Source organism: Budorcas taxicolor, chromosome 19 (genome assembly GCF_023091745.1).
Source record: "Budorcas taxicolor isolate Tak-1 chromosome 19, Takin1.1, whole genome shotgun sequence".
NCBI lineage: Eukaryota > Metazoa > Chordata > Mammalia > Artiodactyla > Bovidae > Budorcas > Budorcas taxicolor.
The window spans coordinates 61194820-61336312 of NC_068928.1; the positions used below are offsets into that span (position 1 = coordinate 61194820).

Below are 141493 nucleotides of genomic sequence, written 5' to 3' on the forward strand. Positions count from 1 at the left end.
GCCCATCGTGTGGACAAGCTGCCCTATACAAAGTAGGGTAGGTTCCCCTCCAGTATCACTAGGCCGTGCCTCTAGGCAAAATAGATAGTAAAAGTCCACCCAGGTTGGAAGAGCTCTCTGCAGCTTCAGCTACTGGTTGGGAAGCTTGGTTCTCCGCCCTTGAAAGGACAGACCTCTGCCCAGGACAGGGTATAGCGCTGGCCCCCAAGCAGCGTGTCTGCTTGGACTCCGCATGCTAATCTGAATGCCACAAAAACAGGAAGAGGGAAGCCTATCAATTAGATAGTTGGCATCCTTTTTCTTCCTTTTCCGGGAGTGCTCACAGCATAATTGAAGCACCAAGGATCCCTCTTCAGGCAGGAAGGCTTTCCCGCCCTGCCAGTTCATGCTGTGACACGTAGAACAGCAGAGGAAGGTGTCCAGAGCCCTGCCTGTAACCGCGTTGAACAAGCTTGACTCATAAACCCTGCAGCCCGCCTCAGCGCTTCAGAGAAAAAAGAGACCTTTTTGGGCCCTGCCTGGGGTCACACTGCAGTCGTCCAATAGCTTCTGTCTGGTTGTCAAGCCACCTTGAAAGAGCGAGCGTTAAAATGAGCTGCTGGTATAGTAGATAAGAATCCTGCTGATGCAGGGGCCACAGGGTTCGGTTCCTGGTCTGGGAAGATCCCACGTGCCGCAGAGCAGCTGAGCCCCGTGTGCTACAGCTAGTGGGCACACAGGCTCCTGCTCCCATGCTCTGAAGTGAGAAGCCTCGAAGTGAGAAATGCAAGGTGGAGAAAAGCCCGTGCGCCGCGATGGAGACCCAGGGGCAATCAAAATCGAATAGATAAATAAAGGGATTGCTTTTAAAATGCGCTGGAGGGGCTTCCCTGGAAGTCTGTTGGTCAAGACTTCACCTCCCATTGCAGCGGGCGCAGCAGCGGGCGCAGGTTCAGTCCCTGGTCGGGGAGCTAGGATCCCACATGCCTCTTGGCCAAAAAACCAAGCCTGAATCAGAAACAACATTGTAACAAAGACTGTAAAAGAAATGGTACACATTTTTAAAAAAATCTAAAAACAAAAGAGCTAGAGGTTCCATGGTTCCTCAGAAAGTTACACTTAGGATTGCCATATGACCCAGCAATTTCATTCCTAGGTATATACCCACAAAGAATTGAAAACAGGTGTTCAAAGGAAAAATTGTACACCTGTGTTCATGGCAGCACTATTCAGAATAGCCCAAAGGGGTGAGCAACTCATATATCCCTCGATGGATGGATGGATGAACAGTGTGGTATATCTATGCAGTCCAATTATTCAGGCATTAAAAGGAATGAAGCACTGACACGTGCTACGACGTGGATAAACCCTGAAAACGTGACGCTATGTGGAAGAGCTGGTCATAAAAGTCTACACGGTGTAAGCTCCATTTATAAAAAATGTCTAGAATAGACAGATCCATAGAAACAACAGATTAGCACTTGCCAGCAGTAGGCAGAAAGAACAGGCACACATAGGCTGTTCTTCATGAGCGTAGGCTTTCTTTCCAGGTGATGAAGATGTTTAAGAATTAGATAGTGGTGATGGTTATTTGGGAATATATTATATACGTCCTGTATGCATAGGGTGTGCTCAGTCAGGTCTGACTCTTTGTGACCCCGTGGACTGTAGCCCACCAGGCTCCTCTGTCCGTGGGATTCTCCAGGAAAGAATGCTGGAGTGGGCTGCCATTTCCTCCTCCAGGGGATCCTCCGCATCCCAGGGCAGAACCCGTGTCTCCTGCACTGCAGGCGGATTCTTCGCCCATTGAGCCATGGGGAAGCCCCTGGGAATCTACTAAATGCCCCCAAATCACACACTTTAAAACGGTCGACTGATGAATTTAATGTTATGTAAATTTCACCACAATAAAACGAGGTAGGGAAAACAATAGCTTCCATAAAACAAAAGTCACCGGAGTCATCTACCATTGCAGACCCACAGTATACGGTGTTCAGTGAATGAAACTGTGAGTATGAGTTTTTCTTTTTTGGCCATGCAGCTTGTGGGGTCTTAGTTCTCTGAGCAGGGATTGAACTCAGGCTCTTGGCAGTGAAAGAGCTGAGTCCTAACCACTGGATAGCCAGGGAATTCTCTGGTTATGTTTATTTTAAAGTAACTCGAACAATTAAAATTATTTGCACCAAAAGCAAATCTAGCTATTGCTTCAAGTCACATTGTAATGATATTAGTGAATATTATAATTTTCAGACAAATTGTTTCATAACTGAAAAGAGAATCTAAAGTTTTTAAGGGAATATAGAGTCTGTTGCTTGGAATTGGATCTGCTGGCTACTGTATTTCCGATAGACACAGATGTGAATCCATTGGAAACATCTGAATTAGCTGGTTAATCCGTGGGCAGATGAGGCGTTCAGATAGCCCGAGGAGGAGCTGTGATAAAAACATTGCACAGTTAAATGGTTAGTTAGTTGTAGTGAGGCTCTGTTCTTACTGGAAACTCAAAGTCTAGTGGCAAACAATCTTGCTAGATAAATAACCAAGGTGTGACTAACAGTGGAAACACATTTCCACGCGACTCTTCTACTCTAATGTCACCGTATGAAGGATCAGGCCCTGTCTAGCAATACTGTCGATTCCTTAATCTGTCTGTTCTGTTCTTTTCCTCCTTGGCCGCTCCACGGCTTGTGGGGTCTTAGTTCCCCGGCCTGGGATGGGACCCGAGCTCCCTGTGGTGCAAGCGCCGAGTCCCAACCGCAGAACCTTCAGGGCAGTCCAGCTATTTGTAACTTTCTGTTGGAACTGAAAGAAAGACAGGTGTGCTGTCTTAGAGTCACAGTTTTCTGAAAAGTGTGGGCTTCCTTCGTGGTTCAGTTAGTAAAGAATCCGCCTGCAATTCTGGAGACCCCGGTTTGATCCCTGGGTCCGGAAGATTCCCTGGAGAAGAAAACGGCAACCCACCCCAGTGTTCTTGCCTGGGAAATCCCGTGGACATAGGAGCCTGGCAGGCTACAGTCCATGGGGCTGCAGAGAGTCAGAGACGACTAAGCAACTAACACTTTTTAAAATAGTGGCACTACTTAGCTCACTTACCAGGCTCCGTGACAGAAAACTCTGGGCTGTTTACAAAAATCAGTGTTTTTCACAAAGGACAAAAATGTGTCACCCTCAGACATGTTCGAAAGAATGTGCCAGAGGCACTTGGAACGATTCCAAAAAAGGAGTTCAAAAAAAAAGATTTTGGAACGATGGGAAACATAATTTAAATAAGTGCTTGGCCTGCCAAGGTGACTATTCACTCTTCAGGATGGGACAACACCCATTTAAATGTGTTTATTTAAAAATCAGTCACGTTACTGGATGAGGAAACTGTGGGTTAATTTTCTGATAAAGACGGCAACACACCCAGGGTTTTCTCTACTTGACTTTTCAGTCTCATCACCAGTGTTATTATAACAGGTGGATTCTGCTTCTTTTTTTCAGATAAAACAGGCGTGGGTTTTTCGTGTCTTCCTTTCTGTGCTCGGAAAGGAAGGGAATTCCCTAGTCTTCCCAGAATACAGGTCTTCTGAGCTGTGTGTGTGTGTGTGTGTGTGTGTGTGATGTTTTAAATGCCCCAAAGCACTTTGACCTACTTTATCTCATTCTTTGCTCACGATAGGCTGAGGGAGCACCCAGTGTTAAGCTCACTCCCTGAGCAGGAGGAAGCCGGGGGAAGAGAGGCCTGAAGACTCGTAGCCTCCCTCTGACTGTTTGGGGGCAGGGGCAGAGCAGAACCAAAACCACCTCCTTTTGACTGTAAATCCAGGGCCCTTTCTGAGTCACCAGAAAGAGGTAGTACCCTGGGTGCCCGGGTGAACGAAGATCGCATTTAAGGAACAAGTGAAGTTATTTGTTGGTTGGTTACACAGTCTGTTTTTCCAGCCCCTTTTGGGCTAAATGCCACCTCAAAGTTTACCAGCTTGCGGGCCGATTTGAGCACAGTCAGATGCTCTGCACTGGAGCTCAGACTCTGGTTTGTAAACTGTTCTGGGTGACTGAGGTGAAAAGAAGAAAAGAGGAGGCTGGCTTTGCAGCCATATTTACATGGTGACGGAAACCCCAGATGGTCCCTTCACGTGAGTCTGGTATGAAAAGGCAACTTTCTTTGTTACGAAACACAATGGTGCCCTTACCAGGATAAGCCTCTCATATGGAGAGTTTTGTATGAAACCCAGCATGTGGGATTCCCTTCGTGGTGGTTTTTGTTGCTGGTGTTATTGAAGGAGAACGTGACTTTAATTACTGGCTGTGTTTTTCTCAGCCTCTAAGGAAGATCCATGGGCTGCTGTTGGGCAGTCGTGACCTCTCAGCTTCTCTGGAGTCAGAAGCCTGCCTCGCAAAGACACACACCCGTCCTCGGAGAAACCCTCTCACCTCGCTTGCTCAGTGCCCTGGTTGTGTTTGTGGGAAGTCTATTTATGTGACCGTGAACACGAGGCTTTGCTTGGAAATCTGAGATTCTTTCTGGGAAGCTCAGAACATCCTGCTCAGCATGCCTCCTCTTCCCTTACCGCTTCTGAAGGTGAGGTTAGCTTTTTACCTTGTGCTGCCTGTAAATGGCCCGCACCTTGCCGATACCAGTAAAGCTTCTCTAACGTAGGTTCATGCAAAGATGGGCTCAATAAAGGACAGAAATGGTATGGACCTAACAGAAGCAGAAGATATTAAGAAGAGGTGGCAAGAATACACAGAACTGTACAAAAAAGATCTTCATGACCAAGATAATCACAATGGTGTGATGACTCACCTAGAGCCAGACATCCTGGAATGTGAAGTCAAGTGGGCCTTAGAAAGCATCACTACGAACAAAGCTAGTGGAGGTGATGGAATTCCAGTTAAGCTGTTTCAAATCCTGAAAGATGATGCTGTGAAAGTGCTGTGCTCAATATGCCAGCAAATTTGGAAAACTCAGCAGTGGCCACAGGACAGGAAAAGGTCAGTTTTCATTTCAATCCGAAAGTAAGGCAATGCCAAAGAATGCTCAAACTGCCTCACAATTGCACTCATCTCACACACTAGTAAAGTAATGCTCCAAATTCTCCAAGCCAGGCTTCAGCAATACATGAACCGTGAACTTCCAGATGTTCAAGCTGGTTTTAGAAAAGGCAGAGGAACCAGAGATCAAATTGCCAACATCCACTGGATCATCGAAAAAGCAAGACATTTCCAGAAAAACATCTATTTCTGCTTTATTGACTATGCCAAAGCCTTTGACTGTGTGGATCACAAGAAACTGTGGAAAATTCTGAGAGAGATGGGAATACCAGACCACCTAACCTGCCTCTTGAGAAATCTGTGTGCAGGCCAGGAAGCAACAGTTAGAACTGGACATGGAACAACAGACTGGTTCCAAACAGGAAAAGGAGTACATCAAGGCTGTATATTGTCACCCTGCTTATTTAACTTCTGTGCAGAGTACATCATGAGAAACGCTGGGCTGGAAGAAGCACAAGCTGGAATCAAGATTGCCGGGAGAAATATCAATAACCTCAGATAAGCAGATGACACCACCCTTATGGCAGAAAGTGAAGAGAAGCTAAAAAGCCTCTTGATGAAAGTGAAAGAGGAGAGTGAAAAAGTTGGCCTAAAGCTCAACATTCAGAAAATTGTGATCATGGCATCTGGTCCCATCACTTCATGGGAAATAGATGGGAAACAGTGGAAACAGAGTCAGACTTTATTTTTCAGTTCAGTTCAGTTCAGTCGCTCAGTCGTGTCCGACTCTTTGCAACCCCATGAATTGCAGCACGCCAGGCCTCCCTGTTCATCACCATCTCCCTGAGTTCACTCAGACTCATGTCCATCGAGTCAGTGATGCCATCCAGCCCTCATCCTCTGTCGTCCCCTTCTCCTCCTGCCCCCAATCCCTCCCAGCATCAGAGTCTTTTCCAATGAGTCAACTCTTCTCATGAGGTGGCCAAAGTACTGGAGTTTCAGCCTCAGCATCAGTCCTTCCAAAGAAATCCCAGGGCTGATCTCCTTCAGAATGGACTGGTTGGATCTCCTTGCAGTCCAAGGGACTCTCAAGAGTCTTCTCCAACACCACAGTTCAAAAGCATCAATTCTTCAGCGCTCAGCCTTCTTCACAGTCCAATTCTCACATCCATACATGACCACTGGGAGAACCATAGCCTTGACTAGATGGACCTTTGTGGGCAAAGTAATGTCTCTGCTTTTGAATATGCTATCTAAGTTGGTCATAACTTTCCTTCCAAGGAGTAAGCATCTTTTAATTTCATGGCTGCAGTCACCATCTGCAGTGAATTTGGAGCCCAAAAATATAAAGTCTGACACTGTTTCCAGTGTTTCCCCATCTATTTCCCATGGAGTGATGGGATCGGATGCCATGATCTTCTGAATGTTGAGCTTTAAGCCAACTTTTTCACTCTCTTCTTTCACTTTCATCAAGAGGCTTTTTAGCTCCTCTTCACTTTCTGCCATAAGGGTGGTGTCATCTGCTTATCTGAGGTTATTGATATTTCTCCCGGCAATCTTGATTCCAGCTTGTGCTTCTTCCAGTCCAGCGTTTCTCATGATGTACTCTGCACAGAAGTTAAATAAGCAGAGTGACAATATACAGCCTTGACCCACTCCTTTTCCTGTTTGGAACCAGTCTGTTGTTCCATGTCCAGTTCTAACTTGCTTCCTGACCTGCATACAGATTTTTCAAGAGGCAGGTTAGGTGGTCTGGTATTCTCATCTCTCTCAGAATTTTCTACAGTTTATTGTGATCCACACAGTCAAAGGCTTTGGCATAGTCAATAAAGCAGAAATGGATGTTTTTCTGGAACTCTCTTGTCTTTTCAACTTTATTTTTGGGGGCTCCAAAATCACTGCAGATGGTGACTGCAGCCATGATATTAAAAGACACTTACTCCTTGGAAGGAAAGTTATGACCAACTTAGATAGCATATTCAAAAGCAGAGCCATTACTTTGCCAACAAAGGTCCATCTAGTCAAAACTGTGGTTTTTCCAGTGGTTATGTATGGACGTGAGAGTTGGACTGTGAAGAAAGCTGAGCTCTGAAGAATTGATGCTTTTGAACTGTGGTGTTGGAGAAGACTCTTGAGAGTCCCTTGGATTGCAAGGAGATCCAACCAGTCCATTCTAAAGGAGATCAGTCCTGAGTGTTCATTGGAAGGACCGATGCTAAAGCTGAAACTCCAGTACTTTGGCCACCTCATGTGAAGAGTTGACTCATTGGAAAAGACTCTGATGCTGGGAGGGATTGGGGGCAGGAGGAGAAGGGGACAACAGAGGATGAGATGGCTGGATGGCATCACCAACTTGATGGACATGAGTTTGGGTGAACTCCGGGAGTTGGTGATGGACAGGGAGACCTGGCGTGCTCCGATTCATGGGGTCGCAAAGAGTTGGACACGACTGAGCAACTGAACTGAACGTAGGTTCTGTTTCTCTGGAGAAGTTGACATGTGCGGGGTCTCAGCTGACACCTGTGTCTGCACACCGTCTGCTCCCAATCCAGTTTTTTCTTCTTCAGAACATGGACTGGCAGGCCCGGGCCTGCTGCTTCCGTGAACCGTGCTCCTGCCTCGCTAGCAGCCAGGTGTAGCATGGCACGCCGAGACTGGCCTTTGCCTCTGTACCTCCCAGGATGCTGACCATCATGTGGTCAGGGCTCACCCAGGGGCGCCGAGAAGCGGTCCCCGGGGCCTTTGTCAGGCCGTGGCAGCCTGGCTCCCCGGGGTGAATAATGCCATCAATGCTCCGTCTCCAGACTCCTGTGTCAGCCACTAAGGGAAAGAACAGGCTGGCTCCCGGCAGGACTCAGCGAGACACCAGCTGCTGAGTCAGCGTCACAGCGGCAGAGGTCTGGAAGCTGAGCCACGAAGGCCTTCTCTGTCTCGCTGTAGTTACTGCCTTCCTCCCGGCCCTGGGAGGGTTGGCCGGGCCCCCCACCCCACGCAAGAGGATGAGGAGGGGGTAAGAGCAAGAGGAAGCGTTTCCTCTGCTGCCAGCAGTTTTGCACTCCTTGTTTGCCCTTTCTTTGCTTGTACACGGCTGATGATGGGAAAAGTCCTTTAAGCAATGAGTTGAGGTCACCTGCTTCTCTGGTTTAACCCTGTGAAGCAGATCAAATCGTCTGCTGGTCATTTCCTTTCCCAGAGAAGGAAAGGAGCGAGGTGCGGGACCCTTGGGGAGAACTCACTGAACGTAGCGTGCCTCGCTTTTCCTGTCTGTAAAATGGGAGTTTGATGATGATGATGGTGGTGATTTTTACCTTTTGGCCACATCGAACAACGTGAGATCTTAGTTCCCTGACAGGAGATGGAACCTGCGCTCCCTGCAGTGGAAGCTTGGAGCCCTGACCGCTGGACAGCCTGGGAAGTCGCCCGGGATGAAAGCGTTTTCCTAGGGAGACATTGCTCCTGGTGAATTTCATGCCATCCCAGTCGAGTGCCGGCCATTTTTCTCATTTGGCCCGCGGTGGTAGAGAACAGCCAGGGTTCTCCTTGCTGTATTTCCCAGGCCCTAGCCCTCTGTCTCACTCCTTTCCTTCTCGGACCTCCACCCCTACCCCCATCTCCCACCCACCTCCCCACCCTGTCTCATTATTTCCCTCCCCTCCTCCCTCCCCCACCCCTCAGAGCTGATCGAGGTTCCCAGCCTCTGAGGTCCCCCAGCATTCTCCCGCCCCACCCTGCACGCCCCTCAGATCATGGTTCACAGCAGGCGGTAACTTCCCCTCCCTCCCCCACTGCCCCGGAATTCCCGTCCGGAGGCCAGAACCACAGCCAGCTCACGGTGCCTTCAGCATCCAGCATGGCGCGCGCTCGCGTGCTGAGCTCAGCTGTGTGCGACTCTCTGCGACCCCACGGACTGTACCCGCCAGACTCCTCTGTCCATGGGGGTTCTCCAGTCAAGAATACTGGAGTGGGTTGCCGTTTCCTTCTCCGGGGGTTATTCCCGACCCAGGGATCAGACCTTCGTCTCTTGCATTGGCAGGCGGATTCCTGACCACTGAGCCCATGGGAATCCCATGTCATATGGTAAAGACTCACTGAGTGTGTGTCATTTGAATGAGTAGTCACCATCTGCCTGCTCCCAGACGTCTCCCTGCGTTTCTGGCAGCTGCCAGCTGCATCTGCAGCCCCGCAGGCCTGGAGGGGCATGTGTGCGGTGACCAGAGGCCCTTGTGGCCCTGCCTCGCGACGCAGAACCGGGGTCCAGACCCCGCGGGATGCTCCGCTAACTTGGCACAGCCGGACACCACCCGTGAGGGGCTCTCAGGTGACCTGAGCCAGCTGGGGGTGTGCTGCCACGGGGCGACTGGGCCGCGCCATCACTCACTGCGATCAATCACGTGGCCATACCCACAGGGCCGGCAGGACGCTCCGGATGCCCGCGGGCCGGGAGAAAACAGAATTTGAGCTGTCACCCCTCTCAGCCGCTGCCCACTCCTGTCAGGCTCAGGCTGGGGTCGCTGAGAGCGGCAGGGAGAGGTGGGCGCGAGTGGGATCCAATCTGAGCTGCCGCCCCACCCCCATGGACTGCAGCACACCAGGCTCCCCTGTCCTTCACCATCTCCCGGAGTTTGCTCAAACTCATGTCCACTGAGTGGGTGATGCCGTCCAAACATCTCATCCTCTCGCCCCCTTCTCCTCCTGCCCTCAATCTTTCCCGGCATCTACCATGTGAATCCCGAAAACAAAACACACACACACACACAAACTCCCTCAGCTTCACTTCTTTTTCTTAAGAAATTATTTATGTATTTATTCGCTGCCCTGGGTCTTGCTCATGGCCTGTAGACTCTGGTTCACTGACCAGGGATGGAACCTGGGCCCCTGCGTTGGGAGCGGGCAGCCTTAGCCAGCAGACACCAGAGCTTCGTTTCTGTCATCTGAAGAGTGGAGCTGATTCTGCCGACACGTCACTGGGCTGCTGAGAGGGTTCAGTGTGATGGTAACTAAGCACCTGGCAGAGTGCCTGCCTGGCCCCACGTAGGTGTCACGTAATGTAGCATTTGCCGCTGTGCATTGGGGGGTTGAAAATGGCCAGTGGGTTTGTCACATAAACATGAAGGTTAAAGTGCAGGCCATGTTGTTTAGTCGCTAAGTCCTGTCCGACTCTTTTGCGACCCCATGGACTGTAGCTCACCAGGCTGGCTCTTTAGTGAGGGCAGGGACAGAGGCAGAGGTGCTCGGAGGCGTGGGGGCTGCCCGTCTGGAAGACTGGGTCGACCCGGAAAGGCTTAAGGAGCCAGGGTGCCTCTGTCTGTCAGAAAGCTCCTTTCCTAAGGACTGAATGCAGGCCCAGGAGACGTGTGTGTGCGCGCGCGCGTGCATGTGTGTGCATGCCCGTGTGTGTGTGTGTGTGTGCGCGCGCGTGCGTGCGTGCATGTGTGTGTGCATGCCCGTGTGTGTGTGCGCGCGCGCGCGTGCCTGTGTATTTTAAGACAACTGTGTAATTTATGACATCTACCCCACCCTCTGAATCACACCAGTGACCCTAGACTTTGCCCAGAGTCTCTGAGATTGTGAAGGACACTCCTTAAATCTATCGAACTCCTGGAGGTGCTGGGTCCAGGCTGGAGACATCAGAAGTTGAAGGGAAAGTCAAGTCTCTGACGGCTCCCTGGCTGGCTTTTCAATCCCCCTCATAGCTTCCCCAGGAAAGGCACGGCTTCTAACAGGACTTTGGGCTCTGCTGGATTGGAGGGGGGCAGACTCTGCTGGAAGGGAGAGCTGCCCCACCCACCCGCGGGCCTCCCCCTTGCCCCAGCTCCGCTAATCCTCCAGCGGCCTGAGTCACTGTGACCTGTCTCCTTCTGCAGACCGTCCAGGTCAAAAGCCAGCCCGTGGTGGCTGACGTACAGGGAGGGACCGACCTACGGCCCGTGGTACCAGCCCAGCACTGCCTGGCCTGGACGTGTGGGGATTGTCTGTGTGGGCTGGGCACTTTGCCCTGTGTTGTGGGCTTAGAAGGGAGGGACATTGCAGGGAGGGCAAAGTGGATGAGGCCAACTGGTCAACCAGCCATCACGGTGCTAAGTCAGGAACAGGGACAACTGATGTGTTCGAGCAAGTCCACCAGCCTGGGAACTCAGGTGTGGCCTTGGAAATCAGGTGGATGGTATTTGAATTATTGTGAAAGAAAAGAAGGGGAAGGTAGGGAAGGGCAGGTGAGCATTCTGGGCTGGGGAATAACATTCGGGGAAATATCGGGATGCTGCTGGAAGTCTGTGGTCCGGGAGCTCTTGCTCTGTGTTGGGTGAGCCCTGTTCCCATTTCCCGGATGGGTAGACTGAAACTCTAAGCCGTCAGGGGCACTCATCAAGGTCTCACTCAAGGGGTGATGCTGATTGAGATCAAGAAATGCCTGACTCCAGCCATCCCACCCAGCAGTGTGGGGCACCCTGAGGACTGCAACTCATTCGACTTCACGTCAGGGGCACGTGGGGACCTCACACTGATTCACAAGCATTTTTTCCTTTCAATTGTCTTGATGAGTAGACCTAGCTGGAGGAGCTGAGCAGGTAGCTCCGTGCAGGACACGAAGGCGACCCTAAGTGATGGTCTTGCCCTGCCCAGCGCAGCGGGTCCATAGTCAGGGTGGCGTGTGCAGTGTGGCCCCGCCCCCGGGCACGTCAAGCAGCTCTGGGCTCACGGGCACTTCCCCCGGGTGCTGGCTGGGCAGCAGGTGTGGATTTCTTTCCAGGCCGGGCGGCCCGAGGATGTGGTCAGTATAAGCTGCAGGCCCGGCCAGAGCACAGTGGAAACAGACTATCTCCTACCGCAAGGTTTCCTTTGCAGAGGCCTCTTCCAGCTGGGGCACTTGATTCCAACTTCCTTATCAACTCGAGCTTCCAACCCTGATAGAAGGAAGCTATTAGAGTCCACTTCCTGGTGTTGCCTTGACCTCCCCTGGCCTTGCTTGCGCTGGCATGGAGCTGTCTCATCGAGTGATGGAGAGAGACAAGGGCCCTGCATGGCCTGTGCCTGGGTTTGACCTGTAGCCGCTCGTGTTCCCTGATGCTGCACGCTTCGGTCCTGCCCATCCGGGCCCTTCTCTCCCGCCGTGGCCCGGGGGACGTGGGGAGCACCTTCCATCTACCTGGCAGACGCTGGCTCCGCGAGGCTCTGACAGCCAGGTCACTGGAAAGCTCAACTGCTCATCTCAACCTCCGCTCCCTCCCAGTCCTGCCTGAGGGCCTGGGGGTCCAGGAGGAGGGAGCTTGGGGGAAAAGAGGGGGTGTGTCTCCTGAAAAACTGGATCCTGGAGGCCCGGGCCGCTGCAGGGAGCCCGGCTTGAGCCAGGCCCTGCGTGACCTTTAGGGCCCCTCCAACGGGGACCTGCTCAACCATTGCTTTTCAGGTGCTCCTTCCCGACTTCCCGAACGTGTGGGGAGGGGCAGGAGCAGACAGCTAACGGCAAGGACGAGGACCCACTATATAACCCGAGGCGGGGGGTGGGGGGGGGTGGGGAGGGCTGGTCGGAGCTCAGGGCTGTCAGTGTTAACCCGCCGGCCTCTGGAAGCAGGGTGCCAGGCGGCACGGAGAGAGGTGCTTTACGTCTGTTCCAGGGGCTTCTGGAAAGACAGAAGAAGGGGAAGGGAAGCCCAGCCGGCTTCTCTCCTGGGAGCCGTGAGGCACCCTTGGGAACACAAGAACCCAGCGGGGCCCCGGAGCCTCTGCCTGCAGGCCTGACGGTGGCGAGGCCTCCCCGGCTGTCTGAGCCCCAAGGGCTCCGTGCACACAGCACCGGCACTGGGTGACTCGGAGCAAGAGAGACGCACGCCCCGCCGCGGCAGGGGCCAGGGAGAGCGGGGCTGGGGGTGCGTCAGGGGGGCGGAGTGGTGGTGGAAGGGCCGGAGGGGCGTCAGGGGGGCGGGGAGAGAGCGGGGGGGGGGCATTGGGGGCGGGGAGAGCGGAGGGGCGAAGCCGGCTCGCAGGCCCGAGCCGGACTCGACTCCGAAGGGCGCGCGTTGCTGGTGAGGACAGGGTCCCGCGCGGCCGGGCGTGGGCGGCTGACGCGGGGGCAGCAGGGGCCCCGGGGGCTGTGAAGCTGGGAAGGGGTCACAGCACGCGGGCTCTGAAGTCACTCACGACGAGGACGAGAGCCTGCCCGCGGGGGAGACACCTGGCAGTGCGAGGAAGCGGAGCGGCGGGGGTGGGGGCGCCCCAGGGGAGCGGGGCTTCCAGCCTGGGCGGGTGCGCGGTGGCGGGTGGGGGGTCCTCTGCTCTGGGCCGGGGGCGGGGTGCGCAGTGGAAGGCCCTGCGGGGGCTGCTGCTTGGAGTTCTTGGGGGGCAGAGGGCAGTTCGTTTAGAAAGAGGGTCCCCTGGGGGTGGAGAGTGTGCGATGCAGGGGCCGGAAGGGGGGTGACAGGAAGCTGTCCCGGCCCCCGCGCTCCCCCGGGGACGCCCATAGTGCAGCGGGGACCCGGGCCCCTGGGAGCTGTGTGCCACACGCGGGCGCGGGCCAGCCCAGAGGAGGAAGGAGGCGCCCGGGGGGGAGGGGGGGGCTTCGGGGCCGCCGAGGTCAGACCCGGGCGGGGGGGAGGCTAGAGCCGACCGCAGGTCCAACATGACCCAAAGCCGCCCCCTGCGCTGACCGAGGAGGGCGGTTCGGGAGGGTGAGGGGGCAGCCCTGGCTGGCAAATGAGCTCAGATCCCCGTGGCCTTGGGGTTTCAGGGGAGGGGCGCCGTTTTCTCCCGGGAGGCAGTAGGGAGCCACAGAAGGTCTTTGCGGGAGGGATGCTGGCAGTCCCTTGCGGAAGATAAATTCTCTTGAGTTTGGATTTAAAAAAATGTTGGTGTCTGCAGGGCAGCCTTGGCTTTGGTCCCAGAAAAGCTGCCTACCCAAGGAGCGAGGAGGCAGGGGGATAGGACTGCTGCCCCCGAGGTCAAGGTGCTGCTCACGTTCCCGGGGAGAGAGGGGGGCGGGGAGAGGGCAGAGAGGCGAGGGGTGGGGGGGAGGACCGAAGTTCCCCGTCTAAATCAAGAAAGTGAAACTGGCGGTGGCCGTGAAATGGGCCCTCGCAGGTGCGCCTTCTGTCTTCACTTCCTGCCGTCGGTCAGCTTCCTGAGCCCTCCAGAGGGGCTCTTCCCAGGAAGACCAGAGCCGGAAGGAAGCAGGGCGGGAACCTTGGAAAGTCCCTGACTGGGGAGCATCAGTTAAAAGGACAGGGAGACAGTGCTTTTCTCTCTGATCAGGGCGTGGCTGGAAACCTGAGCTTAGTCTGAGGGTCCCGCGGGCCTGCGGAAGCCGGAAGGAGACGGGATCTCCCGGCTGGCCCAGGGCAGGGCGGGCAGCGCTGGAGCGATGCTGCCTGTGGGAAGCCCCGGCTTGGGGGGAAAGGGCTTGCCCGTGGGATGAGTCACCTCCGCCCCAGGACGGAGGGAGCAGAGGGCAGGGTCGGGGTGGGAGGTCGGGGTGGGGGCGGCCTTCAGCTCCCCCGCTCCTCCTCGTCTGTATTCCACGGGCGCCTCGCGGTGGAGTCGCAGAGCCCCGCGGCGTTTCCTCTGGACTTGGGACCTGGCCTGCTGGGTCGGAATCTCATCTCCGCTCCTTCCTAGTTCTGGGCCAGGCCTCCTGCGGTGTACAGGTTCTCTCTTGAACGCGGAGCGGGTGGGAAGGGCATCCATGTGACATGAGGACTAACTCTTGAAAACACACTTGGGATTTCCCTGGCGGTCCAGTGGTTAAGACTTTGCCCTCCAACAAAGGGGTGTGGGTTTGATCCCTGGTCGGGGAGCTAGGATCCCACAGGCCTCAAGGCCAAAAAAAACAAACTTAAAACAGAATATTGTAACACTATTGTAACTAAAGTCAATATTGTAACTAAACAACAATATTGTAACTAAAGTCAATAAAGACTTTAAAATAGTCCACATTAAAAAAAAAAACAACCTTTAGAAAAGGGCCTTCCCTATGTTAAATCCAGGGGCTCCAGTCCACTTCTTTCCCTCCTCCATCCCGCTTCAACTCACTCAAACTTCTTTTCTAGACTACATGCGAAGTTCAAAAATTTGCTTCTATTTCTATATTTTCAGTAGTGAGCATGTATTTACAGGGGAACAAGCTGCTCTGACATCTCCGCTCCAGGCTGAAGTGCTAGAATAGGGCTGGTTGACTCATCTGGAGAGATGTCAATCTTCTCAAGCAGAGTCCACCGGACTCCTGCTTAGGGAAGGGAGAGTGTGATGTCTTCTGGGGAACAGAGGATGGGACAACATGGCCCTATTTGCCTCTGATCATTTCTGGCAGGTGTTTCTGGGAAGTGTGTGCCCCGGACTCACTGCAGGAGCTCTTCTCCTTAGGATGGAGAAGATGGAGGGGAATCATGCCTTATCATAGAGGGGCATCCTGGAGGCGACTGGGAGGTCTCGCTTGGCTAAGATCATTCTACGTGGAGTTCCTGAAGCCACATTCCCGTGTTCCTACCTGCTTCCATCCCCGACTCACTCACTCACCTCACCTGGAAGCCATGGAGTTGCAGCTCAGGTTGAGAAACAAGACGTCCTGTTACTTCTGAAATGAGCTGATCGGTTTCGATAGACAGGCATGATTTAATCAATTGTCTTGCAAGGAAAGCAAATTTTCATCAAACTCCAATGTATTTTCACCACACTATTCTCCTTCTCTCATGCATCTTGGACTAAAATAAAACAATGTAGGTTCCACAAACATTTGGATGAATATAGTCACTTATCCTGAACACCACTTCGACTGCACAGGTTTTCCTTTCTCCCCCCACCTTGTCCAATTCATCAAGTCAACTCCCATTCGCTACTCAAATACAATTTATTTCCATCCCAAGTCATTCCAAAAAGGACTTGTAGCGGACCAAAACCTAGAGAATGAAACCAATCATACATGAATTCAAATAGGAAGACAGATTGGAGAAAAAAACATGAAAAATTGAACATTCATTCCAGTTCTTGCAAGAGAGCCTGATGCCAGATTTGTTCTGCTGCTCAGGGTGGGAAATGCCTGGGTGCACATCTCTTTTTGACCAAGGAGAAGGATATGCTGTGAATTCCGTCTTCACGGAACTAAACTTGGAAGGAGATTTCTTTTGTGGTGTTTGTTAGACAGAATACACACTGTCTTGACAGTAGTTTGGGGTCAAGTCAGATTTTTTTCGAGAGGAAATCCATGTGATTTGTTCCTGTAATGACTTCTGGTAACCGCTGGAAACCCTCACACTGTAGATTTTCCCAGAGATGCCGATTTGACGTGGGCATTTGAAAGCACACAGGTGGAAGCTCAGACTGGCAAGAATTTTTGGAGGCAGGTGTTATTTCGTAATGTACTGGCCACTGTTTTCTTTGGCATCTTTGGAAGTGTGAGCATTATGTCGTGAGTGTCGCCAGCCAGGTCATCACGATTTTTAATAGGATGCCGTTGGGAGAATCCTGCGACATGCAAGTGGGACTAAGGAGGAGCTGGGGATGTGGCCGTATGGACACGGGTCCGCGTGGTCTAGTGCTCGTCCACACTCTTGGTTCGTTTATGCCTTTCCTCTTTCAGGGCTTCCCCGGTGGCTGAGACGGTAAACAATCCTCCTGCAACGCGGGACACCTGGGTTCCATCTCTGGGTTGGGAAGATCCCTTGGAAAAAGGAAAGGCTGCCCACCCCAGTATTCTGGCCTGGAGAATTCCGTGGACAGAGGATCCTGGAGGGCTACAGTTCATGGGGTCAGCTGCAAAGAGCTGGACACGACCGAGCGACTTTCACTTTCACGTTATGCCTCTTTCACGGTTGGATCAGTGAGGCGCACAGGAGACGCTTAATACAACATGCGTGTGCGCTTAGTCGCTCAGTCGTGTCCAACTCTTTGTGACCCCCTGGACTGTAGCCCGCCAGGCTCCTCTGTCCACGGGGATTCTCCAGGCAAGAATACTGGAGTGGGTTGCCACGCCCTCCTCCAGGGGATCTTCCCAAACCAGCGATCCAGTCCAGGTCTCTCGCATTGCGGGCGGATTTTTCACCATCCGAGCCACCAGGGAAGCCTTAATATAAAATGGTAAGCTGTAAATTAGAACTCGAGACAAGGAAGGGGTTCCCTGGTGGTCTAGTGGTTAGCACAGTCTCACCCCAAGCTGTTGAGTCAGAATCTGCGTTTTTACAAGATCCCCGGGGGACTGCTATGTGCATTAAAGTTTGAGAAGGTTGAAGAGCGGACTCTGGGGAGCGCTGAACAACTCTGACCGGGGACTGGGATTTCCTGAGGTGCTGAGTCTTGCCTGATGTCCCCAGTGGGTCAATGGTAGGTTTGGAATCGGCATCCAGGTGCCCTGAGTCCTAATGACGTTCCTTCTTCCCACCCTACCTTGCCCCCTTCACCTGGGAAGTGAGGCTGCTGGGAAGTGAGGCTGCTGGGAAGTGAGGCTGCTGGGAAGTGAGGCTGCTTGGCGAGATCCTTGTTGGGGTAGTAAACTGTGCCGTCTGTCATCTGAGCAAGGTCACCTTGGAGAGTGCCAGAGGGCCATGAACGTCTTCAGGCTGGCAGGCGACACACAGTGCCTCAGGGGCCACTCTGCGCCCCTAAGCTTCTCCCCCAGTCGACAGAGCCCGCTCACAGCTGTTAAGTAAGTTAAACGGCAGAAATATCCAGTGACCAGATGATCGCAACATTCTATCTTTTCAATAAAATCTGATTCTCAAGGAAACTACACACAATCTCCTAATAGACAAGTCACCGTCTAACCTAATTGAGAAAACAGAAAGCCTAAGGCAAAAAATGAAAGAGTGGGGAAACAGGTTCGCCAGTGACGAGATTCTGCAATCGGTCTGCTCTCCCCACCCTCGTGAGTCTGGGAGCCTGGCTGAAGCGGGGCTTTCCCGCCCTGGTCATGCTCCCTGGCGGCTGCCTGGCCGGGCTGACGTCACATCTGCTGGCTTTCAGCCAAGTCATCTCCCGATGAGTCAACCAGCCCTATTCTAGCACTTCAGCCTGGAGCTGAGATGTCAGAGCAGCTTGGCAGGAACTCCGCTCTTCCGCTGGGATGGGAACCCGGTTATCTAGAGCCTGGTTTGTTGACTGCGCCTCTGACGGCAGCTGCCCAGCTCTAGGCAAGGCCCCGTTTTTCACGGAACGCTGCTGCTGGACCTGGGAGGGCTCACCCTGTCGGAAACTGGGGGCTCGAGTCGCCCCTTTACAGATGAAGAAATTGAGGACGGGGGGAGGGAAGTGGCTGTCAGGTGACACTGCTTGAATTCATTTTGTGCTCTTTCTGTTATACTATCTTTCAGTTCCGTTCAGTCGCTCAGTCGTGTCCGACTCTGCGACCCCATGAATCGCAGCACGCCAGGCCTCCCTGTCCATCACCAATGACACTAATATTAGAAACAGCCACAACTGGCACCTGCTGATTTGCGTCCTGTCTATCATGTAGGCAGTCATTGTGCCATTCCCATTTCACAGAGGGGTTAAGGAACTTTCTCGGACTCACACAGTTCGTTGGTTAGTAAGTAGCAGTGTGGAGATGTGAGCCCACATAATCTGACTTCAGATCCCATTCTCTCACCTCCATTGACTGCTCCAAGAGTCCTCACATTATTCTGGAAAGATACAGGACTCAGACCATGGGTGCAATGGAGCCACTAGAGATGGTAACTTTTAACAGTTCCCCCAAACTGTGGTTTATCTGACAGTCACCACTTGTCAGTCACGGTTCTAAGTGTTTTAAAAACATTGTTAAATTTTACATTGGAGTATAGTTGGTTTACAGTATTGTGTTAGTTTCAGGTATACAGCAAAGTGATCCAGTTATACGTATAAATAGATATGTCCATTCTTTTTCAGATTATTTCCCATTTGGGTTGTTATGGATTACTGAGTATAGCCTCTCTTTGCGACCCCAGGAACCGTAGCCAGCCAGGCTCCTCTGTCAAGGAGTTTTCCAGGCAAGAACACTGGAGTGGGTTGCCCTTTCCTGCTCCAGGGGATCTTCCTGACCCAGGGATCGAACCTGAGTCTCTTGTGTCTCTTGCATTGGCCGGCAGATTATTTGCTCTTGCGCTGCCTAGGAAGCCCTCATTAACACTCTCTGCTATATACAGTAGGTCCTTGTTGATCATCTATTTTATTTATATATAGTAGTGTGACCTGGGATAACCACGATGGTGTGGTCACTCACCTAGAGCCAGACATCCTGGAGTATGAAGTCAGGTGGGGCTTAGGAAGCATTACTACAAACAAAACTAGTGGAGGTGATAGAATTCCAGCTGAGCTATTTCAAATCCTAAAAGATGGTGTTGTTAAAGTATTGTACTCAATACGCCACCAAATTTGGAAAACTCAGCAGTGGCCACAGGACTGAAAAAGATCAGTTTTCATTCCAATCCCAAAGAAAGGCAATGCCAAAGAATTCAAACTACTGTACAGTTGTGCTCATTTCACATCCTAGCAAGGTAATGCTCAAAAATTCTTCAAGCTAGGCTTCAACAGTACATGAACTGAGAACTTCCAGATATACAACCTGGATTTAGAAAAGGCAGAGGAACCAGAGATCAAATTGCCAACATCCACTGGATCATAGAAACAGCAAGGGAATTCCAGCAAAACATCTATTTCTGCTTCATTGACTACGCTAAAGCCTTTGGGTGGATCACAACAAACTGTGGGAAATTCTTAAAGAGATGGGAGTGCCAGACCACCTGACCTGCCTCCTGAGAAACCAGTTTGCAGGTCTGGAAGCAACAGTGAGAACCGGACATGGAACGACGGGCTGGTTCAAAATGGGAAAGGAGTACGTCAAGGCTGTATGTTGTCACTCTGCTTATTTAACTTCTATTCAGAGTACATCACGTGAAATGCTGGGCTGGATGAAGCAGAAGCTGAAATCAAGATTGCTGGGAGAAATATCAACAACCTCAGATATGCAGATGACACCACCGTTATGGCAGAAAGTGAAGAGGAACTAAAGAGCCTCTTGAAGTAGGTGAAAGAGGAGAGTGAAAAATCTGGCTTAAAACTCAACATTCAAAAATGAAGATCATGGCATCTGGTCCCATCACTTCATGGCAAATAGACAAATAATGTCATGTCCCATTATTTGTCCCATGGCAAATAATGGGAACAGTGTCAGATTTAATTTTCTTGGGCTCCAAAGTCACTGTGGATGGTGACTGCAGCCATGAAATTAAAAGACACTTACTCCTTGGAAGAAAAGCTATGACAAACCAAGACAGTGTATTAAAAAGCAGAGTCATTACTTTGCCAACAAAGGTTCATATAGTCAAAGCTATGGTTTTTCCAGTAGTCACGCATGGATGTGAGAGTTGAACCATAGAAAAGGTTGAGTGCCGAAGAACTGATGCCTTTGAACTGTGGTGTTAGAGAAGACTCTTGAGAGTCCCTTGGACTGCAAAGAGATCAAACCAGTCAATCCTAAAGGAAATCAACCCTGAATATGCATTGGAAGGACTGATGCTGAAGCTGAGGCTCCAATACTTTAGTCACCTGATGTGAAGAGCTGACTCCTTGGAACAGACCTTGATACTGGGAAGGATTGAGGGCAGGAGAAGGGGAGGCAGAAGATGAGATGGTTGGATGGCATCACTGACTCAAAGGACGTGAATCTGAGCAAACTCCCGGAGACAGCAGAGGACAGAGGAGCCTGGTGTGCTGTGGTACATGGGGTCACAAAGAGCTGGACTTGACTTAGTGACTGAACAATGAGTGTGGGCTTCCTGGTGGCTCAGCAGTAAAGAATCCACCAGCAATGCAGGAGATGAGGGTTTGGTCCCTGAGTTGGGAAGATCCCCTGGAGGAGAAAATGGCAACCCAGTTCAGTATTCTTGCCTGAAGAATCCCATGGACAAAGGAGCCTGGGGGGGGCGACAGTTTATGGGGTCGCAAAGAGTCAGACATAGCATATGTGTGCGTCTGTGCGTGCGTGTTAATTCCACATTCCTAATTTTATCCCTCCCCCTCCCTTTCCCTTTTGATAACCATCTTTGTTTTCTGTGTCTGTGAGTTGGTCTCTGTTTAGTAAATCAGTTCATTAGTATCACTCTTCTAGAGTCCACATATGATATTTGCTAAATGCTTTTCACATGCATTAGCTCAGGTATCCTAAAACTAAAAACAAAATTCCCCCTCCCCAAGAAAAACTCACAAGGAGGGAGCAGCAATGTCACCGCTGAGATGGGGAGAACGAAGCAGAGAAAGGTTACATAACCGGCTTGAGCACACTGGGAGTTCAGAGCCAGTCCACCTGGCAGGGGAGCTGCATTCCTCCCCGCTAACCGCACTCCACTGCCCGTTCACCGGGTTATCCATTCTGTCCTCGCAGCGCCCGACACACAGACAGGCGTCACTTTCCATCCACTCACTTTTTTCCAGCGAGATGAGGAGACAGACGCTCAGAAAGTTCAAGCAGCTTGCTAAGGCCCATGCAGGGAGCTGGTGGCAGCCCAGCTAGGGATGCAAGTGCCGGGGCGCACTGTTCATGCCCTCGGGCCTTGGTGCTGGGTCCAAGCTCGCCCTGGACCACAGTGCATGCGGGCGCCCGGGACCACGGAGCATCCTGGCGCCCCGGGCGCACCTCATCTGCGGCGCCCCCGGCCCGCCGGCCCGACACCGCCCCCTGGCGCCAGGTGGCCGCCAGCGCAGCGCTCGCCGGGCGGGTGCCGCGCGCTGATCGGCCGGCGCGGATTCGGGTTCCCGGGGGCGCGGGTCGGAGCTCGGCGGGCAGCCTCGCTCCGCCTGGGCTCGGGGCCGCGGGCGCGCTCTCTGGGGGCTTCCCCTCCGTCGCGTGCGTCCCGGTTCTGAGCCCCAGGGGCCAGGATGACCATCCGATACCAAGGCCAGCAGTGCAGGCCGAGGATGGCGTTTCTGCGGAAGGTGAGCGCGGTGCCATCAGCCGGCCCGGGAGGAGCGCAGGGACCACCTCGGGGAAGTGCCGGCGGGGACGTGGGCAGGGCTGGGGGCGGGCCTCGTGGGGTGGGGGGCGTCTCTTGTGGTCTTAGTAACCGCAGGATCTCAGCTTCCACGCCCCCTCATGGTCCATATTGGACTACGTGGGCCCGACTGTCCTGAGGGTGTCTACACTCCACACTTGCTCCGAGAAGCTTCCAGTGACCCCAGTGACCCACGGGGGGAACCTGCACAGGAATGCACCCGGCATTGCGCCTTCTTTCCCTGGATCGGGCCCCCAGCCCCTACGGCCACTTCTGCGCATTAGACTGCCCACCGGACACTAGAAAGATAGGTTTGACTACTGTCCCCATTTTACAGGCAAGGAGACTGAGGCGAGTGAGGACCAACACTGGAAGAACTGTCGGTGTGGTACAACAGCCTCCTTACAACGGTAGGAATATAATACAGTGTTTGGTGGGAAGGGGCTTCAGATTCTACTCCAGGAGGTGGGGAGGACCGCGGAGAAGGGCTCCTTGAATGTTAGACTGGAGGACGCTGCATCGGGCTCTGCTGGGCCCAGGAGAGGCAGAATGAAGACGCAGGGGATGCATCTTGTCTGCAGGGAGCCCTCTCCGGTTGGTGGGAGCTCCCCCTGGCTGAGATCTCCGTGGAGAGTGCCAGCCACCTAATGTGAGAAGCATTGTGAGCAGTGTGGGGTGGGAGGGATGTTGAAACCATCCCTTCTGATACTTTTGGTGACTGTCTGGATTCCTGGAAACACTTGCGGTCACACCTCAATGAGCCGGAATCAGAGTGGTAGCGCCAGGCCTGCCTGAGGGGTCACACAGGCCAATGGTGACCTCTTGTTACAGCTGGGAAGCTGTGGTCTGGTCATCTCTGTGTGTCTGCATGTCCGTGCGTTGTGGAAGGGGTCTTCAGGAGGGGTGCATGCAGGGCACGGAGATGATGGGGGCCCGGAGGAAGGCCACAGCAACAGCCTCTGTGGAGAGCTTAAAAGTCTAGGTAGGTTTTCTGTTGGTGGACAGTTTCTGCTTGAGAAAAGGAGATCAAGAATGCTCTGAGATCCTAGGCATCAGTCATATATATATATGTAATCTTTTTCTGCACTTCGGATTGATCACTTTTTTATTTCCAGGTCTTAGTTGTGGCATGCAGAATCTTCTAGCTGTGCATAGGAACTCTTTAGTGGAGGCATGTGGGATCTAACTCCCTGACCAGGAATGGAACCCAGGCCCCTGTATTGGAAATGCAGAGCCTTAAGCCACTGGACCACCTGGGAAGTCACTGACTAGAACTTTTTAAAGGGAATCATTTCAGTGGTTCCTTTAGAGTTTGGCTGGCATTGGTGTGTCCTCTGGAGCCTGGCCATCTCTGTGGGAACTATGTAGGTTTCTGGCCCTACAGGATGGAGGAGCCGACACTGGAACAAGGACACTGCCATGTCTTGTTACAGTCGTCCTTTGACAGGTCTTGCTTGAGATTGCAAGTTTAGTAACATACTATTAATAGTACGTCACTTCAAAGCTCCCCTTGATAGAGGTTTGGGCCAAAACTGCCTCATTAAGAGATTCTGTTGTTACTTCAGTAACTACATCATCATGAATAGAGCTGAAGATGTTCCTTGTACCAAATTTTATTCTATAATGTTAGGGCAAGTTTCCAGTGACTGTTACTTCATGCACACATACAACATTCTTGAGTGTTTCTCAACCTTCTATTTATCAGAGGAAATGTTAATCATGTTTTACTAAAGTAGGTCCTTGAACAAATTTCCTAGGTTTGTCATTAAGAAGCCCTGAATTGTTGAATTTCCACTTGGAACAATTTGTATTTTTTCCATGTAATTGTTTCTATGTTTTATAAATAATACATTGATAACACTGGCTCAATGATATTGAGACGGTATCTATTCATGATATATGTAGGAGGAAGGGCAAGGGTTCACTTCCTTTTCCAAATGTTAATGGCTTGTAGTACTTCATTATTTATGGACTGATTTCTCAATCATCTGTAAAACTGAAACCATCCTTACGGAAATCCAGTCAGATGATTTTCAGAACAGGGGTTCCAAAATGTCGTTTGAGAAGTGAGAGTGACTCTTGCACAGGTCTGTGCTCAGGTGAATGATTTGTGTCAGCGTCCCCCAAAAGTGTGTTCTGGGAAAAAACCCACAGTTGGTGGTGGGGAGAGGGGTGGCTATTAACAGGGTGTTACCCACAAGTCTCTGAGGTCAAATGCTTGAAAACCACCCGGCTAAACAAAGTCAGCTGAGCTCCATTACTGCAGAGCTTCTCAGAACAGTTTAATATTCTTTCAGTAACTGTGGCAACAGACTGGAGCTCGGTTCCCAAACCTACTTGTCCGTCTTTTATTGTCCCCTCAGGAACACACCGTGTGAAAGCTTCTTTATGTGAAATATTCCCCAATGCAGTCTTACAGTGTCAGAGAAGGCAAATCTGGTTCACTGAAGAATGCATGCCACAGGAGTCACACGCAGCACGGCAGGGTCCCAGAGAGGAGGCCAGGATGACACCGTAGGGCAAGGTCTCACAGGAGGACAGGGTCACACAGGAGGACAGGGTCACACACAGGACAGGGTCTCACAGTAGGACAGGGTCACACAGGACAGGGTCACACACAGTAGGACAGGGTCCCATACAGGAGGACAGGGTCACACACAGGACAGGGTCACACACAGGAGGACAGGGTCACACACAGGAGGACAGGGTCACACACAGGACAGGGTCACAAAGGAGGACAGGGTCACACACAGGACAGGGTCACACAGGAGGACAGGGTCCCACAGAGGCCAGGATGACACTGTAGGGCAAGGTCTCACAGTAGGGCAGGGTCACACAGGAGGACAGGGTCACACACAGGACAGGGTCACACAGGAGGACAGGGTCACACAGTAGGGCAGGGTCACATGCAGGACAGGGTTAGGGTTAAACAGAGGCCAGGATGACACTGTAGGGCAAGGTCTCACAGTAGGGCAGGGTCACACAGGAGGACAGGGTCACACAGGAGGACAGGGTCACACACAGGACAGGGTCACACAGGAGGACAGGGTCACACAGTAGGGCAGGGTCACATGCAGGACACGGTCACACACAGGAGGACAGAGTCACACACAGGAGGACAGGGTCACACACAGGACAGGGTCACACAGGAGGACAGGGTCACACACAGGAGAACAGGGTGACACACAGAACAGGGTCTCACAGGAGGACAGGGTCACACACAGTAGGACAGGGTCCCATACAGGAGGCCAGAATGACAGGGTCACACACAGGACAGGGTCACACACAGTAGGACAGGGTCCCATACAGGAGGCCAGGAGGACAGGGTCTCACATAGGACAGGGTCACACACAGGACAGGGTCTCCAGGAGGACAGGGTCACACAGTAGGGCAGGGTCACACACAGTAGGACAGGGTCCCATACAGGAGGACAGGGTCCCATAGAGGCCAGGATGACACCGTAGGGCAAGGTCTCACAGTAGGACAGGGTCACATAGGAGGACAGGGTCACATACAGGAGAACAGGGTGACACACAGGACAGGGTCACACACAGGACAGGGTCTCCAGGAGGACAGGGTCACACACACTAGGGCAGGGTCTCATACAGGAGGCCAGGATGACAGGAGGACAGGGTCACACACAGGACAGGGTCTCCAGTAGGACAAGGTCACACAGTAGGGCACGGTCACATACAGTAGGACAGGGTCCCATACAGGAGGCCAGGAGGACAGGGTCTCACAGTAGGACAGGGTCCCATACAGGAGGCCAGGGTCACACACAGGACAGAGTCTCCAGGAGGACAGGGTCACACACAGTAGGGCAGGGTCTCATACAGGAGGCCAGGATGACAGGAGGACAGGGTCACACACAGGACAGGGTCTCCAGTAGGACAAGGTCTCACAGGAGGACAGGGTCACACACAGTAGGACAGGGTCCCATACAGGAGGCCAGGAAGACAGGGTCACACGCAGGACAGGGTCTCACAGTAGGACAGGATCACACACAGTAGGACAGGGTCCCATACAGGAGGCCAGGGTCACACGCAGGACAGGGTCTCACAGGAGGACAGGGTCTCCAGTAGGGCAGGGTCACACACAGTAGGACAGGGTCCCATACAGGAGGCCAGGGTCACACGCAAGACAGGGTCTCACAGGAGGACAGGGTCACACAGTAGGGCAGGGTCACACACAGTAGGACAGGGTCCCATACAGGAGGCCAGGGTCACACGCAAGACAGGGTCTCACAGGAGGACAGGGTCACACAGTAGGGCAGGGTCACACACAGTAGGACAGGGTCCCATACAGGAGGCCAGGGTCACACGCAAGACAGATCTCACAGGAGGCCAGGACTATACGCTGCAGCAGGAGGCTGCCCACAGCAGGCCAGGACGGCCACCCCCACGCTCCTCACAGCTGAGGGCACTCAGCCCGGGCGGTCAGCGGTGCAGGCGGCCCGCCGCTACCCGGAGGAGGAAGAAGCCGGGTTCTGAGCGGGTCTCCCCGCCAGGCCCACTTCCGGACGGGGGCTCGGTTCTGAGCGCCCGGCCCGCGCCGGGGCGGGGAGGCTTCCGGGGCGCCGGCGAGGCCTTCCCCCGACACCTGCACGCGTGTGTCTGTTACTTGAGGCGTTTTACACGCGCGGCCGGTCCGACACGGCACGACGAGCCCTAGCTCGCGTCCTTTTAGGGCGGGTTTTCGCCCTTCTTATCCACAAACCAGTCGCCTCGAGGGGTTGAAACGAGGAGACAAGTCCACAGCGCTGGGGGTCGACGGGCCGACCCCGAGCCAGGCCCTCGCGGGCCACCCGCCTCACTAGCGCGGCCCGCCCGGGCTCCGGCGGGCGCAGGGAGGGGCCGAGCCGGAAGTGGCCGAGCCGGAAGTGCCCGCCGCCGGAAGTCCGCCGGCGGAGCCTGCCCTTCCTCTCTGGCACTGGGGCGGCACCCGCGTCTCCGTGGTCCGTGCCCATTGGCACCTGTGCGCGCTTGGCGGCGCTGCTGGCAGAGTCGGGAATTGCCCTCATCACGGTGTTAAATGTGGAGCTGCGGGAACGCGCCAGGGCCCCGTTTCTAACAGCGCGGCCGTAGGGGCTCTATCGACGTGAAGTCTGGCGCCCAGGCGCTCACACTTAACGTATGTTTTTTTAAAGCGGTCTCACCTTGAAGTAAGCTTTGGGCCTGAAGCCCCGCCTGGCCGCTGCACCCGCGGCTCCTGTGTCCCTCCGGGTTCGGCCCTCCGGCGCCCTGGGTCTGCGGGGCCGACAGACGCACCTTCCTTCTCTTGCCCGCGGGCCCTCTGGTTCGCCTGGGTTCAGAGGCTCCTGTTAGCACCCTCTTACTTGGATTTTCTGGTCCAAGAAGAGAACGGAATTTGTATTGTATACAAATACAGAACCTAAAGTAGAGTCGTCTAGGTTTAAAAAACTTCACAGCAAAGGCGTGGTGAAATTAGTTCATTCTGGGCAAACGGAATGTAAATATGCAGTCTTGCTGAAAAACTCCTTTGGCGCACTGTTACCAAAAGACACTGAAGGCGCTTAGGCTCTGACCCACGAGATACCATCTGTGGAGGATTCATCCTGGGCAGAGAAGCGGAGAGGGAGAGAGGAAAACCCGCGTTTCTGAGGTCATCCCCCCATGAACGACTGTTGGGTTTGCTTGCCCAACACCCAGCTTTTGTTCCAGTTTTAATGTGGTGATTTTTCTGTGGAAACCAGTTAGCTCTCAGTCGTCTGAGGTGGGCACAGGACCCAGGTGTGCCTGGTGGGAGTGCCCCAGTACATCAGGGAGGTGGGGGGTGAGGTGTGAGGTCAGAGGCTGGGCTGCTCAGGTCCTAGTCCTGGGTGCTACCTCATAGGGGCACTAACAACTTCAGCTTATTATTTGTCCGCTACTCATTTTTTTTATAAAAACCTTGTTTTAAATTGTAGTACAGTTGACACCACCCTTATGTCAGAAAGTGAAGAGGAACTAAAAAGCCTCTTGATGAAAGTGAAAGAGAAGAGTGAAAAGGTTGGCTTCAAGCTCAGCATTCAGAAAACGAAGATCATGGCATCTGGTCCCATCACTCCATGGGAAATAGATGGGGAAACAGTGGAAAGTGTCAGACTTTATCTTTTTGGGCTCCAAAATCACCGCAGATGGTGACTGCAGCCATGAAATTAAAAGACGCTTACTCCTTGGAAGAAAAGTTATGACCAACCTAGATAGCATATTCAAAAGCAGAGCCATTACTTTGCTGACTAAGGTCCCTCTAGTCAAGGCTATGGTTTTTCCTGTGGTCATGTATGGATATGAGAGTTGGACTGTGAAGAAGTCTGAGCGCCGAAGAATTTATGTTTTTGAACTGTGGTGTTGGAGAAGACTCTTGAGAGTCCCTTGGACTGCAAGGAGATCCAACCAGTCCATTCTGAAAGAGATCAGCCCTGGGATTTCTTTGGAAGGAATGATGCTACAGCTGAAATTCCAGTACTTTGGCCACCTCATGAGAAGAGTTGACTCATTGGAAAAGACTGAGGCTGGGAGGGATTGGGGGCAGAAGGAGAAGGGGACGACCGAGGGTGAGATGGCTGGATGGCATCACTGACTGGATGGACGTGAGTCTGAGTGAACTCTGGGAGATGGTGATGGACAGGGAGGCCTGGTGTGCTGCGATTCATGGGGTTGCAAAGAGTCGGACACAACTGAGCGACTGAACTGAACTGAACAGTTGATGTACAATGTTGTGTTCATTTCAGGTGTACATCTAAGTGAATCAGCTAAACGCATGCATATATCCACTCTTTCTCAGATTCTCTCCCCATGTAGCCCATTGCAGAGTATTACAGAGTTCCCTGTGCTATACAGTAGGCCCTTGGTTGTCTATTTTATTGTTTTACTTTTTATTTTGTATTGGAGTATAGCCAGTTAACAGTGTTGTGATAGTTTCAGGCAGCAAAGGGACTCAGCCATACACACACCTGTGTCCATTCTCCCCCAAGCTCCCCTCCCATCCAGGCTGCCACAGAACACAGCAGAGTCCCCTGTGCTGGACAGCAGGTCCTTGGTTATCTGTTTTATATGCAGTAGTGTGTGAATGTTAATCCCAGCCTCCTAGTTTACCCCCCATTTTCCACTCTTGTTTACTCATTTGTTGACTGGGGGTATTTTTTTTTTAATTGGAGCATATTTGCTTTACCACATTGGGGGCGTTAATAGCAGGCGTCTACTCCGAGACTGTACCACACACCTGGGGAATGAGCAGGTAGGCTAAGGCCTGTTAGTCCAGACCATTATGATTTCATCTTAGCGTGCTCTCTTCAGCTTTCTGTTTTTTCCTTTCGTTTTCGCCTCCCACATGACCCCACGTCACCCGCTGCATTACCCCAGGAGTTTATTTTACGTCTTTTTTTCCTGCTGGAGACGCCCTCAAGACAGGACCATGTCTTCCGTGCACGCTCAGTCGTACCTACCTCTCCCCGACACCATGGCCAGTAGCCCACCAGGCTCCTCTGTCCATTGGATTTTTTTTTCCAGGCAAGAATCCTGGAGTGGGTTGCCATTTCCTTCTCCAGGGGATCTTCCTGACCCAGGGATCGAACCCTTGTGTCCTACTTGGCAGGCAGGTTCTTTACCACTGAGCCCCCTGGGAAGCCAGGACCGTGTCTTACTCACCTTTATACCATGGGTGCTTACGGTTCCCACCCCAGAAATGGTGCTCGGTCAAGTTTGTTGAACAAAACTGAATACTCCCTGACACAGAGCGGAGAGCCCTGGAACAATGAGTGAAAGTGCCGTGGACCCTAGAGGAGGGACAGCAGGGAGACGGTGGGAACCACATGAAACTGGAGCCACTTCCCCACCGAAAATGGAGACTGCAGGCTCCGTCTCCTCCTGCCCTGGACTTGCTCGCGTACGGAGGGCAGGTGCTGGTGATCAGCAGTCTGCTGGTGCCCGAGCCTGGCTTTCTGAACGGCTGCTTCTTGTTTTCTGCCTTAGAACCCGTTTCTTCTCTTGGGGACTGGCAGGAGAAATGATCACTGCCTTCAGAGAAATCAGATCTGCCCTCAAGACATCAGATGCTGCCCTGGGAGCCCAACGATCAGGTGCAAAAGCTCACACACTTGATGCAGAGTGGAGAGTGAGCCTCGTCAGGCACAGATGAGGCGGATCGGGGCAGCCAGAAACCACCCCCCCTTTTTTAAAATTAATTTTGTTTATTTATTTGTATGTGTTTTCGGCTGCGCCGGGTCTCCGTTGCTGTGCGGGCTTGTCTCTAGTTACAGAGAACCGGGGCTGCTCTCTAGCCACAGGGCGCAGGCTTCTCGCGGCGGTGGTGTCTCTTGCTGTGGAGCGCGGGCTCAGTTGCTCCACAGCACGAGGGCTCTTCCTGGATCAGGGATCAAGCCCGTGTTTCCTGCATTGGCAGGCGGATTTTTTTTTCTTTTTTACCACTGAGCCACCAGGGAAGTCCCCAGAAAACCCTTTCTCACGGATGATTGCCCAGTCTCCAGTGGTGATGCTGGGTGAGTGATATCACCATCTGTTTCTCTGTTGAACAAGACTCACGTGGAGCCACACGGTCTGAGACTCAGTAATCCTTAGAGTCAGAACAGACACAAGCGCTGAGGAGTGCAGGTCTCCTTTACAACGTCTAGTACCATGGCCGCTTAAGCTGTGAATGTTCTGGTGACTCCCGGTTCCCTGGTCTATGAAATAACCTATGTAGTTTATGGAATATTCTAGTTGCTAGAAAGTTGTTCAGTAAATCTTTATGCTGTGGTGCCCTAACTCAGATTCTGCTAGTTCTCAGCAAGCTTCGGCTGCAAAACGAATCCAGCAAATACGAAAGGACCTTCACCTCCCGTCCAGTGGCCCTGTGGTCACTGATGGCACAGCGATAGGAGTATTGACACCACGGGAATCAGCGATGCCACAGTCAGATCTGCCATCTGCCAGAACCAAAGCCCAGAAACCGCCGCTCACAAGCTGCGGGCTGGCCGTGTCCTTGGAGAAACTCATAGAACAGGAGGGGGTGTAAGGTGCGCAGCAGTTGTCTCTCCCCAGATCTGCTCGGAAAAAATGCCACGTGGGTGGCACCTACTCCGTGTGGAAGGAGGGGGGAGGAGGGAGATGTGAGCAGAACTTGAGACAGGGGAGGAGATTTGGAGGGGAGAAAACCCACCTCGTGCTGGAGAAAAAGTAAATTTCAGGGCTGGTGAGAGGGAGGGACTCCACGTGGAGGGGCAGTGTAACTAGAGCTGGCAATTAGGCCAGGCCAGACTGGGAGAGGATGTGCGTCTTCAGAGAGGTGACGGGGCCGCGGGAGGTTTTCAAGGAAGGGGCGGGGCCTGATAAGAGCAGGACCTGGGGAAGATTATCTTTCTGACCTTGCATTTTAAAAAACTGAGATATAACTCACATACTATAAAATTCACCCTTTTAAAGTATACTGTTCAGCCATTTTTCTATTCACAAGGTGGTGCAACCATTGCTACTGTCTAATTCCGGGACATTTTCATCAGCCCCGAGAAGAAACTCAATACTCATTAGCAGCCACCCTTTCCTCCACTAACAATTTGTACTTTTTACAAAACACCAAATTTGGTTACCTGTGAAGAGACTTGAATTTTGAACCAAGGAGGGTTTATGTGTTCCAAACATAAAGAGGAAAAGGGACAGTGGCTTTTCTGAAAAAGAAGTGGCTTTTCCAAGGTTCTGTTGATATAACCAGACATTATCTATCCATCCATCCAACTATCCATCTGTCCCATCAATGTTCTATCTAACTATTCTATCTTTCCATCCATCCATCCATCCATCTATCCATCCATCCAACTATCCATCTGTCCCATCAATGTTCTATCTAACTATTCCATCTTTCCATCCATCCATCCATCCATCCATCCATCCATCCACCTACCCAGAAAGAGAAGAGAGAGTGAGAGAGAAGGCAGTATTAGATCCATACATGGGAGCAAAGAGCGTGGGTGGAGCTGATCCTCAAACCCAGCATCTGGGTGACATGGCAGCTCTGGATGTTAGAAGACAAGTCTTGCAGGGATCATGTTTTTACCTGTGGGCATCTCCCGTATCAGCCGTCTTCCTGTATGCTTCCAGACATTGCCACTCCTGGGGAATCCAAGAGAGAGCAGAAGGCGCAGAAACTTGGAAAATCCCTTGCTCTGGAAAGCCCTAAGGAAGACCCTTGCTTTCCACGGCCCTCTGGGCGCTTCTCCGAGGACAGAGGTGGCAGCTGGGGCCCAGGGCTGTGGAGCCTGAGCCACCCCAGAGGCAGGGGCGGCATCTGAGCGTCAGGAGTGGGGCTTCCTCTCGCCCCGCCCCCCCATCCCACGGGGCAGGAATGGTTGGGGCATGTCCATGATTCCATCCGCTCTTAGCCGCGTGGAACCTTGGGCTGGCTGGTCTAACGGCAGCAGGGCCTCGATTTGTAGGGAGCGATAAATCCCACCCTGTCAGCCTTCGGGCTGACTGAGCTGTGTGTTTTCCTTCACATGTTAGAGTCTCGAGACTTCAAGACTGGAGAGTAAATCTTTCACTGAGCCCGGCTCTTATTACTCCTGAGAAAACAGAGATTCAGAGAGGTTAGGTAACTTGATCAAATCCGCCTCTCCCGCTAATCGAAGTGTCAGAAAAGTGGGGCGCGGGTGGGTGGGCAGTATCAGCAAGAGGGACAAAGGCCACAAGGAGATTTGGGGGGCAGTGTGCTCCCTGTCTTGACTGTGGGTGTAGTTTCCTGGGTGGATACATACACCGAAGCTCATCAGGTCGCTCACTTTAAATTCCTGCGGCTCAGTATGTCAGTTCTCACTCAGTAAGGCTGCTGGAGAAGAGTCACCCATCTGGGGAGGGGCAGGGCAGGGGCTAGCCAGGAGGTTCACGCTTCCTTGAAACCTAGCGCTGCCTAAAAAGCAAAGCCTATTTGAAGTCGTGAAAATGCCTTTTCCCATAAAGCCATTTTTCCCTTTTTTAAAATTAAAAAAAATTAAAAATTGAAATGTAGATGCTGAACAGTATTATAAGTTACAGGTGTGCAGTATAGTGACACAATTTTAAAGGCCACACTCCAGTGGTAGTTACTATAAAATATTGGCTATATTCCCCGTGCTGTGCATACATCCTTGTTTTACACCTAATACTTTGTACCTCTTACGCCCCCGCTTCTCCCCCTTCCTCCTCGCCGCTCCCCGCCCCGCTCGCCCCCACTCCCCGCCCCTTGTCTTACCCCCCAGCGAAGTCCCATCCTGCCTAAGGGCTCGCCCCCGACCACGGGGCATCCAGGCGCCGTGCACCACGGAGCATCCCGGTGCCTGGGCGCACCTCACCTGCGGCGCCCCCGGCCCGCCGGCCCGACACCGCCCCCTGGCGCCAGGTGGCCGCCAGCGCAGCGCTCGCCGGGCGGGTGCCGCGCGCTGATTGGCCCGCGCGGATTCGGGTTCCCGGGGGCGCGGGTCGCCGGCGCGGCGGGCAGCCTCGCTCCGCCTGGGCTCGGGGCCGCGGGCGCGCTCTCCGGGGGCTTCCCCTTCCGTCCCGTGCGTCCCGGTTCTGAGTCCCAGGGGCCAGGATGACCATCCGACACCAAGGCCAGCAGTACAGGCCGAGGATGGCGTTTCTGCGGAAGGTGAGCGCGGTGCCGTCCGCTGGGCCCTCCCGGGACCACCTCGGGGAAGTGCCGGCGGGGACGTGGGCAGGGCTGGGGCGGCCCTGTGGTCGGTTAGCGCCCCTTGTTATTGAGTGGCGGTTTGCCGTGTGTGTGTGTGTGTGTGTGTGTGTGTGTCTGTGTGTCTGTGTGTCTGTGTGTCTGTGTGTGTCTGTGTGTCTGTGTGTCTCAGTCTGTATTGGTTAGCTTTCCTTGTAACCTGTTTATAGTGGAGAGTCTGGAGCGGGGCGATCGATGGTCGGCTGGAGGCTGAAAACAACCTGTTACTCGGGAGAGGAGGCGCGGCTGGGTCATTTCTGAGACAGTCTCCAGACGTTGTTGGAAGGCTCCCAGAGAGTAAATGAACGTGTTTACAGTTTTCTGATTCAAAGCGGCAGTATTTAAAGTGTGTGTGTGTCTGTGTGTGTGGTTAGTGTGTACACACAGAAATGGTGTGATTTGTAAGCTAGACAGACACCCTGCTTCCAGCATCCCTAGGTTGCTTGTTCAGCTGTGTGTATTTGTGCCCTCGGCTCTCTGGGCCGCTGCAGAAGTCAGGACCCTCCTGTCGCAAGGCTTTTTCAGACCAGGTGGCCAGGCCCTGGGTGTCTGTCCTGGGGACTTGTGCCAGGTGGAGTGCATCTTTCGGGGTGATGTATTTGGGGACAAAGTGGCTCATCTTGTTCTGGGCTCTTGGGATAACTGGTATCAGAGGAGGTTGGCAGAGGCTTCCGTCTGGGGTCACTCACCCGCGCCCGCTTCCATCTGCAGTGAAGTGTCCTCTGTCTTAGGCTTATCCTGAGGAGAATTAGCTGAATCCTTTGTGACGGTAAGAGCTGCCCTGAACCCTTGGAGCTCAGCAAGCTATTGTCAAAACTGCCCTGATTTGTCTTGCGGTGTTAAAAGCTGGGCGGTTTGGGCTACGCTGGGGCACTGGCCGCCCTTGGTCCACTTAGCTCAGTAAGCTTGTGTGCCTGCCAGGTGTAGAGGTGTGAGAGTGCACAGCACAGGCGCAGCGTCGTCCCTCTGGGAAGAGCATCTGTTAGAGAGCTGTTGTTGACTCAGTGTCTCAGCCGTGTCTGACTCCTTGTGACCCCACGGTCTGCAGCACGCCAGGCTCCTCTGTCCTCCACCGTCTCCTGGAGTTTGCTCAGACTCACGTCCAATGAGTCGGTGGTGCTATATGGATCCCCAGGTGGTGCAGTGGTCAAGAATCCCCCTATGAATGAAGGAAACCAGGGTTCGATCCCTGGGTCAGAAAGATCCCTTGGAGAAGGACAAGACGACCCACTCCAGTGTTCCTGCCTGGGAAGGCCCGTGGACAGAGGAGCCTGGCGGGTGGCAGTCCGTGGGGCCCAAGAGTCGAATACCACTGACACGCAGTGAAGAGCGGCACCTAGGGAAACCTGGGGCTTGGACGCAAGAGTCGGGCGGGGCCGTGGGGGAGCCTCAAGGAGTGGGCAACTAGCTTGGGCCGCGAGAAGTTGATGATGGAAGGGCTGGTGGTGAAGGACAGCTCAGGGTCCCCAGGTGATTTGAATGACGGTGCAGAGAAAAGGCCACAGGACATTGAGTGACATCCGGGGACGCTGTGGGGAAGGGGCTGCTCCTGGTGTCTCTGCGCCCCGGGCGCACAGGGCCTCTGGCTGGCCCCGCATGTCAGCAGCAGCAGTGCTGGAGGGGGCCCTGGAGGCTGGGGACCTGCCAGGCACAGGCAGAGCCGGGCGGCCAAGCCTGGGGGTCTGGGGAGGTGACACATTTCCTGGGGGCCGCGTCCACTGGTGAGTGAGAGGCCCGGCAGAAACAAATGCAGAGCCCGCAGCAGCTGGTGGGCCCGGGGTGCCTCCCAGACGTCTGTCTGGTGGGCGGAGCAGGATTGGGGAGGGGCCTGTCCGGGAGTGGTGCCCCCGGGGGTCGGAGAGCCGGGGGCGATGTGACCCGGTGTCGGCTGGCCCCTGGCAGGCAGGCTCCTTTGCCGGAGCCTCGTCCCCTGTTGGCGGACAACCCCATGGTGCTGTTGACTTGCCCGCTGTCCGTGCAGAAAAGGGCTGATGATTATCGTCCCCCGGGAACCTTCTCGGGCTGGGAGGAAAATTCCAGCCTGCGATCTTGCCCCGTGAGTGACAGCTCCCTCCTGCAGGAGCGGTGTGGGCGTGGGAGGTGGGACGCGGTTCCCGCTCCTGGTGACCCTGGAGTAGTCACGCTCAGCACGTGGCCTCCAACGCCCCCATCCTGCCCCCAGCTCGGGGTCACCCGGGGTCAGGCGAGGCCCGGGTTCCCCTCCATCCTCTTGCTGCCCAGGATCGTGTGGGGGCTGAGTCTGGGGGGCTGGAGGGGGGCTGACGTCTGGGGTGCGGGTGGCCATCCCCCCGGGTCTCTGGGCCCCCAGGGACAGGGAGGAGCAGGGGGGAGTTGGCAGCAGTTGGAGCTGAAAGGAGGGGCCTCTCACCCGCTGAGGACCTGGGACGCGGCTCAGACGGCCCCATCTGTGATGGGCACGGGGCTTTCCTGCCGGAGGCAGAGCTGGAACCCGGGTCTACGCGGCTGTGCTGGGCCACGACGGAAGAGGCAGGGCCTGGAGTGCACGCCCTGGCCGAGGTGTGCGCAGTGGTCCCCAGGCGGCTCTCTGCGGGGCCTGGGGGGCCGTCCTCTGCTGGCGTCCTCACGTGGCGCCCCCTCCCCCTGCCCGGTGTGTGTGTGTCAGTCGCTCGGTCGCGTCCGACTCTTTGCAACCCCTTTGCTCCCCAAGGAGTCCACCGGGCTCCTCTGCCCATGGGGTTTCCCAGGCAAGAATACAGGAGGGGATCTTCCCAACCCAGGGATTGAACCTGTGTTTCCTGAGCATCTCCTACATTGCAGGTGGATTTGTTACCGCCTGAGCCACCAGGGAACCTCTGTGTGTGTCTGAGTCCTTACTTCGTCTCTTCAGTGGACACCAGCCAGGCCCGCCCTAATGACCTCCTTTTAACTTGGCCACCTTTGCAAAGACCCTGTCTCTGGATCCAGTCACATTCTGAGGTCCTGGGGCCCAGGACCTCAACCTATGAATCTGAGGAGTGGGCGCCATAAGAGAGTCTCTCGGAGATGGGACCACCAGCCAGAGTCCTGTGGTTTCCTCCTTGGAGAGACCCCGGGGAGACTTCCCTGGGGAACGTTTGAGGACGGTGGACCCAAACCCTGAATGTTCTTGAGGTCCCTTTGCTGCACCCCGCCCCCCCCCCCCAACCAGCTCCACTTTCTGAGAAGTGTGACACCTGCCAGGGAGAAATCTGACTCCCCTCATCGTGTTTTAAAAATAACTCTCATTATTCCTCCTCTGAAGGTTATTTTCAAATCCTTTGTAACTAGATTTCTCTCTCTTTTTTGATGCAAAGAGAAGGAGTCAACCCCTCTGACTTTCTGCTGGAGAAACTCAGGTTTCTAACTCATAACTTGGGTTTCTATTTCTTCTCCAATGTATGGGGGCTTGGACTCCATGAAATGCTGCTATTTCCTCTCATACACGTTTTGGGATAAACGTGGATTTTCTTCTGGGAGCTAACATGGGAAATGGGGCCCCGGGCTCTCACGTCCGAATGGCAGGCGGCTTTGGGAGGAGCAGGCACGTCCCAGGCTCACGGGCGGGCATGAGTCCAGAAGTGGTGCTTCCTGCAGCCCGAGGCCCCTCGGTCCCCACCCGTGTCCAAGAGAAGCACCCCCTCCACCCCCCTCCCAGGGCGTCTCCTCGCTCCCCTCTACTGTGAGCCTCTCGGCCGGCCCAGCGGCCTGAGACGGCAGTGGGCTCCTGGTTGTAAGCGCCCCATGTTCCTCTTGCCATCTTTTGCTCCCTTGATGCCCCTCAGCTGACCCGGGGAGTTCTGTTTTGCAGATCGAGGCCCTTGTGAAGGACATGCAGGACCCAGACACAGGGGTCAGGGTGCAGAACCAGAAGGTCACGGTCGTCAGCATCCCTCACGCCATGACGGGTAAGGTGTCTGGCAGTTTGGTCTTGGCCTGAGCAGACCACACACAGGTGTTGGCAAACAAGAGCCCACAGGCCAGAAGCGGCCCCTGTTCTGTATTTGCGAATAAAGTTTTATTGGAACAGATCCACATCCCCATTTATGTATTGTCGGTGGCTGCTTTTGCACTGTGGTGGCAGAGTTAACACCCACACACCCACACAGACGCACACACCCACACAGATGCACACACCCACACACGAGTCCAGCGTCCAGCCTCTCATCCCTTGTCTAGGCGTGTGAGCCGCTGTCCTTCCTGGCACCTGGGGCCCCCTCGGTTCCCGGATTTGGGACGCTGCCCACTCAGCCACGGTCCCCCTCGTTTGCCCTACGTGGTGAATCCCAGCGGCAGTTGGAGCCTCTGTTGTGCGGCATTGGCGCTGCTCAAAGCAGACTGGGTCAGCGCCACTGCCCCCTCGGAGGGCAGGTGGCTGGGGCTTAGGGAATGATGGGGCTGATGTGCGAGCTGAGATCAGCACAGACCACGCGGTGGATGCCCCGGGAGCCCCCTAATCCCATCTGATCTATTTCAGGAAGCGCCCAAGTGGATGCGAAAGCCCTCGGCTCCTTGGCGGGGAGTGCTAACCCGTCTGCTGCCAGCTGGGGGTGGGAGGCTCCCCTTCTTGGTGTGCACGCCTCTGGTAGAGACGTGGGGTGGACCGTCTAATAACACACCCAGTCCTGGGATTTTAAGTCGGATTTTCAGTGAAGACGTCTGCTTTTGAATAAGCAAGGGGCTGAATAAAGGCGAGAGCGACAGGGCCCCCCGGGAGCCGTCACCGAGGCACGTGGACGTGGGGAGTGGGTGGCTGGATGTGTGTGCCTTCAGGACGTGTGTAGGAAGGGGCGGGCACAGGCTGTGCCCCCTCAGCCGTGCTGTGCCCCCCACCCCAGGGCACAGGCAGTGGAGTTCAGACCCTGGCTCCCCCCTGTGGTGTGTTTCGTGGGCCAGTTTCCGCTCAGGCAGGGCACCCAGCTCAGCCCTTGGGAAGCAGGCTGGGGCTGCTAGAAAGAGTGGTGGTTGGCATTTGCTCAATGGCGTCGGAGCTGGGGTGCATCTTTGTTGTGAGACGACGCTGCCGCCTCTGACGAGGAGCGTGTCCTGCTGAGGGGCCGGGGCCTGGCTGAGCAGGAGACACACAGCTTCCTTGAGGTCCCATATCCACTCTTGGCTGCTGGTGGGACTCGGCCTGTCCTGGCCCTTGGATCAGCGTGAATCCTTGGGAGGGCTCCCCAGGCCCCGATCCTGTCCCTGCCTGCCTCCGCTGCCTTCTTGCTCGCCGGCCTCCCATCTGCATTGCCCCCGGGCCAGCCCTCAGATGTGCAGGGTGCAAGGGCAGATGGAGCCCACATTCCACGGTCTGAAGTTATAAACGAGACTACAGGGTGTTCCTAAGAAAGTGTCTCATCCTTCTGCTTTGACAGAAGCCTTTATGATGACTGAAAAGCCAGGCTTGGATGTAGCACTGGCCGTCAGAGTTTTGCTGGGGAACGTAGTGGCGTCAGAGACCCAGCACCCCGACCCTGGCGCACTCCCTTCCCCTCCCATCCAGGTTCTCATTACTGCCGGGACTGAGCTCCGTCCAGAGCTCCATGGACAGCTTGTTTGGGGCTGTTTTTTTTTTCCAACGGTCAAGACTTAGTGTGTTTACCTCCCTCTTGATGAATGACAGTCCAGGCACCCGTTATTGTATCAATAAGAAAAGAGAGTCAGTACCTTGGAGAGGTGAAGGCTGAGGGGGTGGCAGGGACATGAAACTCTGGCTGGACTCACATTGTGGGAGGCCCTGAATCATGGGCTGGGGGTTCGGACTGGACACAGTTGGGGGGTGGGGTTCAGGGAGGTCCCTGGAGGATCTGAGCAGCAGGACGAGATCACGGCTGGACAGGGAGGCGGCCAGTTGGGCAGCAGCGTGTGGGTGGATGTCGGGGAGGCTCTGACGTTGGCCAGACCCTTCTGCTTTGCAGGAAGCGACGTCCTCCAGTGGCTCAGCCAGCGCCTGTGGATCTCCGGACTGGGTGAGAGCTCCTTCTGTCCTCAGCCCGACCGAGGGCTGCTGTGGCATCACCCCGGGGCATATCTGGGCGTGGCTGGGTGGGGCTCAGCCTGTGTCTCTGAGAAACTGACCTTTTAGTTGGCGAGATGAAGCCTTTGTGAGTAAAACAGCCAGACTGGAAGGGGTGATAACCGGGGGGACACAGTTGTTTCTTCATACAAAATACCGAGAGTGTGTGAATCACAGGCTTCCCTGGTGGCTCAGATGGTAAGAATCTGCCTGCAAGGCGAGAGGCCCAAGTTTGATTACTGGGTCAGGAAGATCCCCTGAAGCAGGGAATGGCAACCCACTCCATTCTTGGCTGGAAGAATCCCATGGACAGGGGAGCCTGGCGGGCCACAGTCCATGGGGTTGCAAAGAGTCAGACACGACTGAAGTGACTAACGTGACCACTGCTACTACTAAGTCGCAGGATTAACTGGGGAGGAGTCAGTCAAGAAGGACTTCCTGGAGGGGGTCATGCACACGTGCATTTGGTCTGGAAGGAGATGGTGCCTGTGAAGTGTGGAGGGGAGCTCGGAGGGTCTGGACCCGGGGTGCAGGCAGAGTCCAGCTTGGGGCAGAAGTTGACCACCCCTTCCTGCCTCTCATGGGGTGAAGAAGGGTCTGTTGGTCACAGACACTTTCCCTGCTCCTGGGTTTCTCCAGACTCAATGGTGTTCTTCCAGGAAGTCCCCATCTATCACCCCTAACCTGGCCCCCATCAGCCCTGGGGTTCACTGGCTCCCCTCCAGAAGCACTGAGTTGTCACTGGGGCGACCAGGCTGGGGGACATTCTGGGACTGTCTCCTCAGCTGGTACTTGTCCACAGTGAAGGTCAGGAACCGCTGCTCCCACTTCTTGGCAAAAGTGCTGTGAGGATGGGGGTGCCCGTCCTGGCATTTGGGGTGCTGTGCGGGGGCGGGGCGGTGAGCTTCTGCCCTTGGCCCCTGCTCTTAACTTCCTTGTCTCACCTGCTCCTCCCCAGAGGCCCAGAACTTGGGCAACTTCATCGTCAAGTACGGCTACATTTACCCTCTGCAGGACCCCAAGAACCTCACTCTGAAGCCCGACAGCAGCCTCTATCGATTTCAGGTGAGCCTCGGCCTTGACCTGAGGTGTTGGTGTGGCGGGACGTCATCTGGAGCTGTAACTGGTTGGCTTCACGTCCTCCCAGAGCTTTAGAAACGGTGGCAGAGGTGGAGGCATGTTTCAGGCTATGGGGCGGGGGGCCCGGGGCACACAGCCTGTGTCAGCCTGGCCCCCTGGTTTCTCTCGTAGACGCCGTACTTCTGGCCCACCCAGCAGTGGCCGGCTGAAGACGTCGACTACGGTAAACCGCGCCCACCCCAGGCCTGGCGAGGGCTCCCCGTGCTGCCTAGCTGCACGCTGCGTCTTGGTGGCGTCTGCGGCCGTCACGACCTTTTTTACGTCCGTCCTTGTCTGTGTCAGGAGTGGCTCCTGGGGGGGCGGGAGCGGGTCTGGGAGTGTCCTGTCTGCCACACTGAGCACGGCAGCCTTGTGCATAGAGGGGTTTCGAAACACGATGAGGGTGGAAAATGATGTCGTTTTCTTTTCCAGCCATCTATCTGGCCAAGCGGAATATCAAGAAGAAAGGGATTTTAGAGGAATACGAGAAGGTGTGGAGACGCTTTCAAGTATAGGCGCTTGTAACTGAGTGCAGCGTAGCCGTGAGCTGCTTCCTCCGTCCCCCCGTTACTCCATTCACAGGCGCTCGTCGCCCCTCCATCCCTCATCCCCATCCCTCATCCTGCGTCCATCCTTCGTCCGTCCATACGTTAATATTTGGAAGCAGCTGGGTGGAGTAAATTCTCGCCCACGTTGTCCTAGGGTTTCTCCTGCTGTAGTTTAAGCCCTTGTCTCAGTAACTCCTGGGCCCACAGGAGTGACCATGTTCCTTTTTCTGTCCGCAAGTAAGAGGACCTAACATGTGTGATAATGCACATTATAGGATGGACAGATTTTTTTAAAACACCTTTTATTTTGTGGTGGAGTATAGCGGATTAATGCTGTTGGAATAGAGTCAGGTGGACTGTAAAGGGACCCAGCTGTCCATACACATGTGTCCATTCTCCCCCGGACTCCTCTGCCGTCCAGGCTGGCACACAACACTGAGCAGAGTTCCCTGTGCTGGACAGGAGGTCCTTGTTTATCCACTTTAAGTAGAGCTGCGTGCACAGGTCCACCCCAGACTCCCTGACTACCCCTTCTCGGCATCCTCCCCGCCGGCAGCCATAAGTTCCTTCTCTAAGTCTGTGAATCTCTTTCTGTTTTGTAAACAAGTTTCTTTGTATAATTTCTTTTTAGATTCCACATATAAGGGGTGTCATAGGCTATTTCTGCTTCTCTGTCTGATTTACTTCGCTCAGCATGACTATCTCTAGGTCCAGGATGGAGAGATTTGAACCAGAGTGTGAGAAGGGAAAACAGCAGTGCAGGCTTTTGTTTTGGGCAGAATAAGTCAGATTTCTCAGAGAACACACCCCAGTCCTCAGAAGGCTGGGTTTCTGGGCAGATGGCAACAATCTTGCTGTGTTTCCTTTTTGAAAGTGAGAGTATTAGTTGCCCAGTTGTGTCCAACTCTTTGGGACACAACTGTAGCCCCCCAGGCTCCTCTGTCCGTGGAATTCTCCAGGCAAGATCCTGGAGTGGCTTGCCATTCCCTTCTTCAGGGAATCTTCCCGACGCAGGGACTGAGCCCAGCTCTCCCACACTGCAGATTCTTCACTGTCTGAGCCGCCAGGGAAGCCCCAGACGCGTTTTCAGAAGGGCCAGCATCACACATACTGTTAGCTCTGTGGGTTTGTGGTGCTCTGCTGTTGACTGTTAAGTTTCCACATTCTTCTCCACACAACTCCCATCTTCCTAATCAGACTAGGATACATTTATTAAAAAAAAAAATCCAAGCCCACCTGTGGCTTCTGTTGTGAAAGCTTGTTGAGGATTCGCCATCACCCTGTGAATGAGCGCCTTCGCACAGCGGGGTGGGAGGGGCGTTTGGCTGGGTCTCCTGGTTGACTTAGGGCTCCCTGCCCACTGCACAGAGGAGAGCTCCTGAGGCTCAGCGTTCTCATTTTGTCTTCCTCCTCTAGGAAAACTACAATTTCTTGAACAAAAAAATCAACTACAAGTGGGACTTCATCGTCATGCAGGCCAGAGAGCAGTACCGGTGAGTTCGCGCTCACCCCGGTCCTCTGGTATCCCTTCGCCCTCCCTTCTTTCCTTGTTTCTTTTAAAAAATGAGCTTTTATTGGGCGGCTGTGTGTTAAACAGCGGGCTAGGCGTAAGGAAGGGAGAAGCATCGTCCGGGGAGCCTGGCGGGCAAGCAGACGGGCCACGAGGCCTCAGTGAGTTGAGGCGCACGTTTGGGTTTGGAGAAGGAGCTGCAGAAACAGCAGTGAGCCTGGAGGCAGCGGAGGGGGGTGCCTGGAGGAGGAGGGGGCGCGTGGTGGGAGGACGGTGGGGGGGGCGGGGAGGGCGAGGAGCCGGGGTGGGGGGTGCCCGCCTGAAGCCGGAGCTGGCACAGAGAACGGCAGGAGTGAGGCTGGAGGTGTCAGCGTCCAGACTGGGGGAGGGTACTCTCCTCAGGACTGCTGGATGGTGAGCAGCCTCAGTTCACACGTCATGAGCTCAAAGAAGCTTATCTTCTTGTTAAAAAAAAAATTTTATCGGAGTGTAGTTAGAGAAGGAAATGGCACCCACTCCAGTATTCTTGCCTGGGAAATTCTATGGCCAGAGGAGCCTGGTGGGCTACAGTCCACGGGGTCGCAAAGAGTCAGACACGACTGAGCGGCTCCACAATAACTGTTGTGTTAGTTGGGGTGTATGGCAAAGTGGATCATCAGTCACACACACACGCATGCCCAGTCCTTTTAGATTCTTTTCTCATGTGGTCAGTACAGAGTATTGGCTCGAGTTCCCTGTGCATACCGTAGGTTCTTATTAGTTACCTAGTTTATACACGGTAGTGTGTGTCTGTCTTTTCTGATTAGCGGTTGTTACTGTACACAGATCACCCGGAAGCTTCGTGCTCCAAATGGCAACAGTTGTTTGACCTCTCAAGGACGTTTCTGTAGCTCTGGAATCGGGGACGGCTTAGTTGGAGGCTGTGAATCAGAGCCTCTCGTGAGGCTGCAGTCACGAAACAGTCACACGAGTAGTCAGGAAGTAAATATAAAATGACATGTGGGGTCATGAACTTTAAGGACACGGCTTGTGCACTCTCATGCAGAATCAGGGATGGCCCCTGTGGTGCTTTTAAAATCTGTCTACAGTTCTGAGGGCTTCCCAGGTGGCTCAGTGGTGAAGGATTCACCTGGAGTGCAGGAGACCCAGGTTTGATCCCCGGGTCGGGAAGGGCCCCTGGAGAAGGGCCTGGTAACCCGCTCCAGTATTCTTGCCTGGAAACCCCATGGACAGCGGAGCCTGGGGGACCACAGTCCAGGGGTCACAGAGAGTGGGACACTGTGGGCCTGAGCACGCACGGTTCGGTGACCCCCGTCCACCCTGAGGGGGAGGGCTTGGCCTTCACCCCTTCCTCCCCTCGGGGTCTCTCCAGGAGGTCCCTTGGCCTTCCTCACAGCATCAGGCATCTCACCGCCTACAGGTGGTCGGAAGCTCTGAGGGCAAATACCACAGGGAAGGAGGGTGGCGGCTGCCTGCTTCCATGGCCCAGCCTCAGAAGCTGCACAGGGCCACCTTCCTGACGTGCTCTGTTGGTCAAAACAGCTGGAAACCCCACCCGATCTCTGTGGGGGAGGACACAGACCCTCCTCACAGTGGGGGGACCCGCAGACAGATTTATAAGGTACCGCAGTGGCCACCCCGATCCTTCAAGCAGCACACGGAATGTGTCCCTAGGGCACACAGCGAAACTTGTGATTTTGTATTTATTTCTTGACTCTTTCTCTAATATTTAGACCAGAAGCTATTCAAGGGCAAGACGCATGTTTGTGTGTCACGCCGTTTGGAAATACCATTTACTGGGTGACTTAAACAGCAGACATTCATTTTCTCACAGGCCTGGAGGCAGGGAAGTCAGAGTTCACGGTTCTGCCAGGGTTTGGTTTCTGATGTTGCCTCTCTTCTCGGCTTGCAGATGGCTGGCAGCCTTTTTGTTGGTGGGGGGGGGCGGTGGGGAGAGGAGAGAGGCTGTCCAGTGTCTTCTGTTCCCAGGGCACGAATCCTGTCCTAAGGGCCCCACCCACATGACCTCATCTAACTGCTTCTAAACTCTAAGTGCCTCTTGAAGGCCCCACCTCCAGGTACTGTCACCCTGGGAGCAAAGGCGTCAGCACGCGAATTTCGGGGGAGAGTTGCTAACGTTCAGACCTTCACAGTCTGGTTCTCCCAGTGCTTGGATCAGAGTGGAGATCAATAAATACAACATAAATGAGTGAATGATTGATCGATTAAGGGACACTTTTGCTTTAAAGATCATAAAGTGACAAACTAAGATAATTCCCCGCTCACGGTTCTCTGGGAGCCCATTCTCCTCCAGTAAGCTCCGTCGCAGACAAGCAAAGCCAGGGACGACACAGCAGTAAATCAGCCCTCGACTGTATTTCCAGGGCTGCCAGCGTCATGGAAAGTCCCCAGTGCCCCAGGCCATCTGTGGTCCATCTGCCTGGCTAGTTAACCCAGTAGAAGACCCAGTTAGGTTGGCAAGGGGACAGTGTTTATAGTTAACTTCTGGAGGAGGTTGCAAAGCACCCCACGGGAAGGGCCCTCCCCGCCCACCTTCCTCGCTGGGTGTTCTGAAGTTACTCAAACACGTGAGCTGGCACACGAACCCGCCGACCCAGTCTTGAGAGGGTGTGTGCGTCATCCTGCGTTGCCTGGGAGAACAGAGCCTCCCGGAGCAGAGCACAGGTCGCCGTGGAAACAGTGCTGATGGGTCCACGGTGAGATAAGGAGCATGGCCTCGTTTCCTACCTGTGATGGCGGGGGAGACTGCGATGGGAAGGAACACAAGTAACCTTTCCCAGGAATCAGCTAGAGGGCTCAGGAAAACTCTGACTTGGCATAAATTCTCTGAAGCCGCAGGGTGGAAGAGACACTGGAGAGAAGCCGGGACTCCCCGTGCAGGCTCTGGAGTTGCTGGCCGCCCCCTCCCTTGGATGTTGATGATGTTGTTTATCAGAGCAGGGAAAGTTCAGAAGCCGGGTGGGTGGATGTCAGCCCGGAAAGTCCTCCCTACTCCTGCAGGGGTGACGTGGGTGGGGATGGTCAGACCCTCAGCTGGTCATGGGGGCCTTGATCGCCTCACGCCCTGTGCTCCTGGGGGGAGCTGGACTCTGGGACCCATCCCCAGTTCAGGTCCCGCCTCTGCCCGCTGGTGGCCCCGTGACCCTCGGTGGGGGCTCAGCCTCTCTCTCTGCTTCAGTCCCTGGGCTGCAAGGTGAGGCTCGCTCACGGGGAGGATCTGATGAGTCAGTATGTGTAGAAGTTCTAAAAAAAAAAAAAAAGTTCTGAGCAGGGAGCAGGGTACTCAGCACCTAAGTGTGGCATTGAGGTTTGCTTTTTTCATCATCATCATTATTATGGCAAATACAGCTTATCTGGGCAGATCCGGAGAGTGGTCTGGAATGGGGTCCATCAGGAAGGGGGTCCATCAGGAAGGGGGGTCCGTCAGGAATGGGGTCCATCAGGAAGGAGATCCATCAGGAAGGGGGGTCCATCAGGAAAGGGGGTCCATCAGGAAGGGGGTCCATCAGGAAAGGGGGTGCATCAGGAAGGGGGGTGCATCAGGAAAGGGGTGCATCAGGAAGGGGGGTGCATCAGGAAGGGGATCCATCAGGAAAGGGGGGTCCATCAGGAAGGGGGTCCATCAGTGAGCAAGGGATGCGGCATCTTTCTGGCCTCCAACGTGGCTTGTGGCTTTTCAGGGCCGGGAAGGAGCGGAACAAAGTGGACCGATGCGTGCTGGACTGCCAGGAGAAGGCGTACTGGCTGGTGCAGCGGTGCCCTGTGAGTACCCTCTCCTGGCTCACCCGCCTCCTCTTACGCCTGCCTGCCCCACCCATCCTCCCCGCCCGCGTGCGGCTCATCTCTCTGGGCTGGAGCTGAATCTGCAGGAGCTCAGTGTTGGCTCGCGTCCAGGGGCCTCTGGCTGGCAGAGGAAATTGACTGACTGGATGGAGTCTGCCCGCGGCCGCTCCGTTGGTGTCAGGATGGAGCGAAGTTCCCTAACGGAGGGACCGGAATGAGCCTGCCTTGTGTGAGGGCTGGGACGCGATGCCTTGGGAAAAGAATATAAGAAGAAAACTGCACTTCTCTGGGGCCCAGTGGTTAAGACTCTGCTCCGGGTGCGGGGGCTTAGGTTCACTCTCTTGTTGGGGAACTAAGATGCCACGCATTGCACGGTGCGGCCAAAAAATTAAAAGAAGAAGATGAGGAAAGAACTCGAGCCCAGGCCACACGGCACGCGTTGCGGAACCGGAGTCGGCTCGCGGTGGCCACGCCCGGGTTCGCGCGCCGCCTCTCCCTCGTGTGCGTCCGGCCCCGCTGGCGGGGGCGCGAGGAGGGGGTGCGCGTGTGCTCAGCCTGGGGGTTCGAGCGCGGGGCTCGGGGGCGGTAAGAAGCCGAGAAAGACCAGCCGTGACGGCCAGGTGCCCTGTCAGCTCGTTCCGGGGAAGGCCGGCCTCGCGCCGCAGCGCAGCACAGGCGTCTGTTCCCGCCTGCGCCGGACCCGGATCCCTGCAGGCGAAGGGATTCGGAGAAGTCAGCAGTCCAGAACCGCGCTGCTCCTCTTCCGGGAACCGAGTTCTCAGCACCAGAGTGACTGCGTCCCCCACGGTGTCCAAGCTCCTGGACTGTTTGAACTGGGAGCCCATCAGGGTTTGGCCGTTCCGCTCATTTTCTGTCTGGATTCAGAACAGACAGCCCATACGCGTTCCACCCGTGAAGGCGTTGTTGTGGACGCCGTGCTGGCCTGGGCTCCGCGCTAGGCCTCATGCGATTTCTTTCTCCTTCAGAAAAAGCTTCGTCCTCTCTTTGGCTGTCTCGGGTCCTCCCTATGGCATGCGGGGCCTTTGGCGGCGGCGTGTGGGATCCAGTTCCCCGACCGGGGACGGAAGCCGGGCCCGTGCGTTGGGAGCGCGGAGTCTTGGGCACGGGAGCACCGGGCACGTCCCTGCGCGCACCTTCCTGCGTCACCTCTCGGCCCGTGTGGGAGGCACTGCAATTAGTCTCGTTTGCTGATGAGGGAGCAGAGCCCCAGGGCTGGTGCCGACTCCCTGTGAGAGCCGGCGCCCCGCTCTCCCGCCCGGAGAGCTCCTCTGCCTCCCACGACTGCGCCACGTGGTCTCACTGGGCGCGCAAGGCCTTAGTCACCTCCTCAGGCATGAGAGCATCACGTGACTGCTGCTCAGCGGCCCCTGCCTCCTCTTGGGTGGCCCTGGGGAGCTGTGTTCAGAACGAGGCCCGATGTGAAAGCACACGTGAACAGGCGTCAGCACATGTGAACAGACATGAGCACACGTGAAAGATGCAAGCAGACGTGAGCACACGCGAGCAGACGTGAACAGACGTGAGCACACATGAGCACACGTGAAAGACGCGAGCAGACGTGAGCACACGTGAAAGACAAGCAGACGTGAACAGACGTGAGCACACGTGAAAGACGCGAGCAGACGTGGGCAGACATCAACAGCGTGAGCACATGTGAAGAGACGAGCACACGTGAACAGATGTGAACAGACGTGAGCAGACACGAAGCCGCTCTCACACCCCGGCCCCCTCCCGGCTGCCCCTCTCCATCCGAACTGGACCAGGGTGTCTCTGAATCTCTTCTCCCCGGGTTTTTTTTAAAACTCTCAGCCTCTCAGTGGCCTGGAGCGTTGGGATGAGGGCCGCGTCTTGTCTGAGGAGCATCCGATTTGAAGGTCTGTCTTGGGCGGGGATGGAGCGATCTGACTGACAGGCCAGCAGCCCAGGCCGTCAGAGGGTCTCTGGGAGCACTCATCGAGAGCGTCCGCCCTGGGCTGCACGCAGCTGGGCGGCTCCCCGTCTGCTGACAGCCACCGCTGCCCTTGTTTCCTGTGCCCTGACGTCAGCTCTGAGGGGTCTCCATTCCAGGTGCCTCTGGGGTCCCAGAAACTGCATCAGAGTGTGGGTCAAGTGTGTGTGTGTGTGTGTGTGTGTGTGTGTGTGTGTGTGTGTCTGTGTGAGAGAGAGAGTGTAAGACTGTTTTCTGTCTCCCGGGGATGGGAGTTCCCAGATGGTTGCCTGCACCAAACAAACAGAGGAAGTGAAAGACCCGAATCGCTGGCCAGGAGGAGTTCAGAGCTGGGGCAGGACTGGCCGGGGAGGCGGCCTGGTGGAGGTGGCAGAGCCGGAGACCAGCTCTGGGCCCGGCCTCTCCACCATGATCTCAGGGTGGACACAAGGCCTTGCCTGGTGATAGCGACCCTCCGTTGTGAGCGTCCATCGTGCTAAATCCTACAAGAACCAGACAGACAGGAGGGGTCATCTCTGGTTCTCAGCACAGAGAGAAGTCGTTTCAAGATCCTCTCCCCAGCTGGGGGACAGCAGGATCCAGATCAGAACTTCTGGGTGCTTGACTGAAGCCCGGACTCTCCAGAGCAGTGAGCCGTGGAGCGCAGCAGTTGGGAGGCCCCTGTGCCAATCCCATGAACTCTGATCCAGTCTGCGTGTTAATCCATCCACCCATCCACCCCCCCGCCTGCCCATCCATCCACCCCACATCCACCCAACCTCCCATCCTTCCATCCATCCACCCATCTATTTATTTATCCATCTATCCACCCAGTCCCTTGGACTGCAAGGAGATCAAACCAGTCCATCCTAAAGGAAATCAACCCTGAATATTCACTGGAAGGACATGCTGAAGCTCCAATGTTTTGGCCACCTGATACAAAGAGGCCGACTCAGTAGAAAAGACCCTGATGCTGGGAAAGATGGAAGGCCAAAGGAGAAGAGGGTGGCAGAGGATGAGATGGTTAGACAGCATCACTGACTCAATGGACGTGCATCTGAGCAAACTCCGGGTGATAGTGGAGGACAGAGGAGCCTGGAGTGCTGCAGTCCGTGGGTCACAGAGTCAGACCTGACTTAGTGACTGAGCCACAACCACCACCCACCCACCCACCCACCCACCCACCCACCCATCCGTCCATCCGTCCATCCACCCTCCCTCCCTTCCTCTGGGGATGCTATGGTGGACCCCAGAGGAAGGGGAAGGCGCCCCCCCCCAATCTGGGGAACCTTACATACCCCTGTAGCTCCCCACAGATTGGGCCACAACCCTCAGCTTGGTCTCACGATGGGCAGCTTGGCCAGAATCCAAAGTTGATCAGAAACTGGAGACTCTCGCTGCAGTGGTCCTTACACTGATTTTTTCCTCATTCAGCCAGGAGTGAACAACGTGCTGGACTACGGCCTGGACCGAGTGACTAACCCAAATGAAGACCAGGTAAACCAGGTCAGTCTCTGCTGCGCATGTTGGGCGAGGCCTGGGCCCGGGGGTCTTAGGCTGGGCAGGTGGCCACGTGTCGTTGTCTGTGTCTGTAGGGCAGCCCTGAGACGGCCCGGGAGAGGAGGCCTGTGTGCACTGTGGTGTCAGAGACGGGAGGCCAGGGCAGGGGTTCTGGTCAGGAGAGTGGGCGTGGGCAGGCCAGGGCAATGGGGTCTAATGGTTGGTTTTCAGATTCCTGAATCACTTCCCTCTTTGAAAATCTGATGAAACTTATCAACCCGTGTCAGCCAGAGAGCCACAGACAGGCCTTTTGCACACTGCTTCCACCAGTTCCCTTCCCCCTCAAAGACAATAGGCCCCAGGCTCACAACCCTTGAGTCAACTTTCGGTTTAAACCTTAATCCACACGACAGGACCTGGTCCCTCCACTTTCTTTTGCATCTCAGTTGGGTGGGATCTTTGCTTTTTTTTTTCAAAGGACCCCTTTCCCCAATAGGCCACTGCTGATGATGAACTGTTTCCTATGATGGGTTTTTATTTAAGGAAATGTGGTTCAGAAGCTGCTGAAACAGAGGGCACCCCGATTAGGGTTTCCCAGGCATGGCACGGTTATTTGGGGCAGATAGTTCTGTGGGGCTATCCTGTGCCTTGTGGGGTGATCCGAAGCACGCCTGGCCTCCCCCACTGGATATCTGTAGCTCTGAGGATCTCCCTGATGCCTCCCAGTCCTGACGATCCAGAGTGCCTCCAGACATCATCTGGTGGCCTTGGGAGCCAAGACTGCCCAGGCTGAGAACACAGGTCCCAGTAAACCAGCCTATCCCCACTTAAACTAGCTGTGGACGGCTCCCATGCTCTCTGTCCACCGCTGAATTTGTTAGCAAGCAGCCAGGGGCCTTGTTAGCCTCGTGTGTCACCTGTAAGCCTCGGCGGTCCCTGGAAATGCTGGCAGGAAGTCTGACTTGTATTCTTAGCCCACGGGGACCCCCACCAGTGCGTACAGGTTTTGGCTGGGGTCCACATGGAGGGCGTCCATATGCAGAGGACACCCCCGGGACTCTGGGCCCCCTGCCCCTAATTCAGAGCCCCCCTCCCTTGATACATGTCTGGCACCGTCAGCGGCCTTTTCCACATTCCCTGCGTCAGATGACAGATAATTGCCCAGGCCTTGTCGGCTTGGTTGCCATGGAAACAGCATCATCAAGGAAAATACTGAACAGGGCTGGGAGATTTGCTCTTTTGTGGATGCTGGCAGCTCTGGACACCTGTGTGGCCTGGACGAGGGCGTGTGGAGGGGAGGCCCCACTCAGCCCGACCAGCCACACACTGCACATGTGTGTGTGCATGTGTGCATGTGTGTACCTGTGTATTGTGTCTGTATCTTTCTGTGTGTATGGTATGTGGATATGCATGTCTCTGTGTATATTGTATGTACATGTATGTATTTTATGAATAGATGCATGTGTGCATATGTTTGCATTATATGTGTATATGTGTCTATGCGTATATTATGTATACATGTATATCTGTATTGTGTGACTCTGTATGTGTGCATGCTTGTGCATGTGCATGTGTGTGTGTGTGTGTGTGGTGTGGATTGTGTGGATGTATGTGTATTTGTGTACATGTGTATTGTATGTGTCTCTGTGTGTATTGTGTGTATTAATGTATGTGTGTCTCTGTATTACGTGTGCGCGTGTGTGGTGTGTATATGTCTCTCTGTGTGTTGTGTGTATGTATGCATGTATGTGTATTGTATGTATGTGTCTGTATTGTGTGTATATATGTATGTGTCTCTCTGTGTGTATTATGTATGTACATGTGTGGTGTGTGTATGTCTCTGTATGTGTGTGTTGTGTGTATGCATGTATGTGTATTGTGTGTATATATGCATGTGTGTCTCTGTGTGTATTATGTGTGTGCGTGTGTTGTATGTCTCTGCGTATGTGTGTGGTGTATGTATGCATGTATGTGTATTGTGTGTATGTCTGTATTGTGTGTATATATGTATGTCTGTATTATGTGTGTGCGTGTGTGGGGTGTGTGTGTGTCTGTGTATGTGTGTGTTGTATGTTGTGTGTCTGTGTGTATTGTGTGTATATATGTGTGTCTCTCTCTGTGTATTATGTGTGTGCGTGTGTGGTGTGTGTGTCTCTGTATGTGTGTGTTGTATGTGTATTGTGTGTATATATGTATGTCTGTATTATGTGTGTGCGTGTGTGGGGTGTGTGTGTGTCTGTGTATGTGTGTGTTGTATGTTGTGTGTCTGTGTGTATTGTGTGTATATATGTGTGTCTCTCTCTGTGTATTATGTGTGTGCGTGTGTGGTGTGTGTGTCTCTGTATGTGTGTGTTGTATGTGTATTGTGTGTATATATGTATGTCTGTATTATGTGTGTGCGTGTGTGGGGTGTGTGTGTGTCTGTGTATGTGTGTGTTGTATGTTGTGTGTCTGTGTGTATTGTGTGTATATATGTGTGTCTCTCTCTGTGTATTATGTGTGTGCGTGTGTGGTGTGTGTGTCTCTGTATGTGTGTGTTGTATGTGTATTGTGTGTATATATGTATGTCTGTATTATGTGTGTGCGTGTGTGGGGTGTGTGTGTGTCTATGTGTGTGTTGTATGTTGTGTGTGTGTCTGTGTGTATTGTGTGTATATATGTGTGTCTCTCTGTGTATTATGTGTGTGCGTGTGTGGTGTGTGTGTCTCTGTATGTGTGTGTTGTATGTGTATTGTGTGTGTGTCTGTGTATTGTGTGTATATATGTGTGTCTCTCTGTATTATGTGTGTGCGTGTGTGGTGTGTGTGTCTCTGTATGTGTGTGTTGTATGTGTATTGTGTGTCTGTGTATTGTGTGTATATATGTGTGTCTCTCTGTGTATTATGTGTGTGCGTGTGGTGTGTGTGTCTCTGTATGTGTGTGTTGTATGTGTATTGTGTGTGTGTCTGTGTATTGTGTGTATATATGTGTGTCTCTCTGTATTATGTGTGTGCGTGTGTGGTGTGTGTGTCTCTGTATGTGTGTGTTGTATGTGTATTGTGTGTGTATTGTGTGTATATATGTGTGTGTGTATTGTGTGTGCGTGTGTGGTATGTGTATGTCTCTGTGTATGTGTGTGTCGCATGTGTGCGTGCATGCATGTGTATTGAGTGTGTGTGTGTGTCTGTGGCAGAGCCGGGCCCTCTGGCTCTGGCCTTGGCAGGATGGCTGAGGTGCCGAGCGAGCGGCCTCACAGGGGCGCTCTAAGGGCGACTCCCCGGGGTGGCCAGCCCCTCCTGGCTGAGGCAGGGCCCTCAGGGCCTCTTTCTGGGCCAAGGCAGGCGATGCACTCCTCCCGGAGCCCCGGCCGAGGCTGGGGAGGCTGCGGCCGCGGTGCCAGGGGCGGGGGCGCCGAGGGGTGGGGGGGCGGGGGGGCACCGGTGGGCGTCGTAGCCGAGCACCCACTGTCTGTCTGTCTCTCTCCCACCAGCTCCCCTCCTCCGTCTGCACCCGGGCTGCCCTGGCGCCTTAAGAAGAACAAAGACTGGAAACTCTCCTGCTCGCAAGCCCGCCCCCGGCCCTCCCCCCGGGCCCGGGGCGGGGGTGTGTGTGCCCCGGCCTGCAGCTGGACCCAGGGTCCCTGCTTGTCTGGCCTGAGCGCAGGGTGCAGGGAGCGGGCAGCGTGGCCCAGGGGCTGGGTGTCCAGAGGCGTCGGATTTCTGCCTCACTTCAGAGACCGTCTTCCTGTTCTGATTTGAAGAGGGCTCATTGCTGACAGTTCGTGAATTCTTGGAAAGACCTCTTTTCCTTAAACAGAGGCAGATGACCCAGAAACTGTAAACACCCTGGAGAGAGGGCAGAGGCTGGGGTTTGGCAGGTGCCCGGGGCCCTGGGGGACCGCGTGCCTCAGGCTGGTGGCCACGGGGGCTGCCCAGCCTGAGGAGGAGCCGACCGGAGTGGGGTGGCCCAGGGAGCGGGTCCTCTTGGTCCCGCCGCCCCGGCGGGTGGGGTGCCCTAATCTCAGAGAGCACCTGTCCCCACGGGGAGCAGGCTGAGTGGCGGCCCGCCCCAGCCTGGCCGTGGGCAGTGGTGCCGGGGCCGCCCCCCCGGACTCCAGCAGGGTCTCCAGGTCATTCTGTGACGAGGGCCGGTGGGAGCTCTGACATCAGGGTGAGGCCCCCTCCTCGCTTCTGCAGTTGTGTCATCTCGGACAAGCTGTGGCTCAGGCAAGCTCTAGAGCTCAAAGCCTCAGTTTCCTCGTCTGTAAAATGGGAATAAGGAGAGTGCCTCCTTCAGGGGCTGAGCGAGGTCATTCATGCCAAGCGTCTGGAGTGGGATCGGCGCGTGCACACACTGGCCGCAGCGGCGCCCACTGCTGTCATGACCCTCTCTCTGCTCCCGGAGGGGAATCTGTGGGGCCCGGAGACCCTCAGCCTTATCTGGGGGGCTCTCCCTCACCCCGGGTGTCCCCGTTCATCCTCCTTTCTTCTCATCCTTCTGCCCTGACTGTTGGCGGCGGAGGCAGGCACACGCCAGCCCCACCGCCCTGCCTGGCCCTGTGGACGGCTGCCGAGAACAGCACCGTCCACACCAGCGGCCACTCCAGCCTTTGGGGGAAGGGCAGACACGTGGCTCCACGGTCACGGGCTGTGCCCTGCGGAGCTCTGGCCAGGAGCCCTCCGTGAGCAACACCCCTCACCCCGTGTGTCCCCGCCAGCTGGGGACAGACAGCTGTCTTCCTCCGGTTCCTATGTGACCTGCAGTGGCCGGGGTATCCCTGGGTGCCTTGCTCCAGGGGCTCCGTGTGGACTCCGTGAGCGGCTCGTGATGCGGAAGCTCTGGCGTCTGTGTTCACAGTTGGGGACACAGGCACAGGGGGTGGGCTGCCCGTCCCAGACACACTGTCGGGGCTGGTGAAGCCCGGTGAGAGCTGACGGGCCCCCAGCCCCCTCGGGGTCTTGTTGATGTGTCCCGATGTCTGCTGCACGGCTTCTGGAGGCCTTGCTGGAGTTTATTCTCTTCTCCCAGCAGCGTGGTGAGGGAGGTCACGCCAGTTCCGTTTTGCGGAGAGACTGAGCCGTCTGCCCAGGCCGGGCCAGCCGGGGGTCGTGTGGGTCCTCACGGTTCTGTAGCCGCTGCCCCTCTGGGTACCGCCTCCCCATCCCCAGCCGCACCCTGCGGTCCTGCGCCCGGCGCCCCCTCATGGCAGGGTCTGTGCTCAGGCCCCCAGCTCTACGCTCAGCAGGCCCGCGCTTGCCTTGATGCTCTGTTCTAGAACCTTCTCGAGGTCCCTGGTCCCCTGGAAGCTGTGCGGTCAGTCCCGCCCCCATCGGGAAGCACACTGCGGGACAAGGACTCCTTCCGATGCTCACAGCCTCGGACTCTCGTCTCCTTGGACGGCTGGCCGCCCCCTTCTCTTTTCCGGTCCGCTTTGCCTGAACCGCTTCCGCTCTCGGATTTCTTGGTTTCCGGCTTTTGACTTCCTCTGCTCTCACCACTGGGCCCGTGTTCCCGGCGTCCCTGGGGTCCTCCCCACCTTATGTTTCACTCTGCGGCTTGCCCGGGCCTCACCTCTGTTTCTGCACAGATACCTGCCTGATTGCCTGACCCCAGGATCGCTGCTCATCCCTCCCCGGGGTTGCCCAGCCTCTGCCCCCGTCACCCCAGGGCACGACCTTGAGCCCTGCCCTGGACCATCGTCTGCAGCCTGCATCTGGGTCTCAGGGCCGGCACGCGGGCCACAGGACTGTGTGTAAACAGGCTCTGGACGTGTCCCTATTTGGGCAACTCTGGAAAAATCCCAAGTCAGAATCCGGGGAATGCAGAGAATGCTAAGATTCCTTGGGTGGGGTGCTCCTCCTGTGACAGCGTCCTCCCTGGGCTGAGGAATAAAGAGGTGACTTCACTCCCGGAGGGCCAGCTGTGGAGACAGTGGGGTTTGTGTGTGCCTTCCAGGGTGCAAGACATGTTTATCTCTAGCCTTACCATGAGATGGCTTTCTCAGAATTGCTTAGAAATATGTGTGTGTACTTTGTAATGGGGTATCCTGGTGGCTCAGATGGTAAAGAGTCTGCCTGCGATGTGGGAGACCCGGGTTCGATCCCTCTGTTGGAAAGATCCCCTGGAGAAGGAAATGGCAACCCACTCCAGTACTCTGCAATAACTGCACTTTGATTAAATGTTTCTTATGACCTTCCCTGCTTCCCTGGTGGCTGAGGGAAAGAACCCACTTGCCAATGCAGGAGACTTGCAGGAGATGCGGATTTGATCCCTGGGTCGGGAAGATCCCCTGAAGGAGGAATGATAGCCCACTCCAGAATTCCTGCCTGGAGAATCCCATGGGCAGAGGAGCCTGGCGGGCTGCAGTCCACAGAGTTGCAGAGTCCGACATGACTTAGCGACTGAGCACACACACAGGCACGGCCTTTTCTGTATTGATAGTAACCATCATATTGGTAGGTCTGTGAGGCTTAACAAAATGCAGGAAGCCCAGTTAGGTTTAGATTTCACGTGAGCAGCAGATCCCTCTGTTGGTGTGACTGTGTCCCCGGTATTGCCTGGGCATCCTGATGTGCCTCCTGACTGGGGCTTAAGTGGTACCTGCACGCTCTTGGCAGAAGCATCTGAGCCCTCATCAGCAGCCAGTGCTTAGGGTCCCGCCCCATGCCAGTCACTCCGGATTATGTCACTCAGTCCCCCTTTTCTGTCCCTCTTTACAGATGAGAAAGCAGAGGCTTTCAGATGCCAGGTAACATCCAGAGTCAGGTAGCCAAGAAGTGACAGAACCGGGATTTTGACCTTTCTGACCCAGAAGGTCAATACTCTTTTAATGACCCCCATCCTGTCAAATTCTCTCTCTGTCTTTTCAGAGAAGTTCAGAACCTCTCCCCTACTGCCAAGATACACACTGTCCAGACAGGAGAGAGACTCCCTGTATGTTAGCCTAGAGAAGGCAGGTCCCATGGACAGAGGGTTGTTTTTTTTTTAATGATAATTTTTTTTTTTTTTTAATAGTTGGGCTTCCCAGGTGGCGCTAGTGGCAAAGAACCTGCCTGTCAATGCAGGAGACATAAGAGACGCGGTTTCTGTCCCTGGGTCGGGAAGACGCCCTGGAGAAGGAAATGACAACCCACTCCAATATTCTTGCCTAGAGCTTGTCACGGACAGAGGAGCCTGGTGGGCTGTAGTCCATGGGGTCGCAAAAAGTCAGAGACAGCTGAAGCGGCTCAGCAGGCGCGCAGCAGCGTTACAGTGTTGATTCTATGCTGAGCAACGAAGTGAGCCAGTGCACCTGTGTCCCCTCCCTCCCTCCACCCCACGGTGGACATCAGTTTTTATTTTTTTTAATTTTTATTTTTACTTTATTTTACTTTACAATACTGTATTGGTTTTGCCATACATTGACTTGAATCCACCACAGGTGTACATGCGATCCCAAACATGAACCCCCCTCCCACCTCCCTCCCCATAACATCTCTCTGGGTCATCCCCGTGCACCAGCCCCAAGCATGCTGTATCCTGCGTCGGACATAGACTGGTGATTCGATTCTTACATGATAGTATACATGTTTCAATGCCATTCTCCCAAATCATCCCACCCTCTCCCTCTCCCTCTGAGTCCAAAAATCCACTATACACATCTGTGTCTCTTTTGCTGTCTCACATACAGGGTCATCACTGCCATCTTTCTAAATTCCATATATATGTGTTAGTATATTGTATTGGTGTTTTTCTTTCTGGCTTAGTTCACTCTGTATAATCCGCTCCAGTTTCATCCCTCTCAACAGAACTGATTCAAATGTATTCTTTTTAACGGCTGAGTAATACTCCATTGTGTATATGTACCACGGCTTTCTTATCCATTCATCTGCTGATGGACATCTAGGTTGTTTCCATGTCCTGGCTATTATAAACAGTGCTGTGATGAACATTGGGGTACATGTGTCTCTCAATTCTGGTTTCCTCGGTGTGTATGCCCAGCAGTGGGATTGCTGGGTCATAAGACAGTTCTATTTGCCATTTTTTAAGGAATTTCCACACTGTTCTCCACAGTGGCTGTACTAGTTTGCATTCCCACCAACAGTGTAGGAGGGTTCCCTTTTCTCCACACCCTCTCCAGCATTTATTGCTTGCAGATTTTTGGATCACTGACATTCTGACTGGTGTGAAGTGGTACCTCATTGTGGTTTTGATTTACATTTCTCTAATAATGACTGATGTTGAGCATCTTTTCATGTGTTTGTTAGCCATCCATATGTCTTCTTTGGAGAAATGTCTATTTAGTTCTTTGGCCCATTTTTTGATTGGGTCGTTTATTTTTCTGGAATTGAGCTGCATAAGTTGCTTGTATATTTTTGAGATTAGTTGTTTGTCAGTTGCTTCATTTGCTATTATTTTCTCCCATTTAGAAGGCTGTCTTTTCACCTTGCTGACATCCATTTTTAAAGTTAGAAATAAACGCTGACGTCCATGCGGGTGGTCCAGGGTGGAGGTGGACAAGCTCTTGGACCCCAAGGAACGTGCTGCAGTCCGATTCCCGGGAGGTCGCTGGTAGTTTGGGGGAACCAGAAAGCCCACAGCAAGCCCAGTGCCCTGAAAGGATAGTGAAGTCAAGAAGGGAGTTAAAATATAGAAAAGTTTAACACCCTGAAGGCCGAGATAGTGGCTCCAGAAACAGCAGGTATTAGGCCGAAGTGAGACTACACAGCAGACTAGAAGTGAGTGTGCTTGTGGCTGGAGCTGTGTGAGGACGGCTCCCGGGGCCCAGAGACCGTGGGCAGGCTGGGCTGCGCGTCTCGTCCGCCGCTGCCCACACAGGGCGCAGGGCCAGGAACAGTGGCTCATCCTGGGGCCTGGGCACCGAGGGAGGGTGTCTGAGGCCCTGCCCGCCGGGCACCCGAGCACAGTTGCAGTTGTTACCGACGTCAGTGTGTCCAGGCTCCAGCCTTGTTGAGATATTACTGCCGTTATTACGTGTGCAGGTTTCAGGGGTACAGTGCGTGGTTAGATGCGAATAGATACGGCGAAGTGAGTTCCACCGCTGATTCACACCTCCACCCTTGACTTTGTGGTGGAACAGTTAAGATCTGTGCTGTGCACAACATGTAATACAGCACCGTTAATATGGTCGCCGGGCTGTGGGTTGGATCCTAGGTCTTCCTTCTCTTCCAGCTGGAGGTGTGTTTTACCGTTTGTGTTAATTAAGGAGTCAGGCGGGTGTGTGCTTCCTCTTGGGTGGGGGCTCTCGCATTCTTTTCTGTTTTCGTTTGTGTTTTCTGGTTTCTTTCTGTTTTTGTTTTTTATTGGAGTGTAGCTGGTTTACAGTGCTGTGTTAGCCTCAGGTTTACAGCGAAGTGAATCAGTTAAATATACACACGTCTCCTCTTTTCTGGATTCTTTTATCACTCCAGACTGCTGAGTAGAGTTCCCTGTGCTGAGCAGCAGGCCCTCATTCTTTATCTGTTTTATGTGAAGTAGTGTCTCGTGGCTGGACAGGGGCAGCCCATTCGGCACTAGCCTCAGTCTCAGGGCAAGCGAGGAACAGGTGAAGAGAACACACCATTTTCCGATTCTCCTGGGTCACTGCTCAGACTTGTTTGTTTTTGAACAGCCCTTTTTCAGCCTTTCTTGCTGTGGTCCTTGTTTTCTCCTGGCCACACTGTGCTTCATGTGGGATCTTAGCTCTCTGACCGGGGATGGAACCCGAGCCCTCTGCAGTGGAAGCGCAGCCTTAGCCACCAGACCACCAGGGAAACCCCATTTCTCCGCTTGCCAAGGTCACATCCGGGTTTGAATCCTGGTTCAGCCAGTTACCAACCAGGAGATGTCAGAACCTTGGTTTCCGAAAATTAGAATAATAAAACCTCCCTCCCTTAAACTTTCTAAGGGCTCGGAGAGGTGTAAATTGCTTTGTATATAGCTAGGTGATTATTATCACACAACAGTCCAACTTCTCTTTTGAGCAGAAGGCATAAACCAGTAGATACTCTTCTTAATCCACTTCCGCATGACTTGAACAGAAGCATCTGATTATATTAGATTTGAATGCAAATCCACCCTGTCCCTGGGGTCCTTTTCCACCTGAAATGTGCGTCTTCTCACACAGCCCTGTGTTAAGAGAGCATAGGAACAGATATTAGCCTAAATATTTGGGTCATTTGGAGAGTGTTCTCAGTTTTTTTAAGCAGAAAAATATTCTCTTAACCTTAAAATGCATCTCCATTTTTTTCAGCTTCCAAGCACACAGCAGTCATCATTTGTCTGGTATTTAGTGAGCGTCTGCTCTGTGCCACGGGTTATGCTCGGGAAGATTAACGTGGTCTTCCTGCTCCTGGTAGCGCCTGATGGGCGATGCATAGATTAAACAGAGAGGTGCATAAACAGTGTCTAATTATGGTTGTGATGAGTCTGGGGAAGGCGGAAGTGCGTGTGGGGATGAGGGTCAGATCAGAGAGCTGTGCCTGAGCGTTCCCTTCTTTCGCTGAAAAGTGTATCCTTCTCATCTTTTACTGTGTCCGGTCTCAGTTTGGCACGTGGCCCCCGGAGCGCACGGACTCTCTAGCTGTGGCGCAGGTACTTGGTTGCCTTGTGCCGTGTGGGATCTCAGTTCCCTGAGCAGGGCTCGAAGCCACGTCCCCTGCACTGGAGGCTGGATCCCTAACCCTGAACCACCAGGGAAGTTACACGTTGCCTTTCTGAGATCACTTGTCCTAGCTTCCGCCCCGAGAAAAGCAATCACATAAAAACAATTTATGATGCAAAGTTAAAAAAAAATGACGCAAAGTAGAAAGGAGACTCGTATATGACGTTCCAGATCAGACCCTCCTTCATTCCTTGTCACTGGGCTCTGGCCCAGGACTTACTTCACTAGCTGGCTAAAGGAGATCGCGTTGTCCTTGGACTTTTCCAGGGGCGCAAACCTGGTGGGACTCAGCAGCACGGGTGTTAGCTGCCAGGAATGACACTCAGCTTGACACGTAAGAGTCACACCAGGCGGTCCCTGACACAACCAAACCTCGGAAAACTGGTTTTGGGAGCACCAGCTGCACTGAGCCTCCAAGAGTTGGATGGGGCAGACAAGCGGTACCAGGGATGCATGTCAGATGGTAGGAAGGTTCCGGAGGAGGCAGGTCTGAGTGGTTTCCGGGAGCTTCCAGGATCCTAAACACGGGGCTCCTCTCTGAGTCACCCTTCCTCTGCTGTGAAAGTCTAGGCCGAGGAGGGAGCCCGAGGTGAGAGCTTCCACGTTATGGCTCCGCTCTGGGACTCAGCTTGCAGTGGAGGCTGGTCTTGAGTCTTTGAAGTGTGTGTTTTATTTTCAGTGGCGTGGCTTTTCCCTGAAACGTCAAGTACTGGTCAAGCGGCTAGTTCCCCATCGGATGGTCTGTAGGCGCTGTGGTGGATTGGGAGCAATCCTGAACTTGTCTTCAGTTCATCTTGGCTTTTAGGAGAGTAGGATAAAGTTATAGTGGCAAGGGACCCCCTTCTGTCACCAAACTTCTCAGCTGATCTAATTCTCCGGTAGTTGTGCAGAATAGGGTGGAACAAGCGGTGATGGGGAGATTCTGTCTTTTAAGTAAAAAAATAAAAAGATGGGCAGTGTTCTCTTAGGGAAGGGTTTTTATGTTTCAAATGGGTATTTGGACTGTAATGATTTCATGACGTCTGTCTAATGGTTTTTGCTTCTTTGTTTTCACAGAAACAGACTGTGGTTTCTGTCAGGAAAGAGGTAATTAGCCTCCCAGTTTCAGGGAAGTTTGATTTTTAATCCTCAACAAATTATATGCGCTTTGGCTTCCTGCTCTGCACTCAGCGACGAAATGAAAACCAGGTGTAGGGTTCAGACAGTCGTCTACAAGGTAATGGACGGCACAGAGCGCCAAAGCGTCTCCTGTAAGCTGTGCGGTTGAGCTGCTATGGGGACACAAAGCATCCTCCGAAGGCGCAGATCTGAGGGACGTGGGGTGGGTCCCGCACCCTGGATCCCGCTCACCGTCAGAGGAGCTCAGCGTCTGTCCTGGGTGATGGGCTGACCTCGTGGGCAAACCTCCTGTCCAGGGCCTGGGACAGAGCCCTGCGCCGTGATGGCCGTGACGTTAGATCTGCTTCTGTGTGTCACAGGCGTCTGGGGAAATGCTAAGCCTTTGTCTCGGTTTAGAACTTTCATTTTTCCCAGGTGGTGTCTTTTCCAAGACGAACACACGATGAGTTAAGGCTGCTCCTTTGGAGTTGGGGTCCCCTATGTGCTACAGACCTGAGCCCTGGGGTCCTGGGGGGCCGGCTTGAGGGGGTGGGATGGGGTGCTTTGATGGGGAAGCAGCTTCTGGTTCAGAGTCGCGTGTAGGCGTCAGTGTTGGCGACACCCCGGGCGGGGCAGTCTAACCGCTGTGTCTCTTCCAGATCATGTATTACCGACAGGCCTTGATGAGGTCCACAGTGAAGTCGTCCGTGTCTCTCGGAGGGTAGGCCTCTAACCTGTTGCTCTTGCTGGGGTTGGCACAGCAGGTCATCAGGCAGGAGAACTTCTGCCTCAAGGAGGGCTTGACAAGTCATGGTTGGCTTGAGATTCCTCAGGACTGAAAGGGACAAAGCAGTCTCACGGGGATTAAGTTGGGTTGGGCTGTGGGTCGGGTGAGGGGTGCAGCGCTAGACAGTCTGTGGATGGGAAAGTGGGAAGCGTTCACGGGCTAGATGGTATGGTTCACAGGTACTGATAAACATCCGTTGTTAACCTTTGATTAAAATCCAGTTGGGAGAAACTGGAAATTAATGTTTGATTTCTCAAACATTCAGGCTGTCTTAATCCAGTCTCCCAGAGGGCATTACTACTCTGACCTGTTCCAGAAAGTCAGTCTTATGAAACCAAATGGACAGTCCATTAGGGGAGGCTCAAAGGCTGATGGATACTTTTAGACTCACTGTCTTGGAGCCTCATTACCATAATTTCGACACCATTAGTGTCTGGACCTGTGGGCACCTGTATTTCCCCCTTGCTTCCCGCTCTTCCACGATGACGGTCTGGTGAGAAGTGGAGCCCGGGGCCTTGATCCACCCGGGACTGAGGACGGGGGCTCTGCGGTGTCTCTGGGGCACGGGTCCTGCTCCGCAGTCTCTCGTGGCGGTGGGCAGACTTCGTGGCGGGCGCCTCGTGTGTATATTATGGACGCAGTGCCCACCCTTAGGGTGAAGACCTCGCAGGTTTTTTCCCAGACCACCAGACACCAGGACACGCGTTGGTTCGGGAGGTCCAACCCAGCTAGAAGGGATTAGCGCTTGCCTGCGTTTGTCTCAGGGAGGCCACAGTGTGGAATAATGGGTCTGAACTCCCAAACGCGGGCGTCTTTGACAGAGGGTGGGCCCCAAGGCGGTGACAGCCTCACTGAGTCTCCCTGGACCTTGTGCTTCCAAGATGGTGCCGAGACCCCTGTTTGAATGCGAGCAGGCTCAGCTTTGCATTGTGAAGGCTCGCAACCAAGGGCACAGAGGCCATGTTTTATGAACCAAGCACAGAGAAGTCACGGAGGAACCCGATCGGGAGACGCCGTTTCGTTTCCCGACGAGAACAGGACGGATCTTGTTAAGCACCTGCTAGTCCTGAGAACTGTTAGTGTTTTTCTGAGAAGACAGTGATGAGCATGTAACCACATGGACGGAGTTGAAGGAGGGCAGGCTGGTCAACCTGCCTGAGTGTTGGTTTATTTGGTCTCTGGGGTGTTGGACTTCTAGGAAATCACTTCTTTGTTTTGTTTTGTTTTTTTTTGCTTTTGAGGATCGTTAAGTATAGTGAGCAGTTTTCATCCAATGACGCCATCATGTCCGGCTGCCTCCCCAGCAATCCTTGGATAACGGACGACACCCAGTTCTGGGATTTAAATGCCAAACTGTACGTACTCAAGATATGTGTGTTCTTTTAAAAGAAACTTTTCACGTTATAATTTTCATGTCATAGAATTCATCCACTTAAAGCGTACGTCTCAGTGATTTTGACTATATTCGTAGAGTATATTGACTATATATTGAATATATATATTTGACTATATTTTGACTATATTTTCAGTGACTTTGACTATATGCATGGAATCATGCAACTGTCACGGGTCAATTTCTAAAACATTTTCATCAGCCCAATAAGAACCCCCTGCCCTTTAGATTCCACCTGCAATGCAGGAGACACAGGTTTGATCCCTGGGTCAGGAAAGTCCCCTGAGAGGGAAATGGCAGCCTGCTCCAGTCTTCTGGCCTGGAGGATCCCATGGACAGAGGAGCCTGGCAGGCTACAGTCCATGGGGTCACAAAGAGTCAGACATGACTGAGCGACTCAGCACACAGCCTTTGCTATCACCCCAGGTCCCCATCCCTTAAGCCCCTCCAGCCCTCCTCAGCCACTAAACTGCCTGTCTCTCCAGGTTTGTCTCTTCTGCGAGTTCATATAAATGGAATGGCACAATATGAGGTCTTTTGTGATTAGCTGTTTTCCCTTAGCGTGATACCTTCAAAGTTTATCCATGTTGAAGCAGATATCAGTACTCAATTTCAAATTATGGATGACAAGTATTAATTGTACGGATAGACCACATTTTGTTTATCCGTCCATCAGCTGGTGGACATTCAGGTCGTCTCTGCCTTCTAGCGGTTGTGAATGTGCTGCTGTGAACATTCATGGGCTCGTTTTCCTGGGGACATGTATTTTTCATTTCTCGGGGTGTGTGCCTAGGAATGGAGCTGCTGGGTCAAAGGGTAACTCTGTTTTAACAATACAGAGATTGTTTTTGAAAAGAAAACAGTCATCTCTATGGCTTTCCATTCTCGATTTCTAATTAGAGTGAAAATAAGTTCCGGGAAGGCAGAGCCCTTTCACCTGCCTTGGGGAATTACACCACTCATTCCTTCGCTGTTTGTGAAATTTGAGGGGTTGTTGCTGCATAATTCTGCTGTTTGGAAGAGGAGGCAAAGGCTGAAGGACAGAGGAGAAAAGCCAAGCTGATACAGGAAGAAAGAAGGGGAGGGGGGGAGGACGGGCACGGCCGGGGCGTGGGAGCAAACCACGGGCAGCTCGGTACCACGGGCAGCTCGGTGCCACGGCCGCCGCCTCCTGAGGCCTGCAGAGCACCCCGGGCTCAGACCCAGCCTGGTGAGCAGGTCTGGGGGGGCGCCCTTTCCCCTCCTGCACGTAGCCCCGTGGTCAGCTGACGGGGCAAGGAGGGCGCCTGTGGGAGTCGGGGGTCAGCTGCAGGGCCCAGGACTCTGGAGCCATCTGGCTGTGAGGATGGTTTCCTTCAGCCTTTGCGTCTCTCCCAGTGTATCGAACAAGAGTTGTTGTTGGGGTTTAGTCGCTCAGTCGTGTCCGACTCTGAGACCCCATGGACGCAGCACGCCAGGCTTCCCTGCCCTCCATCTCCCGGAGCTTGTTCAAATTCATGTCCATCAAGTCGGTGATGCTATCTAACCATCTCATCCTCTGTCGTCCCCTTCGCCTCCTGCCTTCAATCTTTCCCAGCATCAGGGTCTTTTCCAATGAGTCAGTTCTTCGCATCAGGTGGCCCAAGAGTATTGGAGCTTCAGCTTCAGCATCAGTCCTTCCAGTGAATATTCAGGGTTGATTCCTTAGGATGGCCTGGTTTGGATAAGAGAGGCCCCCTGAATCTGGGCCTGGTGTGGCGGCCGGCCCTCACCTCCGCAGGCCGTGGAGGAGGTGTGCGTGCCCCTCTGTTCTGAAGGGTTAGCGGGGTGCCTCCCCGACACCCCAACCCGGGCTGCCAGCTCCTGACCCCAGGCCCAGGGGCCGTGTCTGAGGCTGCATTTTCTGAGCAGGGGGTTACTTGGCTTGTCTGTGCAGGGATGGGGGAGGGGACGCGTGGAGGTTAGCGGGGCTGAAGCCCCTCGCCCCACGCAGGTCGCCGCTTGGCACAGCCCAGGCGTCTGGAGAACTTACACGCGGTGGTCCTTGCAGGGTGGACATCCCAACCAAGATGCGGGTGGAGCGCTGGGCCTTCAACTTCAGCGAGCTGATCCGGGACCCCAAGGGTCGGCAGAGCTTCCAGCACTTTCTCAGGAAGGAGTTCAGTGGTGGGTCTTTGATTTTTTTCCTTAATAGAAACATTTGCTTTTGGAGACACTCCTGTACGTCTAGCCTGGGGCTGGAGGGTGCTGGCCGGTGTGTTCAGGGCTCTGCTCCGGGGGCAACTCTTGGTGGGAGCTTTCTGGACCCGCCCCCTCCTTGGGCTCCCTGGCAGGGGGCTCGCTTTGCTCACGGAAGCAGTGTGAGCTGTGACTCTCCTCCCCAGCGCCCCGTCCCCTCTGGCTGCCGGCACCTGCTCATCCTGAGCCCCGGGTCACCCGGTCACAAGCTCCCGAGTCCGCCGCCGCCACGCGCCTGGCTTTCTTCAGCGCGGGGCGCCTTGGCTGCCAATTCAGCTCGCCTGGACCCCATCCCCAGTGGGTCCTTTCTAATTGGTTTGGGGTGGACTCTCTTAAGCTTTGGTAACTCCACGAGTGACTGTAACATGTGGCCCCGATCAAGGACCACCATCTCAGCTCCCAATCTGCTTCCTTAGAAGGTGCAGGTTCAGTGGAGTGGGGGGGCTGGGGGTCTAATGCCTGATGAGCTGCGGTGGAGCTGACGTAGTAACAATAGACGTACAGGGAAAGCGTTGGTCACTGAGTCGTGTCCGACTCTTTGCGACCCCGTGGACTGTAGCCCACCAGGCTCCTCTGCGCATGGAACTCTCCAGGTGAGAATACTGGGGTGGGTTGCCGTTTCTTTCTCCTGGGGATCTTCCTGGCCCAGAGATGGAACCTACGTCTCCTGCATTGCAGGTGTATCCTTTACCATCTGAGCCGCCGGGGAAGTCCGTGGATATAAAGTGCACAATGAATATAACACCCTCGAATCGTCCTGAGACCATCCCTCCCCCTCCTGCCCCCAGTCCACGGAAAAGCTGTCTTCCGTGAAATGGGTCCCTGGTAGTGAAAGGCTGGGGACCACTGGTGGGCCCGCACTTCATGTCCCGGCCTTGGGGCCCCTGCAGCCTCATAGATACGGCGTGCAGGGAGGCGCGCGGGAGAAGCGGAGGCCGGACCTTATAGAAGCGGCGTGCAGGGAGGCACGCGGGAAAAGCGGAGGCCGAGGCCGGACCTCATAGATGCGGCGTGCAGGGAGGCATGCGGGAAAAGCGGAGGCCGGACCTCATAGATGCGGCGTGCAGGGAGGCGCGCGGGAGAAGCGGAGGCCGGACTGGGGCCCCGTCCCGCGGGTGGAGCATTCCGTGGGCTTCACCAGCTGCCCCGAAACCCTGGCTTTCCTGGTCCTCTCACTTCTCGCCAGGCCCCGAGCCCCGGGGCACCCTTGCCCCTCCCTTGCTCCCCGAGACCCACTGGCCTGTGAGCTGCACCTGAAACTACCCCACGGGACGTGCCATGAGCCTCTTTGCCCGCCTGATGTGGCAGATTACGTTCTAATAGGGATTCTGGAAAAGCCTTTTCTCTCACTAAGCCTGATTGCCAGGATGTAATACACCCAGAGATGGAGAGGGGGCTGCTTTAGGCCAGAAGCACCGGGTGAGGAAGCGGGCTGGGTGCCATCTAGTGGCCTGCTGACGAACCACACCCTGAGTTTATCCCACCCACTCCTTACAGATTGCCCTGGTGGCCCAGACGGTAAAGCGTCTGTCTACAATGCGGGAGACCTGGGTTCGATCCCTGGGTTGGGAAGATCCCCTGGAGAAGGAAACGGCAATCCACTCCAGGACTATTGCCTGGAAAATCCCATGGACAGAGGAGCCTGGTAGGCTACAGCCCATGGGGTCGCAAAGAGTCGGACACGACTGAGCGACTTCACTTTCACTCCTTACTTGGCATCAGTGAGAATTCATCTCTATGATTTCCTGGCTGTTATTTAAAAAAAAGAGCGCTGCTGATGATCTCTGGATGACATTCCCACGGCTTCTGGTACAGGCCGAGCAAGTAATCAGTCCATTTCACTAAAATTTTAAAAATTGAGATATGCTTCACGTGTTATAAATCCAGACCATATAATCCACCTGCCCTTTTAAAGTGTGCAGTTCCGTGCTCTGTATTAGACTCACAAAGTTGCACCGCAGTCACCACCATGTAACTCTAGAACACTGTCAGTGCCCTGAAAAAGGAACCCCGACCCCTGGGAGTCAATCCCCTATTCCTCTGCCTGCCTCTCTCCCCACAGCCCCCTGCCCCAGTCCTAGGCGACCACTGATTTTCTGTTTTCAGGGATTTGCCTGTTTGGGACACTTTCTATTCATGGAATCGTACAGTGTGTGGCTCACTGTCTTCTTTCACTTAGGATAGTATTTTGGAAGTCTTTCCGTGTTGGACCGTGTAAGAATGCTTCATCCTTTTTTCATGGCCAAATAATATTCCATTCGCGCTTCTGTGGTGGCTCCGCAGCAAAAATCCGCCTGCCAACGCAGGAGACGTGGGTTTGGCTCCTGGGTCGGGAAGAGCCCCTGGAGAAGGAAATGGCCAGGAGCTGCATCTAGTATTCTTGCCTGGAGAAGCCCATGGACGGAGGAGGCTGACGGGCCGCAGTCCGTGGGGCCGCAGAGGAGTCGGACGCGACTTAGCGACTAAGCGACAGCAGCGCTCCACTCTGAAGATGCCAGGCTTTGTGTTCCCAGCCCGCAGGTGGTAGACATTTGGGTCGTTTCCGCTTTTTGGCCGTTATGAGTAGTACTGCTGTGGACATCCATGTACACGCTTCTGTGTGCTCATTTATTTACACTGATAAAATGTTCATACCACTTGCCATTGTAACCATTCTAAGTGTCAGGTTCAGTGAAATTAACTGTCACTACCATCAATCTCCAGAACTTTTTAATCTTTCCAAACTGAAACTGTCCCCTTTAAACACGAACTTCCTATCCCCCGGAAGCCATTCTGCTTCCTCTGGGTCTGAGTGCTCTGGGGCCTCGTATAAATGGAACCGTACAGTATTTGTTCCTTTGTGTCTGGCCGGTTTCACTTGGCACCGCTTACTTCAGAGTCCATCGCCTTGTGGCCTGTGCCAGGATCCCCTTCCTTTCTGAGGCTGAGTGGCGCCCACTTCCTTCAGGGTTCGCCCCGCTGTGGCCTGTGCCAGGACCCCCTCCCTCTCTGGGCTGAGTGGCGCTCATTGCGCGTGCACACCACATGTGTTTGTCGGCTCTTGTGCTGGTGAACGTTCGGGTGGTTTCCACCTTTTGAGTTTTGTGAACAATTGTGCACTTAATTTTACTCCTAAGCAATGAACTGTCTCTTGCTGTGGGCAAGGTGGTCTCCAGGGCCCTTGATGTAAGGCCACTGGCTGTCACTCAAGAGCATCCTGGCCTGTCTGCTCCTGCGGGTGGTCTTGGTCCTAAGGACTCCCTGGATTTTATGCCAAAGAGGAAGGGTCGCTATAGAATTAGGGGACAGAGTCTACTCGCTTAGGCTCCTACAGCCTTCTCTGGTCTGAAATGCCAGGGAGGCTTCCAGGGAACGTGGAAATGGAGCAGATGGATGGGGTGGTACATTTCCTTATGTGGTGGTGTTCCGTGACTCACTCCCCCCCCCCCCCCACACACAGACATACTAGTCACAGACACATGCACACACGTGTCCACACACACACACACACACACACAGACACAGGCTCTTGCTTTCCCACTGCTGTGACCTCCTTTATTTTCTCAGGTGAAGCTGCCACCTGGGGTGATGTACCAGGTGTTCACACTCGCGGGTGTGGGGCGCCGGGCAGAGAGCCTCGGGCTGGAAGGTCACAGGAGGGGCGCCTGGCTTTCCTTCTGGGCCCAGAGGGGCAGGGTCTCTGGCTCAGGCGCCCCTGTGCTTAGTCCCCCGCGGCCAGGCCTTCCCGGAGAGAGTTCTTCAGGGTGCGGCTTCAGCAGCACGTCTGCGAGGGGCTCTGGCGGGAACACGCGCGGCAGGGGCTCTCAGAGGCGGGGTCTCTGCACCAAGGAGGCACCGTCGGCGCGCTCCCTAGCTTCATGCCCTCTCCCGGGCCCTGGCCGGAGCACCCAGGAGCCCTGGTCCCACCTCCACCCCCGCGCTCGCGGCCCAGGGCGGGATCCACGCCCGCTGACCGCTTCTCTTCTTTCCCTCCCTCCGCCTCCCACCCGGGCTCCCGGCTGGCTGTCCTTGGCGTCTACCGTCTGCCCCTCGCAGGGGAAAACCTAGGCTTCTGGGAAGCCTGCGAGGACCTGAAGTACGGCGATCAGTCCAAAGTCAAGGAGAAGGCGGAGGAGATTTACAAGTGAGCATGAGCCGCGCGGGTGCAGAGGCCCCCCACCCGGCTGGTCCCCGCCCTACGCTCGAGGCCAGACTGGACGGAGGCCCCACACATCTCGGGTCGGGCAGTCAGTGCACCTCGCGTGTGGCTGCCTCGCCGCGGCTCCGGGGGGTGGGTCCCACTGTTTGCTCTCTACGAGGTTGGGAATTCTGAAGTTAAGCACATTTCACATTCCCAGTGCTGGCAGGGAAGTCGTCTTGCTTCTAGGAAATGCTGCTTGACAACTTGTTCAGATGCTTGAGTATTCTGGAAAAGGACCCCTTTCACCCCAGGGTTGGGGGGGGGGGGGGTCGAGTTATGTCTGCCAGCCCCTCTCTCCGAGCAGCTGGGAAGGTTCCATTCACTGACTTGGTTTGGCTACTTTCTTTCTAAATCTTAAATTCAGTTTTGGCCTCACTACACGGCCTGTAGGATCTTAGTTCCCTGATGAGGGATGGAACTCACACCCGCTGCAGTAGAAGCAGGGCGTCTTCACCGCTGCACCATCCCCGGGGACTCCCGGCCTGGCTCCTTCGGCTGACATTCTCCTCCCGGTCTCAGGCTGTTCCTGGCCCCCGGGGCAAGACGGTGGATAAACATAGACGGCAAGACCATGGACATCACGGTCAAGGGGCTGAAGCACCCCCACCGCTACGTGCTGGACGCGGCGCAGACCCACATCTACATGCTCATGAAGAAGGTAGGCAGGGCTGGCCGAGAGTGCGCCGGGAAGTCCTCCCGTCCCCGGGTACCCGGATGCGGGGGAAGGGGCGTGTGGGGTCACGGCCGGAAGTCCTCCCGTCCCCGGGTACCCGGATGCGGGGGAAGGGGAATGTGGGGTCACGGCCGGAAGTCCTCCCGTCCCCGGGTACCCGGATGCGGGGGAAGGGGGCGTGTGTGGTCGTGGCCGGAAGTCCTCCCGTCCTGGGGTACCCGGATGCGGGGGAAGGGGGCGTGTGGTCGTGGCCGGAAGTCCTCCCGTCCCCGGGTACCCGGATGCAGGGGAAGGGGAGTGTGGGGTCCCGGCCGGAAGTCCTCCTGTCCTGGGGTACCCGGATGCGGGGGAAGGGGGCGTGTGTGGTCGTGGCCGGAAGTCCTCCCGTCCTGGGGTACCCGGATGCGGGGGAAGGGGGCGTGTGGTCGTGGCCGGAAGTCCTCCCGTCCCCGGGTACCCGGATGCGGGGGAAGGGGGCATGTGGGGTCACGGCCGGAAGTCCTCCTGTCCTGGGGTACCCGGATTCGGGGGAAGGGGAGTGTGGGGTCACGGCCGGAAGTCCTCCTGTCCTGGGGTACCCGGATGCGGGGGAAGGGGGCGTGTGGTCGTGGCCGGAAGTCCTCCCGTCCCCGGGTACCTGGATGCGGGGGAAGGGGAGTGTGGGGTCACGGCCGGAAGTCCTCCTGTCCTGGGGTACCCGGATGCGGGGGAAGGGGGCGTGTGGTCGTGGCCGGAAGTCCTCCCGTCCCCAGGTACCCGGATGCAGGGGAAGGGGAGTGTGGGGTCACGGCCGGAAGTCCTCCCGTCTCCCGGATGCGGGGGAAGAGGGAATGTGTGGTCGTGGCCTTGCTGCTGTTGGGTGCAGAGCTGTCCGCAGTGTCAGGGCTGGCCCCTCCCTGGCCAGGGAGCCCTCTGGCCAGGGAGGAGCAGCTGCTGCGGCTGAAGCCCTCTCAGGGCTTCTCACTCTGCAGTTGAAGGGCCGTCCTGACAGAGTGACTGCACCAACTTCCGTTCCCACCGTGCGTGCGGGAGGGTCCCCTTCTCTCCACATCCTCTCCAGCGGCTTTTGCTTGCAGACTTTTTCATGATGGCCGTTCTGACCGGTGTGAAGTGACGCCTCGTTGGGGTTTTGCTTTGCATTGTTCTGATAATTAGTGATATTGGGCATCTTTTCCTGTGATTGTTTGGCCATCTGTCCGTTAGTTCTTCTGCCCACAGTTCTCGTGACTTTCGCTGTCACTGCCTACTCTTTAGAATGGTACTATTTCAAGAAATTAAAATCTATTCCCCATTGGTTGTTGAGAAATTCTCTCAGTTGTTGCTCTGGGCTTTCTCCTGTATTTGTTGGGATTGAAGTTTGCAGCTGGTTTGGGTGAGGCAGCATTCAGGAAGTGACTTCTCTGAACCCAGGGTCCTAGGAAGTAGCCACACAAAGGAGTCTGGGCTTCCCTGGTGGCTCAGACGGTAAAGAACCTGCCTGCAGTGCAGGAAACCCAGGTTTGATCAAGAAGAAGATCCCCTGGAGAAGAAAATGGCAACCCACTCTGGTATTCTTGCTTGGAGAATCCCATGGACAGAGAAGCCTGGAAGGCTACAGTCCACGGGGTCACAGAGAGTCAGATATGACTGAGTGACTCAGCACAGCACTGTAAGTGATGAGGTGAAATGGATGCTGCCGGCCTGGGGACCACACTTGAGAACCCTGGCTTTTGATGTAGATCTGAATGCCTTGAGCACAAGGAAACAAATCCTTTCAACTCCTGTCTCGCTGCTGGGAGGAGGCTGGGGAAAAGGCAAGTGTATTCTTTTGACTGGACCCTTTCCTTCTCATAATTTTCGTTTTTCTCTTGTTCCTGCCAGGACTCTTATGCTCGCTACTTAAAATCCCCAATCTATAAGGAGATGCTGGCCAAAGCGATTGAACCCCAGGAAACTACGAAGAAAAGGCAAGTGGAATGGGCTGAAATCGCTCATGGCCTGCTGTTTTGTTTACAGGGAAAGGAGGATCTTTTTCAGCCAAATGGCTATTTTCAAGATACTTTCTGGATGAAAATATTGAGACCGGGAGGCATTCTTAGGGTCTGGCCGCGTTATGGGCTTCATTACACTCTGAAAGCTGCTGGCGAGATGCACGCACTCGTTACTGCCAGTCAGTTTGTTTTCCTAACGCTGGTTTGAAAGAGTTTTGATTATCAAGTGGAATAATGATCTTTATTACAGATGGAAGCATTGCATTGGCCTTTTAATTGGCACACTTCTCCACTCCAAACTGGTGTTTAGGAATTAATTTAGCTGTGTCCTGGTAACGTCCTTCGTGATGGCTCAAGACTGTGGGAACAGGGGCAGATCGCTCCTGAAGGAAAACGCTGGTTCAAGGGGACGAACAGGGGAACTATTCTTGCTGACCACAGAGGACTGCCTTTCATCAAGTCCCTCTGTTCCTTTATTCATGCTCACCTTCCTCACTGGAGATGCGAATGTCCATCTGGCAGCACTTGGGCAAAGGATAAAACGTCCTGAGGGGCAGTTTGAACTCTTTGGAGGTGAAAAAGAAAACGCCAGAGGGATTTAAGATTCAGAAGAGTAACCAAACAACAGCGTGAACAAAGATTTGGGGCTTTGGCAGTTTTCCCAGCCCCAGGGCTTGTCCTCCCTGCACCCCCCCGCCCCCCCCCCCCCCCATAGATGCTTCCCATTTGTTAGCTCAGCCCCACACCAGGCGCTTTTCCAGCGTCTCCAGTCAATCCAGAGGAGGGGCTGGTTGGACCAGAGCCTTTCTCAGAGGAGCTTTAAAAGACCCCAAGTTGATTTCATTTTTGAGGATAACGGCCTTGTTATGAAAAGGAGAGAAAGGAGGTCTTGGTGGTGCTATTCTCCTAGGTTTATGGGGTAAGGACGGGAGTTCAGTGTCCCTGGGGACCTGAAAGCTCCTTCTTTAAGCCACAAGAAATGGCCACAATAGCTTCAGACGTCCTGCCAGAAAGCAGTAGGAGAGGGAGGGGAGCGTTGTGTGCCTCTGTCCAGATGTTTTTAGGTTGGCACAGACCTGAGAAATCAGCCGGGGTCTCTTGTGGGGTGCCTGGGCGCTGGTCCGGGGCGGCGCTGGACCGCGGGTGCAGCGCTCGGCTTCAGGGTCGAGGACCGCGATCTGGGGATGCTGTCGGGGCTCTGGGTAGCAAGCGCAGCCTGGGGACCCGGGCAGCCGGCCAGTAGCTGTGCGGGGATGGCAGTGTTAGGACAGGGGCTGTGAGTGTGACCCATGACTGTCAGGCGTGAGACAGTGCACGAAACGGAAGGTTTCCAGACCAAGTTAAGTGGAGCTCCAAGCAGGCAGGGCTGGGGAGGGGGAGACCGAGCCTCAGGCACGGCTCACAGGTGGGGGGTGGTTCCTGCCCCGGCGGATACGGAAGTTCCAGGGGTTACATGCTCCCGAAATTTGGAGAGGTCCTAGGCCTGAAGTCGCCCTTTGCGGCTGAAATGCTTCTTCTCCAAGCCTGCTCACGGTCGCCTCCATCACATACCCGGGGCTGTGTCCTGGCGCCCGAGGTGATGCTGGACTGTGTGGTCTTGGAGATGCGTGGGTGGCGTTGGTGGAAGAGGCGGACGGTCGGCGCATGCGCACAGGGCCTCCAGCGCATCCCCGGTCCTCCCGACCCTTCGCCTTGCTCTGCCGGTCCCGCCTCGCTCTACTATGGCCTCGCACTTTCCTTCCTTACCAGAACCTTGACTTTTGAAAACAAATGCTCCAGTTCTCCCTGGGGGGCGAGAGCCCTTGGGCTTCCAGTACCCAGGCTCCCTTGTCCCTTTCTTTCCTCTAGGAAGCTAAGGGGACACGTTGGTTTCCAGACACTGTGGCGCCTGGTCTGTGCTCGGCGCTGCCCAAGCCCTCTGGCGGCCTCTAAGAGCTGATGGCACTGGGCCTCACTCAGGCCCCATCCTCCCGCGGTTGGGGGGCCTCCCCAGGAGGATGAGGGGCCTCACCCCGCCAGGTGTCCAATGCTGCGCTCCGCCGACCACCCCCTCTTCCCTTCCAGCTCGAGCCTCCCGTTCATGCGGCGGCACCTGCGCTCCAGCCCCAGCCCCGTCGTCCTCCGGCAGCTGGAAGAGGAAGCCAAGGCGCGGGAGGCGGCCACCACGGTGGATATCACCCAGGTCATGAGCAAGCTGGACCGCAGGAGCCAGCTCAGAAAAGAGCCGCCCCTCAAATAAACCCACAGCTGCTTCCTCCCCGGGTGGGGGAGGCAGGGCTGGAGGAGCCCTTTCCGCGTTCGTGGGGCCGTGGGCCACTCCGGTTCACGCTGATTCCTCAGACCCCCGTCCTGGGCTTCCCCCTCCCCCTCCAGCTCGCCAGCGGCCTCAGGTGGGTAAAGGCAGGGGCTTGGGCACCTGACAACATAGCTGTGACATCTGCCTGCTTCCCTCCGGACCCCTTGGGGTGAGAGCCAGAGAGAAAAGCCACCTCCTGAGCTGCCATTGGCTTCGGGTCGTTCAGAAGGGCCCTCCCCACCCTCCGCATAGTTCTTCAGGCAGGTTTGCTGTTTGTTTCCCGTGGCTTCAGGAAGCTCCTCCTCCAGTCTCTCCAAATTAGACTTTGTCTCTAAAGCAGTTGGAGACCAGCCCAAGGGGCTGCTTCAAGGTTCCTCCTCAAAGCAGCCCAGAGAAGCTCTGCTGACACAGTTCTGTTGAGCATGTTCCCAGTCCTGAGTTTTGAAGGCTGGTGGGGTTTCTCCTTCGTTTTTGCCTCCTCGCCCCCTGTTACACGATGCCAGGGGAATTAGTAGCTTGTAGGAATGAAGGACTCAGGCAGGAGGCCTCAGGATGGGTCCAGGTAACATGGAGCATCTTTCTGGACAAAGGACGAAGGCGCTGATGTCTTCATTCGTAGAAGGAGGGATGGTTGGAGGTCTGTGACATTTTCAAAGTGAGTCAGGGTCAACGATAGTTCTCTTCGGGTTATTTTCTAGATGTTGGTGCTTCCGTTCTTTATAGCTTTAGGTTAGGTGAGCCCGTGGCGGGGCGGTACTCTCTGTTGTTCCCAGGCAGAGACCAGCTTACACTCTGAAAGAGCAGCTAGAGGCACTTTGTTCCTCTCGCCTTTGGAGAATGCTAGAGTCCTCCTATAGGGGACGCCTCAAGGAGAAATTGCAGGTGATGAACCTCTTGTAAACGGACACGAGGGGGGACAATACCTTACCATCTGGAGTCTAATGCTGTAGGTCTAATCAGCTCTGCATAAATGCATTAGGTGAGTGGATGGATGGATGACTTGATGAATGGGTGGATGGATGTGTGGATGGATGGATGTGTGGATGGGTGGATGGATGGATGTGTGGATGTGTGGATGGATGGATGCGTGGATGGGTGGGTAGATGGAAGCGTGCATCAATGGATGGATGGAGGGATAAGTCGATGGATGAGTGGACAGAGCCTTGGGTTCGGAGAAGGCCTCCTAGGTTTTGGTCCTCATTCTCCCGCTAGCCATGTAGTCTTGAGAAAGTCTCTTCACCTCTATGCTTTGTGATTTGTGAACTGAGGCTTTGGGGCCAGATCCATGCTTCTTAGACCAGACTCAGTGAATTCCAGGAGGATACCCAGCCCGGGGCATCAGTTTTACTTGAAGATTTGGAATGGGAGGAAAGATAGATAATTTTTAAAATTTCGCATTAAAATAGTCATGAATATATTATGAATTAGACTGCAAGATGTACATGAATTTTTAAGATGAAATTTGAGACATCAAAGCCATCTCATGCCTGGCTGTGGCAGATTCAGGCTCTGCCCTCAGACTCCCGGGACAGCGTGGCTCCCCGGCTCTCCTGCTGTTTGTCCTACTTTCAGGGGAAAGTTTGCGAAGCATGATCTGGAGGTATTTGCCACCCCTCGTAGTTACCATGTGTGAGCTGAGGTTGTGCACCCCTTGGACCTGCAGGTCGTGGAGTGTGTCTTGTTCATATTTGACTCAACTGTTCACCTGCCCATTCGTCACTTGGGAGACATGTCTGCTTCACACGACTCTCATTCTCCAGCAGAGTACTGGGTGCTCTGGGTCAGACACGTAGTAGGTCCGGCAGAAATGCGGCTGGAAACCTCATGTCAGACACACAAGGACCCCACAATCCAAGCAGAGGCATGGGCATGTCAACAGAGTAGGTTATCATTCTTTACTGGACACGTGAGCCCCACCTGAAGGAAGGCCGATGACACACGTCTTCGCTTCTGGATGGCAGCAGTTACATCCCACACTCGCCTTTTGTTTATATCCTGTTATTATTAGAGTTAGGTTACAATATTACGTTGGCTTCATGTGCTCAGCATAGTGATTCAATGTTTTCATAGGTTATACTCTGTCTAAAGTTATTATGAAGCATTGCCCGTACCCTAGTCCTGTGCGTTACACCCTGGCACCTGACTTATTTTATACCCAGTAGTTTGTGCCTCTTAATCCACATCCACCAATGGATTTTAAGCACTTGGTTTGTGTGGCAGCCTGTAGTAGGGGCTCTGGCCCAGCTACAAAAGTGGACAGATGTTTTCTGCCCTCATGGGGCTGACGAGGGTGCGAACAGCCACACACAGGCAGAGTGCGTCGAGGCTGGGCAGTGTGCAACACGGACATGCAGCAAGAACACGGGGGCGGGAGAACTGTCTGGCTTGGGGAGTCAAGGGGTCCACCGGGAAAGTCTCATGTTCCGTAGGAGAAGCCGCAGGTCCCTCCCCAGTTCTGAGGTTTCGGAAGCAGGCCTGCTTCTGGACTCCAGCCGCGGGCCCAGCTCCTGCCAGCTCTGTCTCTGCTCGCCATCCCTGTTCCCCCCACAGGGCCTCTTTGACTCTCAAGTGATACAAAAGCGGTATTTACCTGGGCAATATTGCTGCCACATTTAGATCACTGTCATACTCCTTATTATGCCCTGCACTTAGGCACCGTCTCAGCTGTGTTAATATCGCTTTTTAGACAGTTTGAGTTTCTCTACCCATATGGGGTATATCTGATGCTAGAAGCTAAGCTGTGCTACAGAGTGCCAGGGTTCTCTCTGTAGAATTCCAGTTTGAAGCTTGGCTTTTAGAAAGAAGACTGCTTTTGTTGTGAGCATTGAGTGGGAATACACGGGCTAGAGAGTCGAGTAGAGTGCTTTGGAAAATGCCCGGCGTGAGTGCTCAGCAGGTGCTGGCTGCCGTGAGCAGCGTCGCTTCCATTGTTATGGTTACTGTCCTCACCGTCATCCTCACCACCCGCACCACCGTCATCCTCACCACCCGCACCACCGTCATCATCACCACCACCATCACTTCCACCACCATCAGCACCTCCACCACCGTCATCACCTCCACCGTCACCACTACTGTCCTCCCCATCACCACCATCCCTAGAAACTTCATGCTCTTGAAGCATGTGCTCCCTTGCATGTCTGTGTTGCCCAGTACTGTGACTCACCATTCTTGATTATTTAGGGCATTTAAAGCCTTGTTGACCCAAACCATCTCGCCTCTGTCCTCACTGAGAATCCGGCTCTCCAGGGACCGCTGGGATATATCCGAGGGGAGGAGAGCGGGGCGTCGATGTCCTGTGGTCTGCCTGCAGCTCCTGGGAGAGGGCTGACCAGCAGCAGGCACTGACTGATCAGGCCGTGGTGGGAAGGCTGACGGTGGGCGGGGGCAGGGGAGATGACCAACAGAAGAAACGGGGAGTGGGCCCGTGTGGATTTTCCCCCGCGGGGTCGAGTGTGCTCACTTGCTTTGGGGGACAGTGCAGACAGGGAGAGTGAAGTGGCCGCAGGGTCTCCTCCAAATTCCCAGCTGGCTTCTGGACGGGGCGTGAATGGCATCCCTGTACCATCTGCTTTGCCTTTCATTAAAGCCTGAGCTCGTGTTCTCATGTCAGCGGCCCGCTCCACGCCATCGCCTTCTCCCGGGAAAATAAACAGCAGCACAGAACGAAGCTGAGCTCGCCATCACTGTGTCTCTGTCGTCTCATTTCTCTGCCACGCACCTTCCACGCGCTGCTTTGCCGTGTCACGCCCGCAGTGGGTGTGGCCTGGGCTGCCGGGGCTGTGGCGAGGGGGGATCGTGGTGGGAGCGGGCGGAAGAGGCATCTTGCCTGAGTGTCCAGGGCCTGTGGGCTGTGTCCAGGGCTGCTCCCCCAGAAGAAAGGATCTTCTCAGAACAGGTGAGTGAAGCTGGACGGGAGCTGCCTCTACCTGTCCTGTCGTTCATCCTGGGGAGGAGCAGGTGCTGGGGGAGAGGGGTGGGCTGGGGGAGAGCCTGCAGTCAGGTGAGGGTGCGTGCCGTCAAGTCCCCTCGGTCAGGCTGCCTCAGCTCCGTGGGCCTCAGTGTTTGGATCTGTGAAGTGGGGTCATAACGGGAGTTGACCACAGGCTGAATGCATGAGGTTTAAGCAGATGCCCTGGGGTGCGGGTGTCCTCGGTGAGCTGGAGGGAGGGGAACCTTGCTGCCCCCCATCTCTCTGAACAAAGCCTGGTCTCAGTTTGGCATATTGGCCCAGCACCCCAGGTCCTGCCCAAACCCTGTAGGCAACAGGCTGGCAATGCGGATCAGTAGGCAAGAGGGCTTTGAGGGTTACATGGACCTGGGGTCAGACTCTCATTTGGTCACGGTATGAGTTAACAATCGCCGAGTAACAAGTTCGCACCAACAGCCACCATTTATGAGCTCACGGCTGGCCAGGTGAGGCTTGGCAGGATTTCCGGGCACACAGTCAAGGTGTCTCTGCGCTGTGTGAGTTCTTACTGGGGGCTCAGGAAGAGTCTGCTTCCAGGTTGTTGGAAGGATCCCATCTCTTGTTGTAGGACCCAGGGCCCCATTTTTTGCTGGCTGCTCTCGGCTTCCAGAAGCTGCCCAAACTCTTTGCCACCTGCTCCCCACTCTCCATCTTCAGAACCAGCCATGGAGAACCCTGGCTCGGTGGGCCTTTATCACGAGCCTCTGACTTCTGCCTCTGGCTTCTAGGCTTGGGACTGAAGGGTTCAGTGAAGAGCTCAGTGGCGCCAGAGTGATTCAGAGTCCCCTATGCCATATCTCATGGCAAGATCGTGGCGGTGGCCACCCAGCGCACACCCATCCTGAGGTCTTGGTGGCCACCTTAGAGTTCTGCATTCTGCAGTCAGCGGTTTGCAGTGGGAGCCTGGGGATGGTACCAAACCGCTCCGGTCCTCAGCATTCTGGTCACTAAAACGCGGCAGCTGTAGATTCGCAGGGAGCTGGCACAGAGTAGGTCTTCATGAACCGCAGGGCCACACGCCTGGCACAGAGTAGGTCTTCATGAACCGCAGGGCCACATGCCTGGCACAGAGTAGGTCTTCATAAACTGCAGGGCCACACGCCTGGCACAGAGTAGGTCTTCATAAACCGCAGGGCCACACGCCTGACAGTCGCCTCCCAAACCCTCCATCAAGGCCATTCCCTGCAGACTGTCCTGCAGGGGAGACGTGAGTCCCTGTAGGAGGCGGCGTCAGAAGCACAGGGCTCAGCTCCTCACACGACCTGGCTCTTGCTTACTTGCAAAGCAGCGCCCTCGGTGTTTGTGAGGCCCCACCCTCAGGTTCCCCTCTGGTGGGTCTGGGGTGAGTCTGGGGTCTGCATTTATAACGGACACCCAGTGCGATGCTGACCTGTAAGCATCCATTGGGCATCACACATGTAAACTGTGGAGTCAGTGAGCCCGGTTGCAAAGCCTGCTGACCGTCCCCGCGTTCCTGGGCTTGGCTCCTGGAAGCTTTAGCTTTCTCATCTGTAAAATGGGCATAGTAAGTGTTAGCTGCTCTGGAGGAGGTACCTGCAATAATTCACTTCAAGTTTGCAGCCCAGAAACTCGAATTTCTGAGCTTCTCAAGCATGCTAACAATAATCACAATGGTGATTAATAAGCATAATAACCCAGTGGCTGTGGGTCAGGGCCTAGGCTCTGGATGGTAGGCCTGTCTGAGCAGTGGATCAGCATCGGTGGCTCCGAGCTGCTGTTTCAGAATCTTGCTTGAGCTTCAGGGAGCAGGTGGGAAATGGTGAGGCTCCCATCCCACCCCCAGGACTAAGCCCTGGTGGTTTCCAGGCCTTGCTTTTCTTCTGAGGGCTGCTGGGGGCTCTGCCTGCCCACCCTTCCCTCTTCAGGCTGGGGCCTGCACCCTCCTCAAGTGCGTGGGTGCCCGCAGCCACCCTCCTTCGGGCCCAGGCGATGCCCAGGCCCCCAGGGCAGACGCCCCTCTGGGCTGCACGGCTGTGACGGTTTCATGGAGGGCTTGTGCTTTCCTGAGGCCAGTCCTGTCTTGGAGGCAGTGTTGGTCCAGCTCTCCTGGGCATGGCCCCGGACCAGCCCAGCCCCCAGCCCCCAGCCCCGACCACGCCAGGCTACAAAGTACTGCACAGCTGTGGCGGCAGGCCCTGGGGGACACAAACCCGGCGGGGGAAAGGTGAGACAAGCGAGCCTCCCTGCCCAGGACTCGGATCCTGACGCCCCCATCTGCTCGCTCGGAGCTCTCGGGCTCCTTCAGCTGACGGTGCCCCGGTTCCCCGCTCCCAGCCCGCTGGTCAGGGAACCAGGGCCGAAGCCGCCCAGGGCGGTTGCCTCAAGGAGCCGCCTTATCTGTGTTTCCAGTCTCCTCCTCCGCCGGGGGCCCAGGCCCTGCTGCGGTGCCCGTGGGAAGCGCAGGAGAGGGGGCGGTGGACGTGTGTCGGGGCTCAGGATGCGGCGGCCAGTGTCAGGCCTGGAAGGGTCCGCACAAGCCAGGGATCCTTGCGCCACCTCCAGTGCTCTCAGGAAAGGGTTTCACATGCCTGCGGACCACAGGTGGCACCGAGGACAGAGGGAGACAGGATGATGCTCGGTGGGTGGAGCCCGAGCTTGTGGAGGGTGGAGTTGATGGGCGATGGGAAACCCCAGCCTGGCCCCCAGGCTCCCAGGCCTGGAGGAGCCTCCAGCTGTGCCCTGCGGAGGCGGCCAGGGCTTGGGGAAGCCTGTGCCAGGCTGTGCCATCCTCCCAGGGGGCTCGGGGCACCCCTCCCTGGTCCCCAGGGGCAACCGGTGGGGGCCTGGGCTCCAGCCAGGGAGGGGCCGAGTGGGCAGGGGCAGCCCGCAGCGAGGCCAGCTGCGCCCTCACTCCCCGTCTCTCTCCTTCTCTGCAGCCCGGCCAGCGCCTGGCCCCCAGCCCCCACCTCGCTGTGTACACCGGAACCTGCGCGCCCCCCTCTCCCTCTAGCCCCTTCTCCCCGAGCTGCCGCTCCCCCGGAAGGCCCTTTCGCTCGCCCAGCCGCTTCATCCGGCGGCCCAGCAGCACAGTCTGTCCCTCACCCATCAGCGTGGCCCTGGAGGGCTCCCCGGGCTCCGAGCGGGCGATCGGCGGGACTTCCATGGAGCAGCCCCCGCCCCGGGCCCAGCCCAAGGCACGCATGCGCCTGTCCCTCGGGCGGTTCCTAAGACGAGGCTGTTTGGCCTCCCCGGTCTTCGCCCGGCTCTCCCCGAAGTGTCCCGCTGTGGCCCATGGCAAGGTGCAGCCCCTGGGGGAGGCCAGCCGGCAGCTATCACGACCGAGGTCCCGGAGAGCAGCCAAGTAAGGATGGAGGGGGTGGTGTGTGTGTGTGTGGATGCGCACTCATGGGGAGTGGGTACACACACATGGGAATTGTGTGTGTGTGCACACGGGGATTATGTGTGTGCGCACTCGGGGATTATGTGTGTGCACACAGGATTGTGTGTGTGCACACGGGGAGAGTGTGTGCACACGGGGATTGTGTGTGTGCACACATGGGGAGTGTATGTGCACACGGAATTGTGTCTGTGTGCACATGGGGAGTGTGTGTGCACACGGAATTGTCTGTGTGCACACATGGGGAGTGTTTGTGTACACACGGGGATTGTGTGTGTTTGCACATGGGGATTGTATATGTGGACAGGGGATTGTGTGCGCACAGGGATTGTGTGTACTCATATGGGGAGTGTGTGTGTGTGTGCACACGGGATTGTGTGTGTGTGTGCGTGCATATGGGATTGTGTGTGTGTGTACATGGGGATTGTGTGTGTGTGCACACGGGGATTGTGAGTGCGCATGTGGGGAGTGTGTGCACGCACATGGGGAGTGTGTGTGTACACATAGGGAGTGTGTGTGCACACGGGGATTGTGTGCTGCACACGGGACTGTGTGTGTGTACACATGGGGAGTGTGTGTGTGCACATGGGGATTGTGTGCGTGCACACAGGACTGTGTGCGTGTACACATGGGGATTGTGTGCGTGCACACGGGACTGTGTGTGTGTACACATGGGGAGTGTGTTTGTGCACATGGGGATTGTGTGTGTGCATGGGGAGGGTTTGTGTATACTCAGGGATTGTGTGTGTGTGTACATGGGGATTGTGTGTGTGCAAACGGGGATTGTGGGCATGCACACGGGACTGTGTGTGTGTACACATGGGGAGTGTGTGTACACACGGAGATGGTGTGTGTGCACAGGAGACTGTACACATGGGGAGTGTTTGTGTACACATGGAGATTGTGCATTTGTGCACACGGGGATTGTGGGTGTACACATGAGGATTGTGTGTGTGCACACAGGGATTGTGTGTGTGCACACAAGATTGTGTGTGTACACATGGGGATTGTGTGTGTGTGCGCACACGGGGAGTCTGGGCACACGGGATTGTGTGTGTGTGCACATAGGGAGTGTGTGTGCACACTCAGGGATTCTGTGTATGTGCACAGGGGAGTGTGTGTGTGTGCATACCGGATTGTGTGTGTGTACATGGGGATTGTGTGTGTTCACAGGAGATTGTGTGTGTACACATGGAGAGTGTTTGTGTACACACGGGGATTGTGTGTGTTTGTACATGGGGATTGTATGTGTGGACAGGGGATTGTGTGTGTACACAAGGGGATTGTGTGTGTGCACCCGGGGATTGTGTGTGTGTGCACATGGAGATTGTGAGTGCGCACGTGGGGAGTGTGTGTGTGCACACGGGGATCGTGTGTGTGCACAGGGGGATTGTGTGCATGCACACGGGACTGTGTGTGTGTACACACGGGGATTGTGTGTGTTTGTACATGGGGATTGTATGTGTGGACAGGGGATTGTGTGTGTACACATGAGGATTGTGTGTGCTCACATGGGGAGTGTGTGTGTGCACACGGGATGGTGTGTGTGTGCACATGGGGAGTGTGTGTGTACACAAGGGGATTGTGTGTGTGCACACGGGGATTGTGTGTATGTGTGCACATGGGGATTGTGTGTGTGTGCACATGGGATTATGTGCATGCACATGGGGATTGTGTGTGTGCATGCACATGGGGATTGTGTGTGTGTGTGCATATGGGATTGTGTGTGTGTGCACCCAGGGATTGTGTATGTGTGCACATGGAGATTGTGAGTGTGCACGTGGGGATTGTGAGTGCACACGTGGGGAGTGTGTTTGTACACATGGGGATTGTGTGCATGCACACGGGACTGTGTGTGTGTACACATGGGGAGTGTGTTTGTGTACACACGGAGATAGTATGTGTGCACAGGCGACTGTGTGTGTGTACACATGGGGAGTGTGTGGACACACGGGATTGTGTTTGTGCGCACAGTGGATTGTGTGTGTGCACATGGGGATTTTGTGTGTGTGCACTTGGGGAGTGTGTGTGCATACCGGATTGTGTTTGTGCACACGGGGATTATGTGTGTGTGCACACGGGATTGTGTGTGTGCACATGGGGATTGTGTGTATGTGTGCACATGAGAATTGTGTGTGTGCACACGGGGAGTGTGTGTGTACATACCGGATTGTGTGTGTGCACACTGGGATTATGTGTGTGTGCACATGGGGATTGTGTGTGTGTGTACACGGGATTGTGTGTGTGCACACGGGGAGTGTGTGTGTACATACCGGATTGTGTTTGTACACACAGGGATTATGTGTGTGCACACATGGGATTGTGTGTGTGCACATGGGGATTGTGTGTGTGCGCACACGGGATTGTGCGTTTGTGTGCACACAGGTGTCTGGTGAGGACCCAGGTTCTGTGGCCTGGGGTCTAGGGCCTGGGGGCTGGGCAGATGGAGGGGGGAGAGTGCTGGGTGAGGAGGAGGATTCTGGGAAAGCAGACCCCCATGGAGAAACCTTTGGCCTCCAGACCCTTTCCAGACTCAGCGCTGCCCTCTGCTGTCTTTCTGGGGGAAAGGAAAGTGAAGTGACGTGGAAGTAATTCAGCCGAGTCTGACTCTTTCCGTCCCCTTGGACAATACAGTCCATGGGATTGTTTTTCTTTTCCGTCTTTCCCCCTTTCATTAAGATGCTCTTCCAGGCTTCTCTGGTGGCTCAGTGGTAAAGAATCCACCCGCAATGTAGGAGACCCAGGTTCAATCCCTGGAGGAGGGAATGGCTGCCCGCTCCAGTATTCCAGCCTGGAGAATTCCATGGACTGAGGGGCCTGGTGGGCTACAGTCCCTGAGGTCGCAAAGAGTCAGACATGACTTAGCAACTAAACAACAATGCAATCCTCTTCCACTCACCCTGCGGCACCTAAAACCTTGGCCTAATGAATTTGTTGCATTTTTTAAAGGTCAGGGAATTTCAGCCGCAGTGGTAGGACCCACAGGTGGTGCTGGGCGCCCGCCCCCTCTCCTGCCTTGGGGGCCCTCCCCTCCCCTCCCACCTCCTGCACACATCTGCCCTGGGGGGCACTCAGTGGGGCTACAGGGGGCTGACAGTGTACAGCCTCCATTCAGGGCTGGCCCCTGTTATCCCCACTATGGGTGGCAAAGCAAGACGGACCTCTGAGAGCCCCCTGCCCCGAGGCAGCTCTCTGGGTGAAGAACAGGGGCTCCGGGGGCACTTGAGGGCTCTGGGCTTCAGGACAGAAGGAAGAGTTCCAGACAACGCGACACAAAGGCAGCCCTGCCTTTGCTCGGTCTGGGGGGAGACAGCGCGGAGCACCCCCCACCCTCTGCCACGCTCCTGCGTTTTGGCCACGCGTGGTCTTGGAGATGGAGGCTCTGTGCTGAGGTCGTAGGTTGCCATGGATACCCAAGTCTCCAGCCTTGTCTGTGCACTGTGTGTCCGGGGTGGGGGGGATCCAGAGGGAAAGAACTTGTCTGTTGATTCCTCCGGATGGGCTCTGCTGAGAGGATGCTCTAGTCTGTGGCCACAGCAGTCTCGGGGCTTCTGCAAGCTTCTGTGCTCAGTGGCCATCACTTTATTAGAAGGCGGTTTAAAGGGGCTGAGGCCTGGGTCCTGGTTGTTCTATAGGAATGTATGGAATTCATCAAAACAGAAAAAACTGAAGCCCCTTGAAAAGGGAAATAAAGCGTTCTCTGAATTATCCTTCATTCAGCAGGAAACAGAGCCTCCCTCGGCACCCAGTGAACGGGGTCCCCCCCAGCCCCGAGTGGGTCACCGCACACACAGCTTCCAGAAAGGCGCCTGGGTCTGTGCCTCCTCGGGGGGTTGGGTGAGCCGGGTGTGGTGACCTTCCGTCTCCACACACCTGCTCTGCTCCTGTGTCTGAAGCTTTTTCCAGATCAAGATGGACGTGCCCATGGGGAGCGGGGCCTGCCTGAGAGCACGAGGTGACCAGGCCACAGAAAAGGAGGTCGTCTGCCCCTGGGAGAGCCCGGTGGAGGGCCACGCTGGCTGAGCCCGGGGCCTTGGGCCAGGAAGCTGCTCCCACAGACTCGGCAGGATGGGGCCACGGGGCCCGCTGGCTCTGGGACCAGAGTGCACGAAGATCACACGTGGGGGCCAGAGGGCCAAGATGGCTGGACTCTGCAGAAGAGCGCTCCGGGGGGGTGCCCCGTGGCTAGCCCTTCCCTTGCCCCCGTCTTTCCTCCTGTCATCAGAAGACAGGCATGTGCACCAGAGGACTTGACTTGCTGCCTTAAAACCAATAAAAGTTTACCTTGTTGGAGTGCTTTTGGATTGGAATGCTAGCGGACGTCTAGTTTGATAAGCCATCTATGAGTTCTTGCCTGCTAAGTCCCTTCAGTCGTGTCCAACTCTTTTGCGACCCCATGGACTGTAGCCCCCCAGGCGCCTCTGTCCAGGGGATTCTCCAGGCAAGACTACTGGAGTGGGTTGCCATGCTCTGCTCCAGGGGCTCTTCCCGATCTGGGGGTCAAACCCTGGATCTCCTGCGTCTTCTGCACTGGCAGGTGGGTTCTTTACCACCAGGGCCACCTGGGAAGCCCTTTACGGATCTCGCTTATGCCATAAACTCAGGTCTCCTGCGTTGTAGACAGATGCTTTACCGTCTGAGCCACCTGGGAAGCCCTTTACGGATCTCACTTATGTGATAAACTCAGGTCTTGGTTTTCTGCACCAAGGGAACTGAATCACCTCCAAGAGCTCCCTGCACGTATAGTCGGTTTGTGCGTGATGCTCTTATCAACTGAGCTCCGCAGGGGGCGCTTGGGGCTGGGCCACCACACAGGAAGAGGGGGCTGAGAAAGACATGCTCCTGGAGTGCCAGGCTTGCACAGATCCACCCAGAAGCAGAGGGCAAGGTGGGATGAGGTGGACCAGGGAACTGCTAGGGGAATTGCTGGAGAAGGGGGTGGGGCTCTCAGACCACAGCGCAGGGCCGACCTCTGGGAAGGCGGGGTGGGGGGGCCCCGGATGGCGGAGCAGTTCCAGGAACGTCTTGGCGAGGTTGCTGGGGTGTTCTTGAGCCTGTGTCTTTCGAGGGTGGCTGTGCATTTGGATCCCGCTGTAAGGGCGTTGGCTGGGAGCCTCTGCGGGCGGCCTGGCCGTGACGTGGACATGCTGGGGCCGCTCTGAGAGGTTTGCGTCCCGGTCGCCCTTCCCTCCCAGCTTTCCTCCAGTTATGAACTCAGCACGCTGGACAGATCGCCCCATGGTGAGTCTCTGCAGGGCCCTGGGCAAGCAGCCGGGTCGTCTCACTTGGTGGAATTCCTCTTGAGCACTGGTTCTCCAGCAGGGCCCAACTTTGTCACAGGGAACGTTGAGCAGTGTCCAGAGACATTTTCAGTTGCCATGGCTGGAGTGGGCCTGTGTCGGCGTGGGGGTGGGGGTTTCCTGAACTCCAGTAGGCAGAGACCAAAGTGAAAGTGAAAGTCACTCAGTCATGTCCGACTCTTTGCAACCCCATGGACTATCGTCCATGGAATTCTCCAGGCCACAATACTGGAGTGGGTAGCTGTTCTCTTCTCCAGGGGATCTTCCTGACCCAGGGATCGAACTGGGGTCTCCTGCATGGCAGGCGGATTCTTTACCAGCTGAGCCACCAGGGGAGGTGCTGCCGAGTGAACTACACGCACGGGGCCACCCCACCCTCGACAGAGGGTGATGGCTCTGAAGTCTCAGCCGCAGTGGAGGAACCCGGAACAGAGGTTGCAGGTCACTGCTGTGTACTGGGCACTGCTGGTTTCTGCCCAAAGCCCTGAAGTGTTGCCCTGAAGGGTCCACCGGGGTCGAGCTGGAGCTGGGCAGTGGGTTAAAATTAAGGGTCACATGGTGAATAAAACATTTCTTAAAAGTTACCTGGAGACATCCCTGGTGGACCAGAGGTTAAGGCTTTCCCTCCCAAAGCAGGGGGTTCAGGTTCGATCCCTGGCTGGGGAGCTAGGATCCCACAGGCCTTGCAGCTCAAAAAACAAAGGTAAAACAGAAACAATACTGTAACAAACTCAATAAAGACTCTAAAAAAATGGTTCATATTGAAAAAAAACAAAAAACCTTGAAAAAAAGTTGCCTGGAAAGTCCTCGTAGGAAGAAAGGTAAGTGGTTTGCCAAACCACTTATTATGTTCTTCACCTGTAATCCTCAGAATTCAAGAACCTCTCACTTTTAACCTCAGACACTTTCTTTATTTAGCCCACAAACACTGGGGCTGAGCCATCGCTCTACACACATCAGGAGACGAGTGGGGGTGGGTAGGTGTGTTCCCCAAACCTGGGTCCACTGCCCTGCAGGGAAACTCAGAGGCTTCAGCTCTGAAATAGCATCTCATTTCAGATTCTACAGAGTCCCCTCTCTTGGGCTCACAGGAGTCCCTCAGGAAGGGGAAGGGAAACTTCCTCCCAGAGAGTGAGCGGCCAGCCTCGTTTCTTGGAAGGTGAGCAGGCCAGTCCATGGAGATGGCCTTCCCCGGTGGCTCAGAAGGTAGAGAGCCTGCCTGCCGTGCAAGAGACCTGTGTTTGGTCCCTGGGTCGGAAAGATCCCCTGGACAGGACATGGCACCCCACTCCTGTGTTCCTGCCTGGAGACTCCCACAGACAGAGCAACTCGGGCTACAGTCCGTGGGGTCACAGCTGGATGTGTTTCATTGCAAAGCTGGTCTGAGAGCAGATGAAGGGCAAATCCACGTCCTCCCGGCAGCCAGTGTGTCTGGAGACAAGGAGAATCTCCGCACCGGGCTTGCACACTCGTGCCCCTGGGCGCCTGGGGTCCTGCAGAGAAACCTCGCCCACCATCCAGGGATGGAGGAGGGACTCCGTGGTTGCCTGAGCTGAGCACGTGTGCGTGCCAAGTCGCTTCAGCTGTGTCCGACTCTTTGCCACCCCAGGGACCGTCGCCTCCAGGCTCCTCTTCTGTCTCCTGCGTTGGCAGGCGGGTTCTTTACCACTAGTGCCGCCTGGGCAAGCCCTGCATTCGGGGGAAGTGCAGTCACAGAGACCCCAGGAGGAAGGAAGGCGGCGGTCCACACGCGAAGGAATTTCTGTCTCCACCACATGCTGTTCAGAGGCAGGCAAGGCCCAGGGCGCCGGGGCCCTCGGGCGCTGACAGGCCGAGTGGGATACGGGCGAGGGGACACGGGTCTCGGGCTCAGAGGCCCTGCCCTGCACTCTGGGGACGGTCCCCTCCTGAGGCTTCACCAGAAGGGGGAGTCCCAGGCTCACGGATCCCCAGAGAGGCAGATTTTCCTCCTGGGGACTGAGAAGGAAGCGGGCCAAAAGGAAGGTCCTCTCCTGGCTGGAAAGCCGGGGCGGGGGGGGGGGGGGGGGCGCGGGGAGCGGAAGGGACCGGGCTCCCCCTGTGCTCAGCCCCAGAGCCCCCGGAGCCGCTGAGCTGTAGGCGGATGGCAGCCCGTGGGGGTCTCCTGGCTGCTGTGTCCTGGGGGCGACCGGGGGGCCGGGCCATTTCTAGTGGCTTTGGTGAGTGTTGAGACTCTGCAGAAAAACTCCTGCAGGAAGAAAGCTCCCTCCTCAGCCTGTGGATCATGGCCAAGAGAATCCCTCACTTGGAAGGGCATCTCTGCGTGTCCACCCTGGACTTCTGGACTGCAAACTGATTAACTCACTTCATCCGTCCCTGCAGGCTGCCCAGTTGGCTCTGGTGATCAAGAACCCGCCTGCCAACGCAGGAGAGGTGAGAGACGTGGGCTCGATCCTGGGTCGGGAAGGTCCGCTGGAGAAGGAAACGGCAGCACACTCCAGGATTCTCGCCTGGAGAATGCCGTGGACAGAGCAGCCTGGTGGGCCACAGCCCATGGGGTCACAGCAGTCAGACACGACTGAGCGCACACAGGCGCGTCTTTCCCTGCTCAGCCTGAGTGGCTCGTCAGCTCCCCTGTTGAGCAGGTGAGGCTAGAGGCTGGGCCACGCAGAGGCTCCTGGACGGGGGCTGAGGCACAGGGCAGTAAGTGGTGTTGGGGCTCGTGGCCTCTTTGCGTGGACATGGAAGACAGAAGGTCCAGGTTCCTGGAGAACAGAGAAGTGAGGAGCTGCTTCCCTCCTTCTCTGCGGGTTCGGCCCTGAGGCTGCTGATGCCCCCACGCCCTCCCTGGCAGTGAAGTCTGTCTGAAGACGTGCGTGTGGTCCAAACATGAAGGCGGAGTCCCCTGATGGGAGTCCCCATCAGGTCTCAGCGTGTCAGCTGCCAGCTCGGGCCGTCCTGACTGCAGAGAATGGTCCGGGCCCCTCAGGTGCACCGGGCCCCTCGTGGGGGGAAGACCCACCCAGGAGAGGCTGCCTCCAGGGCTGCTGAAATCGAAGAAGTGGGCTCCGCCGACGATGGCTTAAAATCCGTGTTGCCATGGCAGCGTGCCGCTAGGCCGCGGGTGACCCGGCTGCAGGGAGCTTTCATCTCGGGGAGGCAGGGTTGCTTTCGCTTGAGCTGGCTCCAAGGGGACACTGCCCTGGGGTCAAGCTTTGGCTTTGCTCCTGCGCCTGGGGATTGTCCCAGCAGTGGACAGCTGGGAACGGGAAGACAAAGAAGAAGGCTCTCAGAAGTCGGCTAAGCCCAGAGACTGCGATTCTGGTCGGGGGGAGTTGGCTTGAAACCCTCCGGGCAAGAGATTTGAGTCTTCAGAGAGCAGTTGAATGGTCTGTAACGAGGGCGCATCTGCACTGCTCGGCTGGAGAGGAAGCACCAACGAGAAGGTTTGTGTGTGTTTAGCGGCAGAGCCAAGGAAGAGTGTGGTTTATCTCCAGATGTGGCCTGGCTCAGCTAGTCCTAACAACCTGAGTAATTTAAGGGTTCGCTGAACAGCCGTCCTGAGGACTTGCTGTGTGGTTGGCGCAGGAAGATGCCAGAATGAGTCACGTGGCTTAAACCCTTAAGGACTAGCTGGGCAGTCAGGGCACTAGACGGTGAAAGTGTTAGCTTCTCAGTTGTGTCTGACTCTGCGACCCCACGGACCGTAGCCCACCAGGCTCCTCTGTCCACAGGATTTCCCAGGCAAGATGCTGGAGTGGGTTGCCATTCCCTTCTCCAGGGATCTTCCTGACCCAGGGATTGAACCTGGGTCTCCTGCATTGCTGGCAGATTCTTCACAGTCTACCCCACCAGGGAAGGCCCAGGGCACTAAAATCTGTGTTAAAATGGTGTACGCTGCTGTGTATAGATCAGATAGCTAGTGAGAGCCTGCTGTATAGCATAGGGGGCTCTCCTCAGCACTGTGGTGACCTCAGTGGGAAGGAAATCCAAGAAAAGAGAGGATATGTGTATGGCCGATGTACTTTGTTGTACGGCAGAAACGAACATGACTTTGTAAAGCAACTCTACTCCAATAAAGATTTTTTAAAATGATGCAAAGCAGCATGTGATCAATTGCCTAGAGACTTCAGAGAAGGGGGAATCACTCCACGGGTGCCCTCAGGGTTTCACAGGTGAGTCTAGGTTGAGCCTCAGTTGTTGGGAGGAAGGGGAGGAGAGCATTCCCGTTGGAAGGACCACAGGGACAAACGGGTGGCTGCAGGATAGAGGGAGACCAAGGTTCACTAAGGAGAAGGCAATGGCACCCCACTGCAGTACTCTTGCCTGGAAAATCCCATGGACGGAGGAGCCTGGTGGGCTGCAGTCCATGGGGTTGCGAAGAGTCGGACACGACTGAGCGACTTCACTCTCACTTTTCACTTTCATGCATTGGAGAAGGAAATGGCAACCCACTCCAGTGTTCTTGCCTGGAGAATCCCAGGGACGGTGGAGCCTGGTGGGCTGCCGTCTATGGGGTCACACAGAGTCGGACACGACTGAAGTCACTTAGCTGCTTAAGGTTCACTAACGGGCCAGGAGGAGGTGATGCTGCGACGCAGGCTGACCCCAGAGCTGCGCTCAGGAGGACAGGCTTAACTTGATGGGCGACAGGGGGTCATAGAGCCTGAGCGCGTCTGATCAGAGTCACACTTTGGAAGGATATGTCTGGGGGCAGAGTTTGGGATGATGGAGCCACAGCGAGCTTGTGAGACCTCCACAGGGCTCAAGAGGTAAAGGGACCGCATGAGGCTGACAGCAGGGGGGCTCGAAGGGACAGAACAGCCAGAGGTCAGACAGGCCTGGGCACGTCGAAAGGGGCCAGAAGAGGTTGGGGGCGAAGGCGGCTGAGACGGGGAGCCCGGTGCATCAAAGAGTGCAGCTGCCCTCCGATGGGCCAGGGGACCAAGAGGAGGAGGCGGGTGGGGGAGATTACACACTACGCTGAGTCCAAAGAGTCCCAAGGGGCATTAGCGGAGGAGCTGGAAGGCCCAGGCAGCCCTCGTGGGCATCCTCAGACACGACAGGGGGTGCCAAAGACCTGGTGTTCGAGAGCAGGTTGGCAGGCAGGGCGGAGGGAGACAGGAGGGAGGTTCAGGAGCAGAGCCTGGGGTGGGGGGAGTGAGTGAGGAGGAGTGTGGGGGCCTGGCTAGAGACCACGGGTGCAGGCTGGCAGTGCGGGGGCGGCCGTGAGCTGATGTCTTCTTGGGCAAATGCCTCAGTCCCACCACTTACTTCTGTGTCTGTGTGTCCGACGGTGGGGGAGAAAGACAGTGGGGTGATCTGAGACAGTAGCTTGAAACACACACATTAGCACATGTAAAGTAGAAAGCTGGGGGATTTGCTGTCTGACACAGGAGCCCACAGCCGGAGCTCTGTGCTGACCTCGAGAGTGGGGTGGGGAGGGAGGTGGGGGGAGGCTTAGGAGCGGGGGACACATGTGTGCCTAGGCTGATTCATGGTGATGTGTGCAAAAACCATCACAGTATTGGAAAGCGATTATTCTCCAGCTAAGAATAAAATTAAACAAAACAAAAATGTGTCCTTTGGTCCTGGAGGCTGACTCTACGTATCTGGCCTCTAAGTCACATTTCTGGTGACTTTCAACCCTTTCTTCTTTTCCCCAAGACATAGTTGAAATTCCCTGGTATTATGACTTCTGTACAGTCATAAACAGCATTTTCTTTCTCCTTTCTCTTCACCCACCTGACTCACACTGTGTGACGGGTTATTGCTGTAGCTCAGTGTGCCTGACTCTGTGACCCCATGGACTGTAGCACGCCAGGCTTCCCTGTCCCTCACTATCTCGCAGAGTTTGCTCAAATTCATTGTTTTAATCCCATAGATGCCGTGAATCACGTGACCAATCAAGGCTGTCTCAGCGCTGGTTTCTGGGGAAATCAGAGCCACGTCTTCTGTAAAAATGCAGTGTGTCTCAGCCGTACAGCATGTGCTGTGTGAACAGAGAAAAAAAGGGAGGAGATGAGCTGGAGCATCAACAGCAACAACACTGCTGCGTCTCCTAAAAGCAGACCCTGAGATGAAGATGCGTGTGCAGGTGATACCTGACGGGAGCGCTCCGGGAGGGCCTGGTCAGGGATGGGGAGGCCGGGCGGGGAGAAGGAAGAAGCCCCACCAGAGTGTGCTCTCGGGACACGGCCTCTGCCCGCAGGGGAGTCTGGCATGAATCTGGCGTGCGTGTCGCACCTAGGCACACTTTCAACCCCTTCACTACAGTCTGCCCACCTGCCTCTCCCTTCCTGCACATTTGGGCGAAGCAGCTCCAGGACCTGAGGGGAGCCCTTCAAGGGCATCACAGGTGCTGCTGGTTAGGAGCAAAACCATGCTGAGCAGAAGAGGAGCTGCAGAAACAGCTGCAGGGGCCCGCGGGGCCTCAGTGCCGCTCCAGGGCCCACCACCCGGCCATCGTCCCTGAGAAGCAAGCTGACGTGTGATAATGACACCTTTTATACACTTCAGCAATGTTAGTTTCTGCATGTTAAGGATATATTATTTTAGACCTGGAATAAAGGCTGAAGTAAAACGTTACACCATCTCGTTACTTTTTTCCTCTATCCCTCTTTGATGAACTCCCTTTAAAGAACATTTAGGAGGAATTTAAGGTAAGTTGTACTTACCTTTCTTATTAAGAGCAGTGCAGGGGCTTCCCTGGTGGTCCAGCGCTCAAGGCTTTGTCTTCCAATGCAGGGTTGCAGGCTTGACTCCTGGTCAGGGTGTTAACACCCCACGTGCCTTGAAGCCAAAGCAATAATGTAACAAATTCAATTAAAAGATTTTAAAATGGCCCACATTTTTAAACGTCTCTAAAAATGTTTTCAAAAATAAAAGCGCTACAGAAGTACTACATGTTCATCGCAGAAAACACAGAAAATTCAGGTAAGTAAAAAGAAGGAAATAAAAGCCCCCAGTCTTACCATAAAGAACACCCACGTGATCACCTTCAGATGTACGCTTTCATGAGTGTATGTCAAATTCAAATAAGACAGTACTGTAAATATCTGTTTTTTAAGATATTTAGACAAACTTTTACATTTGAAAATAGTTTTAGATTTACAGAAATGCTGGAAAGTAGTATAGGGGATTCCCATATACCTTTCACCCAGCTTAATACTTGCTTTGTTCACTTAATTTGTCATGAACAATAAATATTTTTTGTTCTCAACAATATTAATCTCAACATCATTTAAAATAATTAGATCGTGTTCAATTGTAAGGACATAACATATTTATTGAACTAATCCCACTTAGTTGGATATTTGGGATATTTCCAATTTCTCACTTTTACAGGTGTTTCTTACCACACACAAAAAATTCCTAGAAGTATTGCTTGCCAAATGAGAGGAAAAATCTGAATGCTTTTGATACCTGTTGGTCACTTGACTTCCAGGAAGGAATATGCCTTCAGCAGAATATGTGAGCCCCCGTCTCACCTACTGTGGTATTACAATTTAAAAGTATATTTTTAAAAAACACCACTCACTTATATGTTCATCTGCTACTCAGCTATCTTCACAGAAACATTTAGAATGAAGTTTAGACTTTAGAAAAGATTTAGAATAATGACCGAACACCTGAGTACTGCGGCCCTAACCACCACACGGGGCAGGTCCCACGTCCTCACTCAGTCTTTCACTGGCTGCCTGACGCTTTCCGGGGCTTCCAGGTAGCACTGCTGGTAAAGAACCCGGCTGCAGGGCAAGAGAGGTGGAGACACAGGTTCAGTCCCTGGGTCAGGAAGATCCCCTGGAGGAGGGCCTGGCAACCCACTCCACTATTCTGGCCTGGAGCATCCCATGGACTGAGGAGCCTGGCGGGCTGCAGTCCCTGGAGTTGCACAGAGCAGGACACAGCTGAGTGACTCGGTGCACGCGCGCGATGCTTTTCAGCTGGTGTGCTTTGCTTGGCTTTGTCTTCCCTCCGGGTCATCAGCACGTCCAGGTCCTGACAGGTCATCAGTACGCCTGACGGCCCGCAGTACCAAGTGCCACACTGAGAATTCAGTGGGTGTGCAGCGATCCCGCTGTGGTTCCTAGACTGGTTTAAAGTTCCCTCATCTGGGGGAAGCGTCTATATAGGGCAGGGAGCTCAGCCTGGTGCTCTGGGACAACCTAGAGGGCGGATGGGGAGGGAGGGGGTTCAAGCTGGAGGGGGCGTGTGTACCGATGGCTGACTCGTGGATATGTGGCAGAAACCAACACAATATTTTAAAGTAATTATCCTTCAATTAAAAATAAATAAATAGTGAAGAGCTTCCGTCATTTTGGGTGGGACAACTCAGAACCTCCCCAGGGGTATCAGCCCCAGGGGCCCAGCAGCTTCGTCAGCAACACACAGCTCATTGGTTTTCTCGGTTCTTATCTCACTTACCCCACGGCCTCACGGGACTTTCTGGAATCACCCCCGAATAAGTGACCTCCAACGTCTCAGGCTTTCTCTGGTGAAGGAGGGGCGGCGTTGATGATAAATGGTGACCGGGGGCACTCAGATCTGAAACAGGGTCTAGAGAACAGTACTTTCCCTAACACATCAAACGCGTTCTGGTCTTTTTCCTTTTCTCTGTGATTCTGCTGGACCCGATCACTACACTGACTTGATGACCCACTTGTGGGTCCCAGCCTGCAGATGGAAAAACTGCCGTCCTAGAGGGTGGGCGTGCTCAGAAGAGCTGGTCTTGATCAGAAAGGCAGTTTGATAGCTGACCTCTTCCTTGAGAGGCACAGTGAGCTGCTGAGGTCAGCCGGGGTGGCTTTTCACAGCCCGCGGACGCCTCCATTTCATCTGATTTCAAACCAACACTTCTTGTCAAGGGGCTACTGCCCTGGCCTCTGCTGACCACTCTGGCACGACGCCAGATGGAAACAATGCCCCCCCTTCTCTCTGCAGTCCCTCGGGTCAGCTCCGAGAGGACCAGGGCTCCGCCGGAGGGTGGGGAGAGCAATTAGGGAGGAGGAGGAGCAGGAGATGTGAATTTTCAAAGGTCAGCTGGAGTATGATCAGCCAACGCTTGGAGGTTTATTCCAAAGGCCTTTCCTGATTAGAAAAACAACAATAAAAGAAAAAAAAAACGCCCCCAACCCACAAGTGGGGTAGGAAGTTGAAGAACACTTTAATTCATAAGGAAAAGGACTTGAATAATTGATGCTGCCTCGATGCCAAAGATAATTTCAGCTTGCGCTCTATCTCACAAAGACATTTAGCATTGATTGAGATCAAAGCATCCAGAACCCCTGCTGCTAGGCTGCAAAGCAGAACTCGCAGTGGCCTTTCTCGGCTCTGATAATGTCGTCTTTATGTAGTTAATAAACTGCACACTTCAGTCAAACTATATCATTACAGAAGACGTAGGGAGCTAATAATTTAAAAGCAAAGAATTGCCTCTGTTCTTCACTTTGAACTAAACAACATTCTGTTGAATGAGGAACACATCAAAGTCTTGCCACTATTACCAGTGTGGATCGAGCAGAAGGCCGCACAGGGTGGGTGCTTCAGTCATCAAGCAGAGGGAGAGGGAGAGAGACACTGGCTGATCCACCCGAAGGCAGTGCTGGGTGTGTTTTTATTCTTTTCCCTACTGTGCAGGCATGGGGCGGCCCGCTCATCTGGGGGGCATCCTTGTTGCACAATGTACTTGAACGAGATCACGATGCCCGCTTTTCACCTTGGCCTCGTTCTGAACTTCATCTCAGTTACCTTCAGCCTGCCCACCCCTCTGGCCACTGCTGGACTCCCAGGTTAGATCCCTGGGTCGGAAAGATCTGCTGGAGGAGGAAATGGCAACTCACTCCAGTATCCTTGCCTGGAGAACCCCATGGACCTAGCAGCCTGGTGGGATGCAGTCCACGGGGTTGCAAAGAGTCTTACACACACACACACACACACACACACACATCACATCTTTAATGTACTCTCTCGTTTGGTCCTTCTGACCATTCTGTGAGGTAGTGCCAATGTTTTATGAATCGAGATGCTGAGGCTTAGAGAGGTGATGATCCTTGTCTTGGAATCCCAGCTGAGAGTGGCATGCCCATGAGGGTGTGTGCCAACGTTATATACAGGCATGAACATTTGGAGGGTCGAACAGTCGCCTACATACAATGATTTAACTTAAGATTTCTTCACGGCAAGATGGTGCGAGTGACGCTCATTCAGCGGAAATTGTGCTTTGAGTCTGGAATTTGGATTTCTCCCTGGCCCATGACGCGTGATCTGGTCTCCCCTTCTGCTGGGCACAGGCTGCCCCTGTGGTGCCCGGGCAGCCAGGGGGTCACGAGGGTAAAGGGCCGCCGTGCCGACAGCCACCCCGAACTTAGACAGTCGCCCTGGCCTCTCCTTTCAGTCCAGCGTTAGTTCAATTAATCACACGAGACACCCAACGCTTCACTCTGAAATAGGCTCGTTGTTAGAGGACTATGCCCCACCGCAGGCTAACGGAGGGGCTCTGAGCACGTCTGAGGTGGGCTGGGCTGAGCCAGGATGTTTCCTGTTGTTTAGTCGCTAAGCTCTGTCCAGCTCTTTGTGGCCCCTTGGACTGTGGCCTGCCAGGCTTCTCTGTCCACTGGGTTCTCCAGACGAGCATGCCGGAGTGGTTTCCCATTTCCTTTTCCAGGGGCTCTTCCCGACCCAGGTATCAAACCCGTGTCTCCTGCATCGGCAGGTGGATTCTCTGCCACTGAGCCACCTGAGAAGCCACGATCTTTGGTGGGAGAGGGGTATTAAATGCGTTTTTGACTTGAGAGGTTTTCACCTTACTCAGAGTTTGTTGCTCTGTAAACCAATAGGCCAAGGAAGACCTGCCATGTGTTTCTCAACAGTGGGAGCTGGCAGAGAAGTGACCGCACCCCAGACAATGGCAGAGCTGATAAAAATGCCATCATGGCGCAGGGACGGGTCCCTGTTTGTGCCGTTGAGTGAAAAAACGAGGTCATGGAGTTGCATCCCACAGGCATGCGTGCGTGCAAGCTCGCGTGTGTGCACAGTATCTCCTAAACATCAAGGGCTGCTTTGCACCTGCATCTCCTTTGCTGAGTGCCCCCCCTGCCCAGCCCACTATCTCCGAATTAAAGTTTGCCTCTTTGGTGCTCATTGCCTCGGGGAGGGGATGTGGAAGAGAAAGCAGTGGAGAAGGAGCGATGTCAGGGTTTGGGCTTGAAAATAACAAAGTCTTCAGAGCGGAAATAAGGAGGCAGGTTGGATAAACTCCACACCCCCTCTCCCCGCTCCAGTCCAGAAAAGAAGGTCCTCTGGGGTTAAGGAGGGGGCGGGATGGAGGAGGAGGGGAGATGGAGAGAGGCTGAGGGGCTGGGGGTTCCTGAGATCAAATGCTGAGCTTGGCCCATCACTTGGGCCGAACCTGCTGGGAGCTGTGTGGAGTCTCCTCCAAAGGTTCTGAGGACCAAGAGCGTCTGAGGCTGTTGCTCAGAGCCCTTTGACTCCAGCGGGGTAGAGAGGACCCGAGATGGGCCTTAGCCCGCCCTGTGGCCCACCCAGCCTCTCCCTGGTCCAGGGGACCTCGCAGGGCCTGCTGAGGGGCAGCACACTGGTCGAAGGCTGCCAAGACCTACAGACTGGATGCCCGACCCCCAGTTCCTCCCCTTCTCTTCTCCACCCGTGGTGAGAATTTGGCTGCTGATCCAGGGGAAAGGAGGAGACCGAACGGATGGCAGTGAATTCCTGCCTGCGGGGGGTCGGGTTCACGATGAGCTGAACTACAGGAAATCAATGTCTCTTTCTTATCCAGCTGAAGCCGTGGACCCAGGGTTTATGGACAGGAAAGCAGTGACTCAGTGGTTATCGCTGAGCGATTTGTTTTCTTCTGGATGCTTGGCAATAGAACATCCATTAATATTGAAATTAGAAAAAAAAACAACAACCACCCAAGTGTTCCAGGTCCTTCTCCAACAGCAAGAACGAGAGGTCACCTCGCCGAGGAGGCTCGGTGCGCCGCCTATGTGCCATCCCATTCCTTGCTCACACCCTCCACGGACACGTCCTTGTCCTCAGATCAGAACCCGGAGGCTCAGAGAGGTGACTCCACTTGCCTACAGCCGCAGAAAGGCGCTCGCCACACAGATCTGACTCCAAGTCCTGGACTCTTTCCGCCTCACCCCATTGTCTACCAGACAAAGTTTTTTTTTTCCCTGTGAAATGCAAAGTTAGCCAGAGCATCTGGGTTGGGGCTAGAGATTCCAAGAGAACACAGGTGCTGAGCCGGGCTGGCCTCGCCACTAAACAGACGAGTCCGTACAAAGGGCGGGCCAGCGTGGGGCCCGGGACACAGCTGTCTGTACAGTGTGAAAGGAAGGCTTGCCACGATGAATTATACTGATGCAACAATGCAAGAACCGTTTTTGAAAGAATTGAACTGTTTTTAAGAGACAAAGGCACATGAATTCCACCAACATTGATCCACTCAGTGCAATTTTTGAACCTTTTTCTAAGGTACGTCCTCACTGAGGTTTGACATAAATAGAGTAGCTCACACAGCGAACCAGGGTGCAGCCTGATGGATTTTCACAGGCGTTTCAAGGCCCCCAGGAGCCCGCCGGGTGCCCTCTTTCAGATTCCTTCTCCTCTACAAAGATAACTCCCTTGACTTCTAACACCTGAGCTTCGTTTTCTGCATTTAAACTTTATGTGAATGGAACCTTTTGAACACCGTATAAATGGATCATAAAGGATGTTTATGAGATTTACCTGTGATGTTGATTAATCTTTTTTCAGGCTCACTGACATACAATATCCACTGTGTGTATGCGCGCGCTCAGTCGCTTCAGCCGTGTCTGACTCTTGGCGGCTCCAAAGACTGTAGCCCGCCAGGCACTTCTCTCCACGGGGTTCTCCGGGCAAGGACACTGGAGTGGGTTGCTACTTTACCCACCGAATGACTATGTCTATCAAACGTGAGGCTATACAGAGGGTCTCACCCGTTCTCCTGCTGATGGGCGTTTGGCTGTTTCTCCTTTTTTTTCATGTTGTTTGGTGAATGCGTTTCTCTGGGGCAGACCCCCAGGAGTGGAATTGCTGGGTCATGGAGACTACGCGTGCTCCGCTTCGGTAGATTCCGCCAGACCGCATTCCCAAGCGGCTGAACCAGGTTGTATCCCGGCTCCGAGTGCCTCAGAGACTCTCGTTCCTGGCCTCTTTGCCAGCTCTTGGTGCTTTCTGCTTCGACGGGTATGCAGGGGTGTGTTGTTGCCTCATTCAAGCTGAGTACCTGGACGCCTCCTTGTGTGTTTATCAGCCATTTGGGTATCCTTTTGTGGTGAAGTCCTGTTCAAGTCTTTTGTAGTGATTTTAAAGAATAATTACTATAATTCTTTGTGGCATAATTCTGATTCTGTTGGATTAATTGGATACATGGTCTCTGTGGTATGATTATTTTTACCTGCACGCTTTAAAAAATATTTATTTATCTGACTGCGCCTGGGTTTAGTTTTGACACACAAGACCTCCACCCTTCGCTGCAGCGTGCAGGCTCTTAGCTGTGGCATGTAGGGTCTAGTTGCCTGACCAGGGGCTGAACCCAGGCCCCCTGAGTTGGAACATGGTGTGTCAGCCCTGGAAAGACCCAGGCCCCCTGAGTTGGAACGTGGCGTGTCACCCCCGGAAAGTCCCTGTGGTATGGTTTTTATGTTTCCTTACTGAAAACGCATGTCCCGCCTAGTCTTTCCATGGATGCCTGAGATGTCTACATCACACTTTCTTTTGAAGGAAGACCCAAACGTGTAGGTGGAGAGGAGGGTCTGATACGTGCGTTGAAGTTGTGGGGAACGGGGGCGTGTCCGGATTGCCATGGTTAGCTCGGTTTATGATAAAGGACCCAGGGAAGCTAGAAAGGTGGCAGCCACTTTAGCAGCCGCACGGCCACGGCCCACAAGGAACAGGAACCTCTCATCGTAACTAGAGTTATGGTATTTCAACAGCCAGGCTTTTTCAATAGGGCGGTTCAAGAGCTAGGTGGTCTCCATAGCAACGCCGGTCATCCCACTGAGAAGCTTGGTCCTACGGCGGCCCTCGGAGCAGAAGGCACCTGTTACTGCCTGGCCCGTCTGTCCCTGCTGCTGCTGACAAAGCGGTGTCAGCTCTCCTTCTTCCCGCGTCCCTGGTGACGCCCCGTTAGGGCTTCCAAGCCTCAAGTCATCCACTGCGTCTCCGGGCTTCTCTCTTTTGTCTTTCAGCGATTTCCCCGCCCTGTTGACCTCACTTTTCTCTCTCTCCTTCTCTACAAGCCTCATTTTCCAATGAGAGACTCTGATCAGATGGCCACTGTGGGGCACTCCTGATGAGCAGAGCTCTTTCACTAAACCAGAGCAACTGAGAACTTAGTGGGACCACGGGGCGAGTCCCACTCTTCACTGTGGTCTTGGGCTCTAAAGATGGAGCCACCTTTCACCTCCTTGGTGTGCAGCATCGTTCTGAGGTTCCACTGTGAGCGCCTGAGAGATCAAGGGAGAGAAAGGTTTCTGGTCATGTTGTTATGGACCTGGTTTCAACTCTGTTGTTGTTATTTAGTTGTTAAGTCATGTCTGACTCTCTGCGACACCATGGACTGCAGCACACCAGGCCTCCCTGTCCATCACCAGCTCCTGAGTTCACCCAAACTCATGTCCATCGAGTCAGTGATGCCGTCCAGCCATCTCATCCTCTGTCGTCCCCTTCTCCTCCTGGCTTCAATCCCTCCCAACATCAGGGTCTTTTCCAATGAGTCAACTCTTCACATGAGGTGGCCAAAGTACTGGAGTTTCAGTTTTAGCATCAGTCCTTCCAATGAACACCCAGGACTGATTTCCTTCAGAATGGACTGGTTGGATCTCCTTGCAGTCCAAGGGACTCTCAAGAGTCTTCTCCAACACCACAGTTCAAAATCATCAACTCTTTGGCGCTCAGCCTTCTTCACAGTCCAACTCTCACATCCATACATGACAACTGGAAAAACCATAGCCTTGACTAGACGGACGTTTGTTGGCAAAGTAATGGCTCTGCTTTTGAATATGCTATCTAGGTTGGTCATAACTTTCCTTCCAAGGAGTAAGCATCTTTTAATTTCATGCCGGCAGTCACCATCTGCAGTGATTTTGGAGCCCAGAAAACTAAAGTCTGACACTGTTTCCACTGTTTCCCCACCTATTTCCCATGAAGCGATGGGTCCAGATGCCATGATCTTCATCTTCTGAATGTTGAGCTTTAAGGCAACTTTTTCACTCTCCTCTTTCACTTTCAAAAAGAGGCTTTTTAGTTCCTCTTCACTTTCTGCCATAAGGGTGGTGTCATCTGCATATCTGAGGTGATTGATATTTCTCCTGGCAATCTTGATTCCAGCTTGTGCTTCTTCCAGCCCAGCATTTCTCATGATGTACTCTGCATAGAAGTTAAATAAGCAGGGTGACAATATACAGCCGTGGTGTACTCCTTTTCTGATTTGGAAGCAGTCTGTTGTTCCATGTCCAGTTCTCACTGTTGCTTCCTGACCTGCATATAGGTTTCTCTAGAGGCAGATCAGGTGGTCTGGTATTCCCATCTCTTTCAGAATTTTCCACTGGTCTAGGCAGAGGCAAACCCATCTTTGGAACTTTTGTTTACATGCACCAGTAATCTCCCTTCTGGCCTCAAGCTGGGTTGGGTTGCGTTCCTGGCACTTATAACCCAAAGTGTTCAGTGAATGTAATGAGCTTCCTACATAAATACTAGCATGAAGAAATTGGGTCAGAAATCTGAAAGACGCTCTTGGAAAAAAGACTCACAGTTCCAAGGACATCAAATCACGGAAGGAAACTGTCTTGTCATCCTCCTCGGAATGGACGAAACAGAAGCAAGTTTGAGCCTGAAAGAAGCGAACCTACAGCCACATGGACCTCGGGTAGCCTGGTTCTGCTGTGTTTCTGAACCTGCTTCTGACCATTATTATTGTGATGCTGAACCCGAGGCAAGAGAGAAACCACCTGTTAGCCTTGAAACTTCCCTAGTGGCCCAGCGGTTAAGACTCAGCACCTCTGATGCAGGGGGTACTGGTTCGATGCCTGGTGGGGGAACTAAGATCCCACACGCCTCGTGGCACAGCCAAAAAGTAAGAACTTAAGAACTCTTTAAGTCTGATAGCATCTCCTTCCATCCATTCTTCTATTCATCCACCCATCTCTATATTTACCCATTAATTAAACAAATATCAACAGAGTTTAAATAACTGACACAAAGAAGTCAGAGAAAGACAAATACCATATAATATGTGGAATCTAAAAAAAGATGCAGATGAACTTAATTACGAAACAGATTCACAGACTTAAAAAATTTTTTTCCTTGATGTGGACCATTTTTAATAATCTTTATTGAATTTGTTACAATATTGCTCCTGTTTTATGTCCTGGTTTTTTGGCTGTGAGACATGTGGGATCATAGCTCCCTGACCCGGGATCAAACCTGCATCCCGTGCGTCGGAAGGTGAAGTTTTAACCAGTGGACCGCCAGGAAGTCCCAGACTCACAGACGTTAGAAACAAACTTACAGTTACCAAAGGGGAAAGATGGATGGGAAAGGGGTAAATTAGGAGTCTGGGGTTAGCTGATACACACTACTATGTATTGGAGAAGGAAATGGCAACCCCCTCCAGTATCCTTGCCTGGAAAAGCCCATGGACAGAGGAGCCTGGTGGGCTACAGTGCATGGGGTTGCAAAGAGTCAGACACGACTGAGCGACTTAACTCACTACTTTATATAAAACAGATGATCAACAAGGACCCACTGAATAGCACAGAGAACTCTACTCAATATTCTGTAATAATCTATGTGGGAAAAGAATCTGAAAAGGAATGCTGCTGCTGCTAAGTCACTTCAGTCATGTCCAACTCTGTGCGACCCCATAGACGGCAGCTCACCAGGCTCCCCCGTCCCTGGGATTCTCCAGGCAAGAGTACTGGAGTGGGTTGCCATTTCCTTCTCCAATGCATGAAAGTGAAAAGTGAAAGTGAATTCGCTCAGTCGGGTCCGACTCTTCGAGACCCCATGGACTGCAGCCCACCAGGCTCCTCCGTCCATGGGATTCTCCAGGCAAGAGGACTGGAGTGGGGTGCCAATGCCTTCTCCGCTGAAAAGGAGTAGACACAGGTATATGCATAACTGAATCTACTCAATACTCTGTAATCATCTATGTGCGGAAGAATCTGAGAAGGGATAATGCACGCGTATGTATACCTGAATCGCCTTGCTGAATACCTGCAACCAGCAGGACATGGCAGATCAACCGCACACCAATAAAAAAATAAAAATTAAATAAAAAACAACTATCACAAGCCTTCACGAGGGAGATGCCTTGAAGCACTAGGTCATGATCAGATTAGCAAGACTCTTCTGCGCCTGCAGGCTGGGGCCCTCTTTTGCATTAAAAAAAAAGAGAGAGAGAGAAAATCTAGTTAGATACTGGCTCACGTCCCTTTGAGACTGTTCCGTGATGATTCAGAGGGTTTTCAGAATGGACGATAACTTAGAGGGTTATACGGTCCCATTTTATCATGTCTGGGATGAGAACACTCAAACTTTCAGTACCCAGAGCCCGACACCCACTCCCCCCCCATGACGTCATCACTTGCCGGTGTTGGTTCGGGCAGCAGGGCCCAGAAAGGACGTGGAGCAGCTGCCGTGGTGATGGTGGTGTCGGGGGCACCCACCCAGAAACGAAAAGTGGAGGAAAAGAGCTGGGGCCCCCCAAAAAGCTGCTTGGGCGTCTCCCCCAACAACTGAAATTCAGAGCATGTCTGCATACACGGAGAGGAAAGGGTTCTGAGCGCTGGCCCCGGGAGCAGGGAAACGCCAGCTCCCGGCCGACTCACGGGGGCGCCGGGCGGCTCTGCCCAGGAGCTGTTTCCCCGACTCCCTCCTCCAAAAAGGAAATTGCAGGCTTGTTACGGCTTCGCTCAGGACGGGGGATTATGGAGCTTAAACTCTCTCCTTCAAGCCATGTTCAAGTTTTTGACTTAAAAGGGAAATGTTTCATTTTGGGCCAAACCCATCCTCCCCCTTCCCCCCTTCCTGGACGGAGAACAAAGCAATTCAAATCAGAAAACAGAGGGGACTCCGCGAGCAGTGTCCACAGGGACCCGGCTCCCAACTGGATCCGACGGAATTTGATTGAAGTACAGCTGAACCCCTCCGCGTTTGTTCAAATGTCATTTCAATAGAAACGTTTCAAATCTCTGCCAAGGAGCTGCCCAGGGGGTGGCGGGCAGCTTGGGCCGGAGACCACAGGGGCGGACCCGGGGGAAACTGACTCAGCCCAGCTGGGGGTGGGGGCTGGGGGGACGCAGGGGGAACGCGCGGGGGAGGGCGCGGAGGTGGACCTGCCGGCGGCGCTCACACTACAGATGCGAGATGTAAAGGAGACAAGCACGCCTGGATTTTGGCATCGCAGTTTCCTTTCTTTTTTTTTTTTTCAGACACAGACAAACGCAAAGCCTGGAAGGATTCATGGTCGGAAGAGTGCCGAGGCTGCGGGATCCATGGCACTCTAACGCGAATGCGCCACGCTTGTCGGTCTGGAAAGGGGACCGTGTGTCTGGCTGGCCTGGGCTTTGTCAAGGCAACTGCCTAGGATTTGGTTTGAGGTTGGGGCTGAGGAGGTGGGTCTTGACTTCCTTACCCTTCACGGTGAAGGGGGCCGTGAGGTTCGTGGTTCGATAGCCAAAACTGTCTTGAAAAGGAAGACCCAAGTTGGAAGACTCATACTTTTTCAACTTCAAAACAGTTAGCTGCGGAAATCGAAGACGTGTACAGAGCTACAGGCATCAGGACAGTGCGGTCCTCGTAAAGGATAGACCGGGGGTCCATGGAATAGAACTGAGAGTCAGAACAGGACTATATTCGATGTGGAAAACCCACGAGGACTTCCTGTACAGCACAGGGGACTCGGCTCAGTGTGCGGCAGCCGGGACAGGAGGGGAGTGTGGGGGAGAATGGACACGTGTGTATATGGCTGAGTCCTTCGCTGTCCACCGGAAACTTTCACAACATTGTTAATTGGCTATATTCCAATGTAAAATAAAAAGTTTTTGAGGAGAAGTGAGAGCCTAGGAATAAATCCATATGCTTACGATCAATTGATTTTAGACAAATACGTCAAGACAATTCAGTGGAGAATGAATACTTCTCAACAAGCAGTGCTGGAACTATGGGACACCCACACGAAGAACGATGAAGTTGGGTCCCTACCTCATACCAAAGGTGCAAACTGCCTCAGCGAGGCCGAGGACCTAAATGTCAAGAGCTAAAGCTTTCAGAAGAAAGCCTGGGGGTGAGTCTTCAGGGCCTTGGCTCGGGCAATGGCTTTTTAGATATAACGCCAAAGGGAAAGCAACCTCCTGAAAAGGGATAATGGAACTTCATCAAAATTAAGTGCTGCAAAGGACATGATCAAGAAAGTGAGAGGACAACTCACAGAATGGGAGGAAATATTTGCAGATCCAGTGTCTCATGAAGGCCTCATAGAAGGCAGCCTAATCTTAAAAACGGACAAGGGGACCTCTCTGGTGACCCAGTGGTTGAGAATCTGTCTGTCAATTCAGGGGACGTGGGTTTGATCCCTGGTCAACAAGACTCCGCTTGCCACGGGGCAGCTAAGCCCGTTCACCCTAGAGCCGGTGCTTTGCAACGAGAAGCCACCGCAACGCAAAGCTTGTGTACTGCACCTAGAGAGGAGCCCACGTGAAGCAGCAAAGACCCAGCACAGCCAAAAATAAATAACTAGTTTAAAATGGACAAAGGATTTGAATAAATATTTATCCAGAGAAGATGTGCAAATAAGCAATAGGCATAAAATAAGCTTGGCATCATTAACCTTTAGAGAAAGGCAAGTCAAAAACCACAGTGAGGCAGAGCTCACACCCACTAGGACGGCTGCGATCAAAACGACAGCGGCAGACGCTGGCAAAGATGTGGACAGACTGGAAATCCCCTACATTGCCGAGGGGAATCTGAAATTGTGCAGCCATTTCGGAAAACAGTTCGGTAATTCCTCCAAAAGTAATTCCTCTAAATTTAGAGTTAGCCTATGACTCAGCAACTCCACTTTGAGGTCCATCCCAGGAGAACTGGAAACAAGTGTCTACACAAAAACTTGTACGTGACTGCTCAGAACAGGATTACTCACCACGGCTAAAGAGGTAGAAAGAGCCCACGTGCCCATCGACTGATGACAACAAACTGTTCCTACAAGGGAATATTTCTCAGCCATGAACAGGAATGAAATCCTGGTACATGGGGCAGCGTGGGTGAACTTTGAAAGCGCCATGCTGCTTGAGAGAAGCCAGCCGCAGCAGGCCGCGTTTTATGTGTGTCCTGCAGGTCCAGATGGCTCAGCCGGCCAAGAACCCGCCCGCCAGTGCAGGAGACGTGAGAGACTCGGGCTCGACCCCTGGGTCGGGAAGATCCCTGGAGAAGGAAATGGCGGCCCGCTCCAGTGTTCTTGCCTGGGAAAGCCCGTGGACAGAGGCGCCTGGCGGGCTGCAGTCCATGGGGTCGCAGAGAGGCAGACAGAACTGAGCATGAACACATCGGGAGCGCTGAGCAGAGAGGGACCCGCGTTTCTGCCGCCTCCTCGCCTCCCTTGGAAAAATTCAGATTACTTGCCAGATGGCCGGCTGCCGGCCCTGCCGCACTGGCTGCCTTGATGTCCCTGGACTTCCCCTCGAGATGTCCCCGCCACCTCCCCCTTAACACCCGAGAGAGCCCTTGGCGGACATGGAAACTGAGTCACACGGTCCCTTCCCGAAGCCGGCTCCTCCTCTCCCCTCCCCCCTCCCCCCTCTGACCCGCAGGCTGGTTTTCATCCTCCGTCTCTCTCAAGCTGCGAGGGGTATGTCTTCCTAACACTTGTCAAAAATTAAAGTGAGACCGGCTTTTAAACGTTCTGTCTGTACTCACGGCCAGGAAGGCACGTCTGTCTCCAAAGAATCTGTATTTACAATCCCAAATATGCACTTGCGCTCCGGCGAAAGAATGTCTTCCTGCTTTCAAGCTGGGCTTGGCGTGACCTCTAGGTTTTAATATTTTCAACAAAGTGTCATTGGACGATGTCTCCGCATGCAGAAAGTGGGAGAGGGAGACGGTCCTTTCCCGGACGTGACGCCTGGCTCGAGTCAACTGAGACTTGGCCCAGAGCCACCTACCTGGTTTTACCTTTTGCTCTCGCCCTTTATTTAATTTTAGAAACCTCCACTGAAGTGTTATTGTTTTCATTTCTAGGTTTTAACCTCTTGAGGGTCAACACACGTTTTCTGAAGACTGAAGTGTCGGCCAACGCTATACAGGAGCATCATGGCAGGCCTCCTTCCTCGGCCAGCATCCCTTGCCCCCAGCCCCGCCCCAGCCCCGTCCCAGCCCTGCCCCCCGAGGCCAATCACAGCCGCACCCACGGTGGCAGGCCTCCTTCCTCGGTCAGCATCCCTCGCCCCCAGCCCCGCCCCAGCCCCGTCCCAGCCCTGCCCCCCGAGGCCAATCACAGCCACACCCCTCCGTCTAGATTCTGCCCACAGACTCACTGGAAAAACCCTGACGCTGGGGAAGATTGAGGGCTGGAGGAGAGGGGGTGACAAAGGATGAGATGGTTGGATGGCATCACCAACTCAGTGGACGTGAGTTTGAGCCAGCTCTGGGAGATGGTGAAGGATAGAGGAGCCTGGCGTGCTGCAGTCCCTGGGGTCGCAGAGTCGGATGCAACTTAGCGACTGAGCAGCAACCTCATCCACCGAGTGCTGTAAGAATCCAGCTGCTGGTGCTCTCTCCAGGGCTGCCCCCAAAGGGTGATGAGCGGTGGGGTTCTGGCTCAGCGTGCTGGGGTCTGGCCACCCCCAGTCAGGGAGCCCCGCTGGGTCTGCGGCAGGTGCAGTCCTGTGGGTGGCCAGGAGGAGGTGTCTTGTGCTTCAGAAGGTCCTGCTTCGGGGCCACGGTCTGAGCTCTGCTGTTCCTCCTCCCCTTTGCACACAGAAGGCTCCGTCTTGACAAAGCAGTGGTGGGCACCCCATGACTCTGCCTGTCCATCACCCTGTCACAAGAGTCAGCGCTGCCCCGGGCTTCACCACCCAGCTCTGTGTGACTTAGACGTTGGCCCGATGGTGGGATTCCGCAGCTTCATTCAACAGTCCACCAGGCCGGGGGGCCCTGGATGGGCAGGTTTGCTCCGATGCGCGTGTCCCCGGCGTCCCGAGCAGGTGTCTGATGCCCTCACTCACCACCATCCTGGGCGGAGCCCCCTTGGGCTGAATGGAGCAGAGGCCGTCTTGGGAGCAGACTCGGGAGGCATCACCCCCGGCCGTGGGCTGGCTGGGCAGGGAGGACTTGGCTGATGCTGGGGGGCTGTGACTCCAGGTTCATTTTCAAGGAGCAAGTGTGGATTTTCACAACCCTTCCTGGATTCATCGGGGTCACCCCAGAGCTGACCCTTTTCCCATCTACGCCCCGGAAAACAGGCTCAGATCCGCCAAGCGCTTCATCAGCCCCACCAAACCGGAGGTCGCGGAGCAGGGCGACTGGAGGCCCTCCGAGCTCTGCTCCAGGCTGCCCCCTGCAGCACCTGTCCAAACAGACGCGACCCCCTGGGGCCGAGGACACAGTCGGCCATCATCACGTGCTTTCAACTCCTGAAAGCCTTTCCACGTCCACCTCTGTTATCTCCTCTCCTGCTCCCGGGAGGTCTCGGAGCCTGTGGATGGGGTGGACATGGGGCCTGCATGGTCTCTCCTCCCTGCCGACCTCACCCCCAAGGGAGCCCCCACCAACCATGCCCCGCAGGCCGCCTCCCGGGGTGTGTGGGCGCCACCCTCCCCTGAGAAGCCCGCCTGGGCTCAGTTGCCTTCGCGGCCCCGTGAGCTGAGGGCACCCGCCTGGACCAGAGAGAACATTGCTCAGAGGCCTGGAGCGGCAGGCACGAGGCCTGGACCCACAGCTCCCGGACAGCTCCCACCCTCCTGTGTGTCCTGAACCCCAGGGGATGGAGGAAGCCCAGAAATTCCATTTATCCAAAGAAAAAGCTTCCTGGAAAATTGCCTTCTACTTCATCACCTATCTGTTTCTCTTTTTTTAACAATTGTAATAAAATATGCATAACATAAAATCGACCGTCTTAACCATTTTTAAGTTCTGTGGCATGAAATGCGTTCACATTGTTGGGCAACCACGGCCGTCACTCACCTCCAGAACTTTCTCATCTTCCCAAACTGAGACTCTGTCTCCATTAAGCGCCAACTCCCCGCTCCCCCCAGGTCCTGACAGTCACTACGCTATGTTTGTCACGGTGAACGGGACGGAGTGCCTCACCTAAGTGGAATAATCCTTCGGTGCCCTTTTGTTTGTTTATTTATTTTCTACTTTCTGGCTGTGGTTTGCAGCATGTGGGGTCTTAGCCCCCTGACTAGGAGCGGAATGCGTGCCCCCGCGGTGGAAGCACAGACTCTTAACCACTGGACACCAGGGAAGTCCCCAGTATATGTCCTTTTGTGACTGGCTTTTTCATTTAGCGTAGTGTCCTCAAAGTTCATGCTGTACCGTGCGTCAGAATTTCCTTCTTTTCAAAAGCTGAATAATATTCCAATGTGTGTGTGTGTATGTGTGTGTGTGTACATGTGTGTGTATGTGTGTGTACACACTATAATTTAAATGTTCATCTGGTGTCTGTTTCTTTTAAATCAAATGTCTTAAAATTACTTCCTGGTTAAACAGACTATTTATACCAAAATAAACCCTGATAAATAGGCCCAGGGGTCTGCAGACTTCTTAATGGGCCAGAGAGTAAATATTTCAGGCTTTACAGGTGATTATGGTCTCTGTTGAGCCCTGGTGGCTCAGTTGGTAAAGAATCTGCCTACAATGAAGGAGACCCAGTTTCAGTCCCTGGCTGGGGAAGATCCCCCAGAGAAGGAAATGGCCATCCACTCCAGTGTTTTTTCGCGGGACATCCCGTGGACAGGGGAGCCTGCTGGTCTACAGTCCATGGGGTCCCAGAGACTCAGACAAGAATTGCTGACTAAACCAGCAGCAGCAGCAGCAGAGTGATGCAGGAACGTGACCACAATAAAGCCCATTCTGGACGCTTAGACTTGGTTTCCCCAGTCTCCGCTGCTACAAGAGCCAGCACGGGGGGCGAGTCGTGCTTACTCTTGGCGGCCCTGGCGGGCTGTGCCCGGCGCCGTCTCCAGCTTCCTTCCCATGCTCCTCCACTGGGAGGGCTGAATGGGAGCCAGGTCCAGGGTGGGGCTTGCTTAGGCTTGGGGGTCCTGGACTCAGAGTTCCTTGGTTTATCACTGAGCACAGCCCCCACCCTGATGACAGAGGGAGGCCCAGGGGTGGTGAGGAGGTCATGGTGACCCTGTCTAGACTCTGACCTTATTTTTAAGAGGCAGTTTTGTTGGAACCAGGTCCCAGGCGGTTCCGTGTGCTCTGAGCTGGTGCTAAACGGATCTTCTGTACGGGGGCAATGTCCTGGGTTTATGGTTTCCTGACTAATTTCACCATAAACCTAATTGCCTTCTCTTTGGCTTTGAAGCCCTAAGACTCCCCTTGGCACAGGACTCCCTTCCCCACACACACCCAGGCTCCTGGCAGGAAGGACGGGCTGAAGGTCCAGCTGCCAGGGCCCCCTGACTCATTCTGCAAACGGCTGCTTCTGCCTGGACCCTCCCTCTGCAGGAGGTGATGTCAGTGAGAAGCCACGTCGCCAACAGCTTGCCGAAGCCCTTGGAGGCAAGCTCCGGGAGCTGCTGCTTCCAGGCCCGGCCCGAGCACCGGGGAGTCCAGCTCACTGCCTCCCCCCGCCCACGCCCGAGCAGACCCCTCCTCGATTTAGGAGCTCTGTCCAGCCTGCTGGGTCTAACCTGAGTGGTCTTAGCTCTCACTTCATTCTCACTACAACGCTAGATGCCTGTGTCAGCGTACCCATTCTACAGAGGAAAATACTGAGGCCAGGGTGAAGGTGAAGGAGCTGAGTGAAGACTGGCCGGGAGGTGTTGAGCTAGAGCTCAAAATGAGGTCATCTGGCTCTCAATTCAGGGTTTGTTACATCACGTTGCACACACCTGTGTTCATCACTTACAGCCGCCATGATAAATGATCTCCAACCTGGTGGCTGAAAACAGTAGGAATTCATTCTTGCTACAGTCCTGGAAGCTAGAAGTCTAAAGTCAAGGTGTCAGTGGGTAGGTTCCTTCCAGAGAAGATTCTGTTCCTTGTCTTGCTCCAAGCGCCTGGCGTTCGAGAGCCTGTGGGTGCCTCGCTTCGGTCTGTGTTTGTCTTCTCACGAGTCTTGGCGTGACGCTCTTCTCTGGATAAAAAGGCAATGAGGGAGAGAGTTGGAGGCCTGGTGGCAAAGATAACCCAAGACAGAAGGAGGGTATAGAGTCCTGGGCAATAACTCGGGCTTCCCAGTCTAAGCCTCCTTTGTCACCTATGGCTTGAGGCTTGTGGCCACACCCCACGGGGTTCTCTAAGAACAAAGTGTCTGTGCAGCACTCAGCCCCAGGCCTGGCCCCAAGGAAGAGCCCGCAGAACGTGGAAGAAACAGGACTGATAAGGAGGCTCCCATCTCGCTGTGGATGGAACCCAAGGTCTTTGTGACAAGACCTTGCCTGATGCGGGTCTCGTGCCTTCCCGCCTCCCTTCTGCCGGCTCCCCGCTCTGCTCTGGGCATCCCAGCTGCTGTGCAGCCCCTGATGCCCGCGCGTCGGCTCGGGGCCTTTGCAGCTCTAGCGACTCTTGCCTGGCTTGATTCTGCTCCCTCTCTGAAGGTCATCTGGTCTGAGACCTGTCCAGGTTGTCCTATTTAAAATCCTACCCGGTCAATCAAGTGCCAGCCAGGTCCCCCTTTGTGTCCCAGGTTCCGCCCTTCTGCCCCCGTGGACTGCTCTCTTTTTTCTCAGTGCTCATCACTCTTGTTGTCATTGCTCAGCTGCTTGGTCCTGTCCGACTCTGCGATGTCAGGGACTGCAGCACGCCCGCTTCCCCTGTCCTTCACTGTTTCCTGGAGTTTTCTCAAACTCACGCCGCTGAGTTGGTTCAGTTCAGTTCAGTCGCTCAGTCATGTCCGACCCTTTGCGACCCCGTGGACTGCAGCACGCCAGGCCTCCCTGTCCATCACCAACTCCCGGAGTTTACCCAGACTCATGTCCATTGAGTCGGTGATGCCATCCAGCCATCTCATCCTCTGTCACCCCCTCCTCCTCCTGCCTTCAATCTTTCCCAGCATCAGGGTCTTTTCAAATGAGTCAGCTCTTCGCATCAGGTGGCCAAAGTATTGGAATTTCAGCTTCAACATCAGTCCTTCCATTGAGTTGGTGATACTATCCATACAGTCAAAGCTATGGTTTTTCCAGCAGTCATGTACCAACGTGAGAGCTGGACCATAAAGACGGCTGAGCGCTGAAGAGTTGATGCTTTCAAATTGTGGTGTTGGAGAAGACTCTTGAGGGTCCCTTGGACTGCAAGGAGATCCAACCAGTCACTCCTAAAGGAGATAAACCCTGAATGTTCATTGGAAGGACTGATGCTGAAGCTGAAGTTCCAATACTTTAGCCACCTGATATAAAGAACTGACTCACTAGGAAAAACCCTGATGCTGAAAGATTAAGGGCAGGAGGAAAAGAAGGTGGCGGAGGATGAGATGGTTGGACGGCATCACCAACCCGTTAGACAGCTTATCATTAATTGACGTGGTGAATACTCTTGACCCTTGAACCATGCGGGGTTGTGGGGTGCCGCTGTATTTAACTTTACAGTCAAACCACTACAACCAGGTTCCATATTAGAGGATTCAACCAAGCGCCATTGTATCACACTGCAGTGCTTACTGAGAAAATATCTGCTTCCAAGCAGATCCGCACAGTTCGAACCTGGGTTGTCGAAGGGCCGACTATGTTTATTGATCTGATTGTTTGTCTTCTTCCAGCCGAGTATAAGTTTTTAAGGCCTTGTTTTGTTCCCTGCAAATCCCTAGGGTCCATGGCAGTGGCCGGCGGGCAGTAACTCTCTGCACGCATGTTGTGTTCATGCATGAAGTCTGCCCGGCAGCCCTGGCTGGCAGAGTGACTCACAGGTACAGTCTTGCCCTGTTAGCCATCTTTCGAAGAGAAAAATGACTTTGCACGTCTACCCTGGCGCTATACTCTGCGCCTCAACTCACTTCACATTTACTTTTATAGGTGGAGAAACAGGCTCAGAGAGGCTAAGTCAGTGCCCTAAGACCACACAGCTCACCGGCAGGGATGTGGGACTCGTATCCCTGTCCGGCTCTCTCCCCTCCGACGCCGGGGTCTCCTCGACTTCTGACTCTAGAGGCGGAGAAAGAGGAAAGATGGAATCTGCCCCCTTCAGGGGGCTCCCTGGGAAACTCTGCAACCTCGGCTCCCAGAAGAGGGTCCTGGCCTCTGGAATCCTTGGCAAGAGGCAGGACATGTGCCTGGCCCCTCTGTTGCTGACCTTGAAGAAGCTTCTTCAGAAACTCTTTTAATTGAAACCCCTCTGCAGCTTCCAGCCACCCGCATCTGAAGTCGTGTCAGCAGAGCCCGCTCAGGCCTGGCGTTCTTTCCAGAGTTTCTGACCCCACAACCTCCAGCACCGCTCTCTGCGGCTCCCCGTCTGTGGTGACGAGGGCGCCGAGGAGGCTGGGGCGGGGGAGGGCAGGGACCAGGCTTTGGCCCCCGCCTCCCCAGGGGCCGAGGGGCCGCTGTCCTCTGTTTGCTTCATCTCAGAAAGTCCACCTTCAGGAAGTGCTGCAGAAGCTGCCGTGAAGAGCCGGGGGTGCCCAAGAGCTGTCTGGGGTCAGGGGCCCGTCTTGGGGGCCAGCACCTTCTAGTCGGCTCACAGCCCGGTCAGGCCACGGGACCCCGTGCCCTGGGTCTCCGAGTCCACCCTGCACAGCTCCCTTCCTGCCATGGCGTCTTCATCAAAACTGAATCGAAAATGTGTATGGAGCCAACATACAACCTGATGGGGCCCTGGGCCCTCTGGGCCCATCTTGGGTGTCCCTCCCGTCTTCCCCGCCCATCCGTGGGGTGGTCAAGACCTAGCTCAGAGCTCAGAACCATCCTGAGGTCTTCCCAGCTTAACCTACTGCAGACTTTGACACCGATTGAAATACACAGGGGTTTCCCACCGCCTTCACCACCATGCGACCCTCTGCAATGCCAGCTGGGGGTCCTACCGCCCAGCTCAGCCCTGAACTGTCCACCTGGCAACAGCATCACACCGCGTACGTGAAGACCTCCGCCCTGCAGACGCCACTTGAAAGTCCAAATTGTTACCGGTGAGTCTGACCGACTTGCTGCAGTTTGAGGGTCTAACGACCCCTTCCTTGGGTTAAATTAATTTGCTAGAGAGACTCACAGGACTCAGAGAGACAATGTACTTAATAGACCACCGGTCTATTGTAGGAGCATATGATGTGGGAACAGACCGATGCAAGAGACGGGGCTGCAGGGTATGGGGAACGCTTTCGTTCTCTCTTCAGTGAGATAGTCTACCCTCATCCCCACCTGTTCACCAACCAGCTCCCCAAACCCGTCCCTTTGGGGTTTTTATGGAGGCTGCATTACCTAGGCATGCTTGCTCAGTCAGTAAGTTATGTCCGAGTCTTTGAGACCCCACGGACCGTAGCCGGCCAGACTCCTCTGCCCGTGGGGTTTCCCAGGCAGGAATACAGGAGCAGGCTGCGTTTGCATCACCTGGGCAGAAGTGGCAGAATCACTGATCAGCCCTCCAGCCCCTCTCCTCCCGGGGTGGGAGCATGGGATGCACCCTGCTGGTTCTCCAGGCAGCCAGCCCCCCCACCGTTCGGGTGCAAGTCCAAAGTCATTTCATTAACACAGCGCAAGACCCCTTGGTTGCGCTCACTATATGAAACTGAGAGAGTTTTAGGAGCTCTGTGCCAGGCGCAAGACAAAGACCAAACGTGCGTTTCTGATTATAAAACACAGTATCACATGGCTCAGTCGGATCCCTTCACGCTGCCCGCCCCGTGGGGCCCAGGGTCTCTGTGGAGCAAAGACCTGCTCGGGGTGGCGGGGGGGGAGCGTGGGGGCTTGCTTCTGGCTCAGGATACGCCCGGGGTCTGCAGGCTCCTGGACGCCCAGCCTCTTCTCTCCAGCCCGTCTCTGCTCTTCCGGATTCTGAGCTTTCCTGTGGTCTGGCTTTCCCTGTCTTCTTCCTGCTGCCCCTCTCCGGGCTGGGGAACAGGGTTCCCTCAGCACTTGAGTCCCTCCCAGAAGCACGGAATGGAGTCTCGTTGGAAGTAGGTTGCTGATGAGGTCACTTGTTAAGACGCAGCCGTGCTGGGTCAGGAGGGCCCTGGGTCCCGTGTGGCTCTGTCCTCACGAGAAGAGACCCAGAAACACACAGAGAAGCAGCCCAGGAAGACGGGGCAGAGATGGGGCATGCGATACGGGCCGGGGGCCTTCCCAGCCTCCTGCCACCTCAGGAAGTTAGGACACGGGCAAGGCCGTCTCCTCCCCTCCCGCCTGGCCCTGCCGACACCTCACGTTTGAACTTCGGGCCTCCGGGACGGTGACAGAGTGAATTTCTGGGATCTTCAGCCACCCGTTGCGGTGCTTTCTGACACTGGCCGTAGGGAGCTCTCCTTCCTGGGGTGGGCACGGCTTCTCCCCTGCCGCGTCGGACCTCACTCCCCAGCCTCCTCACATCAGGGGAGCATACCTGCTGAGCAGCCTGCGGCCTCGTGTCCCCAGGGCGCTGCACCCTATGACACGCCTATGACATGGCTATGACACGGCTCCGCATCTCTCCTTTTTGCCTCCCCCCACCCTCACTGCCCACCTTGCCATTAAAGCATCAGCACTTCTCCTCTGGCTTCCTGCTCAGTTTTCCAGAGGGTGCCGTCTAAACAGTGATCAAGTAGGATTCTTGCCCGGGAAACGCCATGGACAGAGGAGCTTGGCAGACTACAGTCCTACTAAACAACAGCAACCGCAAAACCCGCTTTCTACCCGGCTCCCTGCTTCCGGAGTCACAGGCCACATAAGCATATCACAGACTGAGCAATTACGGAGTAAAAAGAAGTCTGTCTGGAGAAGGACATACCGTACGGCATCCCTTATATGCGGAATGTGAAAAGAAAGGATAACAATGAGCTTACTGACAAAACAGAAGCAAATTTACAGTTTAGAGAAGGAACTAATGGTTGGTGGGTCGGGGAAAAGATGAAGGGAAGGGATAGTTAGGAAGTGTGGGATGGACACGGACACATGGCTATATTTAAAATGGATAACCAGCAAGGACCTCCTGTACAGCACAGGGGACTCTGCTCAGTGTTACCTGGCAGACTGGGTGGGAAGGGAGCTTGGGGAAGAGTGGGTACATGTGTACGTATGGCTGAGTCACTTCACTGTCCACCTGGAACTGTCACAACATTGTTAATTGGGTATAAATACCCCAATACAAAATAAAAAGTTTAAGCAAAACTGCCTACCAAGCAGGTTAACATTTACTGGAAACTTCCTCTGTTGTAAACATGATTCTAATGTCACATGCTGAAATTCCCACAACCACCGTCTGAGGGGGGCCTTAGTATCATCCTGCCTTACACTCAGGGGCGAGACACGGAGAATCTGCAGAACTCATCTGAGACAGCACGGCGAGCCGGCAGAGAAGCCTGCACTCGGATCCAGGAAGCCTGGCCCCAGACTGCGGTCACGGTCAGAACGCGGCACAGGCTCCCACCTTCGCTTAGAACTGCCTTCATTTTTGGATGATGGATTAAAAAACACCTATGAACATCAACTGAGCTGATTCTACCGAGAACAGTTTGCTTGAGTTTACCCTGATTTCCTGCAGAGATGCTGTTGGAACCAGCAGGAAGCCTTCTGCCTCAATCTGCTCAGAGACCCACCCCAACTCTCTACGAACTCACAGCTTCGCCCTGTAATAAATATTTGCAGGAAAGGAGAGAAGGAGAAAAGGTGGAGGTGGGGGGGAAGTGGTCCTTATTTTAAAAAAGCAGCTTCCTTGTTGCAAGAGCAGGAGCCCTGGGCAGACGCTCAGCAGTGCTTCCGATTCTCATCTGTGGCTCCCACATTGGGAGAGCGAGTCTTTCACTACATAATCATCGTCAGTTGCTCTGCGACTCTGCGGCTCCTTAGCAGGGGGACGGCCGCGAGGAAAGCAAGAGGAGGCTGCCACTACCCTGAGACATGGTCCCTCAGCTTCCGGGAGTGGAGCAGCCACATACAGTCGCACAGGTTGTGCACTGCACAACTGCTGGGGCGGCTGTTCCCACGGTTGTCCATTGCACGGTCGCCCTGAGCGGGAACCACGCAATCCAGCAACCACAATGCTGAGGTTTGGGTGGGGTGGGGTGAGGGTAATTGCAGGGCTATAATCATTCTAAATACAATCTGGCTTATCTGAGTGGCTCAGGGTGTAGTCCATGCCATATCACAAAGCACCAGGAAGGCCTGACACTGGCGCCTGGAAGCCTGCCCGGTCTGAGGCGAGGCCCGCGCTCCAGCGGGAGTGTCTGCAGTGGCATCGCCCTGACAGCCTGGCCCTGAGTGCCCACTTGCTCCCAGGGTCCCATGGCCTCTGTCAGCAGGTTGGGCTGGATCTTTCTTTGCTGTTGGGGCAAGGCTGCCGGGTGCCCTGATGGAGGTTTAGCACGTCTTTGGTCTCTATCCTCAGATACAACAAAACTGCCCCCAGACTTTACCAGGAGCTTCTTGGGGAACAAAAGTGCCTGGGGTTTGCAGAGCCATGCTTTCGAGGTTAACTCAGTGTGGTCGAGGTGGTAGCTACTGGCACACATGGCTCTCAGGCACTTGGAATGGGGCTGGTCCAAACTGGGGTGCCCTCATTCACAAGCGATTTCAGAGTACAAAGCAAAAAAAAACCCCAAAAAACCCAAAAAAGTGCCAAAGTTCTCAGTAAGAATTTTACAGCGTTGATTACCCACGAACATGAATATCTTCTGGATCTATGGGGCTAATTAAAATATAACATCCATTTCCTGTATTTCTTTTTTTAAAATGTGACCCCTAGAAAACTTAAAATGACCCATGAGTCTTTTTTCAACTTTTAATCGGAAGGTAATTGCTTTGCAGTATTGTGTTGATTTCTGCCAAAGAACAATGCGAGTCAACTGTAAGGATACTTGTGTCCCCTTGCTCTTGAGCCTGCCTCGCACCTACCCATCCCACCCCTCTAGGACTGATGAGTCTTGAGCGCTGCTTCTGCTGGGGAGCGCGAGGTTAGCTGCCCTCCTCTTTTCCGGGGTCTTTCCCCCAAGGCTCAGTGGTAGAGAAGCCGCCTGCCAATGCAGGAGACTGGGGTTCAGTCCCTGGGTCGGGAAGGTCTCCTGGAGAAGAAAACGGCAACCTGATCCGGTATTCTTACAGGGAGAATCCCACGGACAGAGGAGCCTGGTGGGCTACCGTCCAAAGGGTCTTGAAAAGTTGGACACGACTAAGCTGCACACCCTCTGCTACTGGGGATCCAGGGACCTCAGCAGTGACCGTGCTGGGCTTGCCTCTGTCCTGCCCCTGCTGCCCCCATCCGCACCTGGACACATCAGGCCCCCTCCCCTCCACTTAGAAACACCCTGTGCCGGAAACTTCACGCTGTCACCAGCTCCGGGAAGAAGGGCCCAACAGGCCTGCTCCTCCACACCTGCTGGGCAGGCAGGGACCCCCGCCCCCGACCAGCGTCTGCATTCTCGTGTCCCCCGTCACGGGTTCTACCGTGCTGCCATTCTGGACCCATTCCACCGATTCCATAGCCCTTTTCCTTCTGCTGTCTTCCAGGTACATTGCTCTGATCCTATTATTCCCCCATTCAAGGACCTTCTGTGGCTGCCTCACTGTCCCACGGACACCCAGACTCCTTAGCTGAGCGCTCACAGCCTGTTGCAAGCTGGCTGCAATCCACCTCGGGGGCTGGGACTTACTGTCACAGGCTTTCCTTCCTGTTCCAAACAAATGGGTTTATTTCCTCTCAGGTCCCCTGCCCTTGGCATCATCCCCCCTGTCAAAGCCTATTCATCTTTAAGACCCTTGCCAATCCCTCCTCCTCCGAGAAGCCTTCCCTGTTTATACCATCTGTGGTCACCTTTCTCATCAAACCATGTCTGCACTGAGCACTTGGGAACAGTCATCTGGCTACCCTGAGGATGTTCTGGTATCTAGTATTCTTTAGTGACGGTATCACTCCTTGGATTTCCCTGAGTTTAGATCACTTTGGTCCTGTCCAACTCTTTGTGACCCCATGGATTGTAGCCCGCCAGGCTCCTCTGTCTGTGGGGTACTCCAGCAAGAATACTGGAGTGGGTCGCCACTTCCTTCTCCAGGGGATCTTCCCGACCCAGGGATTGAACCAGCATCTCTTGCGTCTCCTGCCTGGGCAGGCATGTTCGATACCGCCAGCACCACCTGGGAGGTCCCTCTTTAAGCACAGGGTTTGTAAATTTTGTGGACAAGCCTTCTAGGAATATACTCATGAGAATAACTAGTCCCAGTATCTTAAAATGAGAGTTCTCGCTCTCCCATCGGAGATGCTGGGGGTCATGTCTAAGCCTCTCGCTATTTCCTAAAACTCCAACCCTGTGCAAGACACATCTGAGGATTCACACATGCTGGGTGGAGAACAAGGCCCCCATTCAGAAGGACAAATCAGGACTTTCCTGGTGGTATAGCGGTTAGGAATCTGCCTGCCAGTGTGGGGGACACGGTTCAATCCCTGGTCCAGGAAGAGCCCACATGCGGACTGCAACTAGAGAAAGTCTGTGCACAGCCATAAAGACCCAGCGCTGTCAAAAATAAAGAATTTTAAAATAAGAAGAACAAATCAAATGGGAGGTGGGTGTCAGGCAGGAGAGAACCTGGGGGTATTTTCGGTGTATGCATTGCCACCTGTGTGGTATGACTCAGGTACCCGTGGGCACTTGCCCAGCCCTGGAGCTCTCCTCTGCAAGGGGAAAGGTCAGGGGCATTGCCAGCGGGGAGTCCCCGGTTCTCTGGCAGAACATCTGAGGTGCCGTCTCTCCAGCTGCCTCCTAGGTTGGTGGCTTCCTAGGAAGCGGCGGATCTCTCCTCCGGCTGCCTTACAGATCAATATTTGCGCTGGTGGATTATGGCAATTATGCAGGGTGGTGGGGCTCGTTTCTCTGCCTCCCGTGGTGCCGGGCCCTGCAGACGGGGCTGTAAACCTGACTCAGGGAGACGGGCTGCCAGGCAGGACGGTCCTTCTGAACAGTGCGCTCCGGGTCCAGTCGCCCGCGAAGGGGGTGCTGCCCCTCCATTGTGTGGCTGGTTTGCCTCTAAAGGCCCTGCCGTCTTCCTCCCAACAGCCTGAGCAGTGAGCAGGCTCTCACCGTCCAGCACTGACGATTTGCCGTAAAGTCACCCCTTTCCTTCGGCTTTGTTCTCAGAGCAGGATGAGAGGAGGAGAGCTGGGTCCTCCCAGGCCTTCCCTGGGGCCAGTCTGGCCTGAGAAGGGGCAGAGCAGACGCAGCGCCTGCCCAGCGGCCGTGCCCGCCCGCCCTCTCAGCCCGCGCCTGTTCTCGAGCGGCCGGTAGGTGGCTCTGTGAGCGCTGCAGGAACCTCAGCCCCAGCATCCGCTCTCTTGGCCTCGCCCACCGGCCCCCAGGATGCTCTGGCAGCTCCTCAGGTCGTGTCTTCCTGGCAGGAGGCGGCAGCAGGCATTTCAGGGGCTGGGAGAAGCCTGGGAGGGCCAGACCACGTGTGATGTGTTGGAGGGCCCGGGGAGGGAGGGCCAGACCACGTGTGATGTGTTGGAGGGCCCGGGGAGGGTGCAGGTTTGTGCAGAGTGGGGCAGTGGTCTCTGCATGCTCACTCTTGTCTGACTCTTTGCAACCTGCTGGGCTCCTCTGTCCATGGGATCCTCCGGGCAAGAATACTGGAGTGCGTTGCCATTTTCTCCTCCAGGGGATCGTCCTGATCCAGGGATTGAACCTGTATCTCTTGCATTGACAGGCGGGTTCTTTACCAGTTGAGTCCCTGGGGAAGGAAGCAGGGGGAGGCTCTGTAACAGGGATTAATCACACAACCCCTGCAGGAAGGGGTGGTCCGGGTTTGCATCCTAGCTCGAACTCCTAAAGCTGGGCGGCTTTAGGCAAATGACTCAACCTCTCTGTTTCCATGGGTTTATCTGTAAATTGAAGACGTGATACCTCACAGCGTCCTTGAGATAAGAGCCCACATGAACAGGGCCCGCCACGTAGTAAGCACTCAGGGAATCTCAGCTCTTTCTTATTAAATGGAATAGGCAGGCTGCAGAGGCTGGTGCAAACTTATCCACTGCCCCTACCCCCATTCCCATGAAAGACAAGAAGAGGAAGCCAGGAAAACAGGGCAGCGAATAGGAAGGACCCTTTTCCTTCTGTTGTACAGAAACGGATACCAGCAGGGATTAGATGTAGTCTCCATGGTAGAGCTTCGGGCTTGGGGGCTCGGGGCCAGGATTCCCTAAACCAGCAGGGCCTGTAGGGAGGCACCGAGGGGTCTCCCAGGGGCTGGTGCGTGCCAGGACTGCTACCCTACAGCGTCACAGAGGACCAAGGTGCCCAGGGGTAGGATGTGGCAGGTGGCTGCCCACCCCCAAAGAAGGAGAGGTGCAGGTAAGTCCTATTTCCCAAGGAGCAGCAGGCTGGGCCTTTCCTGGAAGATGCTAGAACCATCTGGGGTGGGGGCCCAAGGGGGTGGCCTCGTGAGGAGCAGGGGCCCTCGGCCAGACCCTAATTCCATGCTGGTCAGTGCTCACGGGCAGCACATTAATCCCTTCAGTTCCTACTGCGTGACGTGGGAGGGTCTAAGGACCAGTGAGGTCACCCACGTGAGGATGTATGTTTCAGTGAGAGAAGGGAAAAGCCAGACAACGTCATGAAGAACACATTATCTCAGACAGATTTAATTTCACTCATCTTCGCGTTCAGGGAAAAACATGGCAGGTTGGGCATACCAGAGGAATCCAATCACTTTGCTAAACTGAGGCTCAGACAAAAGTAACTTGTCCAAGGTCATAAGCTCATGAAAGTCAAAGCTGGGGTCTGGTCTCCTGACTTGAAGTCAAGAGCTTTTAAAAATTGTTATTACTGTCCATCCTAATGTCAAGATTTAATCAATAACAGCATTACTACAAATGGTTTTTGAAGGCATAGTAATAGGTACTTCTAGAAACAGGTTTTCTAGCTAATTAAATTTGGGAAAGGCTGAGTTTGAAAAAATTACATGGGTTTTTTTTTTTTTTTTTAACCATGGGACTTCTCAGAGCCTTTAGTATGTCTACACACTTTGAGAATCTCCTAGAGGCCAGTGTAGTGAAAAGCATTTCTCAAAGGAATGAACAAAGCTACCCTTGTTTTCTTGGACCGTCTCCTGGAGGTTATTCATGGAGTGCACAGCTGACTCCTGAACAAGGCAGGTTTGGGGGGTGCTGGCCCACCGCGCAGTTGAGAATCTGAGCGTTCACAATTCCGCTTCCCTATCTGTGTCTGCTCTGTGTCTAGGGCTCCTCCCCACCCCAGAGTCCTCCCGTCCTCAGACTCAACCAACCGTGGACCGTGAAGAACTGTAATGTCTACTATTGAAAATAAAATCCTGTAGAAGTGGATCCATGCAGTTCAAACCCATGTTGTTCAAGGGTCAACTGTAGTTGGGTTGCCTGTGTGTGTGTGCGTGCATTAGGTATAAATCCTCTTGATTTGGAGACGTCTGTGGAGTAGTTGAGTATGGATAGTCACTAGCTTTCTGATCACGCTATGCGATCAAGTTCACGAATAAGCTCAATGTATGTCCTCTAATCCATGTTGATGAATGTATGTACATACGTGTTTAACGAGAAGGGCCCACAGCAGAAGACAGCACCCGTGCCTGCACGCTGGGATCACTAGCTATTTTCATTTCCTTCTCAGGCTTATCTGCACTTTGTAAATGTTCTACAACGAACGCGTGCTCTGTGGCCAGAAAGAAAAGCCGCTCTTTATTGCGAAATCAGTGCCGTGGCATCGACTTGAAAGGACGCGGCTCCTCTGGGGATTAAGTGCCGGGCCTATCTTTACTAATGACTTAAACAAAAGGATGGAGCTTGTGCTCATCAGAGCCTCACATGATGCTAAATTTGGTGGGGTGGCTCCCACTCACAAAGCCAAGAATAAAATTCAAAACAACCATAACAAATTGAAAACACGACCCTACAAAAACCGGATGAAATTCAATAGTACAATTAGAAGGTGAAATATTCAGGGCTAAAGTCAGCCACCATATGCTGAGGAAGAAGGCAGGACTGGCTCCCAGTGAGTCTCTGGCTGCCAGGTAGGCACCTACGAGGCGCTTGGTCCTGAACTAAGGATTGGGGCCAGACACGGGGTTAGGAGGGCGGTCCTGGGGGCAGCTGCTGTCCACGCGACCACGGTTTCTGAATGCAAACGCCTCACGGAGCGGTCCGGCATGAGGAATGGCTCCCGGTTTGCAGCACGGCCAGGCCTTTGAAACCTCGGGTTGCCGACGCATGGCCTCACTGCAGCAGGAAGGCCTCTGTCCCCTGCTGGGCTGGGTGGACACTCTTGTGTCATGTCCCCTAGTAAGAGGCCCTCTGGGCTCTGTGGTGAGGAAGCAGAGATTTCAGAACTTCTGGGACACGTTACAGGTTTATGGGGACCATCAAACAGAATCTTTGAAATCTGACGCATTTCCAGAAAGCCCATCCTGGAAACTCCGGGGCATCTGGTCGCTGTCAACAGAGCGCCTTGCCTTCTTCAAGGCTGCCTGGATCCCACAGGCAGTGAAGGCCCGTGATGTGCTGGGCCCCTGAGTCGTCCCCCTTCTAGGGTCCGAGTGAGTCAGCCCCTCATTAGGCCTCTGAGTTGAGTCTGTGTCACCCTTCTGAAAGGGTCCGGAGAGGCTGGAAGGTGTCCAGGCCGGAGCCACAGAAATGATCAAAGCAGTGGAAACAAGGGCCAGTGCAGCGAGGTTAAAGGGACTGGAACCATTTCTCCTGGAAAAAGCCAGGGAGAGTCTGAATCACCCAACTCACAAAACCCACCTTAGCTTTACAGTCTTCCATCCATGGCTTTCACCCAAGGGGCCAACCGGAAGTCGTCCCGAGAGCCCGGGGTGGTCATGCTCACACGACGCTCCAAGCGCTCTGCTCAGAGCTTCGCATAATTGTGACCTCACATCACTATGCCTGCCGTCCTCCGCCGGCCCTGCCCCAGATGAGGTCCGGCACAGGAGTCACCCAACTTGCTTGAGCTCTGGCTGGGATCTGAGCTCAGTCAGTCTCGTGACCTTCCAGACAGTTTTCCAACTCTGGTGCCTTTGCAGGAGCGCCCTCATCTTGCATTGTATGGCGTGAAGCTTGTGGACGACAGCTAACGAAGAAAGCTGGTGAAGAGACAGATGGTACTGAGGTGTCACCAGATTCGTTTTTGACGATGTGTCTTCTGCAGTGTGGCACAACCTCCCCCCGCCGCCGCCACCGCCGCCAGTGTAGCCCCTGGGCTCACAAGTGGACCTGTGTACCTCCCCCAGTCCTAGCCCCCAGGACCTCAGATTGTGACTGTGTTCAGAGACAGGGCCTTTATTTCATTTTAAAGCATTTTTGTCTATTCATTTATTTCTGGCTGTGCTGGGTCTTGGTTGCTGAGGGCTCAGCAGTCACCGCTTCTGGGCTCTAGAGAGTACACGCAGTAACTGGTGCGCACGGGCTTAGTTGCTCCACAGCATGGGGGATCTTCCTGGACCAGGGATAGAACCCGTGTCCCCTGCATTGGTGGGCTGATTCTTCTTTTTAGCTTATCTATATTTAGTTGGAGAATAATTGCTTTGCAGTCTTGTGTTGGAGTCTACCATTTACCGACAGGAACCCTCCGTAGGTATACATATGTCTCCTCCTTTCTGGATCTCCTTTCCACCCCATGTGTGTGAGCGCTTAGTCCCTCAGTTGTGTCCAGCTCTCTGCGGCCCCGTGGACTGTAGCCTGCCAGGCTCCTCTGTCCATGGGATTCTCCAGGCAAGAACACTGGAGGGGGTTGCCATGCCCTCCTCCAAGGGATCTTCCCCACCCGGGGATCAAACCCAGGTCTCCCGCATTGCAGGGGAATTCCCTACCGTCTGAGCCACCAGGGAAGCCTTCCCACCCCCTGGGTGGTCACAGAGCACCAGCTTCCTGCGTCATGCAGCAGTTTCCCACTAGCTGCCTAGTTTACAGGCCCCAGTGTATGTATTTCAATACTCTCTCTCAATTCGTTCCGTCCTGTCTTGCTCCTGCTGGGTCTGTAATCTCCTGCCCTGGCAGTCGGATTCCTATCCAGTGGACCACCGAGGAGGTCCCGAGACGGGGCCTTTGAAACGGTCACTAAGGCAGCGGAGGTCAGGAGGGGGGTCCTCGTCCAACACGGCCGGCGTCCTCCTGGGAAGAGGCAATGAGGACACGGAGGCGGTGGGATGGCCGCGGGAAGATGTGGCGAGGCGGCCACCCGCAAGCCTCGGAGAGAGGCCTCGGAGAACCCTGGCAACACCTTGATCTTGGACTTCCAGCCTCCAGAACTGCGAGCAAATACATTTCTGCTGTTTAACGCCGCCCCCCACCCCCGCCATGGCCCCCAGGGCCTGCGGTGACCCGTAACAGTCGCCTGAGCAAACTAACATACCGAGAAACTCTCCACCAACCCCCTTCTCAGAAGAGGAATCGTGTCTTGGAGGAGCCAGTAATTCGTCCACTGTGACGGAGAGAAAGAGATTCAAGCCTCTTTCAGAGACAGAACACACACAGATGCTACTTAGCCCACGTCTCCGCAAACACAGTCCTTTCTGACCCTAGTGCGGATTTGCAGGTTTTTTTTTTTTATGAATATATTTTTTTATTGAAGGATAGTTGATTTACGATGTGGTGGTAGTTTCATGGTGTCTGACTCTCTGCAACCCCCGGACTGTGGCCCACCAGGCTCCTCTGCCCAGGGGATTTCCAGGCAAGAATACTGGAGTGGGTTATCATTTCCTTCTTCAGGGGATCTTCCTGACCCAAGGATCAAACCCAAGTCTCCTCTCCTGCATTGGCAGGCTGATTCTTAGCCACCAGCGAAGCCCTCATTTACAAGAGACAAAGAAAAATGCTTCAGTTCACACACACACACACACACACACACACACACACACATTCTCTTCTACATTCTTTCCCGTTATGGTTTGTCACAAGTTACTGAACATTTCTCCACGCTGTAGAGTGGGACCTTGCTGTTTATCCCTCCTGTCTATGGGATGCGGCATGCCCAGCGCCGGGAGGGATGGGAGGCCCTTGCTGCAAACTCAGCACCACTTGTGCCCACAGGTGGGGCGAGGGCAGAGGAGCTGGATGAGGCTGGCAAGATGAGAGCTTGCCACATCAGCGAGGTGCCCATGGTGCCCTGGATGACCAGGGCGCAGGATCCCGGGGGTCTTCCCATCTCTGGGGGCTTCCGGGGGGTGGGGGCAGCCTGGGACACCTACCCTGAGAAGCAGCACTGGGGGGGAGAGAGACTGGCTTCTCTCCGGCTCCATGAACTCGCCACATCACGGGCTGCCCTGTCCTCAACCAAGTGAGGCTGCCTGTAGGTTCCCTTCAACAGTGACTCTGGGTGCCACGACTGAGGACAGCTCTGCGGGGCTTGGAGCCCACCAGCCTGGAAGCCTGAAGGTCTGGCCCCATGGGAAGCAGGGACCACCCCCACCCCCGCCAGCCTCCCCTTCCGCTCCCCAAAGGGAGAGCCGGATCCTGGCAGCTCCCGCCTCATGGCAGAGCCAGTTCAAAATATGTTTGTTCCATTCATGGGCCTCTAATGGAATCAAGACCAGGCTATTTATATTTACAGATGGCGCAGACTTCTGTGGGACATCAGCTACGCCAGATGTTGTCAGAACAGGAACACAGGGGAACTCGGCTGATAGAAATCCAAGAGCCAACCCCTGCCCCCGCGAGCCTCCCGGGACCCTGACCAGGAGACGAGGAGAAAGGCCGCCGCTGGGCCCGGGACGGACGCAGGCGGAGAGGCGAGCGCAGCTCCCCTCGCTGGCGGAGAGAACAGTCTCGTCTCTTCCCCGCGTTCCTTCCGAGACCACGCGGGGGACCGAGCGGCGGGCGCTTCATCTCCAGTTATTTTCAGCCAAGGGAAAAAGCAGATGGTAAATAGCACCGAAAAGAAACGTGTTCAGAATTAATATTAATAAAAGACGCGCGGGCGGCTTTGGCTGAGTCCTGGGGAGCCGGGGCCGCCCGTGCGCGGCGGGGCGGGGGGCTGCGGGGGCAGCGGGCGCCGCGCGGGTCCCCGGGGGCCAGTGTGGGTGACGCGGCACCCGCGGGAGCCCGGCCTCCGGAGGGGCTCCCGCCACGGGCGCCTGCCGAGGGCCCGAGCTCCGCGGGAGGCTCGCCCGGCTCACGGGGAAGGCTGGCGCCGGCCCCCCGCCCCGCCGCCGGGCCGGGCCGGCTCTCCTCCTCCCTGCTCGGCCAGGCCCCGCGCCCGTCTGTCGGCACGTCCTGTCGGAGGTGCGCAGGCCGCCCAGCTGTCCTCCGAGAGCCTGGGTTCCACGTTCGAGCAGAGACACTGACCCGGCTCCTTCGGGGTTTATGGGCTTCATGGGCGTGCAAAGACCCACAGGCAGCGGGTCCTGGGTGCGGCGGCGGAAGGGCGAGTCCCGGGACCCTCGTTTATCCCCCAAAGCCCTGGAGCAGGGTCAGGCGCTTTCGGCGGTCCTAGGGGACAGAGCGGATGCGAGCCCTGCCCTACAGCAGCTTCACCTCGAGCCGGAGAGACGTCGTCATCCCAGGCACGCTCGCGTGTGTGTGGATGACGGGCAAGTTCAGCTAATTTACAGGAAGTGACGAAGGACCGCAGCGTCCTGAATGAAAGAACGAGAATACCTGGAGAGCTACCCGGGGAGGGAGTCTGCGTCGCGCTGATTTACCGAGGTCCTGGATTTCGGGGAGTTGAGGGCTTGGAGGAGAGGCGGGAGGAGAGGAGGTGCCATAGACCGCTGCTTTACGAGCCAGAAACCCCCAGCTGGGACCACCCTGCTGCCTTTGCAGCTGATCTTGTTTCTCTCCTTGCTTTGGCTGCTGGGAAGCTCAAGATGGAGGCACGCTTCGTCTCTGGCAACAACCATGAAGGGTTTCACGTGATGTCTCTTTCTGAAGTAATCTAGCTCCTGGTTGTGGTTTTCCTTCCCTTCTGTTTGATCTCCTTCATGGCATATTTTTAATTTGTATTTTCTCTTACTTTGTATGTGTGCCCCCTTTTTTGGCACGCTGTTTGGAATGCTTTCTGAAATGCACCAGAGAAAATATAAACAGAATGGATGTTGATGGGGTTCAATTAAGACAGAAAAATCATTCTTGCTTCCTGTGATTCTGGATGTGATCTGGGGCTTCCCAGGTGTCTCAGATGGTAAAGGATCTGCCTGCCCACGCAGGAGACGCAGGAACTCGGGTTCGATCCCTGGATCGGGAAGATCTCCTGGAGGAGGAAATGGCAACCCACCCCAGTATTCTTGCCTGGGAAATTCCACGAACAGAGGAGCCTGGCAGGCTACAGTTCACTGGGTCGCAAAGAGCTGGACACAACTGAGAGACTGTCTGCATGAACGAGAAGTTAAACATTGCCAGAAAGACATTATTATTTTATTCTATTTTTTATTGGAGGGTAATTACAAGAAAGGACATTATTGGGATGACTGATGAAATCAGAACACGGGCCATGGACTGTAGATTAGATAAAAGCCTGGTTTGAATGGAAATTTCCTAAATTTGGTAATTTACTGTAGTTACATAAGACAATGTCCTTGCTTTTGGGAAATGTACCCTAAAAAGGGTAAAGAAGTATGCTATCTGCCATCTCCTCTCAAATGGTCCAGAAATGGGGAGGAAAAATGTGTATATATTTATATACATTTATATACAGAAGAATTTTTGTATGTGTGTATAAATGTATATTTATATATAGTGAGAGAACAGGGAAAGAGGAAAGATTACAGTCTCACCCTTGAAGAATGAATGCGCTTGTACATCAAAGTGAGTTCACCTTGCAGTTTTAATTACAGTGGGTGCCCTTTGAAAAAGAATCTCAAAAGGCTGATTTTTTTTCTTGCTTTCGACACTGCCCTCTCCCTCCACCCTCTCCTCTGAGGACTCTCACCCCCAACCCCCAAAAGCTAAAAAAAGAGACTGCATTTTGGAGTGATTCCGGAAAGAATTGTTTTCAGATAATTAGGCATGGTCTGCGTTTGCCTCTGGCATCGGTGTGGATACAAAAGTCCCATCTGGGTGATCAGCAACTGTTTGAGTTTTGAGACGTTTTTCTTCTGGAGGTTTTTATTAATCCACTGGGGAAGCGCCTCCAGCTTCCCCCCCAGCCCGACTGCTTGCTTGCAGTTCAGCCACCTTGGGCTTCAGAAGGGAGGCTCAATGCAGAGGGTGGAATCGGAAGGCCTTTTCCACTGGCTCAGTCGCAGGGCCTTCTCCCCACCCCCATCCTCTGTCTCCATCTCCCCTGCACCCCAGTCAAGGCAGGCTTGGGTGCAGAGCTCTGGCAGACCCTGGGGAGTGCCCACCTCTGCCTAACATTCAGAAACACTCGGAGCAGGAACGCTCTAAGCCTTCTCTTTGCCCCCTGCTCCTACTATTGACCCACCAAGACTCTGGACAAGGAGATACCCCCTCCAAGAAGCACCTCCTGTTTTGCCGTGGCCCACTGGGCTCTGTCGGCAGCCCATGGCGCGGACACCCAGCGCTGTGTCACTGTTTGGGTCCACGTGTAAGTGACACCGCGTGTGTCTGTCCCTCACTTTCTGACGCACTTCACTTAGTATGATAAACTCTACGCCCACCCGCGTTGTTGCAAAGGGAGGCAGGGTTGGGATGGGGCGGGAGTTTGGGATAATAGATGCAAACTTGGGCATATTCGATGGATAAACAACGTCTCTGCTATATATCACAGGGAACTGCAGTCAATGTCCTATGATAAACCATAATGGAAAAGAATCTGGAAAAGAATGTGTAACCCTGGTGGTCCCGTGGTTAAGAATCTGCTGTGCAAAGCAACGGGGACCAGTTCGATTCCCTGGTCTGGGAAGATCCCACGTGCCGCAGGGCAAACTAAGCCCATGCATCACAGCTCCTGAGCCCGCGCGCCCTGGAGCCGATGCACCACAGCGAGAGGAGCCGCTGCAGCGAGAAACCCTCGCCTGGAACCTGCAGAGCAGCCCCCGGCCGCTGCAACTGGGGGAAGGCCACTGGCAGCTAGGAAGACCCTGCGCAGCCGAGGAAAGGCAAGGGGAACGCACACACACGACGGAGTCACTGCTGCAGACGCTGACACAGCATTGTGAGCCAACGGCAATAAAGCTGCTTAAAAATGTGAAAATAAAGATCACATAAAACGTGGGGAAAGTCAGCCCGAAAATGAAAGCCCTCATAAGAGACCGGGAGAGGCCGAGCTGAGACCCCGTAACGGGCTGTGTGGCTCGGCTAGCAGCATCTCCAGATGGTCTGCACAGGGGCGCTCCGGGAAGGGGGGGGCTGGGGCCAGCTCGTCCAGGGACCCCCAGAGCTGAGCGGCTGACACAGGAAGGCCACCCCTTCTGTGGGAAAGCCAGTGATGACCGTAACTGTTTCCCTCCCCCTACCCCAACAACCCTATACTGAAACCCGATTGAGTCCACTCTCTGAAAGGAAGTGCCCTGTGGTTTAGCCGAGCTTCGGGTCCCTTCTCTCTCCCACACGCTGTGACATTGCTTTATGCAGCAGACTCTGCTCTGAGCCAGGACCACGTCCATCGGGCCTGGTTCTAGCAGCCTGCGCCTCCCTGACACCAAAGGGAAGGTTTCACTTCTGGGCCACACTCACAGCCTGGGGTGAGGCTGGGGAGACACCGGGCATCCCAGTGGGTCCTTGGTGCCTCCGAGCTCTGGATAGGCTGGCCTCCTGGCAGTCTTTCTGAACCTTGCAGACACTCGGTTTCCCTTCTCCAGGCAGACGCATCTGGGAGAAGAGAAACTTCCTAGGTGAGAAAGCAGAAGAGGGAAGTGTGTCTGTCCCTCGGATGTGTCTGTCTCTTGGCTGTGTCAGGCCATCAAAGGTATCAGTGGGTGACTTGGTAAAATCAATCCTCTGCCCTTCACACATCCAATTCAACTCAGAAATAGAGATTACAGCTTCCAAAGTAGGCATTTTCCTTTGTCAGTGTGGTTGCAGGCAAGGCGCTTCATTCCCTTAATCCTCTGGACACCCACTCGTGTATATAAACACCCGTGCACGAGATAATGCGGCTTCCCTGGTGGCTCAGACGGTAAAGAAGTCACCTGCAAGGCAGGAGACGCAGGTTCGGTCCCTGAGTCAGGAAGATCCCCTGGAGAAGGGAACAGCAATGCGTGCCAGTGTTCTTGCCTGGAGAATTCCGTGGACAGAGGAGCCTGGCGGCTCCAGTCACTGGGGTCACAAGGAGTCGGACATGCCTGAGCACGCGTGTGCACACACACAGAGCAAGAGATGACATGCCTGCACATGTGTGTGTTTGCACACCCTTACACATCTTCTTGCACACATCTTCCTGTAATTAGCACCCTGTGAAGGACAAGTCCATGAATCAGAAACCCCCAGCCTCGATCCTGGGTGACTGACAAGCCAGAAAACTTAATTTCCCTCTTTGTGGGAGAGATCTTTTAAGCCACCATTTGATTGCTTCAGCAGATTAGGCCAGTTCTGAACTGCTTTGGAGAGATGTGTTCCTTTGCCCAAGGCCCCCCCCCCACCCCCCCAACCTTCCCGGGCGGCGATAAGGCGTCTGTAAACACTCTGAAACTTTCTCTCCAGACTTCTTGGCTTTGCCACTTTGAAGTTGAACTGCAGGAAGACCTCTGTATGAGATGAAAATGTCTTGCCAACTGATAAAGAATTGCGGATCCAGCTGAAATCCACTCAGTCATAGGGATTAGCCAGCCTGAGAAGGTTTGTTTGGGTGGAAGGCTGAGTTGAAAAACAGGAGGTTTGGATTCAATCAAAAACGAACAGAGAACTCTAATCACCCAGTGCCCACCTCCGTCCCACCATCAGGGGAGCCCAGGCAGGCTCAGAGGGCGCCCACCTCCCAGTTCACAAAGATCTTCACTCTCATAACACTTTTCCTCTACGTGGCGATTCTTAAGCTTTGTAGGCATGTGTGTCTCCAGAGACCTGGTTCCATGCATTGCCGTGGAATCTTATTTGCACAGGTGGGGCTCGGTGAGCTGGATTTTTAGGAAGACCTGGGGCTTCTAAAGCAGGTGATGTGTGTGCGTGCATGCTAAGTTGTGTCCGACTCTTTGCAACGCTGTGGACTGTAGCCTGCCAGGCTCCTCTGTCCATGGGATTCTCCAGGCAAGAACACTGGAGTGGGGTGCCATGCCCTCCTCCAGGGGATCTTCCCAACCCAGGGATCGAACCCGTATCTCTTATGTCTCCTGTATTGGCAGGGGTGTTCTTTACCACCAGCATCACCTAGGAAGCCCCAGGCAGGTTATGCTGCTGTTGCTAAGTCGCTTCAGTCGTGTCCGACTCTGTGCGACCCCACAGACGGCAGCCCATCAGGCTCCCGTCCCTGGGATTCTCCAGGCAAGAACACTGGAGTGGGGTGCCATTTCCCTCTCCGGTGCATGAAAGTGAAAAGTGAAAGTGAATTCGCTCAGTCACGTCCGACTCTTCGCGACCCCATGGACTGCAGCCCGCCAGGCTCCTCCGTCCATGGGATTTCCCAGGCAAGAGTACTGGAGTGGGGTGCCATTTCCTTCTCCAAGGCAGGTGATGACCAGACTCTTAAAAGCACCACCGTGGTAAATACCACTGTCTATGGAGGGCTGAGGTCTGTGCCAGGACTGAGCAGCCCCCGCCTCCAGACCTCCGGGTGCCACCAGCTGCTTTATTGTTCAGATCTCAGCCAAGCAGACCCTCCTAACCCTGCAGACTCACACAGCTACCCATCCACTCCACCGCCTGATTTTAAATCTCCGCACAGTGTTCCCCACTAGCGGATGTTTTAATGATGTGCGTCTTCTCCCAGTTGTTTATTGCCTGTCTGCCCAACTGCCCCGATGAGTGCTGTGCGTGGGGAGCGCGTGTCTGCCTTCTGGGGGTACACTGTCCGATGCCTCTGTTTTACTGAGTGCTCTCTCTTTTTGCTGCACTCAGGCTCCCGTCTGCGCCGGCCACCCTGTGGTCAGAGGTCATGATCTGGCGAAGCGGTAGGCGCGCTCACTCCAGGTGTCTGCAAAGTGGCAGTTATCCTCCGAGCCGGGCAGAGATGCTCTAAACATGAAAAGATGCCTTTGGCCCAGTGTGGTGGCCCCCAGATGCTCACCGTGGGTTGAGGGCATCAGAATCACCTGGGGAGCGCCTGAACTGTGCGGATTCTCGCCCCTCCCCTCCTGGAGGACCTGTTTCAGGACATGTGGCGGGGGTCTGAGGATCTCTGCTTGTCAAAACGTAGCCCAGGTGTGCTCACACTTTGCAAGCTTGCTGAGCGCTAGCGTAGCGGGTCGCTATGGAGACACCTCGCTCACGGGAAGAGAGCTTCCCGAGACTGCCTGCTCCCAGAGCTCCTCAGCCACGTCACCATCGACATTTGGGGATGGAACTCTTTGCTGGGAGGGGCTGGGCTGTGGGCCCTAAGATGTTTAGCACCACCCCTGGCCATCCCTCAGGACGCCGTGACACCTCTCTTTCAACCGCGACAACCAAAAATGTCTCCAGACGTTGCTTCGTTTTTCCTGGGGGACAAACTCGCCCCTGGTTTAGACCCACTGCCCCAGGGCCTCAGCTATACTTCAGGTAGCCTGTAGGAGATCTCTGTAGTCAATGGTCTAGAAGATTCCATCACCCAAAGTCTACAACAACAGAGGTGACCCCTCAGAAGGCCAACTTTTGTTATGCTAAACAATTGCCTAAACCCATCCATGCCTATGTGGTGGATACTCGTGTACCTGGGAATCAAGAACAGCTTTAAACTAATCAAAAAGAGATATCCTGGTCAAAGTGTATTTGAAGACTGCCATGTTTTAAAACTCGACACGACTTAAAACAGAATCCTATAAGTTCCTCGGCTAAAATACTTTCAGGATGTATTAGGTATAACAATAGTTTGCTACATGAAAATGGCTTTGAAAAATCTTAAAAGTGTTTTAAAAGAAAAGGGACTTTTTTTTGGTGTGAGGCATTAAATTGGATGTGAATATGACAGATTTCAAAGACTGTCAAAATAACAAATTTACATCATAAATGCATCCGCTTTCCCTTTAAAGGCTTTTCCACCATCAGGAAGGCGTTTAATGGTGAGCAGGTTCAAAATGTCGCCAACTCCCACCGGTACAGAGGGGAGGCAGTCCCCACCAGAGTCTCAGGGCTTCAGACAAATTCTCTGCCTCTTTTCAACTTAATAAACTGCACTCCCGTCAAATTGCAGATAATGAAAGAGACAGTGCCATTGTTTCCTTCCACATCTTGCTGAGAAAGATATCTCCCAATATTTTGGGAGGACCGCTATACCAAAAAGTGAACTTGAAAGAAATCCACCCTGCCGTGACTTTACCGGATCAAAGACACCGGAATCTCCACAGAAGCACAGTTCTGAAGTTTGCAGCGCTTTCGTTCAGATAGAGGCTCATTAAGAAGCATCTAACGCGTTTGATTGTTTCAGAGTTAGCCATCTAAATTTTTAATCGTGTGTGGGTGCAAGAGAGTCCTAGGGTTGTACCCAAACACTGCAAAGCCTTTATATTCTAAAGAGTCATGTCAATATCCTCTTTTCCTGAATAGTCAGCAGGTAGGCTCGCGGAGGGGGTGGCTTCAAACGGCTCCCTTCTGTGACAGAGGGGTGGGCAATTTCTGAAGTTGCCTTTGCAAAGAGAAATAAGTCCGAGTGTTTTGAAATCTGGGTTCCTTTCTTTTTTGAGGGAGTGAGGCTGAGGCTCTCTGTGCTCCCCCCTCCTCTCTTCTTTCTGCAGAGATGAAGCTGCTCTTCTTCATAAAGAGGAAAAGAGGGCTTCACTGGGAGCCCGGCCTCTCCACCTAGACTCTCCCAGAAAGGAAGCACGTTCTCTTACTCAGCATGCTCGGGTTAAACTTCCTCCAGCCGTAACCGCATGGGGGTTTTTGTTGTTCCCGCCTCTTCAGGGACAGTCTGTTTTCCTTTCTCAAGAGACTGACGGGTCTGCAGCCTGGGCCAGGGTCCCGGAACCCTTGGCAAGGGGCTGGTGGAGGTGGGGAAGGCGGGCCCAGGAAGAGCACTTACCCTGAGCTCCTCGGCTGGAAGGGCTGTGCGTCCCGCCTTCCACATCCACTGGAAAGCCTTCATCACCTGGCACCGCCCAGAGGCAGAGGGGCTGGAGATGCAGTGTTTGACAGGGCAGCCCCTCCCAGACACAACCCGGGAGTGTAAAGGGGAAAGTGCAGGAACGGCCTGAGGGTAGGGCGGCCTTGGTGGCTCAGTGATACAGAACCCCCCTGCCATGTAGGAGACGCAGGAGACGTGGGTTCCATCTCTGGCTCGGGAAGAGCCCCTGCATGAGGAAATGGCAGCCCACACCAGTATTCTTGCCTGGGAAGCCCCGGGGACGGAGGTGCCTGGCCGGCTACAGTCTGTCGGGTTGCAAACAGGCAGACACGTCGGAGCGCCTGAGCACACTGAAGCCTGGTGGTCCTGGGCTTTCACAGCCGGGGCCTGGGTTCAGTCCTTGGCTGGGGAAATATAAGATGCCATAAGCTGAGTGACGTGGCTGAAAAAAATTTTTTAATGATAATTTTTAAAAAAGGGAAAGTGTAGATGGTTGGTGGGCCTCTCACTGTCCCTGTGACATCAGTAAAAGGTCTTTTCTTTCTTTAAGTGATGATTAGACCCGGAACATGTTCAAAGGGGCGGACCTGATTTTTTCAATCTAGTGGTCCAGTACTTACGCTGGAAAGGGAATGAAGGTCTTCCTCTCGCTTCTCTGTCTGGATTTCTCACCCCATGTGGCCACGGTGGTTCGCCTCCCGAGATCACAGGAGGGTTTGTGACAATGAAGGTCAACCCAGACATCACGGCCAGCCCCATGAGCCCCTGAAACTAAAGAGGTCGGTGTACGCCGAGCTGTCACAGGAGGGGTGGGCCTGCTCTGCGGGCTGGTGACTAGTTCCTGGTGAAGCCCTGGAGAGCACTAATGCTGTCTTAAAGGACAGCTTGTACACACTTAGGAAGGCAGGCGGTGATGGCGGAAGAATTAGAGCAGGTTCCCATGATCCCACGAGTCAAGCTCATCTCGATTTCGTCTCCGCGTCTTAATCTGGCAAACCAAGGAGATACAGGAAACCCCGAAAACTGGGTTTTGTACAGTGTTTGGCAAGACCTCTCATAAAGCCCGAGGGGGACTCTACGGCATGGGAGATGGTACATTCAGGTGGATTTATGACTAGCTGACAGATTTGTACTTAGAGCAAGCTGAAATAGGGAGGTGGGGCTGCTAACTGAATGCCTTCAGGAGTCAGACAGGGTCATCGTCGGGTAGCGCTGGCGGGGTGCTTGATGATAAACAGTGATGGGGACAGAGACGAACGGAGAGCCCGTCACTGATGGCTGAGGGCCTCCACACACCCCCAGGGGGCTGTGCAGTCCACAGCACACACAACCACCCAGGGCTGCTCTGGTCACGCCTACTGGTTGTCGGCATGTTGGACTGTGGACCCAGGGTTGAGCTATCTTCAGTCTTTCAGGAGAAGCTGGCTGTGGACCCAGTGTTGAGATACATTCAGTCTTTCAGGAGAAGCTGGAACCCAGATGTTGGCCACTGATTCAAAGTTAGAACAAGAAAGAAAATACCATGCAGGCCAAGCAAACCGTCCTGTGGGCTGCGCTTGGCAGCTGGACTATCCCTGCGTGATCTATAACCCCAGGAGAGGTTTCCGGTAGCACGGGGATATGTTGTCGGTCCTGTTCTACTCAGCAATTTTGATCAGTGCCTTGGATCAAGTTCTAGAAAGCATGGCTATTGATCCAAAGCCAGAGGGACCACTGGACGACCGACGTGGGATTCTAAAGAAGCTCAGCAGAGCAGGACAGAGGCGCTTGTGGGCAGACATATAGACAATCTCATCCTCGGGTCCACAAACACCCACCACCCAAGCACAGAAGGGATTAACAAGAGCACACATTAGGAAAAACATGCTGTCCAGTTTCAGCTGTTTGCAGATCAGTGTGGGACAACGGGGTGATGGGTCTGCCAGAAGGCAAAGGCAACCTCAGCCAGTGTCAAACGCAGCAGAGCCCGCCCGGCTCAGCCAGCCGCAGCTGGAGCTCTGACCTGGGTTCCGGGAAACACTCAAGGAGGGATGTGCGGAGCCTGGGGCACACTGGGGGGGCATCAGCAGGTACGGGGAGAGTCCTGGAGACTCTTCAAGCGAAGGAGAGCTGAACGTGTTAGGGCTACTTTGCTTCGAGAAGGGACGCCCTGAAGATACACAAACGCTGGGTTCCAGCATTTAGGGGGTTCGTCGTGAGTGGGGAATTAGCATTCTTCCTAGTGTGCTGATTAATGCCAAGGGGGACGTGGTGCAGAGACCCAGAGTTCAAGTCAACATGCAGACACCTTTCAAACACATCTCTGGGGCAGGAAGGGCTGTCCAGAAGGGAAAATCACCCCCCGCCCCAACCCCCTGCAACTGCTCCGTCCCTAAAGCTGGAAACCTGAGGGCGGGACACCTTTGGGATGATGTAGAGGGAACTGGGCCATTAAGGGTGGTCATTAGAACAGGGCTGATTCATTGCAAGGGCTGATGCTGAAGCTCCAATACTTTGACCACCTGATGCAAAGAGCCCATTCACTGGAAAAGACCCTGATGCTGGGAAAGACTGAGAGCAGGAAAAGCAGTAGATGCGATGGTTAGAGAGCATCACTGGCTGAACGGACACGAATTTGAGCAGACTCCTGGAGACAGTGGAGAACAGGGAAGCCTGGTGGGCTACAGCCCATGGGTCTCAGAGTCAGACACAACTTAGCGGCTGAACAACAATAAGTTAGAACGGGCACACTTGAGATGGGATGCAGACAGAGGCCAGAGGGGCTGGAGGGCCTTCCTAGCTCCTGCCACACAATGAACTCCTGGCAGGTAGAGCTGGCAGGGAATAGTGCGTCAAAGAAGGTCTTTGAGGTGGTTGGGGAGGCAAGAACAGTAGGCGTTCAGGAGAAGCCGAATTGTCACGCGCCATAGTCTCAGGAAGATAAATCCTGGTACTGTTGACTGAAGATGGTATGTCAGTCCTGTAGGAAGATGCGGGGACTGAAGTTCAAGGTTCATGAACATACTTGGTCTCTTCTTGGTGGGCGTCATATTTTACAGATTGAACCACAAGTTCTAGAACAAAGGCAACTGGAATTCTTAAGCCAGAACCCTCAGGAATGAACTAGCTCAATCTCTTTGTGGCATAAATTAGGAAACTGACTCTCACAAAAAGGAAGTGACTTGTCTAGGGTCATATAGCTGGGAAACAGCAGAATCGGAACTTGACTGGGGTTTCCTGACCTAAGATGTTGCGGTGATGGTCATGCTCTGGGTGGATACTCCGTAGAAAGCTTAACCTCAGTATCATTTTTATTCTCAGACTCCTGAGCTGCTCCCATTTAGTGGCTAAAAAAATGGTCTTGGTAGTGATTGCAATGGTCTCCAGACACAGAGCCTCTACAGCTCGAGACTTGATCTTGACACACTTATTCTGGTTCCCGACTTTTCCCCCAAGGCAGGTTGGTTCCAGGATTCACCATATCCTTTCTATGTCATCGCTCACTGTTCTTTTAAAATTTACATATTTTTAATTGAAGGATGATAACTGCTTCACAATGCTGTGTTGCCTTCTGCCATGCATCAACATGAGTCAGCCATGGGTATACACAGGTCATCTCCCTGTTTAACCTCCCGCCCACCCCATCCCACCCCTGAATCAGCCATAGGTATACACATGGCATCTCCCTGTTTAACCTCCTGCCCGCCCCCACCCCCCACCCCTGAATCAGCCATAGGTATACACATGGCATCTCCCTGTTTAACCTCCCGCCCCCCCGCCACTACTTGTCACTGGTTGAGCCCCCTGCTTCCTGCAGCGGCTTGCAGCCCCGCTGGCTGTGCCTGTTTTACATGTGGTGACGTATATGCCTCCGTGCTCCTCTTAGTCCACCCCGTGCTCTCCTCCCCCCGCTGTGCCCACACGTCTGTTCTCTCTGTCTGCGTCTCTATTGCTGCCCTGAAAATAGGCTCATCGGGACCATTTTTCTAGATCCCATATATGTGTGTTAATGTGCAGTATTTGTTTTTCTCTTTCTGACCTACGTCACTTTGTATGACAGGCTTGAGGTTCATCCGCCTCGCTAGAGCTGACTCAGATTCGCTCCTTTTCGCGGCTGAGTAATATTCCGTTGCGTGTATGTGCCAGAACTTCTTTATGCATCCATCTGTTGACGGACATCTAGGCTGCTCACTCTTACCTGTGGTTCCTATGACATCTTGCCAAAATGCAGGTCCAACTGGAGCTTTATCACTCTGCCTGTAAAGACC

General features: G+C 54.4%; 1 protein-coding gene across 1 annotated transcript; it reads left to right on the forward strand.

Annotated features, from left to right (window-relative positions):
• Positions 1 to 33458: 33458 nt before the first annotated feature.
• RGS9 (regulator of G protein signaling 9) lies at positions 33459 to 86615 on the forward strand. Its single transcript, XM_052658012.1, has 19 exons — positions 33459 to 33515; positions 37402 to 37498; positions 39503 to 39553; positions 40559 to 40665; positions 40852 to 40903; positions 41152 to 41210; positions 42684 to 42760; positions 46479 to 46560; positions 49964 to 50026; positions 61707 to 61736; positions 62408 to 62469; positions 63777 to 63890; positions 65958 to 66073; positions 70181 to 70268; positions 70845 to 70983; positions 72859 to 72944; positions 75033 to 75150; positions 82132 to 82556; positions 86489 to 86615. Exons 1-19 carry the CDS (start codon positions 33459 to 33461, stop codon positions 86613 to 86615), a joined length of 1950 nt encoding a protein of 649 aa, XP_052513972.1.
• Positions 86616 to 141493: the final 54878 nt, after the last annotated feature.

Bases quoted from the DNA above. Each gene is read 5' to 3' on its own strand.
- RGS9 (XM_052658012.1), top strand. From the start codon at position 33,459: ATGACCATCCGACACCAAGGCCAGCAGTACAGGCCGAGGATGGCGTTT. The intron at 50,027-61,706 runs GTAAACCAGGTC...TTGTTTTCACAG, and splicing joins CTAACCCAAATGAAGACCAG to AAACAGACTGTGGTTTCTGT. The intron at 61,737-62,407 runs GTAATTAGCCTC...TGTCTCTTCCAG, and splicing joins TGGTTTCTGTCAGGAAAGAG to ATCATGTATTACCGACAGGC.